At 40.3% G+C, this 144,179-nt stretch overlaps 5 protein-coding genes and 1 pseudogene across 7 annotated transcripts; 2 read left to right on the top strand and 4 right to left on the bottom strand.

The window, feature by feature from the left end:
- The first annotated feature begins 13,383 nt into the window (after positions 1–13,383).
- LOC142397421 (tripartite motif-containing protein 16-like) lies at positions 13,384–15,722 on the top strand. The gene has a single exon (XM_075480772.1). It carries the CDS (start codon positions 13,408–13,410, stop codon positions 15,079–15,081), a length of 1,674 nt encoding a protein of 557 aa, XP_075336887.1. The 5' UTR covers positions 13,384–13,407; the 3' UTR covers positions 15,082–15,722.
- Positions 15,723–23,502: 7,780 nt separating this feature from the next.
- On the bottom strand, positions 23,503–55,580 carry arhgef37 (Rho guanine nucleotide exchange factor (GEF) 37). The gene is given in 18 exon segments (XM_075482005.1): positions 23,503–24,985; positions 27,105–27,208; positions 27,211–27,273; positions 29,042–29,237; positions 31,521–31,649; positions 32,427–32,574; positions 32,972–33,141; positions 33,235–33,348; positions 35,488–35,592; positions 37,084–37,214; positions 38,206–38,405; positions 38,516–38,663; positions 39,006–39,135; positions 42,132–42,646; positions 48,104–48,188; positions 53,132–53,211; positions 54,835–54,875; positions 55,476–55,580. Coding segments are annotated over 14 exon segments (2,361 nt in total). The 5' UTR covers positions 42,639–42,646; positions 48,104–48,188; positions 53,132–53,211; positions 54,835–54,875; positions 55,476–55,580; the 3' UTR covers positions 23,503–24,769.
- A 1,678-nt stretch (positions 55,581–57,258) lies between these two features.
- elp1 (elongator acetyltransferase complex subunit 1) lies at positions 57,259–107,182 on the top strand. Its single transcript, XM_075482001.1, has 36 exons — positions 57,259–57,349; positions 58,085–58,270; positions 58,350–58,502; positions 59,549–59,630; positions 60,268–60,348; positions 60,484–60,569; positions 60,649–60,839; positions 60,919–61,042; positions 62,041–62,134; positions 63,549–63,779; positions 66,453–66,623; positions 66,950–67,034; positions 67,415–67,561; positions 68,628–68,734; positions 68,814–68,917; positions 69,011–69,064; positions 69,364–69,469; positions 69,638–69,753; positions 71,208–71,281; positions 73,431–73,509; positions 74,090–74,169; positions 74,253–74,390; positions 75,564–75,649; positions 75,801–75,949; positions 77,525–77,648; positions 77,757–77,854; positions 78,840–79,041; positions 79,168–79,229; positions 79,318–79,380; positions 79,474–79,534; positions 79,684–79,797; positions 80,267–80,366; positions 80,436–80,563; positions 106,520–106,671; positions 106,880–106,955; positions 107,037–107,182. Exons 2-36 carry the CDS (start codon positions 58,121–58,123, stop codon positions 107,102–107,104), a joined length of 3,936 nt encoding a protein of 1,311 aa, XP_075338116.1. The 5' UTR covers positions 57,259–57,349; positions 58,085–58,120; the 3' UTR covers positions 107,105–107,182.
- Positions 106,824–120,376, bottom strand: LOC142398044 (putative carboxypeptidase X1). Of its 3 annotated transcripts, XM_075482002.1 has the most exons (12): positions 120,319–120,376; positions 118,926–119,010; positions 118,674–118,833; positions 117,889–117,980; positions 113,671–113,794; positions 111,227–111,423; positions 110,962–111,141; positions 108,795–108,992; positions 108,622–108,718; positions 108,055–108,194; positions 107,865–107,967; positions 106,824–107,656 (listed from the first exon to the last, which is right to left on the bottom strand). In XM_075482002.1, the coding sequence occupies exons 2-12, from the start codon at positions 118,944–118,946 to the stop codon at positions 107,358–107,360; spliced, it is 1,611 nt and encodes a 536-aa protein (XP_075338117.1). In that variant the 5' UTR covers positions 118,947–119,010; positions 120,319–120,376; the 3' UTR covers positions 106,824–107,357. The 3 variants fall into 3 exon arrangements, with proteins under 3 accessions (XP_075338117.1, XP_075338119.1, XP_075338118.1); XM_075482004.1 differs by lacking the exons at positions 117,889–117,980; positions 118,674–118,833; positions 118,926–119,010; positions 120,319–120,376 and adding an exon at positions 114,650–114,739; XM_075482003.1 differs by lacking the exons at positions 117,889–117,980; positions 118,674–118,833; positions 118,926–119,010; positions 120,319–120,376 and adding an exon at positions 114,585–114,673.
- LOC142398045 (E3 ubiquitin/ISG15 ligase TRIM25-like) lies at positions 114,506–116,762 on the bottom strand (annotated as a pseudogene).
- Positions 120,377–131,643: 11,267 nt separating the features above from the next.
- smu1a (SMU1 DNA replication regulator and spliceosomal factor a) lies at positions 131,644–139,959 on the bottom strand. Its single transcript, XM_075482000.1, has 12 exons — positions 139,853–139,959; positions 138,796–139,006; positions 138,188–138,340; positions 136,558–136,668; positions 136,308–136,436; positions 136,090–136,209; positions 135,476–135,592; positions 134,556–134,683; positions 134,334–134,460; positions 134,094–134,261; positions 133,853–134,005; positions 131,644–132,612 (listed from the first exon to the last, which is right to left on the bottom strand). Exons 1-12 carry the CDS (start codon positions 139,876–139,878, stop codon positions 132,514–132,516), a joined length of 1,542 nt encoding a protein of 513 aa, XP_075338115.1. The 5' UTR covers positions 139,879–139,959; the 3' UTR covers positions 131,644–132,513.
- Positions 139,960–144,179: the final 4,220 nt, after the last annotated feature.

The raw sequence follows: 144,179 nt of genomic DNA, 5'->3' as shown, positions 1-144,179 counted from the left end.
GCATTTATTAATACTAGGGCTGGGCAACGATTAAAATGTTTAATCTAATTAATCGCATGATTTCCCTGATTAATCACGATTAATCGCATTTGTACGCAAAATCCCAAAATGAATCCAAAAGTAGTGTATAGCCTTTAGCATTTAGCTTTATTTTAAATGTGCTGCCATATGAATGAAAGTGCCATAACATTTGTTGTGCAAACACACTTTTAACATCAGCATCTTTCTGTAGTTTTTATGTAGAAGCCTCGCTCCACTGTCTGTTTCCTTGAATGACTTGCTGCTATCAGTTGTGTGTTTTGCCTTTAAGTGATATTTTAGACTGGAACTACTACGCTGAGAAGACAATTCAACTTGGCTGTAAATGCAGGATTTTTAAAAAAAAATATATTTTGAAATACGTGCTTTTATGTTGAAACAAGTAAAACAGGAAGTAGCGCCGGTTAGCTCTGTTAGCTTCACACCTGTAACGGTGATGTTACCTGCTAGTTTATCTTTATTTTATTCCTCCATGCTTCGTGGTGTTTGCTGTAACTGTGTGAATGTGATGCATTCAACAGACTTTTACAATAATAAAACCTGCGTTAATGCCCTATAAAATATTTATCAGCGTTAAATAATTAACGAGTTAACGCGATAATAACGAGTTAATTCGCCCAGCCCTATTCTGAATATGTGATGAAAAGTCTGGCATCATAGAGCAGAACAGACGGTGGAAGTTGAAGCTTGGAGACTCAGGAGATCGTCCATCAACTGGAAGGTTGTTTCAATCCCCAGTTTGTCCAACAAGTAAAAGCATTCTTTGCCAAGATACTGAACCCACATCAATAAGGTTAGAAAGGACCTATTTAAATTCAGAGGAGCTCCTATGATAATTATGTTCTTCTGGAATAAATTGGAAAAACGAAGGTCACTGCCTTTGTGCACTCTGGAGCTACAGCAGAGATGCTCACAGTGCGGCTCCTCAAGCTTTAATTGGCGGCTCGCACTCGCACAGTAGCTTATAACAATATGGTAACAATAACAAAAAAAAATTTCAAATAACATACAGCGAATACTGCACAGTATTAAGTATCTTTATTAAGTATTAATTAAGGCTTAATGGTGTTTCCTAAAGGGGGAACTGTTAAACCTGGCAACGCAGCCCGCTTAAACCACCAGCTGTCACACCGCGGTGAGGTTAAGTTGGGTTTTTGTCTCGTTTCATGTCTTGTTTCGTCATTTCCTGTTTTATTTTGAAAGACTAACTTCCCTCTCGTTCCAGGTCACTTGCCCTTCCTCTCGTGTTCCAGTCTGATTGTGGTATGAATGATTCCATCTGTTCCCCATTACCCCTGTGTGCTTAAGAGTCTGCGTCTCCCCCTGTCTTGTGCCAGTGTGTTGCATCTGTCTCCGTATAGTGCATCATCCTAGCGTTTTTCCCAAGCCCGTTTCCGAGTTCCGAGTTCCCAGTGGTATTTTTCCTCGTAAGAGTGATTTTGTTTTTCCCAGAGTAAGTTTTGATAATATAGAACCTGTAAGAGTTACAGAGTTAATTTTTCTTATAGCCTTTTTGTTTTCCCTCCTGAGTGGAGTGGCCTTTTTGTTTGTAAAATTTTCATAGCATATTTCCTCCGATTTCTAGGAGAGGCTCTTTTGTTTTCCTCCTCAGTAGGAGTGACATTTAGTTTAAAAGTAAAGTTTCATGGTCTTTTGTTTTCTCCTCCGCTAGTGGAGTGATTTTGAGTTTTGATAATTTTTATATAGATATACTTCTCCACTTTTGGAAAGTATATTCTTAGAGTAATATTTCATAGCCCATTTAGCTTCTCTCATGAGGAACTGGTCGATCTGCTGCCTCAAATAAAAGTCTTGGAATTAAACTTCCAGCATCTGCGTCCTCCATTCTCTGGGCCTGACACCAGCACACTTGACCTCAGAGCACGCTAGCTCCTTTAGCCAGCACGAGATGCAGGCACAATGGATCGGTTTTTAATTAAAAAAGGGCAAAAACCAGCACAAAAAACAGCACAAAAACCATGCTCATCCTGAATGTCTCACTATGATTACAACAACAAACTACAAATACAACATGAAGAAAGTCGAGCACATGCATGCCAGCTTCCGCTCATCCCAGTATTAAAGTAAATGTGGTCTGAATTGAAAATGTATTGGCTGTGTTGTTTCTTTTTTTGTGGGATGTTTTATATGTAGAAATACATATTTGCAAAAGGGGACTTTAGTATGTTGTTGTAAAAGTGGCTCTGCCCTTGATTTTGCTGCCAATGTGGCTCTTGTGAAAAAAATAGTGAGTATCACTGAGCTATAGGCTCGGGCATCGGGGTGCAGGTGATTGCTAAATAATGCACCTGAGCAAATAGTCAGGTTCACTGTGTACAAAGAATTTTTGGGGGATTTGTTGACCAATACTTTTTGGAATCTGCAGACCTTGGGTATTCCAAAAACCAATGTTGCCACTTGAACAGACACCTGTATGGCGGCCTCTAAACAACCTAAAGACTCAATTTAACATACCAAATCCTATGTTTTCTTGGTCAAGGAATCCAATGGTGACTTCAAAATTATGCTCAGAATCTTGCTGTGGCACCCCCAAGAACTGAAAAAGGAAATTGTTACTCTAATCTCCCTTAATGACCCCATGTCAGAAGTCTGGGAACAAAATACTTAACATTTCTGCATATGATTACATAAACAATGACAAAGGTAAATTAAAATTATAATCTGCACATAAATGTGATATATATTTATTTCACCGTAGGCTGGTAACAGTCGGGACTCAATATAAAATTCTTTATAAGGGGGCTGAGGGGCTAATCCAGTGTAAAGCTTGTAAAAGCTTGAAACCTTAACACGATTCTGTGCCCTCTTTGTGGAACCTCAAAGTTTGTACACTTCTGTATACGGCCTAAAAAAAGCCAACAGGACACACAGAGAGCTGTCACTTCCGAGGAGAAGCCAAATCTGCAGATCTGACGTATCTGCATCTCAACCAGGGAAACGTATCACATCAGAGATGTGCACGGGCGCCACGAAGGGCAGGCACTCAATCTAATGAAGGGCCGGATCGCACGAGAGCCACCGAGGGCGGATAAAACGCTGAAATGTGAGCACAAGAAATCATATTTGTGTTGGGTTTTTTTTATGAGGGCATTTTCACTTTCTTCTGACGACCCGTTCAGAAAATGAAATATGGTGATTTGTTGGTGATAGAATGTTACATCATGAATATTTTATTTCCTGGTAACACAGATGAGGCGAAGCATTCTGCGACTGTGTGTGTGTACATGTCATTTCATCTCAGCTCAGCACCTCTCCATCCCCTCGGGGGGGGTTGACTTTGGCTGCTCCTAATTTCAGAGCAGATCAGCTGTCACACCAACAAACCACACACACACACACACACACACACACACACACACACACACACACACACACACACAGTCACATTTTCCACACTTCAGAGGACTTTACGCTGACTTCGAACTAATACGTTCAACTTAAAGCAACAGTGTCCAACAATCATTGATGTCCAGTGGTAAAAATGAAGATGGCAGCCATCCAACAAATTACATCTATATCAGTGGGTCAGTTACAGAAAAGAAGAATCTCCATCATCACTCAGTGAATTTCCATGTTTTTCTCTTCATTAACGTGACGATTTCACCTGCTGTTTCCAGTTCTTGCATTACCTCATGGTCAGAGGTGGGTAGAGCAGCCAAAAACTGTACTCAAGTAAAAGTACCGTTACTTCAGAATAATATGACTCAAGTAAAAGTAAAAAGTAGTCATAAAAATAATTACTTGAGTAAGAGTAAAAAAGTGCTCGGTGAAAAAACTACTCAAGTACTGAGTAACTGTTGAGTAACGTCTGATTTATTTGTTAACACAAGCATACAATCAAAATGCCAAAGGCTCTACCACCTGACTGAGTTCCACCAATCAGACGCAGCCGTGCAGTCTGGTCACGTGACCGTACTCGATCTCAGCGGCGGGACGGGTTAGCTTTAGCATTAGCAGTCGTAGCAAACAAACAAAGAAACAGATGAAAAATGTCAGAACCAACGGTGGGAAATGAAGACGCAGACGAGGCCTCATACTGAAAGCATGTTTACCTTACAAAGAGTGAGAAACAGCAGCTACATTATGGCTGCGGCTACACGGAAACGTTTTTCACTGTAAACGATACTTTTTCTTATCGTTTCGCTGTCGCGGCCACACGGAGCCGGCGTTCCCACTACCCCAAAACGATAGTTTTTGAAAACGGGTTCCAGAGTGGGAAAGTTTGAAAACGGCCTCGTTTCGTTTCCATTGTTACAGCTAAAACGTTTTTGCGTCAGTCACACGTTGACGCTGGGAGCCAATTTTAACACTTCTCTATTGTCTCACAGCGTGGCGTGACACAGTGGCGTGTGTACTGCCTCGTTTCATCGTTTTCGTCTGGACAGCAGCGCGTTTCCGTGTGGTCGCAAGAATTTTCGAACCCGTTTTAAAAAAAAACCTCGTTTCGTTTTCGTGTAGCCGTAGCCTATGTGTCTTCTGTGTCAACCAAAACAAACGCACATTTCAGCAGAAACTCAACATCTAACTTGAGGAAACATGTAGCGGTAAGTTTCCTAAACTCGTTTTTTCCCCCATGGATAGGTGAATGTTTGTTTTTTAGCTTACATATGGGTTACATATGTTTTAAACATATGGATTATTTTAATTTAAGCTATTTTGTAATGAATTCATTCATTTTAATTTATTTTATCAATTGGATGAACTCTAATTTGCCTAAAGATGATTATTTAGTATTTTTGTCTGTCTGATTGAATGCTTGTGTTAACAAATAAATCAGACGTTACTCAACAGTTACTCAGTACTTGAGTAGTTTTTTCACCGAGCACTTTTTTACTCTTACTCAAGTAATTATTTGGATGACTACTTTTTACTTTTACTTGAGTCATATTTTTGGCTGCTCTACCCACCTCTGGTCTGAACCCAAACTCACTCAAACACTCGCTCACATACAGCCTCTTTAAACGGGATCGGAACACAGTTATTTGTGGTGAAATAAACCATTCAAACAACATTTAAGCATTAAACATGTCTGACTTGGCTTGGATGATTTGGAAGATCTGCATTCTGTTGAATTTAGAATAATTTAATAATTTTTTTACGGTACATAAATGTTAATGGATCCTGTCATTTTTAATTGGCCTCTTTTAGGTTTGAATGAGGCCTATTGTTTCACTGCACTGATTACAGCTTTAACCCATTATTCAGTTGTTAATGATGTATTAAACTTGATTGTGTTAGACTTATTATAATCAACACGGCGGACCTCGACTGCTCTTTAAATCTACAATGTGAATATTATGTTTGGGTTTTCTACTAAAGTGTTCAAACTATTTGTTCTTTCAGGAGTCGGATTTAAATTTGGGGTCATCGTAATTCTGTGACAAGCGATTTGAATTTTTGTCTTGACAACTGACGTTCCTCAGTAATTATCTCGCTCATCCATCATCTCTCTCCGTCTTCACCTCCAGCAGCCAGTCCTGTGCTCCTTTTTCTTCTTGAAAAATGTGTGTTTTCACACTTCGGGCTGCATCTCCCTCCAGCACCTTCCAGATTTTACACCTGAGCTTTCCAGCACCTGATCGCATCTTCATGCCATCCATTTTCTCCGTCTTCTTTGTCGTGGATGGGATTTAAAAATAAGCTGCAAAGCCTTCGGTCACACGGGAGCACTGCTTTAGCCGGTTGCATCCATCTTTTATCAATCTGTGACACTCTTACAGTCATGAGAGTAGAAGCTAAAAGGTGTACATGAGCAGACAGAGTGATGTAATGATGTTCAGAGCAGGCTTTTTCCCAACCACAGCATCTACATATGTTCAGAGAATACCCCCGAGGCTCCCGACTGGGCCCTCCAGCTACGGCTCCGGCTCTTAGATTTCACTATTTGGGTTTTGATTTGTTAGAAGCACTGACTGCAGGTTGTTCAGTGTCAGCCGGAGTAAAAAGACTAGCAAACTTTAAGCAAACTGTACAACATCTTGTCTCGAAGGACATTCCTCTGGATCCAGGGTGTTTTATACTAGGTGTGTATCCCAAAAACACTTTGTTTACCAAGTGTGAACAGTTACTAATTGACATGTGTCTACTGCGAGCTAAAAGACTGATCGTACTCTTCTGGAAGAAAACAACAGCGCCAGGTATCAAACAATGGATCATACAAATGCTGGAAACATTACCCCTGGAACACATAACACATCTCCTACACTCTCAGAAAATAAAGTACAGAATTGTACCTTTAGGGGTACGATGGCTTGTCACTGGGGCAGTACCCACAGAAGGTATAGTTTTGTACCCTACAGAGACTCTTGTACCTCTGGTGGCAATTTTGTACCCTTATACTGAAGTAGCCTAACACAGACTGTCTATTGTACCCCAGCATGTAGAAAAAAAAGGTACATATATGTACATTTTACCACTTGAGTACATATATGTACCTTTTGGACCCTCAAAAACGTACATATAGGTACCTTTAGGTCCAATAATTAACCCTAGGGGGTACATTAGTATAGATAAAAAAGGACTCGTACTGTACCCCTATTTCTGAGAGTAAGGGAAAAGTAAGTTATTGGAAAACATACGGAGACCCCTCTGGACATTTGTGGATGGGATGGACTTGTCTCAAGAGGAAGAGGTTATCTAAGGACAGGAACGACCTGTCTCTGCATTGAACTACTATCACCTGCACATTTAAGCTGTAGATCTGCAGATGTGTATCCAAAGAGGACGCTTGTTGTTGTTGTTGGTGATTGGCTTGGTTATATGGGGTGTGTGTGAAAATGTGAAAAATTCAATTAGAAAAAAGACCAGCAAACCGGTGCCTCACTTATCACGTGTTGGTAAACCAATCCACAAACAAGATTTACCAAATTTAGGTCAGGTGACATTTTAATTTGCAAGCTGGGTGCAGGTATTTGTCATGAATATGTTTCCCCTTCTTGTGTGTTTTTTTTCCCCCCTTGCAGCATTCAATTGTTGGTGATTCTGCAGGTGATTTCTCCCAACATCAACACCAACAGTGATCTATGAAATGTCAAGCCTCCTGCAGTTCCTTTGTTGTCCTCTAGATGCTGGAGTGAGGTCTGTGCATCTATTTTTAGATCAGCCTCAGCCTGAGGACGGGATATTTTTAGCCCAAGATCAGCCCACTGCTGCACTGTTGGGTTTCAGCTACACACACACACACACATGCAGGGATGGGCATCCTCCTACACACACACACACTGAAAGGCAAACTCGCCAAGACTAATTCATTGAAACACACTTACACCCGTGCATGCAGTCATTTAGAGGCTATCGGGTGCCGGAGGGCGCTCTCCCACATCAAACTGCTGCTGATGTAAGCATTAATGATAACGACACACATCCCCAAGCTATTCTTATGCCTACGTGTGAACACACACAACATGTTCAATGGGAATGTTAACAGATTAGACATAGAGAAAGCCTTTCCTGTACAAAAATGCACACACAAAACCATGGAATATTCACGCGTGCACATGTCCGCACAGCAAACTGTGAACAGCGGAGCATCGACACTCGGGCGCGCAGCATCCAGACAGGAACAGAGGCTGCGTTTGTTCTCTAAGTGCCCCTCTAAAAGCCACAGCACACGCTCTTCAGTTCACACTCAAGTGCCCGCTGAAGCCCACTAATGCTCTCTGTAGAGATGCTTGATACGCACACTCATCTGGCCGGATTCCTCTGGAAGCCGCGCCGTGCACAGAAGGAATCTGCAGACGTGATGCTGCAGACGTGATGCTGCAGCTGCGACTCGCGTGCAGAGCATCTTCTGTCGGTGTGAAAGAGCACACGGGTGCCTTTTAAAAACAAAATACAGCTTTACAGTGTTTGTTTGTGAGATTCAGTGCACAGTCACGCAGATACAGCCGATAAAAAACAACAATTAAAAAGACATCTGAGAGCTCAACCGAAATGTTTGTGAGGCGTTTTCGTGTCTGTTATAAAAATATAGATATCCATTGCCTTTTTAGTCATATTTAGAGGTATATTTTTTGTAAATTTACCTGCTAAAACTCCTGCTTCCGTACATATGAGCAGCCATCTGTCAGTGGGGTCACATGGCTCTGAAAGGATCAGATTATTGGCTAAATTACAATCAGAATGAGTTGAGTAAGGGTAATTCTCCTTGGATATATGGCGGTGAATGAATGGGATCAGAGGCACAAAGCGTGTCATACCCCGGTATGATAGGTGGCGCTGTACCCATTCCAGCTGTTGCTAATAGAGCCACTTCCTGTTGACCTCTTCACCACCGACAACAACAACAAACTCAGGCATTGGAGAAAGATGGAGAACGCAGAGCCAGATGAAGCTACGTCCCTCTACATTTGGTCTGTGATGAGCTGCTTGTTGCACAAACTCGATGCCCAACGGAGCGTTCTCCATCGCGTTGTTTGTTTCTTTCTGACGGCGACAACAACAGGAATATCGTCTCCTTTGACTTCCGGGTCACGACCCCGGGAAAACATCTGGAGCATGCGCAGAACGCAAAGTCTGATTCACCACGTGCTTCAGCGTCTACAAGCAGGTTTAGAGTGACTTTCAACCCAGTTATCTCGGGGTCTGAATCCCATCCGATCCAGTTCTTAGTCAGATTAAGGTGTCTACATGCACTTAATAACTCAGTCTGATTGTAATTTAGCCAATAATCCGATCCTTTCAGTGCCATGTAACCCCGCTGAGTGTCACAGATGAGGATCTGCAGATCACCACCAACAGTCTCCTGTATGTTCTATGTGAAATGTTGGAGGAACCGATTCCGACAGCGATGAAATGAGATCCTAGCTCAAGATGGAGTAGGTCATCACAAGCTTTGTGGAGAAGAGAGTAAAAGCAATAGCAAGTGAGAAGCTGGAGCCACACCTTGCTAGGCCGGGAGCCCCTGGAGGGCTGCAGGAGCCTGAAGCTGTTTGACTGGTGAGCTGTGCATTCTAATAATCAGAATCAGAATTCGTTTTATTGCCATTGTTAGTGAACAGTGTTCACTATCAAGGAATTTGCTACGGCGTAAGGTGCAAACATGTAACATAGGATATAATGATAAAAAATAAAGAATAAAAATATATGTATATAAAATGTACAAGGTGTGTACAACAATACACAGTATCCAATATACAGAGCAACAACAGTGCAGCTTCATTAGTGCAATTTTAATGATGGTAAAGTGACTGGGGCAGGTTATGAGGTGATTATGAAGTGTTCATAAGTCCAACTGCAAGGGGAAAAAACTTTTTTGTGACGGGAGGTTCTGGTCCGAATGGACCGAAGCCTCCTGCCCGAGGGGAGCGGTGCAAATAGAGAAGGGTCAGCTGTGATCCGACCTGCTCGCCCCATAGTCCTGGAGACGTGCAGGTCATGGAGATGAGTCCGATGAGGGTGGTGTCATCCGCAAACTTAATAAGCTTAACGGAGTCATGGCTGGAGGTGCAACAGTTAGTATACAGGGAGAAGAGTAGAGGTGAAAGTACACAGCCCTGTGGAGATCCTGTGCTTAAGGTCCGAGTTGCAGAGACACTCTTCCCCAACCGCACGCGCTGACTCCGGTCCGTTAGGAAGTCTGTGATCCACCTGCAGGTGGGGTCGGGCACGGAGAGCACAGAGAGTTTGTCCTGGAGCAGAGTGGGAAGAATCATGTTGAATGCAGAGCTGACATCCACAAACAGGATCCTGGCGTAGGTTCCTGGGGAGTCCAGATGCTGCAGGATGAAGTGCAGGGCCAGGTTTATGGCGTCGCCTACAGATCTGTTGGCTCTGTTGGCGAACTGCAGAGGGTCCAGGAGAGGGGTGATGATGGATTTGAGGTGGGATAGAACCAGACGTTCAAAAGTCTTCATGACTACAGACGTAAGAGCCACAGGCCTTTAGTCATTGAGTCCTGTGACACGTGGTTTCTTGGGGACAGAGACGATGATGGAGGACTTGAAACAGGATGGGACGTGGCATGACTCCAGGGAAGAGTTGAAGATCCCTGTGAAGGCCGGGGTCAGCTTCTCAGCACAGTGTCTCAAGGTGGAGGGAGACACTGTTAGATTCGGTTCTTTTAATTGGAAGCTCAAGAACGGACCGGAGTAATTCAAGTGAAAATGAAGTCTTTATTGATAGCAACAAGTGAAGTATCTCAGCGCTGGTCTCGGTATGACAGAACTCTCGCAGGAATCCGTAAGACAGAGCCTTGATTTCCGGTTGTAATTTGTATTTATAGCCTCATAGGTTGGACTCACACTCGACCGAGTATGATTGGACATGAGTAGGTTCTGGATCAGCCCAAAACAATGTGCGTGTGTGTGTGAATCTGCCCTTGCTTTCCCAGGCTTTCCCAATTGTTTTGTCTTTCTACTCCTGGATCACTTTAGGTCATAATGGAAAAGTACTGAGACTTATTTCATTCATAATGTCTAAGAACAAAGCCAATTTTTACAACACAGAGTCAGGGCCCGCAGCCTTGTGTGGATTCAGCCTCCTGAACAGCCTGTTCACGTCCTCTTCTCGGACTAAGAGGGCAGAGGGGGGAGGGGGGCAATCCAAAGTGGTTGAGATCGGTGGGGGGTGGGGAGGGGCGAGTCCATAGCCCCTTTCACACTGACGAATAACCCGCGTTTAATCCGCGAATTTAGCGTGTCCGCTGTTGCGTTCACACTGCCGACCCGGGCTGCCGCGTCAACTCGACTCGCCTTTTGACCCGCGTCGGACCCTGGTCTTTTTGCCGAGCCGAGTTTGATGTGAACACAATCGACGCGGGTCGGACGTGGGCGTGGTGTGAGGAGTTTAAAAGACAGAATGGACAGCTGATTCAGAACAACAGCGACAGGTGAGGACAAGTTTCACTCTGTTTTAGCCTACATCAAGTTCGAGACATTTTTTAATATGGCCAACTGGGGAGACAAGGAGGTCCGCGAGCTCCTCAGCCTCCGAGCAGAGGACGTTATTTACCGCCACATTTCGGGGACTATAGTGCTCTTGTATTCTCCGCATATGTTCTTCGGCGGCATTCCACGTTGTAACCATCCACACCCCGTAAAATAACATCTCCATGAACTGCATATACAATTGCAAAAACGAGTCCTCAAGGTGTATTTAACCCTACCTCCGACGCATGGCTTGGGCCTACGTCATTGTACACGCCCAGCATTTTATGTGTTTCGTGTGACGCTCTGCCACTAGGCAACGCCCCCTGAACTCGGCTTCAGGCGACACGGGTCACCAACACGCCAAGCGTTCACATTGCTCGACACTGGTCGAAGGTGCAATTTGGAACCCCTTAGGTAGCGGGTCGCAGTGTGAAAGGGGCTCATGACTTCAAAGCGTGAGTAGAAGTCGTTCAGGTCGTTGGCCAGTTTCAGATCGTCTGAGGAATGAAGTGCTCTGGGCTTGTAGTTGGTGATCTCTTTCAGCCCCCTCCATACAGTGGCAGAGTCGTTAGCAGAGAACCGCTGCTCCAATGTAAAAGCAATAGAAAGTGAACACATTACCATTCCGATTCCTCCACTTGCAGGTAACCTTTTATAATTTAGTTTCCTCTTCTTGAGAATCACTCCCAAACATCCTTGACTGCGTTGCCCCACTAAGTGCTAAGCAGAGCGTAGCGTGAGCAGAGTAATGTTCATAGATCCCTGCTCACTGACTGGGGAGAAAAGGTACAGAACCACACCTTCCAAGGCCATGAGAGTTTTTTTCACAAGGTCATTAGGGTATTAATAAGGGCTGGGCGAGTTAACTCGTTATTATCACGTTAACTTGTTAATTATCTAACGTCGATAGATATTTTATCGCGCATTAACGCAGGTTTAATTATTGTAAAAGTCTGTTGAATGCATCACATTCACACAGTTACAGCAAACACCACGAAGCATGGAGGAATAAAATAAAGATAAACTAGCAGGTAACATCAGCGCTACAGGTGCTCCTCGGTCTCTGTGGCTGTGTTCGAAACCGCCTACTTCTCCTACTACTCCAGCTACTCCTACTAACTTTAACTTTTTTTAAGTTCCCGGATGCATACTAAATTCTCCGAAATGTTGGGTATGCATCATGAGGTTACTACTCATACTCAAACTACCCAAGATGCAACGTAACCTGACGTCGCCGATCGTCATTTCCTGTCAAAACGGCAGTTTCAAGCTAGCTACAACGAGGGTAGGTTCACTTCCTGTTTTCAAAACAAAAGCACCAATTGTATGGTAATGGCTTTCCCTATGATAAAAGGCAACGGGTATTTTATTTTGTGAAAATAACCGGAAGTGCGTTGCTCACTGCGGCTAGCTTTAGTAGCGCCGAATTCGTGGGAACAAAATTGTAAATAGCCGGTATTTTGTCAGGTTTTCAACACGTTGGGGATCTAAACGACTACTTTCTCACCTGAAAATGTTTCAAATGTTGCTAAAGTTTACAGAGTTTAGAGCTTAAGGGAAATCAGCTTCAGGCCGGCTGATTTCGGCTCGGGCAGGAGCGAAATGCATTGTGGGTAAAAGCTCTGCATACTGTCTTATCGATGAGTATACAGTATGTAGTATGCGGTTTCGAACACAGCCTGTGTGAAGCTCACGGAGCTAACCGGCGCTACTTCCTGTTTTACTTGTTTCAACATAAAAGCACGTATTTCAAAATAAATTTAAAAAAACTCCTGCATTTAGAGCCAAGTTGAATTGTCTTCTCAGCGTAGTAGTTCCAGTCTAAAATATCACTTAAAGGCAAAACACACAACTGATAGCAGCAAGTCATTCAAGGAAACAGACAGTGGAGCGAGGCTTCTACATAAAAACTACAGAAAGATGCTGATGTTAAAAGTGTGTTTGCACAACAAATGTTATGGCACTTTCATTCATATGGCAGCACATTTAAAATAAAACTAAATGCTAAAAGCTATACGCTACTTTTGAATTAATTTGGGATTCTGCGTACAAATGCGATTAATCGTGATTAATCAGGGAAATCATGAGATTAATCAGATTAAACATTTTAATCGTTGCCCAGCCCTAGTTTCTAAAGGTTCTTCCTGATTTTTCAGACTCAAAACTCTGCTGCATTCACTGTGAAAGTGAAGTTTCTTTCCAAAGGGATTAAAAGAAGAACCGACCCGTGTTTTAACCATGAAGTCTGCTGTGACACAGCTTGGACTCATTTCCTGCTCACACACAGCAGCTCCGCTCGGCCCACATGTTTCCTGGTTCCCTCCCCTTCAGATCTGCAGCTCATGATGGGTGTAACCGACAGAAAGTGAACCGACCGGTTCTGTTCTCTGCACCGACACGTTATTCATTGCTCAGAGCTCAGATAAGTTTCAGTTTTCAGGAAGTGAAACTCAGTCAGTCACTGTTGCTGAGAGGAGAAATGGCTCAGAAAGGAGTTCAGCTGGACCGAGAAAGCTTCTCCTGTTCGATCTGCCTGGATCTGCTGAAGGATCCGGTGACTATCGCCTGTGGACACAGCTACTGCAGGAACTGTATTAAAGCCCACTGGGATGGAGAGGATCAGAAGGGGATCCACAGCTGCCCTCAGTGCAGGAAAACCTTCATACCGAGGCCTGTCCTGGGGAAAAACACCATGTTAGCTGATTTAGTGGAGCAGCTGAAGAAGACTGGACTCCAAGCTGCTCCTGCTGATCACTGCTATGCTGGAGCTGAAGATGTGGCCTGTGATGTCTGCTCTGGGAGGAAGCTGAAAGCCACCAAGTCCTGTTTAGTCTGCCTGGCCTCTTACTGTGAGGAACACCTTCAGCCTCATTATGATTCAGCTCCATTCAGGAAACACAAGCTGGTGGAGCCCTCCAAGAAGCTCCAGGAGAACATCTGCTCTGATCACGGTGAGGTGATGAAGATGTTCTGCCGTACCGATCAGAAGTGCATCTGTTATCTCTGCTCTGTGGAGGAACATAAAGGCCACGACACAGTGTCAGCTGCAGCAGAAAGGACTGAGAGGCAGAGAGAGCTGGAGGGGAGTCGGCAGCAGATCCAGCAGAGAATCCAGGACGCAGAGAAAGATGTGAAGCTGCTTCAGCAGCAGCTGGAGGCCATCCATCGCTCTGCTGATAAAACAGAGGAGCACAGCCAGAAGATCTTCGCTGAGCTGATCCGTCTCCTCCAGAAAAGAAGCTCTGATGTGAAGCAGCAGATCAGATCCCAGCAGGAAGCCGAAGGGAGTCGAGTCAAAGAGCTTCAGGAGAAGCTGGAGCAGGAGATCACTGAGCTGAAGAGGAAAGATGCTGAGCTGCAGCAGCTCTCACACACAGAGGATCACAGCCAGTTTCTGCACAGCTGCCCCTCAGTGGCAGCACTCAGGGGGGCTACACACTCATCCAGCATCCAGATCCGTCCTCTGAGGCACTTTGAGGATGTGACAGCAGCTGTGTCAGAGCTCAGAGATAAACTACAGGACATCCTGAGAGAGGAATGGGCCAACATCTCACTGAGAGTCGCTGAAGTGGATGTTTTACTGTCAGAACCAGAACCAGAACCAGAACCAACAATCAGAGCTGACTTCTTAAGATATTCATGTGAAATCACATTGGATCCAAACACAGCACACACATATCTGTTACTGTCAGAGGGGAACAGAAAAGTGACAATAATGGATCAACTTCAGCCTTATTCTGATCACCCAGACAGATTCACTGAGTGTCTTCAGGTCCTGAGCAGAGAGAGTCTGACTGGACGTTGTTACTGGGAGGTGGAGACGAGAGGAGGAGTTGTTGGTGTAGCAGTCGCATACAAGAACATCAGCAGAGCAGGAGGAACTGAATGCGTATTTGGATTTAATGACAAATCTTGGGCATTATATTGTTCCTCAGACAGGTATACATTTATATACAACAGCAAGCAAACCTCCCTCTCAGGTCCTCGGGCCTCCAGAGTGGGAGTGTACCTGGATCACAGAGCAGGAATTCTGTCCTTCTACAGCATCTCTGGAACCATGACTCTCCTCCACAGAGTCCAGACCACATTCACTCAGCCGCTCTGTGCTGGGATTATTATTTATAATTATGGATCCTCAGCAGAGTTTGTGTAAAGTGGAATAAATGTATTTAGTGAGCTTGTTGCTGTGATGTCTCTGCTGTTCTGCTGTTTATTTGCTGCTGTTTCCTGTGTCTGTGCAGCCATGGAGGATATCACTGCTGATCAGGAGTTTGATTCTCTGAGCTCTAAATATCAGTCGGATCCTGGTGTTGGTGTGTCTGTATGTTGTTGTTTCTCTTCCACTTCATGGAGCCCAGCAGAGGAATCAGCAGACCTTCCTTTATCACAGACTCTTTTCACATCTCATCACTTTGGAAATGGGAAAATAATCCTGGAGTTACGCTGACTTTGATTTGTTTCAGAGATCAAATGTTGTTGCTGTTTTCTGAAGCGACCAACACATGAGGAAGTCTGTTCTGAGGTGTTCAGAAACTGAATCAGGAGATCCTTCATCAGCTTTAATGTGAGAACCAGCCAAGATTTCCACAGCAAACACGACTCTGAAGGAAGCAGCAAAGTGTTTTCTTTTGTCTTCATTTCTGTGTTTCTGTGGAATCTGATGGAGAAAATGTCAAACTGATACGAGGGTCTAACTGAGGCAGTTTTCCTGTAACAGCACAAAGTCCAGAGTTCATGTTCAAAAATATTTGTCCTTTTGACTTCCTTTAATAAAACGGCTTCATCACAGAGAAACGAGTCCAGTTTTCTTTGATTTGATCTGATCCACATGTTTCAGATGATCAGTTATTATTCTGTGAGCTCTGTTGTTCTGACATTTCTTCTTTAACAGCGAAGAAACGTTTTCTTCAGCCGATAAAAACAATAAGAGAACCGATGAGAACAAACAGCAGGGACGCCACAAGCTAACAGGCTTTAGCATGAAGACGGTAAAAGGCTAAGAGAGGAACAAAAAGGACTGATGGAGGTGTTTCACACTCTTCATCCTCAGCTAAGAGACTGAGACCAGGAAACAGGTGAGAAATCTGGGCAAAGTGAGAGCACACTCATCCGAACCCCATAAATTTCGAGCTTGTGTTTTTTGGCTCTTGGAAAGGTGGCGATAAGCCAACAAAAGAGGGAAAGAAGAAGATTTAAAGTGGATTCACAAACAGCATGCGACTGCATCTTTAATCATTTTTCATTTTCAGATAAATGGACACCTCTCAAATGTAAATCAGCAGTTAATACATTTAGGTGAGCAGCATTCAGAGATAACTATAATCCATCAGAATGAATCACAGGTTGCCCTGTGATATACGTGTGACTGATTTAAAGATGCACAGACCAACAGAAGTGCTAATAATCAGTTTATTTCAAACTCCTGAACAGCATTCAGCTTCTCTCTCTTTGTGCGGTCGCGTCATTTATATTTGTCATCCTGTGTGTTTCTCTCTTTCAGAGTGAATCGATGCCGGGGAGTCTTTGTGTCCTTACCCATTTAGCATTTCTTGACTCGCCTCTTTATCAATATCGTAAATAGAGTCAGCTTGAAAAAATAAAAAAATAAATCACTGGACTGATGGTGATACTTGACAAACAAGCCATTAGGGCACACGTGTTTGGATGTTTGCTGTCAGGGTCTGACTGATGATGCCTGAGAGAACAAATCAGGTGAAAATAGGTCCTTTCAACGGGCTGACAAGCAGGGAAAAACAGAAAGTTGGCTTTAAGGTAGGTTGATAAGCAAAAAGAGCAGCTAAAACACCCCCTGAGCTTTTATTTTTCTGCTGCACTACTTAACATTCACAGCAGAGTACTGAAGGCAACACTGACCTCACCTGAAACACAAAGCTCAGAAATGAGTTCCTCATTGCTGCTTTGGATTGTGTGTGTGTGATGGATATGCTGCTGCAGTGATGGTGCATGCTGATGAAAGAATGAATGAATGAATGAATGAATGAATGAGTTTATTTACAGGACAGCATGCATTACCATAAATCATTGCCATTTCATGAACAACAAGATGGTTACATTGGATTTAGCAGAAGTGCTAAATGAGAAGGGGGATGGGGTGAGGAGTACAATTATTATCATTTTTTTCCTTTCTTTATTTTAAAAAAACAGCCTAATTACCAGTGGGTCTATTTTAATCATTTTAATTAGTTAATTTCCGAATTTTATATATTTTGATTAATATTTTATTTAATATTTTCCTTAAAAAAGTCTTTAAGAAGCCTGATTAAAAAAATAAATAAATAAATAAAAAATAAAAAAAACAATTATCAGTGGGAGCACATCTGTTTTAATAGTAGGTGCATTTTAATCTGTTTGGTGAAATCTTTGATGTTTATGCAGGACTTTATGTGTTGAGGGAGTTCATTCCATTCTTTCATAGCTATGAGAAGCAGTTTTGTGCAAAAGCGCTTTTTCTTTTTGGGATGGTGCAATTTCCCTGAAGAACTGTTATGGTTGTTCTTACTGTACGTTCTGAGGCAGGCTGGATGAACTGCTTGAGTGGGGGTGGTGCAGCTCCTGAAAGAGGTCCTGTGAGTGGCTCCAGCTCACAACTGCTTGCAGTGGGAAAAAAACCCAACAATGATTTAACAACAGTTTTCCACTGCTGAAAAATAAGAAAGTGGACCGACTGCGTTGTTCGACTCCTTGATCGGTCTCTGGGATAACAGCTGATATGAACAAATCTAAGAAACAAGTGAACAGTATTCAGCAGAGATGGGGACTCGAGTCGCTGTTTTGATGACTTGTGACTTGACAGAAAATAAAAGACTTGAGACTCGACTCGGACTTGGAAGTTAAAGACTCGGCACTTGACTTGAGACACGATGACTTGAATGACTTGAGTGTTAAGCATCTAGCATAACTTCCAACTTTGTTCGTCATTTAAAGAACCATTCTGACCAGTAAGTGCTCGTCAAATTAGCTAATATTATCCTGTTAGCCTAGTCGGTAGTTAGCTAACGTTAGCTTGATATGATACAGGGTGGACAGGTTGGACACATCGGCCAATGATGTTTACTGACAGTTACTTATATCTTTGTGTTTTCACTTTATTAAGATCAGATTCTGCTGGTAAAAATGCAATAATAAGGTGACTTGACCTGCCTAAGAAAAAATTACTTGAGACTTGAAAGCTAAGACTTGAGACTAACTTGAGACTTGCACATGTGTGACTTGGTCCCATCTCTGGTATTCAGTGACCTGCAGATGATGTAGTGACAGCTGCTGAGAGAACAATCCGGGGAACCGGTGAGGGCAACAGGCCCGCTCACATTGCAGAGTCAGAAACCCGCCACGAGCTCTGTTTACTCTGCAAACACGTTCTATCTGTAAGAATCTGCCAGAACTGGTTTCTACACAGAGCAAACTGCTGTGGTCACACCAAGCCCGTGGGAATCTGTGCCTTGCTTAAAGGCACCACTGTTAGTGGCTCTTAAAAACACGTCAACAATCAGGATCTAAACTTTCATGAAAGAAGCAAACCTGCAAGATGCAGTCATGGCCAGCAGCAGGTAGTGTTTCTCCTCAGGAAACACTACCCTGATCCGCCCTCTGAGGACATCACCTGTTTCCTCCCAGCTTCCTACGCACTTATTTGTTTCCTAAATTATCTTCCCATTTGTCTCGGTACCTAACTTATCGCACTTACTCTAGCACTAATTATGCTCTTAGCTGTTTGGTTTTGGAAGGAAATGCACTTATGATTTCTTGTGACCTGAAGTTCTTTTTCCTACCGATGTGGAACACACTTATTGTAAGTTGCTTTGGAAAAAAAGCGTCTGCAGAATGACCGTGATGGAATGGAATGTAAAAGGAAAAGAGATGCATTTGATGAACAGCGCCTTAATAACAACGATCTGTACTTTTGTCCACAGCACGGAGTGTAGTGGTTTGTCAATAATGGTGCTTAAACTGTGAGGTTGCAACATTTTGCTGAAAGGTATTGGCAGGTTTTAGAGCAATGCTCCCATCTGGATAACAACTTTATTTTAGGGAAGGCCTTGCACATTTCAGCAAGACAAAGCCAAACTGTATTTAATACAACAGTATGGCCTCGTAATGGAGTCTGAGTGCAGGACTGGCCTGCCAGCAGATTCTTTCTGTATACACATCCGTTATCCGTTAACGTGTTAAATTTGACATATTTATAAATGTAAATGTATTTTATTTATACAGCCCTTTACAAACAATCATTACGATGTACCAAAATTATTTACAGCAGGTAATAAATAAAGAGAGGAATAAGTAAAAACAAATAAAAACAATAAAAAAAGAGTGAAAGCAATAAAATACAACAAAATCGAATAAGATAAAATAAGATAAAAGTGTCATCATACTACTTATGATGTATAGAACTTACATCTACACTTATGGAACGTACATATAGAACGTGTGCACGTTAATCTTGCCTAAAAAGCTAATTTTTTAGGCGTTAAAACGTAAAATTTCAGTTAACTTGCTTAAATTTTGAGAGCCTAGGGATGCAGATGATGATTGAGCCTAGGGCTCCCAAAATGAATGCAAATTAACCCGCTACTAGTGGCTGGAACCAGCAGACATTTAATCTAACCCGTTAGCGGAACTAGCGGAAACTTAATTTGTATGTTCTGCCACTAATTCGACTGAACGTCGCAGCTGAAATCGAGACTCGTCAGACCAAAGTTGTTCCACTCTTCTATTGTCTAGTTCTGGTGAGCCTGTGTGAACTGTAGCCTCAGTTTCCTGTTGTCAGCTGACAGGAGCGCCACCCGGTGTGGTCTCCTGGTGCTGCTGCTGCCCATCTTCTTCACGGTTCCTCATGTTGTGCGTTCAGAGATGGTGTTCTGCAGTCTTTAGTTGGAACGAGTGCTCATTAGAGTTCCTGTTGCCTTCCCATCATCTAGAACCAGGCCGCCCATTCTCCTCTGACCTCTCACACCAACAAGGCATTTTCACCGGATATTTTCTCTGTCGGACCCTTCTCTGTAAACCCTGGAGATGGTTGTGGGTGAAAATCCCAGCAGATCAGCTGTTTCTGACATACTCAGACTCGTTCAAAGTAACTTAAAGGTGAAGCTGTGTGACATCCCATACTAACAAAATCATTTCTGAACATCTTCTTACCCCCTGCTGCGTCCTGTGAGCAGAGTTCCAGCCTCGTTTTGGTGTTGATGAAGGTAGTCCGGCTAGTTGGCTGGGGCTTAAAAAAATAAAGCGTTTTGCTTCTCAAAACAATATGCGTTCAAAAGAGTAATACATTTGCATCACAAAATGCTTCTCCAGGAAAAAGTCAGACCTCACAATCGTTTGGCCCTATTTTCTCTCCCTTCGTATCACTGCCTGCTGTGTAGACCGAAGTGCAGACCGAGCAGTCCCCTGCTTCTGAGCAGTAAACACCGTAACAGGCGCGGCTGTCGGCAGGCGGCAGCAGGCAGTGATACGAAGGGAGAGAAAATAGGGCCAAGAGATTGTGAGGTCTGACTTTTTCCTGGAGAACCATTTTGTGATGCAAATGTATTACTCTTTTGAACGCATATTGTTTTGAGAAGCAAAACGCTTTATTTTTTAAACCCCAGCCAACTAGTCAGACTACCTTCATCAACACCAAAACGAGGCTGGAACTCTGCTCACAGGACGCAGCAGGGGGTAAGAAGATGTTCAGAAATGATGTTGCTGATATGGGATGTCATACAGCTTCATGTCAAAAGAGGCGAACTGTCCCTTTAAAGCCCCGTTCTTCCCCATTCTGATGCAAGGGCCAACCTGTCTTGACCACCTCTAGATGCCTAAATGCATTGATCTGCAGCCATGCGATTGGCTGATCAGCTGTTTGTGTTAACAGGTAATTAAACAAGTGTTATATATGCATATATACGACCAAAAACTGTATTAAGCGGGTATAGAAAATGGATGAATGATAAATGTTAGTCTACCCCGAGAATTAGGGTTAAAAAATAGAAACTGGTCCAGAAAAACCACTCATTCAGTGATGAACTGAAACATCAGACATTCATTGTTTTCCATCGGCGCAGGCTGTCGTGAACACCTGTATTTAACATTTTAATACCTACGAGTGTGTGCTTGTGTGAAATGACGCAAGCAGGCACGAAGAGTTTCAGCATAGTTTTATTGAAGCCATGCAGTCGGATCCCAGCTGCTCTGACAGACACTGCAGAAACTCCCATCTGCTGCGTGAGTACATGTGTGGGTGACCGAGCTCAACACGGCTTTGGCAACACTTCAAAAGACTCCGCGCTTCCATCTCAGGACAAGCAGCCCTGCAGCATCAAATAAGTTAAAGGTGCAACATGACACGACACAATTACAAAATAATTCATCAGTGACCGACCTGCCGTGCAGACTGTAAAACCACATCATCATCATCAGGTTAATCGACAGTATTAACAAAATGCACAGAATGGCTTTGCCTGTCATCTCAGGGTAATCCAGGATAAATACTAACAAAGGTAACGATGCTATTATAAAAGCAAACACACACTTTTTCCAGTTTAGCGGTTAACTGCTCCCTCTAGTGGTGGAGATGTAGAAAACAACATCCTTTTCTGATCATCAATGCAATTATACCCAAATTACAGCGTTTTACTGATTAAATGTATCCAATTATTGTTAAGTCATCCTTCAGACGGGTAATTTTTCATCTGTAGCAAAGGAAGAACACAGCCAGAAACAGCCGACTGCTTCCCAGTAGCTGTTTTTAAGCTACAATCAAAGGCAAAAACTCATCATTTCAACCAAATAAGGCCTTTAGAGAGAGAAAAATTTTCTCAGACTGAGAGGTTTCCAGGTTCTGCTCACAAACCTCAATGAGATTTAATATTTTTTGGCCCTAAAAGTATGGGCGCACATGCTCTCTGTGCCTCTCCTGCTGCCCGGTTCCATCCTGACATTCAGGCTGATGGGAAGCTCCAGCTGAGCAGCTCCGAGTCCCGGCCGCCCTCCCTCTGCTCCACATGCACAGAAAGCGCAACACAAGACTCCAGTCACGCTCGTCTGACATTTACTGGAGTTTACTGACTGATCTGGTGCAAAGTCGAAGCAAATATCGTGTTGTTCTTTCATTTAAAAAGTTTGAAAAACTGCATTAAAATCAATTTTTTTGGGCCACATGGGGACAAAACTCTCAACATTTCCAAACTCATCCGGCAAATATGGGCCAACATAAAAATATTTAGCATTTTTCCAACCATATAGTCTAAAACGGCAACTTTAAGACACATAAAAGGGCCTCGTGACTGTCGTGAATGTATTTGTAAAATGCATCCTAGGAGTTTCCTACATCAGATTATATCCTTATGAGGACTTTCTATGAATGTCTTTGCCGTTTGTCCCCACTTTTCTGGAAATAATGAAATTATGCTGCGAATTAATGTTTTCATAGGCCGGCGAACTTGGAAGAAAAATGCTCGAGACGGACGTGACCTGCGCTGATCGAACGGTATCCATGGCAACGGCTATTATCAGGTGCATATGAAGAACAGAAGTGGGTCATCTCTGTCCTGCCTCGGCTATTTTATATTTATCAAATGCTGTCGAGAGAAAAACCTGACTGAAGAATCCCATTTTTTTGAGGAAAAGGTTATTTAGATGAGACGTATTTAGGTTTTTAAGTCTAAATCTATTAAATGAGTCTAATCGGCAGGAAACGTTACCTGAACAAGAGAGATGAGTTTTACAATCTAAGTTACATCTTTCTAATTCAGTCAGTCAACAGTGGGTTTGCTGATGAAGTTACTTTACAGGAGTAATGATGCATCTTGCCACAAAGCAAAGAGCTTTCAAACTTTTTTTCCCCCAGGAAAGATATAACATCCGAGTCATGTGACCAACAAACCGTCCGGATCTCAGGACGAGTTCAAACTTATGATGGAAATCTGGGGGAAAAAATGAAAAGGATCCATCCTGCTAAGCTGATCTGACAGCTGCTGTTAAAGGGACAGTTCGCCTCTTTTGACATGAAGCTGTGTAACATCCCATATCAGCAGCATCATTTCTGAACATCTTCTTACCCCCTGCTGCGTCCTGTGAGCAGAGTTCCAGCCTCGTTTTGGTGTTGATGAAGGTAGTCCGGCTAGTTGGCTGGGGTTTAAAAAGTAAAGCGTTTTGCTTCTCAGAACAATATGCGTTCAACAGAGTAATACATTTGCATCACAAAATGGTTCTCCAGGAAAAAGTCAGACCTCACAATCTCTTGGCCCTATTTTCTCTCCCTTCGTATCACTGCCTGCTGCCGCCTGCCGACAGCCGCGCCTGTTACGGTGTTTGCTGCTCGGTCTGCACAGCAGGCAGTGATACGAAGATAGGGCCAAGAGATTGTGAGGTCTGACTTTTTCCTGGAGAACCATTCTGTGATGCAAATGTATTACTCTGTTGAACGCATATTGTTTTGAGAAGCAAAACGCTTTATGTTTTAAACCCCAGCCAACTAGCCGGACTACCTTCATCAACGCCAAAACGAGGCTGGAACTCTGCTCACAGGACGCAGCAGGGGGTAAGAAGATGTTCATAAATGATGTTGCTGATATGGGATGTCATACAGCTTCATGTCAAAAGAGGCGAACTATCCCTTTAAGTTGGAGCCTGATCGATGAAGAATATCATAATATTTTCATTCGCGAAGTCCTGACTGAACTCGAGCTGAAACCAAATATTAATACTAAAATATCAATAAATAAAGTCATTAATCACAATGTTTTAATCGTTCTGGGGTTCAGCTGTTAAATAAAAATAGTTTAGTATCACTTTTCTTTTTCTTTCTACACAAAAACCTGTTCCTTAACACAATAAGAGCGGCGATTCCTTAGTTTTAGCCTGGTTTTACTGCACGTTTTTTTAGGGTTGTGATTCTTCTCTGTTCACATCTCCTGCTTCTGCTCCCCTCCTCTCTTTGCATTGAGATATTTTACATCACATTAGACCCTCTGAGATGATGAGAGCGCTGTGAAGCTGCCAGTCTTGATATAATCCTGCCTCCGTGTGAGGAGGAGACGAAAACATGCACCTGCTGCGTATGAAATAACAGAATCTTTGACTCTTTGTGTCTCAGAGTTGTAGTTCCCCCACGAACAACAACGTGATCATCCAGTCAGTCTCTTTCTCTCCTGCTAAGGATGATGGGAAATGAGTCTGTCACGACCAGACTTCTTTCATTTCCTTCAGCTCAGATGAGCCATGAACCATCCGGACAATCTTCCAGTGATATGAAACCGGAGCTTTGACAGATTTTGGGCTGAACTTGCTCATCCCAAGTCTTTGTCCTTAGTGCCCACAAGCAAGATGCCACAAACCCGTCAGTCCAGGCCTGCCGTTTCCTTCACTTTTTCACAAATGTCACGGAACATCACAAAAATAGTATCGAAGCTTTCTATTGCACACATTCAGGCTACTGGAGCCTGCAGCTTTTTGGTGTTTATGAATGAATTTAATGTTTAACTGACATTCAAAATGGCAGCTGGCAGGCATAAAACAGCTGTTTGTCCTCTGATTTACGCTAAACTATGGAAAACTGCAGGATTAGAGTTGTTTTGAAACATTCACGGGTAAAGTTTAATGATTTACTCCCCTTCCTTTTGATTTTTGCTGCACTGGTTTGGTTCCAAAGTTAGTCGACTAACAGAATTGAGTGCGAGCACACACAGTGGCCATTATTTTAGCTCTGACTTCTGGTTAAAAGCACACTCTAACCCTGAAAAAAAAATGAATGATCAGGATGTAGATGCATGCGGTTGTTTGCGAAGCAGCTGCAGCTTCAATGAAAAAAAAAGTTTTGCCTTCTTTGTCCCCTCCTATCAGCAGGGTTTAATACCGCCCGGTGGTCCTATCCCCACGGGCTTGAAGGTGAGGTAGTTGGAGGGTACGTAACCTCTCTGACCACCTCTGGCCTCCACCAGGCTCCATTCAGGGTTCCCTCTTTTGTCGTGGGGCTCCAGGACACAAACGGGCTCGCCGGCTCGGACAGAAACTTCGTGGTTTCCCCTGGCGGAGAAGTCGTAGGCCGCCAAAACCTGCAAGACAAAAGGCAGCTTGAATATCCAAAAGTCTGCTCTGTGATCATCAACATTTCTACTCGGGCCCTTACAATCACTGACCGAGTTGGGTCAGATATTACAGAACTTAAACATCAATTATCCCAGTTTATGCAGACGATACACAACTTTATGTGTCTCTGTCACCATGGCGACTGCAGCCCGGCAGACGTACTGTGTCAGTGTCTGGAGGAAGTAAACACCTGGATGAGAGAGAATTTTCTACAATTAAATGAAGAAAAAACTGAGATCATTCTGTTTGGTAGCAAAGAGAAGAGGGTCAGCGTTGGTAAATATCTTGAGACTCGGGCCCTTACAATCACTGACCAAGCTGGTAACCTCAAAGCCTGGGAAAAAGTAGCGGCTTATAGTCCGGAATTTACGGTAATTAACAAGATAACTTGCCCAGCCCTAATATTATTATATATATGAAAGCATGTGGATAAGACACACTCTCTGCCATAAGTCAGCGTGATATTCTCTGGAAAGGTTGAGCCCACTCATTCTGTCTTGACAAATCTCCAGCCCATCAGCCAACTCCACGCATACACTGAATGAAGGCTTCCTAATGAGCCTCGTGTCGCTGTGGCAGAGCGCCGCGGCGCCGCTAACAGCAGAGTTCAGCTGGCTGCTCGGTGTCATTAACAAACCTTTCACCTCAGCTTACCTCTCGGCTACAACACTGGATCCGCCCTGACAGTCTACACCCATTAGCATTTAATTAGCATTTTACCAGGCAGGGAAACAGAAAAAAAACACTGTACAGGGACCGTGGACATTGGCTGAGGAGGGAATCTGATGTAGAGCCAGGAGAATATTTGCTGAAGCTAACTTTCTGAGAAGGCAGAGAGGGGTGTAGTAGGGCTAATCGGCACAAAGATGAGCACCAAATGTAGTCCAAAATGGAGTTTATTACTTATTCTCGGATGTCGGTGTGTGTAATATAAAAAAAGAACAGAAGGAAGTGGACGTTTTTGTTCCATACACAAAAACATGAAGACGGGGTGTGTAGGTTCTGTGTATGAGCAGACTCAGGGTCATGGTAGATGGATGGAAGGGAGGGATGGGAGGGAAGGGGGAGGATAAACCGCCGGCATAAGGTCACTGGAGCGATCGCTCATTTTAACAGGAGAGGCATATCTCTGTCATACACAAGCACGGGTCCTCACCACACGGGTAAAACACGGATCATGCACACGCAAACACATACATAAACACACACACACACACACACTTATCTAAATCACTCATATACACACACTCCCATAAACCTTAACAAATTTAGTAGCCCTGACACTCCTCTCACACTCGCATGGCTGCAAACGTAAATCAATCGGGCAACATGAACACACACACACACACACACACACACACACACACACACACACACACACAGGGAGAAGGTTTATCTCAGCCTGCAGACCTGCATCGCATAAATTAACCCTTCACACACTCACCCATTTACAAGGTTAAACAGCTAATTATGGAACTCTCCATTAATAACACACATATGCACTTTAACGCTCACACACACACACACACATCTTTCCATCTTTGTGAGGACACATATTGACATATTCACATCTCAAAAGTTAACCTTTGCCCCAACACCAAACCTAATTCCAGCTGTTGAGTCCTCTCTCTGCAGAAAGTCCTCAGTTTCAAGGTAAAATAAAAAGAAAAGGCCTCACAAAGATAGATGTAGATTTAAAGAGACACAAACACACACTGACAAGCATGTGACAGATTGATGCTTTTGCTGCAGAACGCTGTCACATCCATCAAAGTCAATTCTTTGGACGACATGCAGGTCGGTAACATTTAATTTAGAAAGTTTCACACACACAACACGGAGTCTGATGTCAGGTCATTTAAAGATGCAACAGCAGCCTGAGATCTGCACCCGTCAGCATAAAGTTAGGACCACCTGCTTGGTACTGAGGAGATCCACCTCACGCAGCCGGAAAACATCTGGATGCAGGTTTTCCCAGCAGAACACTGCACCATCCTCACCCTACCCATCAGTGGTTTTAATGTTATGGCTGATCTGTAGCTTAAATCTGAAAATTAAAAACAATAAACCCAGACGATGAATTACCTGGAAGCGAGGCTGGACCACGAATCCTATTGGCTGGGTTTCTGGGGAGTAGGAGTGTCTTCTGATTCCACCGACGCCCACTGGGAGGTTCAGGTGGGGCGAAGGGGGGGGTCCTCCACCGCCTGGTGGTAGCGGAGGAGCTTGGAGGAGGGAACGTAGCCTCTTCTGCCTGAACAGAAAGAAAATGTACTTTTATTTAAAAACATAAATTGGTAATCGGTTTGCAGACCAAGGGTGTGGCTAGAAATAAAGATGCTGCTGAAAACTGAAAGAACTGGTGAAGATTAAAAATGTAGGTCTGGGATATTAATCTTTATGAAAATAAATAAAATTACGTTTTTAAACTTTCACCAAATGGAGACATTTTTAAATCCAGGTTAAAAACATTTCTGTCTCTATGCATGAAATCTGCACGATATCTTTGAACTTATCTGGACTGTTGCTTGTTTTTTAAATTCATTTAAATGATTTTATTTGTTTCTCTTTATATTATTTTATGTATTTTTAATGCTTCTTCCACTCCCTGCTGCAATGCTTTTATTTTATGTGAAGCACTTTGAATTGTTTTCTACATGAAATGGGCTACAAATAAATTTGATTTGATACATTATGAACAGTGATAAACATTTAGATATAAAGTTAATAATTTGCACTGAGAAGAAATAAGAGTAAGATGCTCTTTACTGTGACAACTACTCAGTTTGTTGCATCTCTATGATGCGACTCTTCTGTCTCACCCTCAATCCTCTTTTCAACACCCAACAAACAGAATCTCATGAACTATGACCTCCATCAAAAGTACGACCCCCCTCTACTGTACTTTATTCTTCCTTCCTTCCTTCCTTCCTTCCTTCCTTCCTTCCTTCCTTCCTTCCTTCCTTCCTTCCTTCCTTCCTTCCTTCCTTCCTTCCTTCCTTCCTGTCACCTCTGACAGAGTCTGACTGGTGGTTTCCTTCTACGTAGCTTATTGTTAGCTTTGATATTAGCCGTCATGTTGTATATTTTTAAATTGTAAGTCGCTTTGGATAAAAGCGTCTGCTAAATACATAAAGATAAACATAAATACATAAAAACTGAATGGAATTTATCCGTTGATCCACATCAGTTATCATTCTTATCAGCTTGCTGTGAAAAATGCCGTCGGGTATCATCACTTCGATCTTTCACCCCAACTTAAGTGTTGATTTATAGAAATTTTGATTCTGTATCGTCTAATATTGTGGCTTTGTGATAGAATACCGGTGCAATCTACAACTACTTTAAATGTGTAAAAGTGTAAATTCCTGTGTTGGATTACTCTGGGTCACAGCTGATCAATACTGGGGTAAAAAGGCTCTGTGGATGCCTACGTTGCAGACTTAAGTTGGGTCTGTAAAACACTGCTGGACGACTGATTTCAGTGTAGTAACAGCTCCCAACCAAAAGATGGCGCCAATTAGCTTCTTATGCATCCCTTTGTGTTTCACACACGATTTAATTCATGTTTGGGAATCTGTAAGTCACACTGTTGTTCGTCATCCTGTCCACGAGCCGTTTCCATGTAATAAACTGCTCCTTTTTATAACTCTAAAGTCAACAATCACAGTTTAAATGGACCTGTTTGCTGTTGTTTGATGCAGCTGTTACTTTGAGCCACAGTGCTTATCATATATGGACCTTTATATATGGAGTTTACCTTGGCTTGCCCCTTTTATTGTTACTGTTATTGTTATTTTATTGCTAATTTTATCTCAAATTTAATTTTTATCTGTGATGAAGTTATTCTTATTGCTATTTTATTGATGACTCTCTTAATATGTGATGCAGTTGTGAAGCACTTTGGTCAGCTGAGCTTGTTTTAATGTGATATATAAATACATTTTGAATTGAATTGGACCTACAGTATGTAAGCAGCCCGGTTTAGTTTGTGAATGATAATACAAAACCCTTGTTTTCACCTCCTGCATCCACCAGCCACCTGCGCTTGTCTCCGCGGGTGTCGGCCTCGCTGATGACAGCCACCAACTCCCCTTTGGTCAGGTTCAGGTCCAGGTCCCGGCTGCCCACCAGGGTGCTCGTCACCTTGTAGATTTTACCCGAGCCGTGCTTATCGGTCAGCTGCTTCAGGCGGTGCTGAGAGGATGGGCTCAGAGGCTGGCGGAAAGAAAAAACACGTGGAAGGACGGACACGGAGCAAATTATTACTGCAGAGAAAATCAGCCAGATCTGACGATGATAGAATACACCTGAGCGAAACGGAAAATAACTTCTGTGAGTAAAAAACTTATTAAAAACAGGAAATATGCCTCTTTCAGGAAGGTTTAATGATCTAAAAACTTTAGGAGTTTCAACCCACATGTGTTTGGAAAATGTTGGATTTAATAATCACATGGGAACTGGCTTCAAGGGACAGTTCGCCTCTTCTGACATGAAGCTGTGTAACATCCCATATCAGCAACATCATTTCTGAACATCTTCTTACCCCCTGCTGCGTCCTGTGAGCAGAGTTCCAGCCTCGTTTTGGTGTTGACGAACGGACGAACGTCCTGTCCGCTTCAGAATTGATTTTAAGATCCTTTTAAAGTTTGTTTTTAAAATTTTAAATGCACTGGCCCCCCTGAGTATTTAACTGAACTCATACATGTTCACAGACCAATCAGAGAAAATAGGGCCAAGAGATTGTGAGGTCTGACTTTTTCCTGGAGAACCATTTTCTGATGCAAATGTATTACTCTGTTGAACGCATATTGTTTTGAGAAGCAAAACGCTTTATTTTTTAAACCCCAGCCAACTAGCCGGACTACCTTCATCAACACCAAAACGAGGCTGGAACTCTGCTCACAGGACGCAGCAGGGGGTAAGAAGATGTTCAGAAATGATGTTGCTGATATGGGATGTTACACAGCTTCATGTCAAAAGAGGCAAACTATCCCTTTAAAAACACATTTCCTGTCATTGAATGTATTAGGATACTGGAGAAAGTCTCTGAGGAAGCTGCAGAACGAGATGAAGCACATTCAGAACCCGTTCATCTATCTGAGTTGTAATGAAAAATGCAGAAAAACCCGTCGGACAGCACAACAGCAGAGCATGACGTGACTATATTTAGCATGTTTAAAGGAGGCTAGTCATGAAGGTTGTTTGGCAAGTTTTAATGACTTTGCTCCATTTAAAGGCTCAATGCCAGTGGAGGAGGAGCTGCAGGCAGCAGTGATGAATGAAAGCTTTTTACAGCAGTTCAAACAAAAGCTTAATAATCACATGCATATGAAAAGTGATCACAGAGCTAATACCACATGCTTTCACCCCCAGACAGACAGGCGCTAATATTACCACAGACCCACATCATGTTCAGAAAGGTGTGTTGAGACAAGTTTGGGATGGTTTGAAGTATCTTATTAGGGGCCTGAGCAGTGAAACTGCAAGGACCCTATTGTATCTGTATTGTTTCTTTTTCTATATTCTTATTATTTGCAAAAGGTGCTCGAAAACTCTTGAACTTTTGCGAGCACCACCTGCCAGTCGACGACATGAAAGAATCTAAACTTTATATTTTTGGGAGTCGCTCATTGACTCTGTAGCGCCCCCTACGATGCTTAAAAATGCTCCCCGCATTGGGGTTAGTTTCGCGTGGGACGACAAAATTCGGTACACTCCTTCATCATGCCCAGACGCACAAAAACGTCTGATGCCGCCATGGTCCCACGTCCACAGGAAGGCGGCCATTTTGGATGGAAAGTTTGTTTTGGTGCCATTTTTCCCCGATTCCACACATATGATCGAACTCGTCCTACAGATTTAATGCTACAAGCTTCAAACTTGGTCAGGTTACTCTTAAGACATGGGGGGAAAAATTCATGGAGAAACTTTTCCAAACTCTGAACGGTGTGGGCGTGGCCAGGCGGTGAAAATCACGTGATAGCGTTTGTGGTTTGAAAGCCTTATCATCATCGCAAATTATGCAGCTTTCTAGTTCTGACTTGTTTCTGATTTTAGATGACAATAAGGTGAAGCTGTAGCTTCTGACTCCAGTTGTATGTTGTTAAACATTTAGATGTAAAAGGTTTAAGTGATACTGGCTGGGTGCTAAAAATCTGTTTATCTTACTTTAAGGAGAATTTGTTGTGTTGATTTGAACATGTCAAATCCTTCAGTTCATTGTGACGCCCTGTCAGGCGAAAATGGGAGCTGATTTACCCATGTGTTGCATCAGGTCTTAATGGTTTAAAAGCTCAGGTTTCTTCAGCACTTATTGTTTATTTGAAAGAAGAGAATTTGATGAAGATCAGGTGTCCCCGACAGCTGCAAAGTGTTGTGTTTATGTACGGTCTGTTGGTGAGTTTGTGCCTCTGGGAGTTTAAGGGAGGCAATAAATCAAACTATATTAAATAAAATCATCCCTCAAACACAGAAAAACAAGATTATTCCAACTCCAACCTGGACGACTGGAGCGTTGAACGTGTCCTCCACACTTTGACATAAAGTCTGCAGCTTCCTGGCACCGTCCAGCACGGCAGCCTCTGCCCACTCCCAGAATGCACCAGTGTGAAGAGCGCTGTGAGGGAGCTGCAAGGAAACGCACGGAGAGGGTCAAACAAAAACAGAAGGAAATATTCATCAATGATGGGATCTCTGCCGAAGTAAAACATAAAAACTAGGGCTGGGCAACGATTAAAAATGTTTAATCTAATTAATCACATGATTTCCCTGATTAATCACGATTAATCGAATTTGTACGCAAAATCCAAAAATGAATCCAAAAGTAGCGTATAGCTTTTAGCATTTAGCTTTATTTTAAATGTGCTGCCATATGAATGAAAGTGCCATAACATTTGTTGTGCAAACACACTTTTAACATCAGCATCTTTCTGTAGTTTTTATGTAGAAGCCTCGCTCCACTGTCTGTTTCCTTGAATGACTTGCTGCTATCAGTTGTGTGTTTTGCCTTTAAGTGATATTTTAGACTGGAACTACTACGCTGAGAAGACAATTCAACTTGGCTGTAAATTTATTTTAAATTTATTTTGAAATAGATGCTATTATGTAAAACAGGAAGTAGCGCCGGTTAGCTCCGTTAGCTTCACACCTGTAGCGGTGATGTTAGCTGCAAGTTTATCTTTATTTTATTCCTCCATGCTTCGTGGTGTTTGCTGTAACTGTGAATGTGATGCATTCAGCAGACTTTTACAATAATAAAACCTGCGTTAATGCACGATAAAACATGTATCGGCGTTAAATAATTAACGAGTTAACGCGATAATAACGCGTTAACTCGCCCAGCCCTAATAAAAACTAAGGTAACGTCCCGACCTGGTAGCCCGGTGTGTGACTGTTGTGCTGTACCTGCTGAGCAAAGCTCTGGAACAGCTGCTCCATGTCTGCAGCCAGGTCTTTGTGCAGACAGCTGAACGTCCCCAACATGCTCCAGATCATCTGCAGAGCCAGGCCATTAAAGCGAGGCAGCTCATTGAGGAGCAGCGTGTTGATTGTCCTGAGAGAAGAGAAAGGAGGGGAGATATTTCCATTTAAAACTGCTAATTTTTCATTTTTATTTATCTTGTTTATTTATTCAGTCATTTATTATTATTATTATTAGTTAGTAGTAGTATTTTTTATTAGAATTGGTATTATTGTTGTTGTTAATTTACAATCACGGTAAATAACATTAATAATTTTTTGAGCTACTTGACTAATTTGAATTTCCCCCATTGGGGGATGAATAAAGTATTTTTCTATTTCTATTCTATTTCTAATAAGATGCTCCTAGTTCATTCACAGTTAACAGTTATTAACGGGGATCAAGCAGATTGCAGCCCTGTGTCATGTGATGGAAACACCTCTTTAAGTGAGTGATTTGAGTGCAGTCTTCCCATTTGAAACCCCTCTACCTGTAGGTGTTGGCCACGGCCTGTTCCTCGTAGCTCAGGCTGGATTTGGCTTCTATCACTTCATAATCCAGCAGCTTGTCGAGCCTCTTCCTGATCAGGTTCCTCGGGCCCACCAGGAGGTCCCGGAGGGCACATAACGGCTTGTGGATCAGCGTCCTCATCCTTTTCTCCTGAATGGATGAAATTTGATGCCCCTCGTTAGAAAACATTTACACATTCGGTCAGGTTTGCTTTTCAGTGGGATCCAAAAGTAAATGACTTACAAACGTAGGAAGGATCCACTGTCTGAGCGCAGTAGAGATCTCCTTGTAGCAAATAGGAGCCTTCTCTCCATCCATATCAAAGTCAAACTCTTCCGTCTTACAGTCCAACAATCCCTGCAGAAATTATATCAAACAGTGGAACATTAGTGGGTTCTTGGTTCCCTGTTCCAAAGCAGAGATGGATTCCACAGCAACAAAAAGTAAAGGAGAAATGTAAAAAGTCTTAAAATTAGGGCTGGGCGAGTTAACTCGTTATTATCGCGTTAACTTGTTAATGATTTAACGACGCTAAATATTTTATCGTGCATTAACGCAGGTTTTATTATTGTAAAAGTCTGTTGAATGCATCACATTCACACAGTTACAGCAAACACCACGAAGCATGGAGGAATAAAATAAAGATAAACTAGCAGCTAACATCACCGCTACAGGTGCTCCTCGGTCTCTGTGGCTGTGTTCAAAACCGCATACTTCTCCTACTACTCATACTACTCCTACTAACTTTAACTCTTTTTAAGTTCCCGGATGCATACTAGATTCTCCGAAATGTTGGGTATGCATCATGAGGTTACTACTCATACTCAAACTACCCAAGATGCAACATAACCTGACGTCGCCAATCGTCATTTCCTGTCAAAACGGCAGTTTCAAGCTAGCTACAACGAGGGTAGGTTCACTTCCTGTTTTCAAAACCAAAGCACCAATTGTATGGTAATGGCTTTCCCTATGATAAAAGGCAACGGTTATTTTATTTTGTGAAAATAACAGGAAGTGCGTTAGCTCACTGTGGCTAGCTTTAGTAGCGCCGAATTCGTGGGAACAAAATTGTAAACAGCCGGTATTTTGTCAGATTTTCAACACGTTGGGGATCTAAACGACTACTTTCTCGCCTGAAAATGTTTCAAATGTTGCTAAAGTTTACAGAGTTTAGAGCTTAAGGGAAATCAGCTTCAGGCCGGCTGATTTCAGCTCGGGCAGGAGCGAAATGTATTGTGGGTAAACGCTCTGCATACTGTCTGATCGATGAGTATGCAGTATGGAGTATGTAGTATGTAGTATGTAGTATGGAAGTATGGAAGTATGAAGTACCCTGTGTGAAGCTAACGGAGCTAACCGGCGCTACTTCCTGTTTTACTCGTTTCAACATAAAAGCACCTATTTCAAAATAAATTTTAAAAAACTCCTGCATTTACAGCCAAGTTGAATTGTCTTCTCAGCGTAGTAGTTCCAGTCTAAAATATCACTTAAAGGCAAAACACACAACTGATAGCAGCAAGTCATTCAAGGAAACAGACAGTGGAGCGAGGCTTCTACATAAAAACTACAGAAAGATGCTGATGTTAAAAGTGTGTTTGCACAACAAATGTTATGGCACTTTCATTCATATGGCAGCACATTTAAAATAAAACTAAATGCTAAAATCTATACGCTACTTTTGGATTCATTTTTGGATTTTACATACAAATGGGATTAATCGGGGAAATCATGTGATTAATTAGATTAAACATTTTAATCGTTGCCCAGCCCTAATTAAAATGTTGGTCTGTGTTGCTTGGGAACAGACAAAGAAAAAACCACTCGGGGGATAATTTTAGAGTCGGGCAGGACAGAAACTGGTGTGTTTGACCTCAGGCCCTGAAATAACACCTCAGTTTACACAGTGTGACTCAATCACAAGGCAAACCGCTCCACGGATACACACTTATTTTCCAGATCTAAATGGGGAAATGAAAGAGGGTTGTTTCCTGTCTCGGTGAAAACTTTTAAATATACAACTGGTTGTCAAACTCAGACTGGAAGAATTTACTGGTGCGTGTAGAATGAACTCATGTGGAACAATCCAAATGTTTAATCTGTGACAGGTTTCAATGGAGTGAGCAAAGAACAAGACGAACTCGATAGAACTGAGAATGACTTGATCATATTTCGGGCATCTGCTGAGCCCGCAAACAAAGAAAAGCATCCTTTGATTTCAGTTTCCACCCGGGAGCTTTGCTCTGAACTTCAGGACCTTGATCCAGGGCAAAGAACACTCCTGGCAGATAGTAAAATGTTTATTATGCCTGAGATTGACACCACTTTAAGCTCCAGGCCTCAGTGTCCCTTATGAAGACGCAAACTCTGTGTTTGAATCAAAAACAAAAGGTCAGAGCAGGAAAAAAAGAACCAGACAGGACTTCCACACCAGCCTTCGGGCTTATTATCCTCTGGACTGTGATGTTTGAAGTCATATCCCTCTGAAAACAAACATACCTGTAAGTGGAGCAGGTAAGTCTCCACATTTTTAAGGAGCTCCAGGATCCCGTTTTCCAGAACAGAAAAGAAATCCTGCAGAGCGTCGAACTCTTCGTCCACCAGCTGTGAAAGGATGCACAGGGAAAGAAGAGAAGAGAATAAAAACACACACATACATATGTATATTTTTATTTAAATATATATATATATATATATATATATATATATATATTTAAAATATGTACACTAGGGCTGGGTGAATTGGCCTAAAAATAAAACTAATGGACGATTTTCGATTTAAACCTCAATTTTTTTCTGTTTTTCTCTAAACAAACCAGACCAAGGCTAAATTTAAATACATTTTCTTTACTGACACAATTGAGAATTACCAAATGACAAATGAGATTACCAAGTAGTCTAGGCCTATGTGAACAAATCCATTCAAGAATAAAAAACAAAAAAATGAAATAAAAACAGCACCACTTGGCTGTCGTTAATGTGCAAAAATTTCAAACTGAAAGAAAAATCTCTTGTAGGCCATCCCTGAAAAAACTTGTAAAATGAAATACAATAAATAATAAATGATAATAACTTTCTCGGAAGTCACTCTTTGGCATGTTACAATGTTCCCGTGTTGCAGCGATCGACTTTCTACAAACTTTACACAGAACAGTTGTTCTGAACCACTTCCATACAACTGAAGTAGAACCATTTTTAGGAAGGAGCTTTGTTTGTTGACATTTTTATTGCATGCTATGTCTGTCGGTGCCGCTGGGAATGTGATCGTATTAGGCAAAGTGAGAGAGTAGGCTACTACGGAGTCCCTTAAAGCAAAACAAATCTGCGGAGTCTAGAAATGTTTTCAAATAATTATGATTACAATGAATTGAATTCCAATTGGCTTGAATTGGACTTTATTATTTAAGTGCCTTGAGATGACATTTGTTGTATTTGGCGCTATATAATTAAAAATGAATTGAATTGAATCGAGATTTTTCGGTTCAGCCATTTCAAAAACCGTAGGAAAATAAAATTGCGGTTTAATATTTAAACCGAAAAAAAAATCGCCCAGCCCTAATGTACACTGAAAATAATAAAAGCAGAGAATGAGCTTCATGAGCTTCGTTTACAGATTATTGGACCATTTGTTTAGGAATCATAGTTATATAACTCTGACCTGTCAATGCATTCATCAGCCTCAGATTCCACATTAATAGCTCCTTTTATTTCCCTCTCACGGCTTATCGCTTCTCAGCAACTGTGACTCAGCTTTGGCAGCAAGAACATGATAAAGATGGCACAGATCGGATCAGATCGGTTCTCTCCGCTGCTTTTTATATCTGGACTAAATCAGACTTTAAACCAAATATGAGAAATAAAAAAGATAAAAAGTTGGAATCAAAACGCAGGACTCGTGTAAGGAGTTCCACAGATATGACCTCTTCCATCCAGCTGTTAATCATTAACTGAAGGACTCAGAGGCCTTTTATTGCTCAGAAGCAGTCTGAAAACACCACTTCACGTGTTGTTTAATTTACTCCAGCGAGGCTCAACTCTCTGGTGCCTAACCGGGGACCCTGATTGGTCCTGGCTGGTTGCAGAGCAGCATCCTACCTTAGGCGCCATCCCAGTCTCGTGCTTGATGTGCTGGCTGAACCTGGCGGTCTTCTTTGCGATGCTGTGGGTGTTGAGGCGGTTGATCTTGTCCTTGATGGTCAGAGTTTCCGTCTTCTTGTATTTGTCAGCTACAGAAACACGAGGGAAACACGAACAAATCTGTTCAGCGTTGTTGGGGCTGTTTGGGAAGCTCGCTTCTCTCATCATTAGCAGAGGTGGGTAGAGCAGCCAAAAACTGTACTCAAGTAAAAGTACCGTTACTTCAGAATAATATGACTCAAGTAAAAGTAAAAAGTAGTCATCCAAATAATTACTTGAGTAAGAGTAAAAAAGTGCTTGGTGAAAAAACTACTCAAGTACTGAGTAACTGTTGAGTAACGTCTGATTTATTTGTGAACACAAGCATTCAATCAGACAGACAAAAATACTAAATAATCATCTTTAGGCAAATTAGAGTTCATCCAATTGATGAAATGAATTAAAATGAATTAATTCATTACAAAATAGCTTAAATTAAAATAATCCAGGTAAATTCAAGTACTTCAATAAAAAATAAAAGATACTTAGGAAATGTTTAAAACATATGTAACCCATATGTAACCTAAAAAACAAACATTCACCTATCCATGGGGGAAAAACGAGTTTAGGAAACTTAGCGCTACATGTTTCCTCAAGTTAATGTTGAGTTTCTGCTGAAATGTGCGTTTGTTTTGGTTGCCACAGAAGACACATAATGTAGCTGCTGTTTCTCACTCTTTGTAAGGTAAACATGCTTTCAGTATGAGGCCTCGTCTGCGTCTTCATTTCCCACCGTTGGTTCTGACATTTTTCATCTGTTTCTTTCTTTGTTTGAATAAAAATAATGAGGCGTAGAATGCCAAAGAGGTAAGAAGAAAAGTAACCAGCTCATTGTAGCCTAATGTAGCGGAGTAAGAGGACAGTTTCTGCTGCACACATCTACTCAAGTAAAAGTAAAAAGTATAGAGATTTAAAACTACTCCTAGAAGTATAATTATTTCAAAAACTTACTCGAGTAAATGTAACTCGTTACTACCCACCTCTGCATCTTAGTCAAACTAAACTGCACAAATCTGTTATTTCGGTTGCGCGGCGTCTTACCGACTTCTCTGAAGCGCTTGTACTCGTTGATGTGACAGTTTAAGGCGATGGAGGTGTGGGCGGTCTGCTCCAGCAGCGCGTACGCCGGGTGGGAGGACTCGGTGTGCTTCTGGATGGTCTGCAGGAGGAGGGGATAGCGGGCGATCCGCTGCACGGGCATCACCAGGAAGAAACTCAGAGAAGTGGCATTGACTTCAGGCCTGGAGAAAAAGATGCAGGTCACTGGTAAACTTAAGAGGAAACGCAGTAACTGTTCATTTTTGGTACTTTCTGTGCCAGTCTGAGACCAAACACATTTATATCAACCTACGCTGAGGCCTTGATAACTCTGATTATCTCGTTCCAAAGGGCCTCCTTCTGTTTGAAGCTGTTCTCCACCTCTGTGACGTGATTGTAGTTGGCCAAGTACTCCTTATAGGAGGCTTCGATGTCTGAAGACAGGCTGAGGAATGAATCACCTGTAAGGAAAAAAAATACATGCTCTGCATACAGGATTCACACAGGCAAACAGGAATAAAACAATTCAATTTTTAGTCTCAAAAAGACAAAGAAGAATTTTAAAATGAAGCTTTCATTGCTTTTAAAAGCTTATCTATGGGGGGAGGAATGCTGTAGTTCAAATTTTACAAAACACATTCACTTTCAGGAAAGTGTGAAGCTACACTCTATCATCTTTCTGAAAAGGAAAGACTTAAGTCTCCTGCTACTCAAAAGAAAACAGAAGCGGCTCCACTCATTGGTTTCAGAGTTTTGGGGGGATGATGATGTTTCATGTAAATATTAAAGCGAGCGTCCCTTACAGAGAGTTTCCAGGAAAGGAGGGTCGCTGGGCTGAACCTGCCTCTGGTCCAGCAGGCTGAGGAGACGGCTCGACACGTCCATCACATCCTCGATGTACAGAAACATGCTGTCCAGGTTGTCTGGGGGGGGCTTTGGTTGACATGGGGACGGATGGGGAGAAATAAAAAAAGACACAGACATGCAAATCAGTGCTGCAGCAATATAACTGCAGACTTGATCATGTGATCTACAAGTGGAACAGAAGTCTTTACTCAGTATTTCATTGAGGTTCGTTGTGCAAAACATTTATCCAGCTTTGCCTGAAAGCAGCAAACTCCACAGCTCGTTTGTATGTAGCAGATATTTATATTAACGTCAAACTTTGCAACACACAGGCGACTCCGGGAAACTCAGTTTTTCCAATTTGACTTTTTCCTGGAGAAAGATTTTGTGATGCAAATGTATTACTCTTTTGAACGCATATTGTTTTGAGAAGCAAAACGCTTTATTTTTTAAACCCCAGCCAACTAGCCGGACTACCTTCATCAACACCAAAACGAGTCTGGAACTCTGCTCACAGGACGCAGCAGGGGGTAAGAAGATGTTCAGAAATGATGTTGCTAGCATGGGATGTCATATAGCTTCATGTCAAAAGAGGCGAACTATCCCTTTAAAAAAAAGAGACATTTGCACATTTTATCAATGAACAAATCAGCGGACACGTCACAACAAAATGCAGCGTAGACGGCCCTCCTCCGGGAGCTGCACCCAAACCCTAAAATACAACAACTACGGAAATATGTGGTCCAATTATCTAAAAGTGGAGAAGCTTAAGTGCTTCCTTTCTCTCCTTTAGAATAAGACAGACTGAACAACAATGAAGGGGAAGAGATGGGACCAAGTCACACATGTGCAGGTGTCAAGTCTTAGCTTTCAAGTCTCAAGTAAGTCCCAAGTACTTTTTTCTTGGGCAAGTCAAAGTCAACTCACCTTATTTTTGCAATTTTACCTGCAGAATCTGATCTTAATAAAGTGAAAACACAAAGATATAAGTAACTGTCAGTAAACATCATTGGCCAATGTGTCCAACCTGTCCACCCCGTATCATATCAAGCTAACGTTAGCTAACTACCAACTAGGCTAACAGGATAATATTAGCTAATATGACGAGCACTTACTGGTCAGAATGGTTCTTTAAATGACAAACAAAGTTCGAAGTTATGCTAGATGCTTAACACTCAAGTCATTCAAGTCATCGTGTCTCAAGTCAAGTGCCGAGTCATTAACTTCCAAGTCCGAGTCGAGTTTATTTTATGTCAAGTCACAAGTCATCAAAATAGCGACTCAAGTCGACTTGAGTCCAAGTCACAGTGACTTGAGTCTCCATCTCTACCTTCGGGTTCATCTGGACAACAGACTGGTCTGGAAATGCAACACAGAGACTTCCAACCAGCAGTGACAGAGCAGACTGTACGTCTTGAGAAGGTTGAGGTTCTTCAGCACCTGCAGTAAGATGCTGCGTGACTTCTTTAAGTCTGTGTGAGTTAAATATGTTCCCACGTAAGAGAACAATTTGCTAACGACAGCCTGTCAGCACTGACATTCTTCTATTGTCACCGGGAGCTTTGATGCCTCTGTAGATTTAAGTATTCATTACTTGGCTATCAGGTTGTACTTTACCACTAATCAGCTTAGGACCAGGACGTGGTATTTTTGGTAATTTGAGGGATTTCTACAGCAGATATGATCCAGCAACAGAAGCAATGTCCCTCATTGTTGATGGCAGAAAAGAAAAAGATGTGTGAAAGATGATCCATGGAGGCAACCTTTGGCCCTTCTCTCCAAAAGGTGAGTGTTAGCTTGTTGCAACATGCTACAGAAACACTCCAGTGGTCAAATTCACGAGTGATACGTTTCGCTTTTAGTCCGAACACAACTTTTGAGCTTATTGTGGAAAGAGGAATGTTGCACAAGCTGCTGCTAAAGATAATGTGCAACTCTATAAACCCTCTAAAGAAAATACGAATGAAACAACAACGTGTCTTCAGTCAGAGGCTTCTTCAGCTCCGTTGGAATAAAGAACATTCAGTCCTGCTCTCATATTTTAGAAAGAGTTTATGTGTAAAAAGAGGAAACTCTTTTAGGATGAAACGGATACTCTAACCGCTTATTAACACGTTCTTATTTTCTACTTTTACCTTTTCTTTCTGTGAATTCTGGATTTTTCTTTTATACCGCAACAGTTTCATGTAACTTTTGGATTACTGACTATATGTTGGATATTTTTTGCTGTTTTGCTATATTTACAGCAAAACTGTAAATATCAGCAGAATCATATCATAATCACAACTTTTAGTTTTATCATAACACAAGACATAAAGTATTCCACTTATAAATGATTTCTTTGTATGTGATATTTTTTCCCCCGTTGCTGAGTGTGGCTGAAAGAGCCATTTTGTCCCTCTCCATTCTATTCCAATGAGAGAATAGTGGGCACACTAACTCATGGAGGACAGAACAATCTGAACATTGCAAAAGAAAACAATCCAGCAACTCATCCCTCTCACAACGGCAGCATTCATGTGGCATCACTCTTCTTCTCTCTTTCCAGCTGTCTTTCCCTCTGCTGCCTTAACTCTTTCTCTGTCCATCAGCCAGCTACTTTCATAAAACCCATCTCATCCAATATCCCATCACAGGTTAATTTTTGCCTCTCTCAGAGCTTATCAGTTTAATTTCCTTCTCTTTTACCCGTTTCCGCTTCCCTGGTTCTGTTATCATTTTCACATCCATCTAAATTTAACCTCTTCCAGCTCATAAAGCCAAATTCCATTATGTCTGTGAGGCCTCACTTCATTACCAGGGTGACAACGAATGATAATTTTCAATAATAAATATAATGAAAAGCTGACGAACAGCATTTCAAGCTACTTCAACTAAAGTGAGTACTTATTATAACTACTAAAACTATTAAAGCAGGGATTATCTCTGAGGAGCAGCATGTTCCCAGATGTTTGCTTACAGGTGCTCGTGTTGTGCAGGTTTGCTGTGACTGTTTCTCTTAAACTAAAGCACTGGATGCATGAAGCACCGCTAAGAGCTTGAATCACTCGCCGTAATCATTTGTTTTGCATCATTAATCATACCTGTAGTTTCTGCAGGTTGCTCCTGATTGTCACGGTGCTAAGCTGCAGCATCCGGAGGTAATTCCTCTCAGACTGGACCAGCTCCTCCATGGCCATCAGCTGTCTTTGCGCTGCCCTCTCTTTGGCTGCCGCTTCCTCCTCTGCAGACTTCTTCCTGGCCTCTTCAGCTTCCTCTGCCAACCTTTGCTCTGATGTTACGCTCTCCTCTGAGAAACTGTCCTGTGAGGAAAGCCTTACGATTGTTCGAACAGTATTTGCATTGACTTGTCCTCCGGAGTCCGTTGGTGACTCCTCTGCTGTTTCCTCCTCTGCTGTTTCCTCCTCTGAGAACTCCTCTCCAGCTCCATCCTCGGTTCCATCCCACTCCTCCTGAAGCTTTTCTCTCGTTTGATTTTTCTTGGCCGCCTTTTCTACTGCTCCCAATGAAGACTGATGAGTGATTGGAGCTGGTTTAGGAAGAGCCAGTGTGAGAGAGGAGGACCTGAACCTCCTGGGCACCTCCATCATAGAGATCACTGTCAGAGAAAAACAGTTTCATATCCTTATTTACAAATAATATCTCCTTACAGTGCACAACATTTAGGATACAACTCGCACTGACTCCGATCAGCATGAGTAAGCAGCTCTATGATCCCTGACAAAAACTATGGAAGGACCTCTCCGTTATCAAGGTGTTTTCTTCTTTAAATTCCCAGTTACGACACAAAACATTTCAATTAACAGGTGAACATTCAGCTCATAACACAGAATAAAGTAAAATTGTTTTAATTAGGGCTGGGCAACGATTAAAATGTTTAATCTAATTAATCACATGATTTCCCTGATTAATCACGATTAATCGCATTTGTACGCAGAATCCAAAAATGAATCCAAAAGTAGTGTATAGCTTTTAGCATTTAGCTTTATTTTAAATGTGCTGCCATATGAATGAAAGTGCCATAACATTTGTTGTGCAAACACACTTTTAACATCAGCATCTTTCTGTAGTTTTTATGTAGAAGCCTCGCTCCACTGTCTGTTTCCTTGAATGACTTGCTGCTATCAGTTGTGTGTTTTGCCTTTAAGTGATATTTTAGACTGGAACTACTACGCTGAGAAGACAATTCAACTTGGCAGTGTTTACAGATGACTTTGGTTCTGTCGACTCCGCCGTCTGGAAGAACTTTAACATGAAAATGGCCGAGTAAAAGTTCCGTACCCTTCTCCATGTTTGGTGGATCCGCCGATTACTTTCTTTTCCTGTTCCCCAGCAGACAGCAGCAGACTTTTACAAAATAAAAGCCTGTGAGCAACAGACTTTTTCAAAATAAAAGCCTTTGAGCAACAGACTTTTACAAAATAAAAGCCTGTGAGCAACAGACTTTTACCATAATAAAATAAATAATGAAACGGGGGGGGTCCGTGGCGTAATGGGTTGAGCAGGCGCCCCATGTACAGAGGCTATAATCGCTGCAGCTGGCCCCGGTTCGAGTTCCACATCGGACGGCCCTGTGCTGCCTGTTGTTCCCCCTCTCTGTACCCCCTGCTTCCTGTCTCTCTGAACTTTCCTATCCATTAAAGGCACAAAAGCCACAAAAAACAATAAAAAAAAAAATTATTTTAAAAACTGTGTTAATGCGCGATAAAATATTTATCGGCATTAAATAATCAACGAGTTCACTCGCCCAGCCCTAGTTTTAATCAATAATATTTATGTCAGATCAAGTAGCAGAAGATCGTTCTTCATGAGTAACTACCACATCATCTGTTTGTTTTGGGTATCTCCCAAAGTCAGAAGTAAAACAGCTGTGTCACATCTGTAATTTTCTTTTTTCCTTCAAAAATAACTAAAATAAAACAGCTGAATGAATAACCTCCAAGATATTTGTTGCACGTTCAATCAGTTTAGAAAACACGTCAAATCTCCTGCTTTATTCTGATTACAATAAACATTATTTTCTGTATTTTTGTACGATGTGAAGTTAAACTGTTAAAATGGTTTAATTACATTTTTACACTTATTTTACTAACAATATTTTGCTTTGTTTCTACCCTACAACTGCAGCAGGAGAACTTTCTAAGCAGGAGGATCAGAAAGCAGCGCAGCCCTTCTCTGTCAGCATGTTTTCACAGCTGCTCACGTCAAAAACTGCAGATTTAACGCAAATATGATGCAGCTGGACGTCTGTTCTCCATCAGTTTCAGACAAAAACAGAACTATCTGAGAACTGCCATCCTGCCGAGGTCTTCGGTATCACACAAACAACATCTGCGAGCTATTTGAAGAGTCAGGCACATCATCTCAGATCACTGAGGTAAAGAAATAAGTTCGGATTCTGTTTATCGCTTTTTTCCAACAAACATGCAGAGAGACGGAGGCTAACGTCATGGATACTCTGAGCAGAAGGAGGCTGACAAGCTGCTTTCTGTGCAACAAATGTGACAATTATCCATAACATGTTTCTAAGGTTTTAAGGGACGGAGCCTGTGGACCTTTCTATCTTTGACTCAGTGACCATGATGTCTGTGTGAGGAGTTACTCATGACAACATTTAACATCTAGGGGCAAGGCCCAAAATTCTTTCCATGCGTCATAATCCTACAATATCACCTTTGTGCTCTGATGTGTTTCACTGTTTCTCAGGACTGATTTCGTTTATTCATCTCATGATATGTTGCACCTGTGCATTACGGAGAGTTCACCCTCACCTGCACAGAGCTGCATGAACACGCAACATGAAGCACTTTTCATTGAAGTTTTTCTTTTTCAATGTTCCTTTGAAATGAATGGAAGATTCCACCGAAAACCAACGTGGATCTACTCTTCAGATCAAAATGATGCAACAGAATTCAACCTTGAGTTCAGTTTACACCCTGATTTGATTACAACTAGTAATATGACCTTATCACACCTGTTCTGGCTTCACTACGCTGGCTCCCTGTGTCTTTTAGAAGAGATTTTTAAGATTCTCTTACTGGTTTTTAAATCTCTGAATAGATTAGCACCTCCGTACACTTCAGAACTACTCACAGAATATGTTCCAAATCGAGCTCTAAGATCATCAGGTGCTACTTTATTAAATATTCCTAAAATGAAATATAAAAAGACGGGTGAAGCTGCTTTCTGTTTTTACCCACCAAAAATCTGGAACTCTCTACCAGTCAACAGATATTACAAACTTTAAAAAGCAGCTAAAAACACATCTATACACCCTCGCCTTCTACTAGTTTTATAGATTCTATTATTATTATTATTACTATTTGTATATTGCATTTGTTGTTTCTCTATTTTATTGGTATAAAACCAAACCCCCGAGTAACATGTTCTATTGTGCTCCATTTTGTTATTCTTGTAGTTATTTTACTTTATTTACTTTGTATATTGATCTTATTTGTAAAGCACTTTGAGCTACATTTTGTGTATGAAAGGTGCAATATAAATAAATTATTATTATTTGAATATTTCAACCGATTTTAAAGCTAATTGTGGTGTTTTAGGTATAAAGGCAGAAGGAGCAGGCCCTCTTTACTCTGTAGTTTATCATTCACACTGAGCAAACAGGAGGGCCAGCATGTGCTTTCAGACTGCATGCAAGCACTGCAGGATCAGAGGAATGACAACAGCACGTACTGCACTGCACCGTCTCTGCCTGCACGCACAGCTCCATCCGGCACCGAATACCTCCACCTCCAGCCGTTATGTGTCAATGCTTTAAAGATGGGAGGTGCTAGGCTCAATGTTTCCAAGAAGGTGAGGAGTTCATGGAGAAGCTGCAGCCGATAACAGCGTGCAGCAGATGCAACGAGCATGACAGAGTACAAGAAGAGGAAACATTGTTCTGCTTGGACTCAGGAGACTGGGCAGTGTTTGGTTGAACGTTGGCGGGAACATTCGTATCACTGCCTGCTGTGCAGACCGAGCAGCAAACACCGTAACGGGCGCGGCAGGCGGCAGCAGGCAGTGATACGAAGGGAGAGAAAATAGGGCCAAGCGATTGTGAGGTCTGACTTTTTCCTGGAGAACCATTTTGTGATGCAAATCTATTACTCTGTTGAACGCATATTGTTTTGAGAAGCAAAACGCTTTATTTTTTAAGCCCCAGCCACCTAGCCGGACTACCTTCATCAACACCAAAACGAGGCTGGAACTCTGCTCACAGGACGCAGCAGGGGGTAAGAAGATGTTCAGAAATGATGCTGCTGATATGGGATGTCATACAGCTTCATGTCAGAAGAGGCGAACTGTCCCTTTAAGGTGCATCAACTTTGGCCCCTTTTCACAAATTCTGTTCAAGTCGGGACTGATGCACCTTCCTTGTGCATTTGTGCCATAAATGTGAAAATAAAGAGGAGGCACATGGGGAGTTTATATGCCTCCGAGCCTGCCAGGGAGGTAGTAACAGAGGCTGTATCTGTAAGGAGAAGCTGGCATTGTGGAAGTCACGACTCTAACCAACAACGCCGGCTTGATGTGTGTGCTTACCTCACACCAAGCTGAGAAAATGTGCTGATAAGCGTTCCCTTTGTCCTGCATGCGTGAATAACCAAATAAGAACGCTGTTGGGTTAACGAGAGCATCTTTTCTTGTGCTGATAAGCCGCAATTGATATGTGAAACGGGCTTTCAAGACCCACACAATCAGAACAGCAAGGTAGAGCGAAGTCAGGCCGGCCCCTGCCTGAATGGAAGGAGCCAATGGGCCTTTGACTGTGGACAAACTGCAGTTAGTACTCTGAGGTGATGGTGATCCCAGCTGTAAGAGGCGCGAACGTTCCTGAGATGAATAAAGTCAGTACACTGAAGTCAGACAACCTTTTTCTGTAGACAACTATGTTCCAGATGCTGCTTCCTTTGTTTTAATGACTAAATTCTTAAAATGAACTCTTAAGTTTTAGCAAAGTTGTTAAATTTCTTGGTAATTTCTTTACATTGCCTTCATAGCTACTATAGTGGCCATTTGTCCATTAAAAAACAAATTAAACTTAAACCAAACCAAATCAAAAGACCACTGATGCATCATGGGGGATGTGGTTTAACGCAGGCAAAAGAAGGTGAATTTCCAAAATGAATTCTTGATGATTTATTTCAAAACAATAAAACAAACAAAAGAACAAAGAAAACCTGCTGCTCTCTCCTTTTCTTTGGTAAAAAACCATTGGCCCACCCCGGTGCATGCTGGGACTCCAGGTGCCCAGTGTGACCCAATTAGCAAAAAAATATTCTAAACAATTAACTAACAAAGAATATTAGCAAAAAATCTAATCTAAATAAAGCAGTGAAATTAATCAAATAAAGTTTCTCATAATTAGCTAATTAAATTTACAACTAGAACCAAAAAACAAAAACTAACTTTACAAATAGCTCCTACAGCTACACAGAACTGCGCTGCATTTTCCAGATGTTAACCAATTCAATTCATTTTATTTCTATAGCGCCAAATACAACAAATGTCATCTTAGATAATAAAGTCCAATTCAAGCCAATTGGAATTCCAAACCATCTGTTGGAATGAAGACACTTTATTGGGGGTATTGTCCTCAAATTTTAATCCTAACCTTCAACTGAAGGTTTAGGGATTCCACAGCATATGGTGATGTTGGGGATTACTGAGATTTACAAGTAAGTAAAGACAAAATGTCAATGATTTAAAAAAGAAAGAATTATAGAAATCAGTGTGGACCCTCAGTCAGAACACATATCATTAAAGCTGCTCATAAAACCTCTGAACGTAAGGTTTTAACCTACTATGTGCTACTAATACTATCTTTATATGGTATTAACGATGACGCACAGCCATGCATCAGAGCCACAAACTGGCCTTAAACCCATCTCACCTCAGAATAAGTGCACAGAGCTCAAGGGTGACACATCTGTTGGTCACAAGCTGCCACGAACCCCCCGCACAACTCAGCACTTTCCCGACAATAACACGCTGTGCGTAAGAGCACCAGAGGTCCATCAGAAGTATTTATAGATGGGCAGGGTGTCATTACCTTGAGCAGAAGCCCTGATTCAGCTGCAGTGAACCATGGTGTCCCCTCTTTATCTGGCTGCGCAGAGTCCGGGCTGAAGCAGAATCTGCTGCGTGGAAAACACAAACAGGCTGGGGTAACTTTCTCCAGTGACTCACACACAGCGGGCGGCTGCTGCAGGAGTGTGTGAGGGTGTATTTAAGAGTGTGTGTGAGAGACAGCGGATAAGTGTGTGAGGAAATGGGGGATGGGAGTGGACAGGAGGGTGGGATTAGGCTTCATATAGAGGAAAAAGAGGGGAGGGTGGAGGAGAGTGTGGTCACACACATGCTGCTGAATGAGCTGACTGACTGCAGCAGCTGTTTGGAACAGGAAGTGGAACTCCCCCAGGCAGAAGCCGATTGGCCGACAAGTCCTCGATAGTTTGGGGGACCAATCGGACGGCTCCGTGAGGGGCTTCATCAGGAGCCGTGAAGACAGAAGAGGCTGAAGTGATTGAAGTTTTCCCCTCACAGAAAACAAAAGCTCAGTGGGACGGCCCCGTCTTCTTCTGAATTATCTCCTTAACTCATTTATTCCTTTGTCGGTCGGATTGGAAAACTTTAAGCAAACTGGTGTCTTAATTTTATTCTAAACAACTAATCAAATCAAATCAAGTCAAATTTATTTAGATTAGATTAGATCAGATTGTACTTTATTTATCCCACAACGGGGAAATTCACTTGTCACAGCAGCAACAACAGACATGAAACAAGAAATAAAAAAAAAGAGATTTTTTTTTTTTTTGTATTTGTAGCACATTTCATGTACAAAACAATTCAAAGTGCTTCACATAAAATAAAAGCATTGCAGCAGGGAGTGTAAGAAGCATTAAAAATACATAAAAGAATATAAAGAGAAACAAATAAAACTAGAAAGAGCTGTTCCTGCGAAACAGTAATCGCTGGATCCACCAAACATGGAGAAGGGTACGGAACTTTTACTCGGCCATTTTCATTTTAAAGTTCTTCCAGACGGTGGAGTCGACAGAACCAAAGTCATCTGTAAACACTGCCAAGTTGAATTGTCTTCTCAGCGTAGTAGTTCCAGTCTAAAATATCACTTAAAGGCAAAACACACAACTGATAGCAGCAAGTCATTCAAGGAAACAGACAGTGGAGCGAGGCTTCTACATAAAAACTACAGAAAGATGCTGATGTTAAAAGTGTGTTTGCACAACAAATGTTATGGCACTTTCATTCATATGGCAGCACATTTAAAATAAAGCTAAATGCTAAAAGCTATACACTACTTTTGGATTTTGCGTACAAATGCGATTAATCGTGATTAATCAGGGAAATCATGTGATTAATTAGATTAAACATTTTAACCATTGCCCAGCTCTACTTTAACCTTATTGTGCACTTAAACACGGCTGCATTCACTGCACAAACGTTGCTTAAAGTTCCCTGAATGGTGGTTTTATCAGACGAGGCTGCGGTTATAATACGAAACGGAAAAATATGTGAATGAGAGCAGCTTCATTCAGATTCAGCTCTGTTCATGTACACCTACACATGTGGAGGCCCGAGGTCCATTTCAGACTGTTTACATGTGCTGACCTTTTTAAAGGTCGGGTTCAGCGTAGACTAATGCGAACTCTTATTGAGGAAAACAAAGATGTTTTGTCCCATGCACTGAATGTGAGAGAACTATCTGTCATGAACATGGGGTTTGGCGCCATGTTTGTAGTTTTGTATTTGATCATGTTTTAGTTTCTCATGCTTTGGTGTTTAGTCTTTAGTTTTCTAGTCCATTTTTAGCTAAGTTTTGCCATTTGCTTTTCCCTCACTTCCCATGTTCAGGTCATTAGTTTCACTCATGTCACCTGCACTCATCAGTCCCCACAGTATTTAGGTTCCCTGTTTGCTCTCAGTCATGGGCTGTGTTCGAAACCGCATACTACATACTACATACTGCATACTCATCGATCAGACAGTATGCAGAGCTTTTACCCACAATGCATTTGGCTCCTGCCCGAGCTGAAATCAGCCAGCCTGAAGCTGATTTCCCTTAAGCTCTAAACTCTGTAAACTTTAGCAACATTTGAAACATTTTCAGGTGAGAAAGTAGTCGTTTAGATCCCCAACGTGTTGAAAACCTGACAAAATACCGGCTGTTTACAATTTTGTTCCCACGAATTCGGCGCTACTAAAGCTAGCTGCAGTAAGAAACGCACTTCCTGTTATTTTCACAAAATAAAATACCCGTTGCCTTTTATCATAGGGAAAGCCATTACCATACAATTGGTGCTTTTGTTTTGAAAACAGGAAGTGAACCTACCCTCGTTGTAGCTAGCTTGAAACTGCCGTTTTGACAGGAAATGACGATCGGTGACGTCACGTTATGTTGCATCTTGGGTAGTTTGAGTATGAGTAGTAACCTCATGATGCATACCCAACATTTAGGAGAATCTAGGTATGTCTAGAATTTCGGAAAATCTACTACTCATACCAAAAAAGTTGGTATGAGTAGTAGGAGAAGTATGCGGTTTCGAACACAGCCAATGTGAGATCCTTGCACCTTCAACATTCACCCTTCACGCCACGCCACGCCATGTCATGTCATGTTCTTTGTTTTGTCTTAGTCATGTTTTGTTTTCATATTTCTAGTTTTGTCATCCGGCTCAGCCGCGTTTTGCTTTAACCTTGTTTTTGATTAAAAAATCAAATCTTGTTTTTTGAAGTCCGCATTCGTGTCCTTACGCCTCGCAAAACTAACGCATTATAACTATCTGACAACCTGACAACTGAATACAGCAGGTATCTGGCAGGAATTCAGTGATCGAATTTACATTTTCCAACCATTTCGGTTCGTATGATCGGCTGTTGCATTAAAACATGTGAACATGAGCATAATCACAACCATAATCACAACAAAGCAAAAGGGGAAGAGCCCTCTCCATCATGCATAAACCCAACTGCAGCTATTTGTCACCTCGCCAACACAAACACCCTCTGATGACACATCAGTTTGTTTGCTGGAAACATGAGTAATTTTCAGCAGCAGTTTCTTTCCCAATTAAAAAGAAACACAACACTCTCAGCATCTGATTCTTCAGACTTTGAGCTGATGGAGCTAGTTTATTGTTAGAGTTATTGACCAAAGTCAGTCAGGCATCCTCTCTGGGCAATATAAAGTGGCGGAATACTCAACATTTGTTCCCTATTTCCCCAAAAAAACTGAAGTAAATCAAATGTAAAAATGTCTTATGGTCACTTTATGTTGAACTGGGCTCTGAAAATAATTATGGTGAAACGTCAGCAGGAACCGATCCGGATACAATGAAGATATTCATAGCAGTCAGACACGATTAGTCTGGAATGAGGGAGGCGTGATGGCAGGAGCAGATCTGCATGTCAGGGAGGAATGCTGCAGGGCAGCGCTCCTTTTAATCAGCTGACTCGTGCTAATCTGACGGGAGGTGAAGGCGTGCGTCACAGAGAGAGTTTGGAAAGTAACAAAACATTCAGCCGTGACTTGATAATGACCTTTGAGAGCAAACATCCTTCTCAAAGAGGCAAAAACCTGCTTTTCCAAGAAGAAAAATGTAGGATTCCAAGAAAGTACTCAGCACAATCCTGTCAATGCTGCCCAAGTTTAAGCGTTGGAACGGGGTCAGACAAATATCCACCAAAGCTTACTTATTCCAGATGTGCCATTTGAACAGAAATGCATGATGGGATTCAGATGACAGGCTCAGTTTGTGGTCCTTTGGACACACTGTCATCATTTCTCTGTGTTTCCTCTCGAGTTTATCTTTCCACCTACAAAGTGTCTCTCTTGGAATTTATATTTTTAACAAATCTTTGGATAAATAAAAGAAATTCGTATAAACGTGGCTGTGAGACCAAACCAATCTTAAAAAGAATAATCAAAAACTTCTATAATTAAAAGCAGTTATTGGACAGGTTACCACTGACACAGAGCAGATGCTCTGATAAACAGAGAAATGTGTGAACTAGTGTCACGTTCATGTTTTTAGTTTTATGTCTTATCATGTGTTGGTCATGTCTTAGTTTTTAAGTTCATGTTTAGTTAAGTTTTGCCATGTTTTCCCTCAGTCCCCATGTTCTGCTCATTAGTTTCTTTCACTTCACCTGTCCGTTGTCACCCAGCTTCACTTTACATCCTTCACCACAGTCACAGCACAGATAAGTACTTTCAAGTTATGCCACGTCATGTTCCTTGTCTTGTTTTGCCTTAGTCATGTTTTGTTTTGCCTTAGTCATGTTTTGGTTTTTCCACAGTCTAGATCTTGTCTTCCGGCTCAGCCGCGATTTATGTGAACCTTGTTTTTGAAAGTCTGCATCCTTCTACGCATCGCACCCACCCCTAGCTGACAGATAGCAGCTTTATTGGGAATTCAACTGTCTTAACATACAGAATGTGAGTCTGTGTTCTTTCTCGCTTCATTGATCATCAGTTGTAGAGAACTGATGATCAATGAAGCCATAAAACCATAAAATACACCCCAAAATATCCTTGTTTTTGACCAAAATCTTAAAAAAAATAAGCTCCTTTAGCTCCAAATGTCTAAATAAGAAACTTTTAAACATAAATAGCTAAAATAAAACATGCACATCATGTTTCATTTGGCCACACTGCTTTGCTGGTTAGTGTACCTCGATAATATTTGAACTAATATGAATCTAAATGTGACAATCCTGACTCGGGCCTCACTGCAACACAAAAAAAGGACAAACGCTGCTGTGTCTTCTTACAAATGAATGAAAATGAATTCTACGCGAGCAGAGTTTCTCACAACACCAAACACTCCCGCTGTGACTAAGATCCTGACCGAGGAGGGAAGCAGAGCAGAGCAAACTAAATGTTCTCATCTGCATGAGAACTTGACAGCTTGACTCAGGTAGTCTTCTAAAAATAAACAGATACACGCCATGTTTTTCAGGACAGACATATGATTAAAGCAATTAGCCCTACAGATAGTTAAACCCACATTAAGGGGGCTTTTCCTGGTGCAGAAACCGCAGAAGAAAGATAACACACCTGAGAGTGACAGCTGTGATGATGACGGCTTCCTCTTGGTTCAGTCGGCTTTAAAAACTCCTCGTGCTGCAGCAGCATTACTGGAAGTGATGGAAGAATTTTTTTCTGGTTAGGTGAGAGTCTTTACCTCCTGGAATGTTTGATAATCTGCCAACGCACTCACGGACAAAAGAAATCTTTAAAAATCCGAACGCAGAGGACGGAAACGTTTGCTGTGAAAGCAGCCACCTCGTCACAGCGGCTCCATTCCAACATGTGCAGAAGAACGAGTGAAACCGCCTTCCTTTCACCCTCTCACCCAGTTTAATCAGCACGGATTATTATCCCAGCACCGTTTCTTTTAGTATTTCAAGATTTTATTTGAATGATGATACCTATAACTTTTGTCTATTCAGATTGCTTAGTTAGAAGAGTTAGAATGTATCTGCTGGTTGTCAAAAAAAATTAAATTAAATAACTTAAAAACATAAGAAATGTCTCCAAATGTCTGCGATTCGAACATATACAAAGCTGCTCATTATTAATCTGAAGCGCCTCAGCATCATTTAGTCATCTTTATTCAGTTCGGCTCGTGTTTGATAAAAGGACATAAACATCATGAAATGCATAAAACCTACAAATAGAGGCTAAATTTATGCTGCTGAGCTCTCAGTGACTGACAGAAGCAGCTCATCTCTGAGCAGCCGAGTTCATTCGTTTTTACAGCATTAACGTTCACTGAAAGGAATTTGTTGTTTTTTTTTAGGTCTGGGCAACGATTAAACATTTTAATCTAATTAATCTCATGATTTCCCTGATTAATCACGATTAATCGCATTTGAATCCCAAAATGAATCCAAAAGTAGTGTATAGCTTTTAGCATTTAGCTTTATTTTAAATGTGCTGCCATATGAATGAAAGTGCCATAACATTTGTTGTGCAAACACACTTTTAACATCAGCATCTTTCTGTAGTTTTTATGTAGAAGCCTCGCTCCACTGTCTGTTTCCTTGAATGACTTGCTGCTATCAGTTGTGTGTTTTGCCTTTAAGTGATATTTTAGACTGGAACTACTACGCTGAGAACACAATTCAACTTGGCAGTGTTTACAGATGACTTTGGTTCTGTCCACTCCGCCGTCTGGAAGAACTTTAAAATGAAAATGGCCGAGTAAAAGTTCCGTACCCTTCTCCATGTTTGGTGGATCCGCCGATTACTTTCTTTTCCTGTTCCACAGCAGACAGCAACAGACTTTACAAAATAAAAGCCTGTGAGCAACAGACTTTTACAAAATAAAAGCCTGTGAGCAACAAACTTTTACAATGATAAAATAAATAATAAAACCTGCGCTAATGCGCGATTAAAAATATTTGTCGGCGTAAAATAATTAATGAGTTAATGAGATAATAACGAATTAACTCGCCCAGCCCTATTTTTTCTGCATCAGGATCCCAACTCAGTCCCCCTCTTTCTTAACACTCTTATTAGATTACCCTGTAAGCAATGCTACCAAACATCTGGATAATAACAAGTAGCTTATTAAGCAATAACTTCTACAAAATGCAGCTGCCGAACAGAAAAAAGTTCTCAGACATTCAGAGTGGAACTCAATCTGTTTATAACAGGTTTGTCCTCATGGACAACCTTAAAGGAGGGAAAGGAAATGGCTCCATCCACCACGATGATAACACAATGATTAACTGATCATAAACCGTGTTATTTACCTTCGTGTGTCAGATTTCTGTCCTTTCTTTTAAGCTTCACCCTGGACAACAGAAACAACAGAAATCAGGAGGATGGTAACCTTTGCGTTCAGGTTGTTATAGAACCGAAACAAACAGAAAACTCCCTGGAGGATCCTTTCTGTCTGCCTCTGAACTGATTATAAGCAGCTCAACATCTGCCGCTTATAATGAAGAATATCACACTCAGATCCTGCAGGTGGGCAGATGTGTCAGAGGGACACGCTGTGCAAAGGGAACATTATGATTAACCAGGATTATGGCCTCACAGGTACAGGGCTGTCTTTAAAAGTACACAGTCAAAGCACGTGAGAACTATCTTATACATCCAATGAAATGTCTGCGTATCAAACATATATTACAGCCAACATACAGATTACAGGTGATTACAGCCTGATGTGATAAACTGAGAAGCGACGGTCAGCGTGACGTTTGCCTTTTTCTGTTTACGTTTTCAGAAGGCTTGGCATGGAAATATGTGTCACTGAGAAATAATAAACCACCTGAATGTCGTTCAATGGAAAATGTGAAACCCTCCTTTTGTTTTTGTCGCGCTCTGTCCTCTCTGTCGCTTTAGAATAAAGAAAACGCAGAATGAAGGAGAAATGGGATAAATGGTTTACCATGCTGTCTCCAGGTGGTTAATCCCGCTGAAATGCCCGGAGCCCTTTGAGCGGCAGATCACCTGTTGTCAGCCCGCAGCAGCAGCCTGTCAAGCCGCGGCACTGAGTCACCAGCCCCGCATCCTGTTACTGCTTTACTGAGCGAAAAGAAAAGACAACTTCCTGCTGTTCTTAAAATAAGAGCGTCCTCCACCTGCATAAATGCAATCTGCTTTTTCTCATTCACTCAGGACACGTACACCAATTTTTTACGTGAATTATTGAGAGGTTGGACAACAGTAGGGGTAAAAAAATAAATAAATAAAAAAAAATGATAATAATTATTATTATTATTATTAATATTAATAATAATAATTAATTAATAATAATAATAATAATAATAATAATAATAATAATAATGATAATAATAATCAAAAATAATAAATAGAAATAAAAAAATAATTAAAAATATTAATAATTAAAAATAAATAAATAAATAAAGTAAAAAAAATATGTAACATTTAAATCAAGATTAAGATTAAATTAAAATTAAAATTAAAATTAAAATTAAAATTAAAATTAAAATTAAAATTAAAATTAAATAAACAAATAAATACTTAAAAAAAAATAGGTGGTGGCTTTTTCATTTATTTTATGTCCAGTCCATGTACCTGCATATTTTCTGGAGAGTTTGCTTTCTTAACTCTGACCTATTCGACCCATTCAGGCAGAAAAAAGGCTCCTAACTCAAGGGATGAACCAGTGTTGTGTCCACACATAACAGACAACTTAGCAAAGAACCCATTTTAAACTGGATCTTTAGCCTGCGCACAGCCACCAAAGACGCATCAGAGGCAGCCGAAAGGAGCAGCCAGTGGCTTTGGCTGAAGAGGAACGACCCCAGTTGGGCCCCCAAGTAATGCAGCAGGAGGTATGCGGTCAGCCAGCCTAGGCCTGACTCAGGGAACTGGACGCCCCTGCCATGCATAGTCCCCTGAGATGTCTGCCAACAGGCTAATTGGGCTTGGGACGCAAGCTCAGGACTGATCGCCCTGCAGCTGGCCGCCTCTGGAGAGGGTGTATAGTGTTAAAGGCCGAAACACCCCATGACCCAGAGGTACACTACTGATGATGCGTACCCGCAAATTCCTTCTCCCTCAAGTCCACCAACCTCCACCAACAAAGCCTCCTCCTCAACTGCCTCGTACACTCAACACCCTTCAAGTCGATTATTTGTGTTACGAGTCTTCATTTCTTCTTCAAGTCCACCATCCGCCATTCACCTAATGTCAACTTAGCGTATGTGTTCGCACAAGAATATTAACACCTCATTCTGTGTATTCTGGAACCTAGGCACTTTGTTACCAGCAGCCTGTCACTAAGACAAATAATTTGTTCCCCTTTCTTTAGTTGCATCTATGAAAAACAGATGTGTTATCTGTCTTCTAATAACACAGTCTGACAGACAGAAAACAGGATTTCTGCAGCAACAAGGTGATTCCCAAAGAGCTGTTAGCTGAAAACTTGCAGAAACAAGTTCGAAACAAGCAGAAAGCTCACAGTCAAATTTGGGATTTGCCAAAAAATGTATAGTTAAAGTTTAATGAAACAGATTCTGTTTATTGATATGGCACATAATATAATATAATATAATATAATATAATGTAATATAATATAATATAATATAATATAATATAATATAATATAATATAATATAATATAATATAATATAATATAATATACATCGACTTGGTGTAATTTCACTCCACGCCTTCAGGGGGCGACAGCGCTGCGCCTAACTACGTCAGAGGTCGGAGGTCGTGAGTCCGGCAGCGCCACATGCGTGTTGTTGTGTTGTTGATACTGATTATACCGCATCAAATCGTGTTATCACGGTGAGTTTCTAACGTTTTTTGTTGGTTTTCTCAAGTATCAAAGCTGCTACTTTTATACATTTAAACATCACTTCGTTCCGTTTGTTCTAAAAGTAAGCTAGCACGTCCGGTTCCATTGTCGGACACTCTGTTGTCAAGCGTTTTAAATGTCCATTTTTGTCTGATAAACCGGGATGAACAATTGTTTTTAACGCGTAAAAGGCACTTTTAGATACACCAGCGCTGTTGTCAGGTTGTGACTGATTTATTTGCTTTGCTGACGATACAAAGCTCTTGAAACTGTTCATGCTGGGTATATTAGCCTCTTAAATATCTGAAATATTGAGTATTTAGCTCCTAAAACTCTTCTGATTTTTATTTCTGAGCTTAACCACACTGCTGTAAGTAGTACAGCCAAAGTATTGACGGCACACGTATTTACAGCCACTATTTCATACTTGGGAAGCTCATGCTGCATTAAAAATAAACAATTATAACTACTGTAAGTATGTCTGATTCAATGGGTTTTCAGCTGTGTACCTCAATGCTGCTGCAGATATATAATAATATAATAATACTATATTTACTGCCTCTTTAGGACATTTTTTTAAATAAAGCTAAACTGAAAAACCTTTCTTGTAGACTGAGTAGGGGAGACGTAACATTATTTGAACATTTCTTGTCCTTTATTTCTGTAATAAAGTTGTACACGTCTTATTTCTCTGCACTAAACTCGTTACGTTCCTTCCGTCTCAGGTCGTCTTCGGCCCTCGGGACCACACCTGAGGTGAAATGAGGAACCTGAAGCTGCTGAAGGGCCTCCGGAGCTCGGAGCTGGAGGGTCCCGGCTCCCCTCAGTGTTTCTCAGTGCGAGCTGAGACCGGCTCACTGCTGATCGCCTCTCAGTACTCCATCACAGAGTTCGACCCCCTTACAGGCCAGGTGCGGGACCCGTTTCTGTGTGTTTGCAGGTGGCAGATTTCCGTTAACGCTTGCTGAACCTGCCTCCGTTTTTCTTTAGACTGTGAGTGAAGCCTCGTTGACGGCCGGCGGCTTCCTCCCAGAGGACGGCGGCGGGGTGGTGGTGGGACTGCAGGACCTGGCTGAGCATGAATCTGTGTGTTTGGCCACAGCGGGCGGAGATGTTGTTCTCTTTAACTTCAACACATGTCAGGTTTGTAGGAAAAAAAGAGTAGAAGAGAATATTCCTTTTTTTAACCTCTATATTACAGATTATAGTTTGCTATAAGTGAAGAGTTGTTTTTAAGTAGGGCTGGGCGAATTAACTCGTTATTATCGCGTTAACTCGCTAATTATTTAACGCCGATAAATATTTTAACACAGTTTTTTTTAAAAAACATTTAAAAAACATTTTTTTTAATTAAAAAACATTATTTTTGGGGGCTTTTGTGCCTTTAATGGAAAGTTCAGAGAGACAGGAAGCAGGGGGCAGAGAGAGGGGGAACGACACGCAGCACAGGGCTGGGACCAGCTGCAGCGAGGACTATAGCCTCTGTACATGGGGCGCCTGCTCAACCCACTACGCCACGGACCCCCCCTGTTTTATTATTTATTTTATTATTGTAAAAGTCTGTTGCTCACAGGCTTTTATTTTGTAAAAGTCTGTTGCTCACAGGCTTTTATTTAGTAAAAGTCTGCTGCTGTCTGCTGTGGAACAGGAAAAGAAAGTAATCGGCGGATCCACCAAACATGGAGAAGGGTACGGAACTTTTACTCGGCCATTTTCATGTTAAAGTTCTTCCAGACGGCGGAGTCGACAGAACCAAAGTCATCTGTAAACTCTGCCAAGTTGAATTGTCTTCTCAGCGTAGTAGTTCCAGTCTAAAATATCACTTAAAGGCAAAACAAACAACTGATAGCAGCAAGTCATTCAAGGAAACAGACAGTGGAGCGAGGCTTCTACATAAAAACTACAGAAAGATGCTGATGTTAAAAGTGTGTTTGCACAACAAATGTTATGGCACTTTCATTCATATGGCAGCACATTTAAAATAAAGCTAAATGCTAAAAGCTATACACTACTTCACTACTTTTGGATTCATTTTTGGATTCTGCGTACAAATGCGATTAAACGTGATTAATTAGATTAAAATGTTTAATCGTTGCCCAGCCCTATTTTTAAGATTAGAAATGGTGTTAAATTAAGATTATGACAAAGGGAAAGGCATTATATCAGCAGGTTTTTCTTCTGTTTCACAGCTGGAGTGTGTCGGCAGTGTTGACAGCGGTCTCACGTCGATGAGCTGGAGTCCCGATGAAGAGCTCGTCATTCTCACTACTGGTCAGTGCGGCTCAAACGTGTTTTTCAGTGTATTTAGATGAAGCTTTTGATTATAGACTTTCAACATATTTTCAGTGTTTTGGTACAAATATGAAAAGATTGTTTAAAGCATCACATTTCTGTACCTTTATGATGACCTTGTTGTTATCTCATCATTTCTATCACGAAATGAACTTATTGTGTCGGTCTGAGACATTTTGTCTTTGGCCCGTCTGCCCTGAAATGACTGGAAATTGGCTGCCAGGGGACTCTCATGCAGTTGTGCAAACATAAACAACAAAGAGTGACAAATTTGCAGTATTTTAAGAAGAGATTTTTAATTTGGAAATCATCAAAGTTAAGTAAAGGCTTCAAATTTTCAACTCAACTCAACTTTATTTATAAAGCCCTTTAAAACAGCCGTGGCTGAAACAAAATGCTGTACATGAATAACAACACGAACAAGAACAATGTAAAAACAATAACAGAAACAGAGTCTCATGCTGGGTTAAAAGCCAGGGAATAAAAATGGGTTTTAAAACTGGTTTTAGAAATGATTTCTCTCGAGTTATTTTTGCTTTTTCCAGTGTGAAGAACTGTGATTGGACTGATGGATAAAGTGACTCTTAAGTGGACACAATATGGTTTGTGTTCACAGGTCAGGAAACCATCATAATGATGACCAAAGACTTTGAGCCAATCACTGAGGTGGGAATCCATCAGGACGATTTTGGTGAAGGTAAGTAGCTTCAAATGGACCTTCTGTGAAAATCAGGAGCCACAGAGGTTTATTTATTAAAAGAAATGCATTATTTCTTTGCTGAATTAGCATGTTATTACCTTCATAAATGAGTTTCTGTCCGTGGTCTTTCAGGGAAGTTCATCACGGTGGGTTGGGGGAAGAAGGAGACTCAGTTTCACGGCTCAGAGGGGAAGCAGGCGGCACAGAGGAAGCTTCAGGTCATTTTTCTAAGATATAGAAACAAATCTAAAACACACAAAAGAAAGTATTCTTTACGGTGTAAATATTCACCCGCAGGAGATGCAGCCAGCTGTAGCCTGGGACGACCGCAGGCCGCGCGTCACATGGCGAGGAGATGGTCAGCTGTTTGCTGTCAGCGCCATCTGTCCTCAGACCGGGGCCAGAAAGGTCCGGGTGTGGAACAGAGAGGGCGTCCTGCAGGCCACCAGCGAGCCAATCAACGGCCTGGAGCAGGCGCTCTGCTGGAAGTAAGAACTCTGGACTAAATAGTTTTACACTTTACACTTTTACAGAAGAGTTGGTTTTAACACCTGCGTGGTGTTTCAGGCCTTCAGGGAGCCTCATAGCGAGCAGTCAGCGTCACCCCAACAAACACAGCGTGGTGTTCATGGAGAAGAACGGCCTGCTGCACGGAGACTTCACTCTGCCTTTCAGCAAAGACCAAGCCAAGGCATGTGAAAGGGTGTGATGATGTATGATCAGCCAAGGCATGTGAAAGGGTGTGATTATGTATGATCAGCCAGGGCATGTGAAAGGGTGTGATGATGTATGATCAGCCGAGGCATGTGAAAGGGTGTGATTATGTATGATCAGCCAGGGCATGTGAACGGGTGTGATTATGTATGATCAGCTGAGGCATGTGAAAGGGTGTGATGATGTATGATCAGCCGAGGCATGTGAAAGGGTGTGATTATGTATGATCAGCCAGGGCATGTGAAAGGGTGTGATTATGTATGATCAGCCGAGGCATGTGAACGGGTGTGATTATGTATGATCAGCCGAGGCATGTGAAAGGGTGTGATGATGTATGATCAGCCAGGGCATGTGAAAGGGTGTGATTATGTATGATCAGCCGAGGCATGTGAAAGGGTGTGATGATGTATGATCAGCCGAGGCATGTGAAAGGGTGTGATGATGTATGATCAGCCGAGGCATGTGAAAGGGTGTGATGATGTATGATCAGCCAGGGCATGTGAAAGGGTGTGATGATGTATGATCAGCCAGAGCATGTGAGAGGGTGTGATGATGTATGATCAGCCAGGGCATGTGAGAGGGTGTGATGATGTATGATCAGCCAGAGCATGTGAAAGGGTGTGATTATGTATGATCAGCCAGGGCATGTGAAAGGGTGTGATTATGTATGATCAGCCAGGGCATGTGAAAGGGTGTGATGATGTATGATCAGCCAGGGCATGTGAGAGGGTGTGATGATGTATGATCAGCCAGGGCATGTGAAAGGGTGTGATGATGTATGATCAGCCAGGGCATGTGAGAGGGTGTGATGATGTATGATCAGCCAGAGCATGTGAAAGGGTGTGATGATGTATGATCAGCCAGGGCATGTGAGAGGGTGTGATGATGTATGATCAGCGGGGAAGTCAGCAGGGTGGCAGCGTATGATCCGGAGGACGGTGTTATCAGATTGTGATGCTGCTGTTTGTGCTGCAGGTGAAGGAGCTGCTGTGGAACAGTGACTCCACTGTTTTAGCCATTTGGTTGGAGGACCTGACTGCTGGGGAGGACGGAGAGGCCAACAGTTACAGTGAGCTCAGAACAATGTTAACAGCTTTACTAAAGCTATCGGCCATGAATTAAGCTAACTGTAGCCAACTGTGGCTAACTGTAGCCAACTGTAGCCAACTGTGGCTAACTGTAGCCAACTGTAGCCAACTGTAGCCAACTGTAGCCAACTGTGGCTAACTGTAGCCAACTGTAGCCAACTGTGGCTAACTGTAGCCAACTGTAGCCAACTGTGGCTAACTGTAGCCAACTGTAGCCAATTGTGGCTAAATGTAGCTAACTGTAGCAACTGTAACCAACTGTAGCCAACTTGGAGCCAACTGTAACCAACTGTAACCAACTGTAACCAACTGTAGCCAAACGTAGCCAAACGTAGCTAAATGTAGCTAAATGTAGCTAACTGTAGCCAACTGTAGCCAACTATAACCAACTGTAGCCAACTTGGAGCCAACTGTAACCAACTGTAGCCAACTTGGAGCCAACTGTAACCAACTGTAGCCAACTTGGAGCCAACTGTAGCCAACTGTAGCCAACTGTAACCAACTGTAACCAACTGTAGCCAAACGTAGCCAAACGTAGCTAAATGTAGCTAAATATAGCTAACTGTAGCCAACTGTAGCCAACTATAACCAACTGTAGCCAACTTGTAGCCAACTTGGAGCCAACTGTAACCAACTGTAGCCAACTGTAGCCAACTATAACCAACTGTAGCCAACTTGGAGCCAACTGTAGCCAACTGTAGCCAACTTGGAGCCAACTGTAACCAACTGTAGCCAACTTGGAGCCAACTGTAACCAACTGTAGCCAACTTGGAGCCAACTGTAGCCAACTGTAGCCAACTTGGAGCCAACTGTAGCCAACTGTAGCTAAATTTAGCTAAATGTAGCTAACTATAACCAACTGTAACCAACTGTAACCAACTGTAGCCAACTTGGAGCCAACTGTAACCAACTGTAGCCAACTGTAACCAACTGTAGCCAACTGTAGCTAACTGTAGCCAACTTATAGCCATCTTGGAGCCAACTGTAGCCAACCCTAGCCAATTGCAGCTAAATGTAGCTAACTGTAGCCAACTATAGCCAACTGTAGCCAACTGTAACCAACTGTAACCAACTGTAACCAACTGTAGCCAACTGTAGCCAACCGTAGCCAAATGTAGCCAAATGTAGCCAACTGTAGCCAACTTGGAGCCAACTGTAGCCAACTGTAGCCAACCCTAGCCAACTGTAGCTAAATGTAGCTAACTGTAGCCAACTGTAGCAAACTATAACCAACTGTAACCAACTGTAACCAACTGTAGCCAACCGTAGCCAACTGTCAACATTTTTAGTTCTGAATGTTGTGATTAATAAACGTATGAATTGGTCACACGAAGGATAAATAAGAATAAAAGTTTGTGGCGTATTCACATTGAACGTAACGTGTTCTCTCTGCAGTCCAGCTGTGGACGGTGGGAAACTACCACTGGTACCTGAAGCAGAGCCTGCACTTTGGCAGAGACCCTCAAAAAGCTCCGATCTGCGTCAGCTGGGACCCTGAGCGCCCCCTGCGGCTCCACGTGGTGACTCGCAGCTGGACCGGCGTCAGCTACGACTGGGGCTGGACGACTGAGCGGAGCCCCGGGCTGGATGCCACGGACAACGCCAACGTGGCTGTGATTGATGGAGGTGAGGCCCAATAGGATGAGAGATCACTCAGCTGGGATTATTCCAACATGATGCTAAAGTTTGGATGATTATTCCAACATGATGCTAAAGTTTGGATGATTATTCCAACATGATACTAAAGTTTGGATGATTATTCCAACATGATGCTAAAGTTTGGATGATTATTTCAACATGATACTAAAGTTTGGATGATTATTCCAACATGATGCTAAAGTTTGGATGATTATTTCAACATGATGCTAAAGTTTGGATGATTATTTCAACATGATACTAAAGTTTGGATGATTATTCCAACATGATGCTAAAGTTTGGATGATTATTTCAACATGATGCTAAAGTTTGGATGATTATTTCAACATGATGCTAACATGATGCTAAAGTTTGGATGATTATTCCAACATGATGCTAAAGTTTGGATGATTATTCCAACATGATGCTAACATGATGCTAAAGTTTGGATGATTATTCCAACATGATGCTAACATGATGTTAAAGTTTGGATGATTATTCCAACATGATGTTAAAGTTTGGATGATTATTTCAACATGATGCTAAAGTTTGAATGATTATTTCAACATGATGCTAACATGATGCTAAAGTTTGGATGATTATTCCAACATGATGCTAAAGTTTGGATGATTATTCCAACATGATGCTAACATGATGCTAAAGTTTGGATGATTATTCCAACATGATGCTAACATGATGTTAAAGTTTGGATGATTATTCCAACATGATGCTAACATGATGCTAAAGTTTGGATGATTATTCCAACATGATGCTAACATGATGCTAAAGTTTGGATGATTATTTCAACATGATGCTAAAGTTTGGATGATTATTCCAACATGATGTTAAAGTTTGGATGATTATTCCAACATGATGCTAACATGATGCTAATGTTTGGAGGATTATTCCAACATGATGCTAACATGATGCTAATGTTTGGATGATTATTCCAACATGATGCTAACATGATGTTAAAGTTTGGATGATTATTCCAACATGATGCTAAAGTTTGGATGATTATTCCAACATGATGCTAACATGATGTTAAAGTTTGGATGATTATTCCAACATGATGCTAACATGATGTTAAAGTTTGGATGATTATTCCAACATGATGCTAACATGATGCTAATGTTTGGAGGATTATTCCAACATGATGCTAACATGATGCTAATGTTTGGATGATTATTCCAATATGACGCTAACATGATGCTATTGTTTGGATGATTATTCCAATATGACGCTAACATGATGCTAATGTTTGGATGATTATTCCAACATGATGCTAACATGATGCTAAAGTTTGGATGATTATTCCAACATGATGCTAACATGATGCTAATGTTTGGAGGATTATTCCAACATGATGCTAACATGATGCTAATGTTTGGATGATTATTCCAATATGACGCTAACATGATGCTAATGTTTGGATGATTATTCCAACATAATGCTAACATGATGCTAAAGTTTGGATGATTATTCCAACATGATGCTAACATGATGCTAAAGTTTGGATGATTATTCCAACATGATGCTAACACGATGCTAATGTTTGGAGGATTATTCCAACATGATGCTAACATGATGCTAATGTTTGGATGATTATTCCAATATGACGCTAACATGATGCTAATGTTTGGAGGATTATTCCAACATGATGCTAACATGATGCTAAAGTTTGGATGATTATTCCAACATGATGCTAACATGATGCTAATGTTTGGAGGATTATTCCAACATGATGCTAACATGATGCTAATGTTTGGATGATTATTCCAACATGACGCTAACATGATGCTAATGTTTGGATGATTATTCCAACATGCTAACATGATGCTAATGTTTGGAGATTATTCCAACATAATGCTAACATGATGCTAATGTTTGGATGATTATTCCAACATGATGCTAACATGATGCTAATGTTTGGAGATTATTCCAACATGATGCTAACATGATGCTAATGTTTGGAGATTATTCCAACATGATGCTAACATGATGCTAAAGTTTGGATGATTATTCCAACATGATGCTAAAGTTTGGATGATTATTCCAACATGATGCTAACATGATGTTAAAGTTTGGATGATTATTCCAACATGATGCTAAAGTTTGGATGATTATTCCAACATGATGCTAACATGATGTTAAAGTTTGGATGATTATTCCAACATGATGCTAACATGATGTTAAAGTTTGGATGATTATTCCAACATGATGCTAACATGATGCTAATGTTTGGAGGATTATTCCAACATGATGCTAACATGATGCTAATGTTTGGAGATTATTCCAACATGATGCTAACATGATGCTAATGTTTGGAGGATTATTCCAACATGATGCTAACATGATGCTAATGTTTGGATGATTATTCCAACATGATGCTAACATGATGCTAATGTTTGGAGGATTATTCCAACATGATGCTAACATGATGCTAAAGTTTGGAGGATTATTCCAACATGATGCTAACATGATGCTAATGTTTGGATGATTATTCCAACATGATGCTAATGTTTGGAGATTATTCCAACATGATGCTAACATGATGCTAATGTTTGGAGATTATTCCAACATGATGCTAACATGATGCTAATGTTTGGAGATTATTCCAACATGATGCTAACATGATGCTAAAGTTTCTCTCGCCGCTTTCAGAAAAGATCCTGCTGACAACCTTCAGGAAATGTGTGGTTCCTCCTCCCATGTGTTCATTCGAGCTCCAGCTGAAGTCACCTGTCAACCAGGTGACCTTCCTGTGTCAGCCCCAGGGAACCAATCAGCTAGCAGCATTCAGCGCTAATGGACAGATCTCAGTATTTAGCCCACGTAAGTAACAGACACTGTTTTAATGGCAATAATCAGGAGGGTCGGTGAAATGAAAGTTTTACATTTTCCTTCCCAAAGGAGGGTTAGAATGATGGAAAAGCAGTAGGCAAACATTTAAAAAGTTACAGCGTAGCAGAGAAAGGCGTTCGGAGGTCTCCATCAGTGGGTGGGGGGGCAGTTAGCTGATGATGTCACAGTGTGAGCAGGTAACACGGGCGAACAACACGGACAGAAACTCACAGCCAGCAGTTCAACACACGTCCAGGATTACAGCTTCTCTGTTTTTTCTTCATCTGTTTGTTTTTTCTGCCTTTTTATTTCAACAGGCACCAACACAGACGAGCCGGCTGAGAGAACAGCAGACGTGTTCAGGACTGTGTCTCATCCCCTCATCCTCCAGAAAACCTTCAGGTAGCAAAAAGCTGGCTCCCCTCTGACACACTCCTCTCTCCTGTCTCCTGTCCTGTTCTGTCTCCTGTCTCCTGCCTCCTGCCTCCTGCCTCCTGCCTCCTGTCTCCTGTCTCCTGTCCTGTCTCCTGTCTTTGTGTTTGGGGTTTTATGATTAACAGGAGCTTCTGTCTCGTGGTTTATTTGACCTTTTATTGTCCTTTTCACTGGTTCCGTGCTGTCTCCTGTATCCTATCTCCTCTCCTGCTCCTGTCTCCTCTCCTGTCTCCTGTCTCCTGTCTCCTCTCCTGCTCCTGTCTCCTCTCCTGTCCCGTCTCCTGTCTCCTGTCTCTTGGTTTATTTGACCTTTTATTGTCCTTTTTACTGGTTCCGTGTCCCTGCAGCCTGGCCGTCCCTCAGGACTTCCCCCTGGCCCTGCGGCAGCTGCTGTGGCTGAGGGACGATCTCTTTGTGGCCATCGGCCCCGGCCTGCTGCCCACCTCCTCCACCCTGCTGATGCTCCACCCTGTTCAGGACCAGCTCGCTGTCAGGTCAGCCGACTTCATCTCCTTCAGCTCGTGTTTTTTCCTGGTTTCACCTGTTTAGAACTGGAATAATAATAATAATATATTTTATTTATAAAGCACTGTACATCAACTTAATGATCTCAGAGTGCTACATTTTAAAACTAGCATTTAAAAAAAATAAAAATAAAAAAAATAATTAAAAAAATAAACAAACAATAGAATGGAATAGAACAGTCTCACTGAACTTTTACCCCGTCTCTCTGTTTATTGTTTGTTTGCACTTTAACAAGAGTATGTCACATAAAAGAAAGAAATAGAATAAAATAAATATAAATATATATATATATATATATATATATATATATATATATATATATATATATATATATAAACAAAATTAAATGTATCTTATCAGGATAAAACAACAAATGGATTGAGAGAGAAAAAAACAAAAAAACAGAATAAAAACATCACAAAAATCAATAATCAAGCAATGAATCAAGAAATAAAATAAAAGAAAGAAATAGAACAAAAATAAATAAATATATATATATATATATATATATATATATATATATATATATATATACAATAGATAATAAATGATAAGCTGCAATGAATCAGTGCTGCAGAGGTTAGAAACCCTGGGAGGGTTTATCGAGAACCTCACCATTAAGATAAATAAACAAAATTAAATGTATCTTATCAGGATAAAACAACAAATGGATTAATGAGACAGAAAAAAAAAAAAGAATAAAAACAACATCACAAAAATCAATAATCAAGCAATGAATCAAGAAATAAATTACAATAAATCAAAAGACTAAATTGCAATGGCAACTATAAACAAAAAAGAGAAGAAAGGGTATTAAGACAGTCCCATAGAGTACAGATGATCTTTTAATTTCCTTTTATAGAGAGCTGTTTGTCAGGTGGATATACTTGTTCCATAAAGTTCCACCTTTATATTTGATGGAAAACTGTGCTCCAGTGGTACAACAGAGCGGGATATGAAGCAGCTTAGATGGTCGAGTTATTCCGGAGTGAATGTTTGAGTGTTTTTCTCTCTCTGTGCTTTTTGATGCCTCAGGGCTCAGGTGGAAGTAGATAGTGTTGTGATCAGCATGGTTCACTGCTTCCAGACTGGAAATGTGGCTCTGCAGCTGGAGGACGGACAGATCAGGAGGCTGCTCTGGGGTCAGTAAACAAACGATACTCTTTTTCAGCCAAACAATGTGCACTTTTGACTCTTTTTTTTTTCCACATTTCTGTGTAGATTGTCCTGAGCCGTCAGTGGAAAACTGGCGTGACTCCAGCGGCTGTAGCATCAATTTTCCTGTTCCCTGCATCCAAACAGCTCTCTGCAGCATCAGCGGGGAGGTAGAAGCACATCGCACTCGTATGACTCGTTATGTGCAAGTTCTTCTGTACAAACCCAAGATGTTTCTCTGTTTTTTTGCCGTGTGTCTTTAGGAATATCTGCTTGGTCTCACGGACAGATCCCACCTGTACGCTGGAGACGCAGAGGTAGGATGTCAACATATCCAAATCAAATCAAATCAAATCTATTTGTAGCACATTTCATGTAGAAAACAATTCAAAGTGCTTCACATAAAATAAAAGCATTGCAGCAGGGAGTGTAAGAAACATTAAAAAAACATAAAAGAATATATTTACCAAAGCTGACCCTCTTCTCTTTGCTCCCAAACAGAATGATCTCAGTTTTGTCTTCATTTAACTGTAGAAAATACTCTCTCATCCAGGTGTTTATTATTATTATTATATTATCACCAGAGTTCTCACTTTGTTTTTTGCTTCTTCCTTAGCTTGCCTCCAACGTTTGTTCTTTTGCTGTTTGCAACGACTTTCTCCTCATCACCACACACTCTCACATGTGCCGCTGCCTCCAACTGAGCGCGCTCACGGTTAAAGGTGAGATGCACACAAATGCACGCCGAGAAGCTCCCATTTCTTTTCTGGTTAAATGCATGAATAATGCATTGGCAGTGCAATGTTTTTCTGTCCGCATGGCTTTAACTGTATCGGCTGTCTTGTTGCTGGTAGATTTTAAGCTGAGGTGAATAACCTTTGACCCCTCAGGGCTGCAGGCAGCTTTGGCCTCAGATGGAGGTCAGAATGATGAGACGCTTCGGCGAGTGGAGCGAGGATCCAGGATCGTGACTGTGGTTCCTCAAGACACCAGAGTGGTTCTACAGGTCTGCTCAAAGCACACCTGCTCACACACCTGCACACACACCTGCACACACACCTGCACACACACCTGCTCAAAGCACACCTGCACACACACCTGCTCACACACCTGCTCAAAGCACACCTGCTCACACACCTGCTCACACACCTGCACACACACCTGCACACACACCTGCACACACACCTGCACACACACCTGCACACACACCTGCTCAAAGCACACCTGCACACACACCTGCTCACACACCTGCTCAAAGCACACCTGCACACACACCTGCACGCACACCTGCTGCCAGCCTCACAGTTTCTGTTAAAAAAACACACATCAAACAATGGATTCCTAATGGATTAACAGCGATATGTACAACAATTAAAAATGGGAATTTCATGAGCTTCCAGGAGATTAAACAAAAATATGATTTAAGTAACCAAGATCATTTTAGATACTTGCAGATGAGGAACCTTTTCAATAAAGAAATAAAAAACTGTGTGAACTTGGACAAAAATTCAATAATCAAAACCATAACTGAAGCCTATAACGCAAAGAAATTCAGAATAATCTCTACATTTTATGGGCATATAATGGAGGCAAGGGGGAATACAACGACATATGTAAAACTGAAGTGGCAGACAGAGCTAGGTGTGAACATATCTGATGATGAATGGTCACATATTTGGAAAACACAGCTGTCAACAACATCATCACGTGTTTGGAGACTACATTGCTGGAAAAAATTAATTAGATTTTTTTTATAATACCCAAAATTAGGAATAAACATACTTCATTACCACAGCCATGTTGGAGAAGCTGTGGAGACGTAAATGTGAACCATTCACATGTGTTCTGGCTCTGTCCTAAAATCACAAATTTCTGGGAAGATGTTCATTTGGTTATGTGCAGAATTTTGGGTTATGTTGTATCCAAGTCTTGTACATTATTATATCTTGGTGTTATTACGGAAAATGTTATGTTGAAAGATGATAGATGCATATTGAAAATTATGTTAGTAGCCTGTAAAAAGGCAATTACAAGAAAATGGTACAAGACAGACCCACCATCCCAGGAAGATTGGTTGAAAGTTATGGACGAAATACATATTATGGAACAACTGACTTATAAAATAAGGACTCAAGAAGATCAATACTGCCGGAAGTGGGAGAAATGGACTGAATACATAAAAATGGCGGGACAAGGACAATCACATTGACATCGAAAATTGATCAAACTGTAGAAACATGGTGATCCAACATGTTCTTTTTCACTTTTTTGTTTTTTATTTGTTTCCATCCACTCCCCTCCCCCTTGCATAATGTTATACACTGCTAAAGAAAAACAATAAAACAAAAGTATCAACAAAAAAAAAAAAAACACATCATCCACTTCATTGGACGTGACAAATCCAAACTTTTTTCTTACATGTATGGAGTGATGCACAGTCTTCCTTATGTTTGGTTGCAGATGCCTCGTGGAAATCTGGAGACCATACATCACAGAGCACTGGTGCTGGCTCAGCTCAGGGAGTGGTTGGACAGGTGAGTTTGATATCCTTCATAAATGGGTCGATAGTTAGAGCACATTTAAAATGATTTAATTAATGGATTAAGACTAATTTTCAGTTAAAATGTGTCCATCCAGACCTATGTATGTGTATACCTATGTAATTATTCATGTATGTATGTATATGGATCACAGCGTAAATTTGAACTCTATCGATATATGCGATATGGTCTAATTCAATATCCCATTTGAAAATATATCGATATATTTTTCATATCGAAATATATCGTCCGGCCCTAAGACCTACACATAGGTGACTTTACATCTGAGCAGACAACAATCACATGTGGAGTTCCCCAAGGTTCCATCCTGGGACCTCTTCTGTTTAACATCTACATGCTCCCACTGGCACAGATTATAAAAAACAACAAAATAAACTACCATAGCTATGCAGATGACACGCAGATATACATTACAATGTCACATGGAGACCGAGGCCCTGTACAGGCTCTTGGTAAATGCATTAAGGAGATTAATGGCTGGAGTTTTTGTTTAAAATTTAAATCATACTATTTATTTCTACTGTTTTAATGTCTCTGTAAAGCACTTTGAATCAGGGCTGTCGCGGTGAGGGAATTCCCACCGCGGTGACTCATAGCCGCTCAACAGCGCGGTATGCGGTGATATCGCATTTTTTTTCATTAGGCTACTTTCCACGACATGCAATGTTAGATGAAAATCGAGCGCATAATCCGGCTTTTTTCCCAGCGATTCTGACATTTCACTTTGCTTTGCCTGTCATTTACTCGCTCACAGACCAACATAGCGGAGATCAAGCAGCGCATACCCCAGTTCTGCAACATTGTTGCCAGTGCCACATGGCAAATATCAACATTGTTGCAGACCTGGGCACGTTTCGTTTAGTAATGACGGAGAAAAACGAAGCAGATCAGGGCAGCAGTTGAGCTCACGTGTCCGGGATACAGTTTTTTTTAAACAGACTGCCGCCGACCAACCAACCCCGGCACATTTTTTAAACTTTTTTTTTTTTTTTTTTTTTTAATAGTTTCACCTACACAGTTTTGTTGAAATGATCAGGTATTTCCCAACAGCAAATGTGCACACCAAGCTGTGGTTCTGTGGAAGCTAGTTTATTGTTGATATTAGACGGTCGCATTTACAACGGTAAACATGGATAATAAGGGAAGATTCAAAGCCATAAAGTGTCCGGACTAGGCAGAGGAGTAAAGCCGAGATAAAGGTAGGCCACTGCATTTTATTTTAACTTCTACTGCTACGACACTGAGTAGGCATATTCTTGTAATATCAGCTGCCGAGGGAGAATGAGACCACAACGAGTGGCATGCAGACGTGTGTGCGTGTGCGGTGCCTATATGCAAAGATGACGACAGAAACGCGGCACCTAGCTGTGTTAATGTGTTTCTCCTGCCTTGAGGGGAATATACAATGTATCATTATTACTGTGCTGGCTTTAAAAAGTATCAGTTCTGTCAGTCGCTTTGTATCTACTGTGCAGTCTTAAAAACTCGTTCAGTTTCTCGAGTTGTTCTGCGCGTGCAAGCTTGCGTGCGGTGGGCGGTGGTGGCGGTGGCCTGGACACGCACCGCGGAGGTCCTCTCAGCACCGCGGTGATTGCATTTTGCGGTTATCGCGACAGCCCTACTTTGAATCACCTTGTTGTTGAATTGCCTTGCCTTACACTGACCTTATCTCTTGTATTTTCCAATTTTATTCAAATCTAAACTTCTACTTGTGATGTAGAAGCTTAATCTTCTATTATTGTGTAAACCTCAGGATTGGTAGTCAGTAGTTGGATCAGTTGGTCTTTGACATAAGCCGTTGGTTTACCAACAGTAGTGTGTTTTAACGGTTTTTCTTAGATGCTGACACATCGTCTAAATTAGGCAGATTAAATCCTTTCCCATCTCCAGTCGTAGTGTGTTCAGTCTCAGTACTCTGAGAGCTCCTTCAGACAGAGAACTGGAGTTACGTTCAGTAACTATGACAACCTTTCAGTGACGAGCCTGTAAGCATCGTGGGACTGAATGTTTCTCAGATACTCTCCAGTTCTGTCAAAAAGCCAAAGACTGGCAGGTGTCAGCAGCTTTTTTGACCAGTGTTAAAGGGACTATAGTCTTATCTGTTTTATGTTTCTGTTGACAGTTTGAGGTTCAGACAAACCTTTGAGTGCATGAGGAAGCTGAGGATCAACCTAAACCTCCTTTACGATCACAACCCAAAGGTACGTATGGATTTTATCACCTTGTTTATTGGCAGCACTTCTTTAGAAATAGAATAGAATAGAAAAATACTTTATTCATCCCCCAATGGGGGAAATTCAAATTAGTCAAGTAGCTCAATTTTTTTTTTAAATATTTACAATGATTGTATTAACAACAACAATAATAATACCAATTCTAGTAAAAAATACTACAACTAATAATAATAATGAATGACTAAATAAACAAATAAATAAATCAATCAATCAATTTGAGAAGAACTCAGCAGTCACTGTTAAAAAGCCTAAAAAAGTGTAAAAAAAAAAGTGTTGTAAAAAAGCTTTAAAGATTCCCTGTAGAATTTCATCGCACCAAACACCTGAAACGCTGAAGGAAGGCCTCGAGTGTGCTCAGTCTGAGGGATTCTGTCAGCTGTGCAGATGTTTGTAACAGTACAAGACTGTGACAAGAATTGAATTGAAAACAATTTCCCAAATTGGGATAAATAAAGTGTTTATCTATCTATCTATCTATCTATCTATCTATCTATCTATCTATCTATCTATCTATCTATCTATCTATCTATCTATCTTCCTTCTTCAGGCTTTCCTGGAAAATGTAGCGACCTTCATCACGCAGCTGAACTCCATCAACCATATCAACCTGTTCCTCACCGAGCTGAAGTAAGGCTGAGTCAAAGAGGTGGAGTCTCACACCAGCAAAAGCGACCTGTCCTGTAACATGTTTGTGTTCCTGTGGCACCCAGAGAGGAGGACACGACCGGCAGCATGTACCCCCGTCCTGAGAGCAGCCCGGCCCAGCCCCAGGCTGCCCCTGGGCTAAAAAAGGTTGACGTGGTTTGTGATGCTCTACGGAGCGCCATGGAATCAATGGATCCCAACAAGTTAGTGATGTTCATGTGTCAGTTAGTATGAAGATCAATCAGTTCCAGCAATCATGTTCCTGAATACAGATGGACCTATTTTATGTTAATATTCTGCATCCAAATAGTTTTGTCCAGACTAGTTAATGGCTGAATACACAACTTAGATTTAATATTATTAGGGCTGGGCAACGATTAAAATGTTTAATCTAATTAATCACATGATTTCCCTGATTAATCACGATTAATCGCATTTGTACACAAAATCCAAAAATGAATCCAAAAGTAGTGTATAGCTTTTAGCATTTAGTTTTATTTTAAATGTGCTGCCATATGAATGAAAGTGCCATAACATTTGTTGTGCAAACACACTTTTAACATCAGCATCTTTCTGTAGTTTTTATGTAGAAGCCTCGCTCCACTGTCTGTTTCCTTGAATGACTTGCTGCTATCAGTTGTGTGTTTTGCCTTTAAGTGATATTTTAGACTGGAACTACTACGCTGAGAAGACAATTCAACTTGGCAGTGTTTACAGATGACTTTGGTTCTGTCGACTCCGCCGTCTGGAAGAACTTTAACATGAAAATGGCCGAGTAAAAGTTCCGTACCCTTCTCCATGTTTGGTGGATCCGCCGATTACTTTCTTTTCCTGTTCCACAGCAGACAGCGACAGACTTTTACAAAATAAAAGCCTGTGAGCGACAGACTCTTACAAAATAAAAGCCTGTAAGCAGCAGACTTTTACAATAATAAAATAAATAATAAAACAGGGGTGGTCTGTGGCGTAGTGGGTTGAGCAGGCGCCCCATGTACAGAGGCTATAGTCCTCGCTGCAGCTGGCCCCTGTTTGAGTCCCGCATCAGACGGCCCTGTGCTGCGAGTCGTTCCCCCTCTCTCTGCCCCCTGCTTCCTGTCTCTCTGAACTTTCCTATCCATTAAAGGAACAAAAGCCCCCCAAAAACATATATATATATTTTTTTAATTTAAAAATTTAAAAATAAATAAATAAAACCTGCACTAATGCGCGATAAAGTATTTATCGGCGTTAAATAATTAACGCGTTAACGCGATAATAACGAGTTAACTCCCCCAGCCCTAAATATAATATAAAATAAAACTAAGGAAATGTAAAGCGATGACATCAGAGAGAATTTGTCATCTAATAGTTCTGAAATCTGCGTGTTCTCCATCCAGGTTCTGTCTCTCCATCCTGACTGCTCACGTGAAGAAGACGGTTCCCGAGCTGGAGGTCGCTCTGCACAAAGTCCACGAGCTTCGAGGTGAGAGCGCCTCGGACACACTGATGACCTGCAGGAGACGCAGCAGCTGCACGCACACACGAGCGCCCGGGGGTGGAAATAAGCATTCCTCCTTCACTGATCTGCTCTCCACGTTGTTCCGTCGTTAAGTCGTGCGTTTGTGTGCATGTAGAGAACCCTCCAGAGGCTCCAGGAGCTGTGAGCGCTGAGGAGGCGTTGAAGTACCTGCTCTTCCTCGTCAACGTCAACGATCTGTACGAACACTCTCTGGGAACGTACGACTTTGACCTGGTTCTCATGGTGGCTGAGAAATCCCAAAAGGTACGAAATGAAAGAGGAAGAGGCAGCATGGGATGTTGTGTTCGAACGGTGTCTTATAGTACTGTTGCACCATGCATCTTTAGAAATAAAACAATATAAAAGAGACGTATTAGACACTAGGGATGTCCCGATCAGGTTTTCTTGCCCCCGAGTCATTTGACTTTGATTATCTGCTGATCCCGAGTCCCGATACTTCTACAGTGCCTTAAAAAAATGAAGAACGGCGAAGAAACAGATCCAGGATGGCTCTGATTTATTATTTTCTTCACTTATTTTATCGTTAAACACTTATAAACAGAGCAGCTTGAACAAAAAAAGTAATAAAGTAATAAATAAATTCTTCACATTGTAGTTTAGTGCAACAATGTCTAATATAAAAAACCTGAAATACCTGCAGGTATGTGAACAAACAAGCAAATAAAAGTGCCCCAGTGTTCTAAAGTAAACCAGTCAGGTGTGAGCCTGTTCCTGTTCTCATCAGGGATGTTAGCGATGTCCTTTCCACCTCATGAAATCCCAAGTTTGCCCATCTCACAGTTTGCAATCGCAACGTTTTTGTCGTCCCCTTTAAAATCCCTCCACACCGCGGACATTCGGCCCCCAGCTTCAAGCTGCTGCCGTGTTCTGCTTTGCTTTACGGCAGAAAAATGTTTCTGTGTGGAGTTCAGACCAGAGACATAAAGACTCTGGGAGTTATGGTTATTGTAGTTGGGGATAAACACCTTCCTCAGTGGAAATAAATGCAATGTGGAGGCATTGGAGACCCATCCAAGATGGCGGCCGCGCTGAAACGTCAGCTCCAACAGGCAGCGTCAGTCTATGAGGCGTCTGCGTATATTATGTCTATGGTTGAGACGGTCTGATTCTGTACCACCACATAAAAGGAAATACTAAGCTTTTATTTTTTTCCCGTTTGTTTTGAAATATTCTAGTTCTGAGGGGAAAAAAAGAGAATGAGTAAAAAATAATAATAATAAAATAATAATAATAAAAGTAAATAGTAAAAGTAAAATAATAATAAATATAATAATAAAATAAAAAAAATATGTACCACTCTGTACATGGACTCTGTACCACCACATAACAGTAAATACTAAGCTGTTATTTTTTACCATTTGTTTTGAAATATTATAGTTCTGATAAAAAAAACTTTTCATAACTGAATTGACCGTTAAAAGCTCCCAAACCTTATCAGACACTCAGCTGGGATGGAGGACCTCTGCTACGTAATGAGCTTTCTCATTTATTACTTTTAGAGGTTTGGTATTTGTAGCTTTGTTGTTAAAGGTTTGCGAAATGAAAAGTTTGACAGATGAAGTTGTATCAGAAATTTCTAATGATGTAGATATCAGAGCAGGTCCAGGATGTTTACCGCTGACCAAATCATAACATGCACCCGGTGCACGTTGAGGAAGAAATGGGACGCTTACTGCATCGCTTAGTTTTTACATAGTTTTGTATTCTATGTGTAAAAACACCAGGATTGCTTCTCGCTTCCTTTTACAATAGAAGTAATCGATGAAAAATGAATATATGTGCTGTAATCTGATGGTGAATTAGTGTATTTCTCTGCAGGACCCCAAAGAGTATCTCCCTTTCTTAAACATGCTGAAGAGCCTGGAGCCCAACTACCAACGTTACACCATCGACAAACACCTGAAACGCTACAAGAAGGCCTTGATCCATCTCAGCAAGTGTGGTCAGTCTGAGTGATTCTGTCAGCTTCCCTGTCACATCTGCTGAGAGCGGCGGGCGCTAACGTCCTGTACAGATGGGCTTAGTTTGGATCTGTGTTTGCTGTGCTCAGGAGAGGAACATTTTCCTGAAGCTCTGCAGCTGGTGAAGGAGCAGAAGCTCTACGGGGAAGCTCTGAAACTGTATGCAGCAGAAAGCCATCAGTACAAGGTAAAAATGTGTAAACTGAATCGTGGGCTGTGTTTGAAACCGCATACTACATACTGCATACTACATACTGCATACTACATACTGCATACTACATACTATATACTACATACTACATACTACATACTACATACTGCATACTGCATACTACATACTGCATACTACATACTGCATACTACATACTATATACTACATACTATATACTACATACTACATACTACATACTGCATACTGCATACTACATACTCATTGGTCAGACAATATGCAGAGCGTTTACCCACAATGCATTTCGCTCCTGCCTGAGCCGAAATCAGCCGCCCTGAAGCTGATTTCCCTTAAGCTGTAAACTCTGTAAACTTTAGCAACATTTGAAACATTGTTAGGAGAGAAAGTAGTCGTTTAGATCCCCAACGTGTTGAAAACCTGAATACCGGCTATTTACAATTTTGTTCCCACGAATTCGGCGCTACTAAAGCTAGCCGCAGTGAGCAACGCACTTCTGGTTATTTTCACAAAATAAAATACCCGTTGCCTTTTATCATAAGGAAAGCCAAAGAAAAGCACCATACAATTGGTGCTTTTGTTTTGTAAACAGGAAGTGAAGCTACCCTCGTTGTAGCTAGCTTGAAACTGCCGTTTTGACAGGAAATGACGATCGGTGACGTTACGTTACGTTGCATCTTGGGTAGTTTGAGTATGAGTAGTAACCTCATGATGCATACCCAACATTTAGGAGAATCTAGTATGCATCCGGGAACTTCTCGCTTACTCAAACTTGCATACTAACTCAAAAAGTTAGTATGAGAAGTAGGAGAAGTATGTGGTTTCGGACACAGCCATGCATTTTTCACATGCACAGTAGTTCTGATGGTCCCTGGGGCTCCTTTGAAGAGGAAACGAGTGCCGTGTCAGTCAGAGATCGCATATCAGCATTTAAACACGGAAGCCTGACTTTCACCTTCCCTGCTTTCTGCCTTTTGGCTCCCAGTTTCTCAGCTGTGCTTATGCCGAACACCTGGTGGAACAGCAACAAGCAGAGCAGGCTGGCCTGTTGCTATGGCGATGTGGAGAGCCAGTGAGAGCGCTGCAGGCGTTCACCAGCAGCTCCAGCTGGAGAAACGCCATCTGCGTGGCACAGCAGATACCACTGCCGCCCGACCAGCTATCTCTGCTGGCCAGAGACCTGGCAGGTAACCATGACAACGGGTAGTCGGATTGACAGGCAGAAAATACAGGTGGATAGTTATCCGGAAGGATCCCACCAGCAGGTCGTTGCATGGAGTCTCTCTGATTATTTCTTTTCCCCTCGCTTACAGAGAAGCTGACTGAACAGCGGCGCTTCTCAGAAGCTGCTCTGCTGTTGGACCAGTACGCCAAAGTGAGACGAACAATTCATCAAAATCACTTCTGGTGGATCAGATTGTTGCTTTGACAACTAAATTCATGTATTTTTACGTTGCCAACAGGACTGTGAGGAAGCCATCTTGGCTCTGATCACTGGTGCAGTCTGGGAGGAAGCACTCAGATTGGTCAGTAAACAAACAAACAAACCCTTTCTTCTTTTTAAAACACTTCTCATCTTCCTGTAGTTTATTATAACTGCATTAATTTTATTATTTTAGATTTACATTCACAAGAGGCAGGATATCACTGAGACCAACCTGAAACCTGCACTGTTAGATGGTAAGAATGATTCAGCCGTGTGAGTAAATGGTGCTACGTTAAGTTAAGTTACTATGGAAGAGCGTTTCCTAAAAGCTGAATGAAACGAGGAATCATTCAAAGACTTGTTGTTTTGTGATTAAAGTGCTTGCACTTTTGTCTTCTTTCAGCCGCCAACAGTCAGACCGTCTTCCTGGAAACTCAGGTGGCGACATTCACCAGGCACAGGAGCCGGCTGGCTGTAGTTCGTGAGCAGAAGGAGAAAGCCAGGCTGGACATGCTTGGTGAGAATAAGTCATGTGTACATCCATCCATTTTCTATACCCCCTTAATCCAATTTAAAAAGTCATACATACCTATGTATGTTCGTGTGTGCGTACCGATGAATGTATTGTTTGCGTATGCATACCTATGAATGTTCGTGTTTGCGTACCTATGTATGTATGTATGAATGTTCGTGTGTACGTACCGATGAATGTTCGTGTGTACGTACCGATGAATGTTCGTGTGTGCATACCTATGAATGTTCGTGTGTGCATACCTATGTATGTATGTACATCCATCCATTTTCTATACCCCCTTAATCCAATTTATGGTCCAGCTTTCGTTGGAACGAGAGGCGGGGCACACCCTGGATCCATCACAGGGCCACACAGAGACAATATTGTGCCATAGATATGGCGACACATGCATTCCTGCAGTGTTCGTTTTTCATCTCCAAGTATTGCAGTAAGCTTCTGTCTTTCTCATCAGATGAAGATGGTCCGGACTGTCCTGATGCAGAGCTTTTCTCCGAGGCGAGCAGTGTGATGACCGGCTCCAAATACTCCCAGAGTAACTCCCGCATCTCCTCGTAAGACCGACACACACATAAACTGATAGATATTCATGCATGTTAGAGGTCTAATGCTCCGCTTTGCAGGAGGTCATCGAAGAACCGTCGAAAAGCAGAAAGAAAGAAGCTGAGTCTGAAGGAAGGAAGCCCGATGGAGGACAGAGCCCTGATGTACGCTCTGAGTGATATCCTCATCACCGTGGACAAGATGAGAGGTACAGACACAAGGGTTATCACTGATTTAAATTATTTTTTTCAAATTAGCCCATGTACACACAGAAATACACATACCCCGTTTTGTTCTAGTCATTTCTCTGGTTTGCATCAGTATGGTCTTAAATGCATTCAGGTTTTATTAAAAACACTGAGAGGCTTCAGCAGGCTGAGAACCAGTACACAAGAACACAGTATTTTAAAAACCACAGGGTTTCCTTTGGGCACTGAAAAAACTGAAACTGAAAAAAACTGTAAAACACCTCCCAGGGGGGAAGATTTTCACTAACTCAGACTAACAGCTTTGTGTTGACTGAAGAAACAGAAAACTTGGCTTGTAACATCATACTGTGAGCCATTAGTCTTTGGTTTGACGTCAGAATATGCACTGAATTCTGCTGGGTTGACATGGCAACGGGGGGATCCCAGCAAGATATTAGTGCATACCTATGATGGTATGTACGTTCGTGTGTGCATACCAATGTATGAATGTTCGTATGTGCATACCAATGTATGAATGTTCGTATTCGTATGTGCATACCAATGTATGAATGTTCGTATGTGCATACCAATGTATGAATGTTCGTATGTGCATACCAATGTATGAATGTTCGTATGTGCATACCAATGTATGAATGTTCGTATGTGCATACCAACGTATGAATGTTCGTATGTGCATACCAATGTATGAATGTTCGTATGTGCATACCAATGTATGAATGTTCGTATGTGCATACAAATGTATGAATGTTCGTATGTGCATACCAATATATGAATGTTCGTATGTGCATACCAACGTATTTATGTTCATATGTGCATACAAATGTATGAATGTTCGTATGTGCATGCCAATGTATGTATGTGCGTATGAATGTTCGTAGGTGCATACAAATGTATGAATGTTCGTATGTGCATGCCAATGTATGTATGTGCGTATGAATGTTCGTATGTGCATACAAATGTATGAATGTTCGTATGTGCATACCAATGTATGAATGTTCGTATGCAGTGTTCGAATTACGGGGGGTACCGGGGGGGTCTGACCCCCCCCGATTGAGACTTGATACCCCCCAAATGGGACTAAATTACACTTTTGGGGGGTACTGAAAAAATTGATCTATTATTAAAATCAGGTGTTGAAAATGTCTTATTACTTAGTATTTTTCAATGTGTACTATGAATAACCAAATCAAATGCGTTTTGGAACACCCCTTCAATGGACTGTACCACCAGCGGGCGTTTCGCATGTTCGCAGGCAGCTCGCGCATAGTCCAAAACATCGGCAGCACTGAGATGCAGGGTGTTGATGCCCGTTAAAATGATGTTTGAGATGCGAGCGCGTGGAATTAAGGTGTCAAGGTGGAGGTTTCCCGTGATTTGTTAAATGAAACTAACAAATCAGACTAATATTATAACAACAGTTTGCAAATGATAACGTATTGTTGTGTTTGCATATCATGATTTTTTTTTGGGGGGGGGTTTGACGGCATCAATTGATCTGCAAAAAGTCCGACCCCCCCGAAGCCCGGTGGATAATTCGAACACTGTTCGTATGTGCATACCAATGTATGAATGTTCGTATGTGCATACAAATGTATGAATGTTCGTATGTGCATACAAATGTATGAATGTTCGTATGTGCATACAAATGTTCGAATGTGCATACAAATGTTCGAATGTGCATACAAATGTTCGAATGTTTGTATGTGCATACAAATGTTCGTATGTGCATACAAATGTATGAATGTTCGTATGTGCATACAAATGTTCGAATGTTCGTATGTGCATACAAATGTTCGTATGTGCATACAAATGTTCGAATGTGCATGCAAATGTTCGAATGTTTGTATGTGCATACAAATGTTCGTATGTGCATACAAATGTATGAATGTTCGTATGTGCATACAAATGTTCGAATGTTCGTATGTGCATACAAATGTTCGTATGTGCATACAAATGTATGAATGTTCGTATGTGCATACAAATGTATGAATGTTCTTATGTATGAATGTTCGTATGTGCATACGAATGTTCGAATGTGCATACAAATGTTCGTATGTGCATACAAATGTTCGAATGTTCGTATGTGCATACAAATGTTTGTATGTGCATACAAATGTATGAATGTTCGTATGTGCATACAAATGTATGAATGTTCTTATGTGCATACAAATGTTCGTATGTGCATACGAATGTTCGTATGTGCATACGAATGTTCGTATGTGCATACGAATGTTCGTATGTGCATACAAATGTATGAATGTTCGTATGTGCATACAAATGTTCGTATGTGCATACGAATGTTCGTATGTGCATACGAATGTATGAATGTGCATACGAATGTATGAATGTGCATACGAATGTTCGAATGTGCATACAAATGTATGAATGTGCATACAAATGTATGAATGTGCATACAAATGTATGAATGCATACAAATGTATGAATGTTCGTATGTGCATACAAATGTTCGTATGTGCATACGAATGTTCGTATGTGCATACGAATGTATGAATGTGCATACGAGTGTATGAATGTGCATACGAATGTTCGAATGTGCATACAAATGTATGAATGTGCATACAAATGTATGAATGTGCATACAAATGTATGAATGTGCATACAAATGTATGAATGCATACAAATGTATGAATGTTCGTATGTGCATACAAATGTATGAATGTGCATACAAATGTTCGTATGTGCATACGAATGTTCGTATGTGCATACGAATGTATGAATGTGCATACGAATGTTCGTATGTGCATACAAATGTATGAATGTGCATACAAATGTTCGTATGTGCATACGAATGTTCGTATGTGCATACAAATGTTCGTATGTGCATACGAATGTTCGTATGTGCATACGAATGTATGAATGTGCATACGAATGTATGAATGTGCATACAAATGTATGAATGTGCATACAAATGTATGAATGCATACAAATGTATGAATGTTCGTATGTGCATACAAATGTATGAATGTGCATACAAATGTTCGTATGTGCATACGAATGTTCGTATGTGCATACGAATGTATGAATGTGCATACAAATGTTCGTATGTGCATACGAATGTTCGTATGTGCATACAAATGTATAAATGTTCGTATGTGCATACAAATGTATGAATGTTCGTATGTGCATACAAATGTATGAATGTTCGTATGTGCATACGAATGTATGAATGTGCATACAAATGTTGAATGTTCGTATGTGCATACGAATGTATGAATGTGCATACAAATGTATGAATGTGCATACAAATGTATGAATGTGCATACAAATGTATGAATGTGCATACAAATGTTCGTATGTGCATACAAATGTTCGAATGTTCGTATGTGCATACGAATGTATGAATGTGCATACAAATGTTCGAATGTGCATACAAATGTTCGTATGTGCATACAAATGTTCAAATGTTCGTATGTGCATACAAATGTTCGTATGCATACAAATGTTCGTATGTGCATACAAATGTATGAATGTTCGTATGTGCGTACAAATGTTCGTATGTGCATACAAATGTATGAATGTTCGTATGTGCATACGAATGTTCGTATGTGCATACGAATGTTCGTATGTGCATACGAATGTATGAATGTGCATACAAATGTATGAATGTTCGTATGTGCATACAAATGTTCGAATGTGCATACAAATGTTCGAATGTGCATACAAATGTTCGTATGTGCATACAAATGTTCGTATGCATACAAATGTTCGTACAAATGTTCGTATGTACGTACAAATGTTCGTATGTGCATACAAATGTATGAATGTTCGTATGTGCATACGAATGTATGAATGTGCATACAAATGTATGAATGTTCGTATGTGCATACAAATGTTCGAATGTGCATACAAATGTTCGAATGTGCATACAAATGTTCGTATGTGCATACAAATGTTCGTATGCATACAAATGTTCGTACAAATGTTCGTATGTACGTACAAATGTTCGTATGTGCATACAAATGTATGAATGTTCGTATGTGCATACGAATGTATGAATGTGCATACAAATGTATGAATGTTCGTATGTGCATACAAATGTTCGAATGTGCATACAAATGTTCGAATGTGCATACAAATGTTCGTATGTGCATACAAATGTTCGTATGCATACAAATGTTCGTACAAATGTTCGTATGTACGTACAAATGTTCGTATGTGCATACAAATGTATGAATGTTCGTATGTGCATACGAATGTATGAATGTGCATACAAATGTTCGTATGTGCATACAAATGTATGAATGTTCTTATGTGCAAACAAATGTTCGTATGTGCATACGAATGTTCGTATGTGCATACGAATGTTCGTATGTGCATACGAATGTTCGTATGTGCATACGAATGTTCGTATGTGCATACAAATGTATGAATGTTCGTATGTGCATACAAATGTTCGTATGTGCATACGAATGTTCGTATGTGCATACGAATGTATGAATGTGCATACGAATGTATGAATGTGCATACGAATGTTCGAATGTGCATACAAATGTATGAATGTGCATACAAATGTATGAATGTGCATACAAATGTATGAATGCATACAAATGTATGAATGTTCGTATGTGCATACAAATGTATGAATGTGCATACAAATGTTCGTATGTGCATACGAATGTTCGTATGTGCATACGAATGTATGAATGTGCATACGGATGTATGAATGTTCGTATGTGCATACAAATGTATAAATGTTCGTATGTGCATACAAATGTATGAATGTTCGTATGTGCATACAAATGTATGAATGTTCGTATGTGCATACAAATGTATGAATGTTCGTATGTGCATACAAATGTATGAATGTGCATACAAATGTTCGTATGTGCATACGAATGTTCGTATGTGCATACGAATGTATGAATGTGCATACAAATGTTGAATGTTCGTATGTGCATACGAATGTATGAATGTGCATACAAATGTATGAATGTGCATACAAATGTATGAATGTGCATACAAATGTTCGTATGTGCATACAAATGTTCGAATGTTCGTATGTGCATACGAATGTATGAATGTGCATACAAATGTTCGAATGTGCATACAAATGTTCGTATGTGCATACAAATGTTCAAATGTTCGTATGTGCATACAAATGTTCGTATGCATACAAATGTTCGTATGTGCGTACAAATGTTCGTATGTGCATACAAATGTATGAATGTTCGTATGTGCGTACAAATGTTCGTATGTGCGTACAAATGTATGAATGTTCGTATGTGCATACAAATGTATGAATGTGCATACAAATGTTCGTATGTGCATACGAATGTTCGTATGTGCATACGAATGTATGAATGTGCATACGAATGTATGAATGTTCGTATGTGCATACAAATGTATGAATGTTCGTATGTGCATACAAATGTATGAATGTGCATACAAATGTTCGTATGTGCGTACAAATGTATGAATGTTCGTATGTGCATACAAATGTATGAATGTGCATACAAATGTTCGTATGTGCATACGAATGTATGAATGTGCATACGAATGTATGAATGTTCGTATGTGCATACAAATGTATGAATGTTCGTATGTGCATACGAATGTATGAATGTGCATACGAATGTATGAATGTTCGTATGTGCATACAAATGTATGAATGTTCGTATGTGCATACAAATGTTCGTATGTGCATACGAATGTTCGTATGTGCATACGAATGTATGAATGTGCATACAAATGTATGAATGTGCATACAAATGTATGAATGTTCGTATGTGCATACAAATGTTCGAATGTGCATACAAATGTTCGTATGTGCATACAAATGTTCGTATGCATACAAATGTTCGTACAAATGTTCGTATGTACGTACAAATGTTCGTATGTGCATACAAATGTATGAATGTTCGTATGTGCATACGAATGTATGAATGTGCATACAAATGTTCGTATGTGCATACGAATGTTCGTATGTGCATACAAATGTATGAATGTTCGTATGTGCATACGAATGTATGAATGTGCATACAAATGTATGAATGTTCGTATGTGCATACGAATGTATGAATGTGCATACAAATGTTCGAATGTGCATACAAATGTTCGTATGTGCATACAAATGTTCGAATGTTCGTATGTGCATACAAATGTTCGTATGCATACAAATGTTCGTATGTGCGTACAAATGTTCGTATGTGCATACAAATGTATGAATGTTCGTATGTGCATACAAATGTATGAATGTTCGTATGTGCATACGAATGTTCGTATGTGCATACAAATGTATGAATGTGCATACAAATGTATGAATGTGCATACAAATGTATGAATGCATACAAATGTATGAATGTTCGTATGTGCATACAAATGTATGAATGTGTATACAAATGTATGAATGTTCGTATGTGCATACGAATGTATGAATGTGCATACGAATGTATGAATGTGCGTACGAATGTTCGTATGTGCGTACGAATGTTCGTATGTGCATACGAATGTATGAATGTGCATACAAATGTTCGTATGTGCATACGAATGTTCGTATGTGCATACAAATGTATGAATGTTCGTATGTGCATACGAATGTATGAATGTGCATACAAATGTATGAATGTTCGTATGTGCATACGAATGTATGAATGTGCATACAAATGTTCGAATGTGCATACAAATGTTCGTATGTGCATACAAATGTTCGAATGTTCGTATGTGCATACAAATGTTCGTATGCATACAAATGTTCGTATGTGCGTACAAATGTTCGTATGTGCATACAAATGTATGAATGTTCGTATGTGCATACAAATGTATGAATGTTCGTATGTGCATACAAATGTATGAATGTTCGTATGTGCATACGAATGTTCGTATGTGCATACAAATGTATGAATGTGCATACAAATGTATGAATGTGCATACAAATGTATGAATGTGCATACAAATGTATGAATGCATACAAATGTATGAATGTTCGTATGTGCATACAAATGTATGAATGTGCATACAAATGTATGAATGTTCGTATGTGCATACAAATGTATGAATGTGCATACAAATGTATGAATGTGTATACAAATGTATGAATGTTCGTATGTGCATACGAATGTATGAATGTGCATACGAATGTATGAATGTGCGTACGAATGTATGAATGTGCGTACGAATGTTCGTATGTGCGTACGAATGTTCGTATGTGCGTACGAATGTTCGTATGTGCGTACGAATGTTCGTATGTGCGTACGAATGTTCGTATGTGCGTACGAATGTTCGTATGTGCGTACAAATGTTGGTATGTGCGTACAAATGTTCGTATGTGCATACAAATGTATGAATGTTCGTATGTGCGTACAAATGTTCGTATGTGCGTACAAATGTATGAATGTTCGTATGTGCGTACGAATGTTCGTATGTGCGTACAAATGTTCGTATGTGCGTACAAATGTTCGTATGTGCGTACAAATGTATGAATGTGCATACAAATGTATGAATGTGTATACAAATGTATGAATGTTCGTATGTGCATACGAATGTATGAATGTGCATACGAATGTATGAATGTGCGTACGAATGTATGAATGTGCGTACGAATGTTCGTATGTGCGTACGAATGTTCGTATGTGCGTACGAATGTTCGTATGTGCGTACGAATGTTCGTATGTGCGTACGAATGTTCGTATGTGCATACGAATGTATGAATGTGCATACGAATGTATGAATGTTCGTATGTGCATACGAATGTATGAATGTGCATACGAATGTATGAATGTTCGTATGTGCATACAAATGTATGAATGTTCGTATGTGCATACAAATGTTCGTATGTGCATACGAATGTTCGTATGTGCATACGAATGTATGAATGTGCATACAAATGTATGAATGTTCGTATGTGCATACGAATGTTCGTATGTGCATACGAATGTTCGTATGTGCATACGAATGTATGAATGTGCATACAAATGTATGAATGTTCGTATGTGCATACAAATGTTCGAATGTGCATACAAATGTTCGAATGTGCATACAAATGTTTGTATGTGCATACAAATGTTCGTATGCATACAAATGTTCGTACAAATGTTCGTATGTACGTACAAATGTTCGTATGTGCATACAAATGTATGAATGTTCGTATGTGCATACGAATGTATGAATGTGCATACAAATGTATGAATGTTCGTATGTGCATACAAATGTTCGAATGTGCATACAAATGTTCGAATGTGCATACAAATGTTCGTATGTGCATACAAATGTTCGTATGCATACAAATGTTCGTACAAATGTTCGTATGTACGTACAAATGTTCGTATGTGCATACAAATGTATGAATGTTCGTATGTGCATACGAATGTATGAATGTGCATACAAATGTTCGTATGTGCATACAAATGTATGAATGTTCTTATGTGCATACAAATGTTCGTATGTGCATACGAATGTTCGTATGTGCATACGAATGTTCGTATGTGCATACGAATGTTCGTATGTGCATACAAATGTATGAATGTTCGTATGTGCATACAAATGTTCGTATGTGCATACGAATGTTCGTATGTGCATACGAATGTATGAATGTGCATACGAATGTATGAATGTGCATACGAATGTTCGAATGTGCATACAAATGTATGAATGTGCATACAAATGTATGAATGTGCATACAAATGTATGAATGCATACAAATGTATGAATGTTCGTATGTGCATACAAATGTATGAATGTGCATACAAATGTTCGTATGTGCATACGAATGTTCGTATGTGCATACGAATGTATGAATGTGCATACGGATGTATGAATGTTCGTATGTGCATACAAATGTATAAATGTTCGTATGTGCATACAAATGTATGAATGTTCGTATGTGCATACAAATGTATGAATGTTCGTATGTGCATACAAATGTATGAATGTTCGTATGTGCATACAAATGTATGAATGTGCATACAAATGTTCGTATGTGCATACGAATGTTCGTATGTGCATACGAATGTATGAATGTGCATACAAATGTTGAATGTTCGTATGTGCATACGAATGTATGAATGTGCATACAAATGTATGAATGTGCATACAAATGTATGAATGTGCATACAAATGTTCGTATGTGCATACAAATGTTCGAATGTTCGTATGTGCATACGAATGTATGAATGTGCATACAAATGTTCGAATGTGCATACAAATGTTCGTATGTGCATACAAATGTTCAAATGTTCGTATGTGCATACAAATGTTCGTATGCATACAAATGTTCGTATGTGCGTACAAATGTTCGTATGTGCATACAAATGTATGAATGTTCGTATGTGCGTACAAATGTTCGTATGTGCGTACAAATGTATGAATGTTCGTATGTGCATACAAATGTATGAATGTGCATACAAATGTTCGTATGTGCATACGAATGTTCGTATGTGCATACGAATGTATGAATGTGCATACGAATGTATGAATGTTCGTATGTGCATACAAATGTATGAATGTTCGTATGTGCATACAAATGTATGAATGTGCATACAAATGTTCGTATGTGCATACGAATGTATGAATGTGCATACGAATGTATGAATGTTCGTATGTGCATACAAATGTATGAATGTTCGTATGTGCATACGAATGTATGAATGTGCATACGAATGTATGAATGTTCGTATGTGCATACAAATGTATGAATGTTCGTATGTGCATACAAATGTTCGTATGTGCATACGAATGTTCGTATGTGCATACGAATGTATGAATGTGCATACAAATGTATGAATGTGCATACAAATGTATGAATGTTCGTATGTGCATACAAATGTTCGAATGTGCATACAAATGTTCGTATGTGCATACAAATGTTCGTATGCATACAAATGTTCGTACAAATGTTCGTATGTACGTACAAATGTTCGTATGTGCATACAAATGTATGAATGTTCGTATGTGCATACGAATGTATGAATGTGCATACAAATGTTCGTATGTGCATACGAATGTTCGTATGTGCATACAAATGTATGAATGTTCGTATGTGCATACGAATGTATGAATGTGCATACAAATGTATGAATGTTCGTATGTGCATACGAATGTATGAATGTGCATACAAATGTTCGAATGTGCATACAAATGTTCGTATGTGCATACAAATGTTCGAATGTTCGTATGTGCATACAAATGTTCGTATGCATACAAATGTTCGTATGTGCGTACAAATGTTCGTATGTGCATACAAATGTATGAATGTTCGTATGTGCATACAAATGTATGAATGTTCGTATGTGCATACGAATGTTCGTATGTGCATACAAATGTATGAATGTGCATACAAATGTATGAATGTGCATACAAATGTATGAATGCATACAAATGTATGAATGTTCGTATGTGCATACAAATGTATGAATGTGTATACAAATGTATGAATGTTCGTATGTGCATACGAATGTATGAATGTGCATACGAATGTATGAATGTGCGTACGAATGTTCGTATGTGCGTACGAATGTTCGTATGTGCATACGAATGTATGAATGTGCATACAAATGTTCGTATGTGCATACGAATGTTCGTATGTGCATACAAATGTATGAATGTTCGTATGTGCATACGAATGTATGAATGTGCATACAAATGTATGAATGTTCGTATGTGCATACGAATGTATGAATGTGCATACAAATGTTCGAATGTGCATACAAATGTTCGTATGTGCATACAAATGTTCGAATGTTCGTATGTGCATACAAATGTTCGTATGCATACAAATGTTCGTATGTGCGTACAAATGTTCGTATGTGCATACAAATGTATGAATGTTCGTATGTGCATACAAATGTATGAATGTTCGTATGTGCATACAAATGTATGAATGTTCGTATGTGCATACGAATGTTCGTATGTGCATACAAATGTATGAATGTGCATACAAATGTATGAATGTGCATACAAATGTATGAATGTGCATACAAATGTATGAATGCATACAAATGTATGAATGTTCGTATGTGCATACAAATGTATGAATGTGCATACAAATGTATGAATGTTCGTATGTGCATACAAATGTATGAATGTGCATACAAATGTATGAATGTGTATACAAATGTATGAATGTTCGTATGTGCATACGAATGTATGAATGTGCATACGAATGTATGAATGTGCGTACGAATGTATGAATGTGCGTACGAATGTTCGTATGTGCGTACGAATGTTCGTATGTGCGTACGAATGTTCGTATGTGCGTACGAATGTTCGTATGTGCGTACGAATGTTCGTATGTGCGTACAAATGTTGGTATGTGCGTACAAATGTTCGTATGTGCATACAAATGTATGAATGTTCGTATGTGCGTACAAATGTTCGTATGTGCGTACAAATGTATGAATGTTCGTATGTGCGTACGAATGTTCGTATGTGCGTACAAATGTTCGTATGTGCGTACAAATGTTCGTATGTGCGTACAAATGTATGAATGTGCATACAAATGTATGAATGTGTATACAAATGTATGAATGTTCGTATGTGCATACGAATGTATGAATGTGCATACGAATGTATGAATGTGCGTACGAATGTATGAATGTGCGTACGAATGTTCGTATGTGCGTACGAATGTTCGTATGTGCGTACGAATGTTCGTATGTGCGTACGAATGTTCGTATGTGCGTACGAATGTTCGTATGTGCATACGAATGTATGAATGTGCATACGAATGTATGAATGTTCGTATGTGCATACGAATGTATGAATGTGCATACGAATGTATGAATGTTCGTATGTGCATACAAATGTATGAATGTTCGTATGTGCATACAAATGTTCGTATGTGCATATGAATGTTCGTATGTGCATACGAATGTATGAATGTGCATACAAATGTATGAATGTGCATACAAATGTATGAATGTTCGTATGTGCATACGAATGTTCGTATGTGCATACGAATGTTCGTATGTGCATACGAATGTATGAATGTGCATACAAATGTATGAATGTTCGTATGTGCATACAAATGTTCGAATGTGCATACAAATGTTCGAATGTGCATACAAATGTTCGTATGTGCATACAAATGTTCGTATGCATACAAATGTTCGTACAAATGTTCGTATGTACGTACAAATGTTCGTATGTGCATACAAATGTATGAATGTTCGTATGTGCATACGAATGTATGAATGTGCATACAAATGTATGAATGTTCGTATGTGCATACAAATGTTCGAATGTGCATACAAATGTTCGAATGTGCATACAAATGTTCGTATGTGCATACAAATGTTCGTATGCATACAAATGTTCGTACAAATGTTCGTATGTACGTACAAATGTTCGTATGTGCATACAAATGTATGAATGTTCGTATGTGCATACGAATGTATGAATGTGCATACAAATGTTCGTATGTGCATACAAATGTATGAATGTTCTTATGTGCATACAAATGTTCGTATGTGCATACGAATGTTCGTATGTGCATACGAATGTTCGTATGTGCATACGAATGTTCGTATGTGCATACAAATGTATGAATGTTCGTATGTGCATACAAATGTTCGTATGTGCATACGAATGTTCGTATGTGCATACGAATGTATGAATGTGCATACGAATGTATGAATGTGCATACGAATGTTCGAATGTGCATACAAATGTATGAATGTGCATACAAATGTATGAATGTGCATACAAATGTATGAATGCATACAAATGTATGAATGTTCGTATGTGCATACAAATGTATGAATGTGCATACAAATGTTCGTATGTGCATACGAATGTTCGTATGTGCATACGAATGTATGAATGTGCATACGGATGTATGAATGTTCGTATGTGCATACAAATGTATAAATGTTCGTATGTGCATACAAATGTATGATTGTTCGTATGTGCATACAAATGTATGAATGTTCGTATGTGCATACAAATGTATGAATGTTCGTATGTGCATACAAATGTATGAATGTGCATACAAATGTTCGTATGTGCATACGAATGTTCGTATGTGCATACGAATGTATGAATGTGCATACAAATGTTGAATGTTCGTATGTGCATACGAATGTATGAATGTGCATACAAATGTATGAATGTGCATACAAATGTATGAATGTGCATACAAATGTTCGTATGTGCATACAAATGTTCGAATGTTCGTATGTGCATACGAATGTATGAATGTGCATACAAATGTTCGAATGTGCATACAAATGTTCGTATGTGCATACAAATGTTCAAATGTTCGTATGTGCATACAAATGTTCGTATGCATACAAATGTTCGTATGTGCGTACAAATGTTCGTATGTGCATACAAATGTATGAATGTTCGTATGTGCGTACAAATGTTCGTATGTGCGTACAAATGTATGAATGTTCGTATGTGCATACAAATGTATGAATGTGCATACAAATGTTCGTATGTGCGTACAAATGTTCGTATGTGCATACAAATGTATGAATGTTCGTATGTGCGTACAAATGTTCGTATGTGCGTACAAATGTATGAATGTTCGTATGTGCATACAAATGTATGAATGTGCATACAAATGTTCGTATGTGCATACGAATGTTCGTATGTGCATACGAATGTATGAATGTGCATACGAATGTATGAATGTTCGTATGTGCATACAAATGTATGAATGTTCGTATGTGCATACAAATGTATGAATGTGCATACAAATGTTCGTATGTGCGTACAAATGTATGAATGTTCGTATGTGCATACAAATGTATGAATGTGCATACAAATGTTCGTATGTGCATACGAATGTATGAATGTGCATACGAATGTATGAATGTTCGTATGTGCATACAAATGTATGAATGTTCGTATGTGCATACGAATGTATGAATGTGCATACGAATGTATGAATGTTCGTATGTGCATACAAATGTATGAATGTTCGTATGTGCATACAAATGTTCGTATGTGCATACGAATGTTCGTATGTGCATACGAATGTATGAATGTGCATACAAATGTATGAATGTGCATACAAATGTATGAATGTTCGTATGTGCATACAAATGTTCGAATGTGCATACAAATGTTCGTATGTGCATACAAATGTTCGTATGCATACAAATGTTCGTACAAATGTTCGTATGTACGTACAAATGTTCGTATGTGCATACAAATGTATGAATGTTCGTATGTGCATACGAATGTATGAATGTGCATACAAATGTTCGTATGTGCATACGAATGTTCGTATGTGCATACAAATGTATGAATGTTCGTATGTGCATACGAATGTATGAATGTGCATACAAATGTATGAATGTTCGTATGTGCATACGAATGTATGAATGTGCATACAAATGTTCGAATGTGCATACAAATGTTCGTATGTGCATACAAATGTTCGAATGTTCGTATGTGCATACAAATGTTCGTATGCATACAAATGTTCGTATGTGCGTACAAATGTTCGTATGTGCATACAAATGTATGAATGTTCGTATGTGCATACAAATGTATGAATGTTCGTATGTGCATACGAATGTTCGTATGTGCATACAAATGTATGAATGTGCATACAAATGTATGAATGTGCATACAAATGTATGAATGCATACAAATGTATGAATGTTCGTATGTGCATACAAATGTATGAATGTGCATACAAATGTATGAATGTTCGTATGTGCATACAAATGTATGAATGTGCATACAAATGTATGAATGTGTATACAAATGTATGAATGTTCGTATGTGCATACGAATGTATGAATGTGCATACGAATGTATGAATGTGCGTACGAATGTTCGTATGTGCGTACGAATGTTCGTATGTGCATACGAATGTATGAATGTGCATACAAATGTTCGTATGTGCATACGAATGTTCGTATGTGCATACAAATGTATGAATGTTCGTATGTGCATACGAATGTATGAATGTGCATACAAATGTATGAATGTTCGTATGTGCATACGAATGTATGAATGTGCATACAAATGTTCGAATGTGCATACAAATGTTCGTATGTGCATACAAATGTTCGAATGTTCGTATGTGCATACAAATGTTCGTATGCATACAAATGTTCGTATGTGCGTACAAATGTTCGTATGTGCATACAAATGTATGAATGTTCGTATGTGCATACAAATGTATGAATGTTCGTATGTGCATACAAATGTATGAATGTTCGTATGTGCATACGAATGTTCGTATGTGCATACAAATGTATGAATGTGCATACAAATGTATGAATGTGCATACAAATGTATGAATGTGCATACAAATGTATGAATGCATACAAATGTATGAATGTTCGTATGTGCATACAAATGTATGAATGTGCATACAAATGTATGAATGTTCGTATGTGCATACAAATGTATGAATGTGCATACAAATGTATGAATGTGTATACAAATGTATGAATGTTCGTATGTGCATACGAATGTATGAATGTGCATACGAATGTATGAATGTGCGTACGAATGTATGAATGTGCGTACGAATGTTCGTATGTGCGTACGAATGTTCGTATGTGCGTACGAATGTTCGTATGTGCGTACGAATGTTCGTATGTGCGTACGAATGTTCGTATGTGCGTACGAATGTTCGTATGTGCGTACAAATGTTGGTATGTGCGTACAAATGTTCGTATGTGCATACAAATGTATGAATGTTCGTATGTGCGTACAAATGTTCGTATGTGCGTACAAATGTATGAATGTTCGTATGTGCGTACGAATGTTCGTATGTGCGTACAAATGTTCGTATGTGCGTACAAATGTTCGTATGTGCGTACAAATGTATGAATGTGCATACAAATGTATGAATGTGTATACAAATGTATGAATGTTCGTATGTGCATACGAATGTATGAATGTGCATACGAATGTATGAATGTGCGTACGAATGTATGAATGTGCGTACGAATGTTCGTATGTGCGTACGAATGTTCGTATGTGCGTACGAATGTTCGTATGTGCGTACGAATGTTCGTATGTGCGTACGAATGTTCGTATGTGCATACGAATGTATGAATGTGCATACGAATGTATGAATGTTCGTATGTGCATACGAATGTATGAATGTGCATACGAATGTATGAATGTTCGTATGTGCATACAAATGTATGAATGTTCGTATGTGCATACAAATGTTCGTATGTGCATACGAATGTTCGTATGTGCATACGAATGTATGAATGTGCATACAAATGTATGAATGTGCATACAAATGTATGAATGTTCGTATGTGCATACAAATGTTCGAATGTGCATACAAATGTTCGTATGTGCATACAAATGTTCGTATGCATACAAATGTTCGTACAAATGTTCGTATGTACGTACAAATGTTCGTATGTGCATACAAATGTATGAATGTTCGTATGTGCATACGAATGTATGAATGTGCATACAAATGTTCGTATGTGCACACGAATGTTCGTATGTGCATACAAATGTATGAATGTTCGTATGTGCATACGAATGTATGAATGTGCATACAAATGTATGAATGTTCGTATGTGCATACGAATGTATGAATGTGCATACAAATGTTCGAATGTGCATACAAATGTTCGTATGTGCATACAAATGTTCGAATGTTCGTATGTGCATACAAATGTTCGTATGCATACAAATGTTCGTATGTGCGTACAAATGTTCGTATGTGCATACAAATGTATGAATGTTCGTATGTGCATACAAATGTATGAATGTTCGTATGTGCATACAAATGTATGAATGTTCGTATGTGCATACGAATGTTCGTATGTGCATACAAATGTATGAATGTGCATACAAATGTATGAATGTGCATACAAATGTATGAATGTGCATACAAATGTATGAATGCATACAAATGTATGAATGTTCGTATGTGCATACAAATGTATGAATGTGCATACAAATGTATGAATGTTCGTATGTGCATACAAATGTATGAATGTGCATACAAATGTATGAATGTGTATACAAATGTATGAATGTTCGTATGTGCATACGAATGTATGAATGTGCATACGAATGTATGAATGTGCGTACGAATGTTCGTATGTGCGTACGAATGTTCGTATGTGCGTACGAATGTTCGTATGTGCATACGAATGTATGAATGTGCATACAAATGTTCGTATGTGCATACGAATGTTCGTATGTGCATACAAATGTATGAATGTTCGTATGTGCATACGAATGTATGAATGTGCATACAAATGTATGAATGTTCGTATGTGCATACGAATGTTCGAATGTGCATACAAATGTTCGAATGTTCGTATGTGCATACAAATGTTCGTATGCATACAAATGTTCGTATGTGCGTACAAATGTTCGTATGTGCATACAAATGTATGAATGTTCGTATGTGCATACAAATGTATGAATGTTCGTATGTGCATACAAATGTATGAATGTTCGTATGTGCATACGAATGTTCGTATGTGCATACAAATGTATGAATGTGCATACAAATGTATGAATGTGCATACAAATGTATGAATGTGCATACAAATGTATGAATGCATACAAATGTATGAATGTTCGTATGTGCATACAAATGTATGAATGTGCATACAAATGTATGAATGTTCGTATGTGCATACAAATGTATGAATGTGCATACAAATGTATGAATGTGTATACAAATGTATGAATGTTCGTATGTGCATACGAATGTATGAATGTGCATACGAATGTATGAATGTGCGTACGAATGTATGAATGTGCGTACGAATGTTCGTATGTGCGTACGAATGTTCGTATGTGCGTACGAATGTTCGTATGTGCGTACGAATGTTCGTATGTGCGTACGAATGTTCGTATGTGCGTACGAATGTTCGTATGTGCGTACAAATGTTGGTATGTGCGTACAAATGTTCGTATGTGCATACAAATGTATGAATGTTTGTATGTGCGTACAAATGTTCGTATGTGCGTACAAATGTATGAATGTTCGTATGTGCGTACAAATGTATGAATGTTCGTATGTGCGTACGAATGTATGAATGTTCGTATGTGCGTACGAATGTTCGTATGTGCGTACAAATGTTCGTATGTGCGTACAAATGTTCGTATGTGCGTACAAATGTATGAATGTGCATACAAATGTATGAATGTGTATACAAATGTATGAATGTTCGTATGTGCATACGAATGTATGAATGTGCATACGAATGTATGAATGTGCGTACGAATGTATGAATGTGCGTACGAATGTTCGTATGTGCGTACGAATGTTCGTATGTGCGTACGAATGTTCGTATGTGCGTACGAATGTTCGTATGTGCATACGAATGTATGAATGTGCATACAAATGTTCGTATGTGCATACGAATGTTCGTATGTGCATACAAATGTATGAATGTTCGTATGTGCATACGAATGTATGAATGTGCATACAAATGTATGAATGTTCGTATGTGCATACGAATGTATGAATGTGCATACAAATGTTCGAATGTGCATACAAATGTTCGTATGTGCATACAAATGTTCGAATGTTCGTATGTGCATACAAATGTTCGTATGCATACAAATGTTCGTATGTGCGTACAAATGTTCGTATGTGCATACAAATGTATGAATGTTCGTATGTGCATACAAATGTATGAATGTTCGTATGTGCATACAAATGTATGAATGTTCGTATGTGCATACGAATGTTCGTATGTGCATACGAATGTATGAATGTGCGTACGAATGTATGAATGTGCGTACGAATGTATGAATGTGCGTACGAATGTTCGTATGTGCGTACGAATGTTCGTATGTGCGTACGAATGTTCGTATGTGCATACGAATGTATGAATGTGCATACGGATGTATGAATGTTCGTATGTGCATACAAATGTATAAATGTTCGTATGTGCATACAAATGTATGAATGTTCGTATGTGCATACAAATGTATGAATGTTCGTATGTGCATACAAATGTATGAATGTTCGTATGTGCATACAAATGTATGAATGTGCATACAAATGTTCGTATGTGCATACGAATGTTCGTATGTGCATACGAATTTATGAATTTGCATACAAATGTTGAATGTTCGTATGTGCATACGAATGTATGAATGTGCATACAAATGTATGAATGTGCATACAAATGTATGAATGTGCATACAAATGTTCGTATGTGCATACAAATGTTCGAATGTTCGTATGTGCATACGAATGTATGAATGTGCATACAAATGTTCGAATGTGCATACAAATGTTCGTATGTGCATACAAATGTTCAAATGTTCGTATGTGCATACAAATGTTCGTATGCATACAAATGTTCGTATGTGCGTACAAATGTTCGTATGTGCATACAAATGTATGAATGTTCGTATGTGCGTACAAATGTTCGTATGTGCGTACAAATGTATGAATGTTCGTATGTGCATACAAATGTATGAATGTGCATACAAATGTTCGTATGTGCATACGAATGTTCGTATGTGCATACGAATGTATGAATGTGCATACGAATGTATGAATGTTCGTATGTGCATACAAATGTATGAATGTTCGTATGTGCATACAAATGTATGAATGTGCATACAAATGTTCGTATGTGCGTACAAATGTATGAATGTTCGTATGTGCATACAAATGTATGAATGTGCATACAAATGTTCGTATGTGCATACGAATGTATGAATGTGCATACGAATGTATGAATGTTCGTATGTGCATACAAATGTATGAATGTTCGTATGTGCATACGAATGTATGAATGTGCATACGAATGTATGAATGTTCGTATGTGCATACAAATGTATGAATGTTCGTATGTGCATACAAATGTTCGTATGTGCATACGAATGTTCGTATGTGCATACGAATGTATGAATGTGCATACAAATGTATGAATGTGCATACAAATGTATGAATGTTCGTATGTGCATACAAATGTTCGAATGTGCATACAAATGTTCGTATGTGCATACAAATGTTCGTATGCATACAAATGTTCGTACAAATGTTCGTATGTACGTACAAATGTTCGTATGTGCATACAAATGTATGAATGTTCGTATGTGCATACGAATGTATGAATGTGCATACAAATGTTCGTATGTGCATACGAATGTTCGTATGTGCATACAAATGTATGAATGTTCGTATGTGCATACGAATGTATGAATGTGCATACAAATGTATGAATGTTCGTATGTGCATACGAATGTATGAATGTGCATACAAATGTTCGAATGTGCATACAAATGTTCGTATGTGCATACAAATGTTCGAATGTTCGTATGTGCATACAAATGTTCGTATGCATACAAATGTTCGTATGTGCGTACAAATGTTCGTATGTGCATACAAATGTATGAATGTTCGTATGTGCATACAAATGTATGAATGTTCGTATGTGCATACGAATGTTCGTATGTGCATACAAATGTATGAATGTGCATACAAATGTATGAATGTGCATACAAATGTATGAATGCATACAAATGTATGAATGTTCGTATGTGCATACAAATGTATGAATGTGCATACAAATGTATGAATGTTCGTATGTGCATACAAATGTATGAATGTGCATACAAATGTATGAATGTGTATACAAATGTATGAATGTTCGTATGTGCATACGAATGTATGAATGTGCATACGAATGTATGAATGTGCGTACGAATGTTCGTATGTGCGTACGAATGTTCGTATGTGCATACGAATGTATGAATGTGCATACAAATGTTCGTATGTGCATACGAATGTTCGTATGTGCATACAAATGTATGAATGTTCGTATGTGCATACGAATGTATGAATGTGCATACAAATGTATGAATGTTCGTATGTGCATACGAATGTATGAATGTGCATACAAATGTTCGAATGTGCATACAAATGTTCGTATGTGCATACAAATGTTCGAATGTTCGTATGTGCATACAAATGTTCGTATGCATACAAATGTTCGTATGTGCGTACAAATGTTCGTATGTGCATACAAATGTATGAATGTTCGTATGTGCATACAAATGTATGAATGTTCGTATGTGCATACGAATGTTCGTATGTGCATACAAATGTATGAATGTGCATACAAATGTATGAATGTGCATACAAATGTATGAATGTGCATACAAATGTATGAATGCATACAAATGTATGAATGTTCGTATGTGCATACAAATGTATGAATGTGCATACAAATGTATGAATGTTCGTATGTGCATACAAATGTATGAATGTGCATACAAATGTATGAATGTGTATACAAATGTATGAATGTTCGTATGTGCATACGAATGTATGAATGTGCGTACGAATGTATGAATGTGCGTACGAATGTTCGTATGTGCGTACGAATGTTCGTATGTGCGTACGAATGTTCGTATGTGCGTACGAATGTTCGTATGTGCGTACGAATGTTCGTATGTGCGTACAAATGTTGGTATGTGCGTACAAATGTTCGTATGTGCATACAAATGTATGAATGTTCGTATGTGCGTACAAATGTTCGTATGTGCGTACAAATGTATGAATGTTCGTATGTGCGTACGAATGTTCGTATGTGCGTACAAATGTTCGTATGTGCGTACAAATGTTCGTATGTGCGTACAAATGTATGAATGTGCATACAAATGTATGAATGTGTATACAAATGTATGAATGTTCGTATGTGCATACGAATGTATGAATGTGCATACGAATGTATGAATGTGCGTACGAATGTTCGTATGTGCGTACGAATGTTCGTATGTGCGTACGAATGTTCGTATGTGCGTACGAATGTTCGTATGTGCATACGAATGTATGAATGTGCATACGAATGTATGAATGTTCGTATGTGCATACGAATGTATGAATGTGCATACGAATGTATGAATGTTCGTATGTGCATACAAATGTATGAATGTTCGTATGTGCATACAAATGTTCGTATGTGCATACGAATGTTCGTATGTGCATACGAATGTATGAATGTGCATACAAATGTATGAATGTGCATACAAATGTATGAATGTTCGTATGTGCATACAAATGTTCGAATGTGCATACAAATGTTCGTATGTGCATACAAATGTTCGTATGCATACAAATGTTCGTACAAATGTTCGTATGTACGTACAAATGTTCGTATGTGCATACAAATGTATGAATGTTCGTATGTGCATACGAATGTATGAATGTGCATACAAATGTTCGTATGTGCATACGAATGTTCGTATGTGCATACAAATGTATGAATGTTCGTATGTGCATACGAATGTATGAATGTGCATACAAATGTATGAATGTTCGTATGTGCATACGAATGTATGAATGTGCATACAAATGTTCGAATGTGCATACAAATGTTCGTATGTGCATACAAATGTTCGAATGTTCGTATGTGCATACAAATGTTCGTATGCATACAAATGTTCGTATGTGCGTACAAATGTTCGTATGTGCATACAAATGTATGAATGTTCGTATGTGCATACAAATGTATGAATGTTCGTATGTGCATACAAATGTATGAATGTTCGTATGTGCATACGAATGTTCGTATGTGCATACAAATGTATGAATGTGCATACAAATGTATGAATGTGCATACAAATGTATGAATGCATACAAATGTATGAATGTTCGTATGTGCATACAAATGTATGAATGTGCATACAAATGTATGAATGTTCGTATGTGCATACAAATGTATGAATGTGCATACAAATGTATGAATGTGTATACAAATGTATGAATGTTCGTATGTGCATACGAATGTATGAATGTGCATACGAATGTATGAATGTGCGTACGAATGTTCGTATGTGCGTACGAATGTTCGTATGTGCGTACGAATGTTCGTATGTGCATACGAATGTATGAATGTGCATACAAATGTTCGTATGTGCATACGAATGTTCGTATGTGCATACAAATGTATGAATGTTCGTATGTGCATACGAATGTATGAATGTGCATACAAATGTATGAATGTTCGTATGTGCATACGAATGTTCGAATGTGCATACAAATGTTCGAATGTTCGTATGTGCATACAAATGTTCGTATGCATACAAATGTTCGTATGTGCGTACAAATGTTCGTATGTGCATACAAATGTATGAATGTTCGTATGTGCATACAAATGTATGAATGTTCGTATGTGCATACAAATGTATGAATGTTCGTATGTGCATACGAATGTTCGTATGTGCATACAAATGTATGAATGTGCATACAAATGTATGAATGTGCATACAAATGTATGAATGTGCATACAAATGTATGAATGCATACAAATGTATGAATGTTCGTATGTGCATACAAATGTATGAATGTGCATACAAATGTATGAATGTTCGTATGTGCATACAAATGTATGAATGTGCATACAAATGTATGAATGTGTATACAAATGTATGAATGTTCGTATGTGCATACGAATGTATGAATGTGCATACGAATGTATGAATGTGCGTACGAATGTATGAATGTGCGTACGAATGTTCGTATGTGCGTACGAATGTTCGTATGTGCGTACGAATGTTCGTATGTGCGTACGAATGTTCGTATGTGCGTACGAATGTTCGTATGTGCGTACGAATGTTCGTATGTGCGTACAAATGTTGGTATGTGCGTACAAATGTTCGTATGTGCATACAAATGTATGAATGTTCGTATGTGCGTACAAATGTTCGTATGTGCGTACAAATGTATGAATGTTCGTATGTGCGTACGAATGTTCGTATGTGCGTACAAATGTTCGTATGTGCGTACAAATGTTCGTATGTGCGTACAAATGTATGAATGTGCATACAAATGTATGAATGTGTATACAAATGTATGAATGTTCGTATGTGCATACGAATGTATGAATGTGCATACGAATGTATGAATGTGCGTACGAATGTATGAATGTGCGTACGAATGTTCGTATGTGCGTACGAATGTTCGTATGTGCGTACGAATGTTCGTATGTGCGTACGAATGTTCGTATGTGCATACGAATGTATGAATGTGCATACAAATGTTCGTATGTGCATACGAATGTTCGTATGTGCATACAAATGTATGAATGTTCGTATGTGCATACGAATGTATGAATGTGCATACAAATGTATGAATGTTCGTATGTGCATACGAATGTATGAATGTGCATACAAATGTATGAATGTTCGTATGTGCATACGAATGTATGAATGTGCATACAAATGTTCGAATGTGCATACAAATGTTCGTATGTGCATACAAATGTTCGAATGTTCGTATGTGCATACAAATGTTCGTATGTGCGTACAAATGTTCGTATGTGCATACAAATGTATGAATGTTCGTATGTGCATACAAATGTATGAATGTTCGTATGTGCATACAAATGTATGAATGTTCGTATGTGCATACGAATGTTCGTATGTGCATACGAATGTATGAATGTGCGTACGAATGTATGAATGTGCGTACGAATGTATGAATGTGCGTACGAATGTTCGTATGTGCGTACGAATGTTCGTATGTGCGTACGAATGTTCGTATGTGCATACGAATGTATGAATGTGCATACAAATGTTCGTATGTGCATACGAATGTTCGTATGTGCATACAAATGTATGAATGTTCGTATGTGCATACGAATGTATGAATGTGCATACAAATGTATGAATGTTCGTATGTGCATACGAATGTATGAATGTGCATACAAATGTTCGAATGTGCATACAAATGTTCGTATGTGCATACAAATGTTCGAATGTTCGTATGTGCATACAAATGTTCGTATGCATACAAATGTTCGTATGTGCGTACAAATGTTCGTATGTGCATACAAATGTATGAATGTTCGTATGTGCATACAAATGTATGAATGTTCGTATGTGCATACAAATGTATGAATGTTCGTATGTGCATACCAATGTATGAATGTTCGTATGTGCATACGAATGTTCGTATGTGCATACAAATGTATGAATGTGCATACAAATGTATGAATGTGCATACAAATGTATGAATGTGCATACAAATGTATGAATGTGCATACAAATGTATGAATGTGCATACAAATGTATGAATGCATACAAATGTATGAATGTTCGTATGTGCATACAAATGTATGAATGTGCATACAAATGTATGAATGTTCGTATGTGCATACAAATGTATGAATGTGCATACAAATGTATGAATGTGTATACAAATGTATGAATGTTCGTATGTGCATACGAATGTATGAATGTGCATACGAATGTATGAATGTGCGTACGAATGTATGAATGTGCGTACGAATGTTCGTATGTGCGTACGAATGTTCGTATGTGCGTACGAATGTTCGTATGTGCGTACGAATGTTCGTATGTGCGTACGAATGTTGGTATGTGCGTACAAATGTTCGTATGTGCGTACAAATGTATGAATGTTCGTATGTGCGTACAAATGTTCGTATGTGCGTACGAATGTTCGTATGTGCGTACAAATGTTCGTATGTGCGTACAAATGTTCGTATGTGCGTACAAATGTATGAATGTGCATACAAATGTTCGAATGTGCATACAAATGTTCGTATGTGTATACAAATGTTCGAATGTGCATACAAATGTTCGTATGCATAGAAATGTTCGTATGTGCGTACGAATGTTCGTATGTGCGTACAAATGTTCGTATGTGCGTACAAATGTTCGTATGTGCGTACAAATGTATGAATGTGCATACAAATGTTCGAATGTGCATACAAATGTTCGTATGTGTATACAAATGTTCGAATGTGCATACAAATGTTCGTATGCATAGAAATGTTCGTATGTGCGTACAAATGTTCGTATGTGCGTACAAATGTTTGTATGTGCGTACAAATGTAGTAATGTTCGTATGTGCGTACAAATGTACAAATGTTCGTATGTGCATACAAATGTTCGTATGCATACAAATGTTCGTATGTGCGTACAAATGTACAAATGTTCGTATGTGCATAGCAACGTATGAATGTATGTACTTAAGAGCGAAGCTTTCAGAGTGTGTTATGGTGTTCAAAAGCATGCACTCAAAAGCTCAACTCGTCCTTCTCTCCCCACAGAGGAGGTCCACAGCCTGCTGAAGGCCTTGGTGCTTTTCCAGTTTGACAAACAGGCAGAGAAGCTGCAGCTGACTTACGAGGAGGCTCTCCAGATGATAGAGGCAGCTGTTCCCGAGGTGTGGCCCGAAGGCCTGCAGAACAGCCAAGCTCCGGTAAACAGAACGCTGCATCAGCATAGACATGCCTTCTTGTTTCAGTTAGATCACACAATGTTGGGTCGGTAATTAGTTTAACACAAACAGATCTGCTGTGTCGATTATTTACAGTTCATTAAAAATCTGATCATACTATCAAATCCATTCATTTCTTTATTATAAATCAGATTTATTTTTACAACATACACTTTGTTTTACTCTGTAGCTCACTGGGCCGAACTCGACTGCAAACAGCATCATGGCTTCTTTCCAACAGCAGCAGAAACCTGCAGCTTCACAAGGTCAGTGGAATTAATGAGGAAACATCATTTCTTCTTATCCGATTCATTCGTGTTGATGGTTGTTATTTTCTCTTTGTATAGAACCTGAGGTCCCTATGGCGCCTAAGATGAGAAACAATGTCAAGTGGAAGCTCGCCATTATTCACTAAATGTAAACAAAGTAGTTTTATATTTCTCTTTACTGTAAAGTCATGTGCTAAATGTAATAAAGATTAAATGCCCCCCTATGTCCTGATGTCACATCCATCTGTAACTGATGTTTCCACAGTCGGATGAAACAGTGTCCACGTCGCAGGTGGGACACGTGTAATACATCACGTTCCAAAAGTCACACGCCTGTTTTATCTTTGATAAATAACCGGTGAGATTTGGTGTCTCTGAACATTAAATTTTCTTTCCGCCTCATCGCACCTTCTTGGTCCGCTTGGCGGCGGCACGCCTCTGGTTGATGACCTTGGTTGTGAAACGCAGCTTGCGCGTGCGTAGCTGGCGCAGCTGCAGGTCCTTTGGAGGTTTTCCCCCTTTCACCTGAGTGTCTTTCAGCCTCTGTTTGGGCACCTGGGCGAGCTGGAAGTCACAGATGGTGGGGTGGTGGTCGTACATGACCCAGCAGGTGCGTGAGGAGGGCAGGTAGCCCTCCGCGCTGACGGTCACCTTGTACTCGCCAGGATTCAGCAGCCGCCAGTAGTCGCCATCAACCACTGCAAGACGGGACCAGAAGAAACACCACATATATGTCAATGGTGGAACCTTACAGCATGTTCTGTGCTTCTATTGGATTTAAATGGAACATTTTCTCTCATTCAACTCGCTATAAATCAAACAAATTTGTACAGAAGTGTTGAAATACAGGAAATATATAGCTTAAAACTCAGAATTTGTTTAATGTATGACAGTGTTTATGTGCACCTGATCGAATGTGATGATCAATGTCTTCAACTTTGATGATGGCATCTGCTATTCCAACCCCTGTGTTTTTATCCCGAATCACACCCTTTATTCCACGATGAACCTGAAACAAAATGTTTTTTCCAGTGAGGAATGTTACACAGAACGTGATGTGAAGATAAACATGGACTTATATTTGGTGCCGCCTCACCTGCTCCATGTAAACCAGCAGAGACTCTCTGTTGTTCTGCCATTCCATGGGAAGCTCGCTGGCATGAGGAAACTTATCACAGGACAGCTCCACCGTCACCTCAAAGCAGTTGGTGTGAAGGTAGCTGAAATCATTCATGCCTACGAGTAGACAACACAGCTCAGGCTGATTTAAGTCAACAAGCTCTTTTTCTAAAAGATGTGTACTTGTCTTTTGCTTTATTTAAACCACAGCATGAAATTCACCTTTTTGGCTCGATCGAGGGTGAATGTGACTTATTTAAATCTACTATCATCAATAAATAACATGAGAAACTGTTCTGTTAAAGCTCTAACACATTAGCAAAGTGGGAAACAACCTACTTAGATATTAAACAGCTGTTTATAAATGTTACGCACAGCAACAGAGAGTGATCCATTCACAGGAAATCCTCAATAAAGTGGCTGATGTGAATTCCAAACACAAGTGTAGAGGTTCATCTGAACGGTGGCTATCAACAGTCTAAACTTTATCATCATCTGATGGCGATTTAAATCACACTCAGCGATAAAACGCACACATTCTTACTTCCTGGTACATTGTGCCAGTCGGCTCCATTGATGATGTTGTTATATTTGAGGAAGTCGTTGTTGTGGCACGGCCGCCGGTTTGGGTTGGACATCGCCTGGTTATATGAGATCACATTAATATCTGAAGTTCACCCGTCACCAACGTTTTTATGAAGAAGTGTGGAGGGCGACCTGATTGGTGCTGGCGTATGCTGTGGCCAACCAGCGGAAGAAGCTCTCATCAGGAGTGGGTGTGTGCTCGCGAGGCGCCCAGTCTCGGGTCATATCGTACGGGTAGGTGACCACCAACTCTCCTCCGTGGAAGTTAGCTCCAAGAACGAATGGGACATCCTGCATCCAGCTGATGACAGCTCGGGTCTCAGGCGCCACCTAAATATGGAGTTGGAATAAATAGATAAATTAAACATACAAACATACATAGGTATGCACATACATACATACATACATACATACATAAATACCTACATTCATACAAACATTCGTATGCACATTCATAAATACAAACATACATAGGTATGCACATACATACATACATAGGTATGCGCATACATACATACATACATACATCCATACATAGGTATGCACATACATACATACATACATACATACATACATACATACATATATACATAGGTATGCACATCCATACATACATACATAGGTATGCACATCCATACATACATACATAGGTATGCACATACATACATACATACATAGGTATGCACATGCATACATAGGTGTGCACATACATACATAGGTGTGCACATACATACATACATACATACATAGGTATGCACATACATACATACATAGGTATACACATACATACATACATCCATACATACATAGGTATGCACATACATACATACATCCATACATAGGTATGCACATAGATACATACATCCATACATAGGTATGCACATACATACATACATACATACATAGGTATGCACATACATACATACATACATACATACATACATAGGTATGCACATACATACATACGTACATACATACATACATAGGTATGCACATACATACATACGTACATACATACACAGGTATGCACATACATACATACATACATACACAGGTATGCACTTACATACATACATCCATACATAGGTATGCACATACATACATACATACATACATACATACATACATACATAGGTATGCACATACATACATATGTACATACATACATAGGTATGCACATACATACATACATACATACATCCATACATAGGTATGCACATACATACATACATACATACATACATACATCCATACATAGGTATGCACATACATACATACATCCATACATAGGTATGCACATACATACATACATACATACGTACATACGTACATAGGTATGCACATACATACATACATACATACATACATACATAGGTATGCACATACATACATACATCCATACATAGGTATGCACATACATACATACATACATACATACATACATAGGTATGCACATACATACATACATACATACATACATAGGTATGCACATACATACATACATACGTACATAGGTATGCACATACATACATACATACATACATACATAGGTATGCACATACATACATACATACATACATACATACATACATAGGTATGCACATACATACATACATACATAGGTATGCACATACATACATACATACACAGGTATGCACATACATACATACATACATACATACATACACAGGTATGCACATACATACATACATACATACATACACACATACACAGGTATGCACATACATACATACATACATACACAGGTATGCACATACATACATACAAACATACATACATACATAGGTATGCACATACATACAAACATACATACATACATAGGTCTGCACATACATACATACATACAAACATAGGTATGCACATACATACATACATACAAACATAGGTATGCACATACATACATACATACATACATACATACATAGGTATGCACATACATACATACATACATACATACAAACATAGGTATGCACATACATACATACATACATACATACATAGGTATGCACATACATACATACATACATACATACATACATAGGTATGCACATACATACATACATACATACATACATACATACATACATACATAGGTATGCACATACATACAAACATACATACATACATACATACATAGGTATGCACACGGTCCACCTACACGCTCATATTCAGATCTGTCAAGCTGCTACTTACTACCTTAAATAAGAGATAAAGGAGCATTTTTAGGAGCTCTTTTGAGCAGACTTTATACATCATCTCACTCGTGTGTGTCACTTACAAAAGCCTCCTCAGAGGTGTACGGTTCAGGGATGGGGAAGTAGTGGTTGATGATTTTGGAGCGGTCCGTCTCCAGTTCGATGGCGGTCCACATCACTGAGTTGAGATCAGCAAAGTTGTGGTTCATATCGATGCCTTCGTAGCTGTAGCGTCCCAGGGCCCAGCCTGCCAGCTCTGAGCCCTGTGGATGGAAGAAGATTCAATGAATAACTTCCAGCCATGTTGATGTTATTCAGCACTCACATCTTTGAGCTCCCAACAGGCACCTTTTTAAACGCCATCTCGTATCCATCGGGGTTCATGGAAGGCAGGAGGTGGATGCGAGTCTCTTTGACCAGGTGGACGACCCGCTGGTCTCCCCGTTTGTACTCCTGGCACATGTGCTGCATCAGATTCAGCAGAAGCTCGCGGCCCAGCACCTCGTTCCCGTGCATCCCTGCAACGTAACGGAACTCTGGTTCTCCTGCAGGGGACGCCAAATGCAGACGTTTCAATGCACTTTAAAATGTGGATTTTGACCTCTAAATAATTTATTAGTACAAGATGCTCCAACTGACAAATCCATTTCATAATCCAAGATTTCATACAAGGTTTTCTTTAGCATTATGGGATGTATTACATCACAAGACGCCCACAGTTCCTGGGGTTTCAAAGCATTGTTGTGTCAGTGTGTGTCTGTATGTGTCCTGTTGTTTTCCACATACGTGTACACGCACATGCACTGTTCTGGCACCCATCTCTGAAATCTCACACATGCTCCTTAAAATGATTTATGAGGTTGAGTTTCAGCTCACTTTACTGCCCCTGCAACACACCTCCACCTACTGCCCCTCCAAAAATAAGTAAAAAAACAACAAATAAAAGACGTTTTTGTTTGAAATAAGCAAAAAAATCTGCCAATGGAACTAGTGAAAATCAGCTTGTCAAGATTTCTTGAAATAAAATGTGATATTTAGGACTTTTGAGATAAAAAGTGATCTTGAAATTAGCTTAAAAACCTCTTCAAATGTAAAAAAAGAGCTTGTTTCATATGATATGTGACTCAAAACAATTTGTTTTCAAGACTTTTTCATTTAACAAGATATTCCAGATGTATTGTCTTCAAACAAGTCCCTATATCTGGCTGAAATGGTACTTGTTAGGCAGTTGTGTCTTATATTAAGTGTAATGAGATATTTGGACAAGAAATGAGACAAATATACTTGGTAAGACTTTGATTTTTTCCAGTGCACTGAGACAAGTCTCTGCTGATTGAGTAATTAGCATGTCTGCTATATGCAGGTCTGATTAGATCTGTGCCGTCTGTAAATTTAGCTTATATTAAAGTTTGGAAAATCTTTGAAGCTGAATAATGAGTGTAAGAGGATTTTCCGTGTGTGGTTCCAGGGGTCTGAATCACTGTCAGCTTTCAGCCATATGAGGAAGCTGAATGAATATAAAACAGCAGTTTAGTCTGATAGTCCAGCTGCTTTATGGAGCATAAAATAACGTGTTAACATTGAAAAAAAAAGGCATTTGTAATCATATTTACAGTATCTGAAATATATCACCACTCTGTTCTTGTCAGTAGTGCAAAGAGCAAACAGCTGTATTTCATTTAGTGTTTCCTATGCTTTTATTAACTTATTAATTTAACCCCCAAATGGATTTTGAGACATGAAAAAATGAGCATCAACAGTTCCATGAAAGCTTTAGCTGAGAAAATGTAAAGCAACATTCATGACATAGCTTAAAATTATGCATTTTGCAGAATTTTGAACCCAGAGTTCAAACTGTTAGCACTGAGATGACGGACACAAAAGAATTGGGATGTGAGGTCATTGCATTTCACTCTTACTTCCCACAGTGTATATTGATTGATTGTTTTTTAATTTATTTTTTAATTTATTTATCAATTTATTTATTTTTATTTTTTATTTATTTACTCATTTATTAGTATTATTATTGTTATTATTATTATCATTATTATTATTATTATTAGTTAGTAGTTGTAGTTTTTATTAGAATTGGTATTATTATTGTTGTTGTTTATATACAATCATTGTAAATATTAATAATTTTTGGAGCTACTTGACTAATTTGAATTTCCCCCATTGGGGATGAATAAAGTATTTTTCTATTCTATTTCTATTCTATTCTACACAAAGTTAGACAGTTATCTCCTTTCCAAAAATGCAACAATACCAGAAAATGCTGCAATCAAAAGATCTTTTTGTGACTGCATTGAAACGAGCTGAACGAGCTTTAGAAAAACATTTGTGCACCTCAGAGCAAACCAAGAGGACCGTGCTCTGCACAGCTTTACGTTGAACACAGTTCTGGACTGTTTGCTTGGAAAACGCATGGGCAGGAAGTGTTCCGGCTCCCTCCAACCATGTGACCCTGCAGCCTGCTGTGAGAAAGCAGAGTATCTGTTCCTCCACCGAACATTTAGCAGCAGAGCAGCAACAGCTTGAGTTAAAGAAGCGTATCACAGAGGCAAGAGTTTGTCATTTTAAAAAGCAGAAACCTGATACGGAGTTGATCTGGATCTCTGTCCGCTGGGCTATCAGCTCCAATATTTACAGACAATTTAGAATAAATGAATAATTATATAACTTTGGTTGATGAAATGATCCCAGATGTGTTACAGATAAACAGTAAAGGTTTTTAACGTGGTGGAGGGGACGGCTCTCGACATGACGCTGGGCGGTCGGGCCAGTGAACTCACCCACTTCGTGTTTTCCCGGGTTGTCGGAGATCTCCATGACATACAGCTTCAGACCTTTGTAGCTTTTCCCGATGCTGTAGATGCGTGTGATGTCAGGACACTCCTCATTCACCAACTTCATGAGCTGGGAAATCAACACAAGCAATTACTCAAGTTCCAGATGGTATTCGGACCAGCTCCTTCATACCTAAAGCAGAATGAAGCGACTTTTTTAATAAAATTTGGAGACTCTGTCATGATGTCCTGAGCATCGCTGAATGAAAACAATCAGTCAGAGCCTCAGAGTCTTATTATGGTGTGGATTACCGCCATATTTATTCGGCTGTGCAAACCTCTCATCCTCCCCGGCTTTGACCGGCTTTGAGGGCAGAGCTGAAGCACAGCAGAGAGGGAGGGAAAGGCGAGTTCTTCTCAGAGTTGTCAGCAAAGTGAATTAATTTAGCTTATTTCAGTTCCAGATAGATTACAGAACACAATGTGTTCGATAGCTTACAATCAAGCTACGTTTTAGGGTCTTTTTTCATTAAGTTCGTGCATTAAAACCATCGACTTTGCTGAAGGATGTGCTCTCCGAGTGCTCTGAGGGATATTTTTTTAATCTGTGGATTAATGATGTATTCTTTTAAATGCTCTTTGTTGTGAGATTATTTTTTTTGTCAGATTTTTTTTGTCACACATATTGACAGCAAACTTTTAAATGAATACAAAGGCTTTTTTTTTTTGGTGCTGGGCAACGATTAAAATGTTTAATCTAATTAATCACATGATTTCCCTGATTAATCACGATTAATCCCATTTGTACGCAGAATCCAAAAATGAATCCAAAAGTAGTGTATAGCTTTTAGCATTTAGTTTTATTTTAAATGTGCTGCCATATGAATGAAAGTGCCATAACATTTGTTGTGCAAACACACTTTGAAAACACTTTGCTGCTTCCTTCAGAGTCGTGTTTGCTGTGGAAATCTTGGCTGGTTCTCACATTAAAGCTGATGAAGGATCTCCTGATTCAGTTTCTGGACACCTCAGAACAGACTTCCTCATGTGTTGGTCGGTTCAGAAAACAGCAACAACATTTGATCTCTGAAACAAATCAAAGTCAGCTTAACTCCAGGATTATTTTCCCATTTCCAAAGTGATGAGATGTGAAAAGAGTCTGTGATAAAGGAAGGTCTGCTGATTCCTCTGTTGGGCTCCATGAAGTGGAAGAGAAACAACAACATACAGACACATCAACACCAGGATCCGACTGATGTTTAGAGCTCAGAGAAGTTTAGATTTTAATATTTCTGTGTATCAAACTCCTGATCAGCAGTGATATCCTCCATGGCTGCACAGACACAGGAAACAGCAGCAAATAAACAGCAGAACAGCAGCAGCGACATCACAGCAACAAGCTGACTAAACACATTTATTTCACTTTACACAAACTCTGCTGAGGATCCAGAATAATAAAGCCTGATCCCTGCACAGAGCGGCTGAGTGAATGTGGTCTGGACTCTGTGGAGGAGAGTCATGGTTCCAGAGACGCTGTAGAAGGACAGAATACCTGCTCTGTGATCCAGGTACACTCCCACTCTGGAGGGCACAGGACCTGAGATGGAGGTTTGCTTGCTGTTGTATATAAATATATAACTGTCTGAGTAACAACATAATGCCCAAGATTTGTCATTACATCCAAATCCACATTTATTCACACTTTCTGCTCTGCTGATGTTCTTGTATGCGACTGCTACACCAACATACCCTCCCATCTCCACCTCCCAGTAACAACGTCCAGTCAGACTCTCTCTGCTCAGGACCTGAGGCCATCCACTGAATCTGTCTGGATTATGAGAATAAGACTGATGTTGTTTCATAAATGTCACTTTTCTGTTCCTCTCTGACAGTAACAGCTGTGTGTGTGCTGTGTTTGGATCCAGTGTGATGTCACCTGAATATCTTAATAATCCAGCTCTGCTCTCTGGTTCTGGTTCTGGTTCTGGTTCTGACAGTAAAACATCCACTTCAGCGACTCTCAGTGAGATGTTGGCCCATTCCTCTCTCAGGATGTCCTGTAGTTTATCTCTGAGCTCTGACACAGCTGCTGTCACATCCTCAAAGTGCCTCAGAGGACGGATCTGGATGCTGGATGAGTGTGTAGCCCCCCTGAGTGCTGCCACTGAGGGGCAGCTGTGCAGAAACTGGCTGTGATCCTCTGTGTGTGAGAGCTGCTGCAGCTCAGCATCTTTCCTCTTCAGCTCAGTGATCTCCTGCTCCAGCTTCTCCTGAAGCTCTTTGACTCGACTCCCTTCGGCTTCCTGCTGGGATCTGATCTGCTGCTTCACATCAGAGCTTCTTTTCTGGAGGAGACGGATCAGCTGGCTGAAGATCTTCTGGCTGTGCTCCTCTGTTTTATCAGCAGAGCGATGGATGGCCTCCACCTCCTGCTGAAGCAGCTTCACATCTTTCTCTGCGTCCTGGATTCTCTGCTGGATCTGCTGCCGACTCCCCTCCAGCTCTCTCTGCCTCTCAGTCCTTTCTGCTGTAGCTGACACTGTGTCGTGGCCTTTATGTTCCTCCACAGAGCAGAGATAACAGATGCACTTCTGATCGGTACGGCAGAACATCTTCATCACCTCATCGTGATCAGAGCAGATGTTCTCCTGGAGCTTCTTGGAGGGCTCCACCAGCTTGTGTTTCCTGAATGTAGATGAATCATAATGAGGTTGAAGGTGTTCCTCACAGTAAGAGGCCAGACAGACTAAACAGGACTTGGTGGCTTTCAGCTTCCTCCCAGAGCAGACATCACAGGCCACATCTTCAGCTCCAGCATAGCAGTGATCAGCAGGAGCAGCTTGGAGTCCAGTCTTCTTCAGCTGCTCCACTAAATCAGCTAACAGGGTGTTTTTCCCCAGGACAGGCCTCGGTGTGAAGGTTTTCCTGCACTGAGGGCAGCTGTGGACTCCCTTCTGATCCTCTCCATCCCAGTGGGCTTTAATACAGCTCATGCAGTAGCTGTGTCCACAGGCGATAGCCACCGGATCCTTCAGCAGATCCAGGCAGATCGAACAGGAGAAGCTTTCTCGGTCCAGCTGAACTCCTTTCTACGCCATTTCTCCTCTCAAATCAGCGACTCAGTGAGTTTCACTTCCTGAAAACTGAAACCAGTCTGAGCTCTGATCTACAAATCATGTGTCTGTGCAGAGAACAGAGCCGGTCGGTTCACTTCCTGTTGGTTACACCCATCATGAGCTGCAGATCTGAAGGGGAGGGAACCAGGAAACATGTGGGCGGAGCGGAGCTGCTGTGAGTGAGCAGGAAATGAGTCCAAGCTGTTTCCCAGCAGAGTTCAGAGTTAAAACACGGGTCGGTTCTTCTTTTAATCCCTTTGGAAAGAAACTTCACTTTCACAGTGAATGCAGCAGAGTTTTGAGTCTGAAAAATCAGGAAGAACCTTTAGAAACTAGGGCTGGGCAACGATTAAAATGTTTAATCTAATTAATCGCATGATTTCCCTGATTAATCACGATTAATCGCATTTGTACGCAAAATCCAAAAAGGAATCCAAAAGTAGTGTATAGCTTTTAGCATTTAGCTTTATTTTAAATGTGCTGCCATATGAATGAAAGTGCCATAACATTTGTTGTGCAAACACACTTTTAACATCAGCGTCTTTCTGTAGTTTTTATGTAGAAGCCTCGCTCCACTGTCTGTTTCCTTGAATGACTTGCTGCTATCAGTTGTGTGTTTTGCCTTTAAGTGATATTTTAGACTGGAACTACTACGCTGAGAAGACAGTTCAACTTGGCAGTGTTTACAGATGACTTTGGTTCTGTCGACTCCGCCGTCTGGAAGAACTTTAAAATGAAAATGGCCGAGTAAAAGTTCCGTACCCTTCTCCATGTTTGGTGGATCCGCCGATTACTTTCTTTTCCTGTTCCACAGCAGACAGCAGCAGACTTTTACAAAATAAAAGCCTGTGAGCAGCAGACTTTTACAGAATAAAAGCCTGTGAGCAACAGACTTTTACAAAATAAAAGCCTGTGAGCAACAGACTTTTACAAAATAAAAGCCTGTGAGCAACAGACTTTTACAATGATAAAATAAATAATAAAACCTGCGTTAATGTGGGATAAAATAGTTATCGGCATTAAATAATTAACGAGTTAACTCGCCCAGCCCTACTTTTTTAAAATTATAGCTACAAAATCTGGCAAAGTTTGTCCCACTCGGTCTTACCTTTCTCATCTCATTATAGTTGTGGTGCCTGAAGTCCAGTTTATCTTTGGATCCTGTCGGCTCCGTCTGCCATGCATAGATGTTATTGGGATCTGTTGAATGGGAAAGTTGAACGTCATGGTGACAATCAGTGGGGTCACATGGCCCTGAAAGGATCGGATTATTGGCTAAATTACAATCAGAATGAGCTGAGCAAGGGTAATTCTCCTTTGATTTATGGCGGTGAATGAATGGGATCAGAGGCACAAAGCGTGTCATACCCCGGTATGATAGGTGGCGCTGTACCCATTCCAGCTGTTGCTAATAGAGCCACTTCCTGTTGACCTCTTCACCACCAGCAACAACAACAAACTCAGGCGTTGGAGAAAGATGGAGAACGCAGAGCCAGATGAAGCTACGTCCCTCTACATTTGGTCTGTGATGAGCTGCTTGTTGCACAAACTCGATGCCCAACGGAGCGTTCTCCATCGCGTTGTTTGTTTCTTTCTGACGGCGACAACAACAGGAATATCGTCTCCTTTGACTTTCGGGTCACGACCCCGGGAAAACATCTGGAGCATGCGCAGAACGCAAAGTCTGATTCACCACGTGCTTCAGCGTCTACAAGCAGGTTTAAAGTGACTTTCAACCCAGTTATCTCGGGGTCTGAATCCCATCCGATCCAGTTCTTAGTCAGATTAAGGTGTCTACATGCACTTAATAACTCAGTCTGATTGTGATTTAGCCAATAATCCGATCCTTTCAGGGCCATGTGACCCCACTGAGTGTAAAAACACTTCCTGTACCTGGAGTCGCACAGCCCAACACCTCAGCCCTGAGGCAGATGCTTCCCTCGGTCCCGTTCTGGTACCACGTCTGAGGGTTGATCCGAATGTAACGAGCCACCGTGGAAGTGTTAAACAGAGCGAGGACGGGAGTCTCTGCGTCTTGGTTTCCTTCAAATACCTGCAGGACAAGCAGACATGGGATAGGAAACCACGATGTCTGTTACACTGACCGCACTTCTCTATCAGATCCGATCTGAGGCGTTCACTCACCGCCTCTTTGCTTCCGTTCATGCATGGCTTCCAGAGCAGAGTGTCATTACTGAACTGAACCTTGTAGGTGTGCACCACATCCCAGCTGCGGGTTAAACGAGGACAGCGTCACCCTTCAGAGGACTTTGAGTTTTAATTAAAGGAACAGTTCGCCTCTTTTGACATGAAGCTGTGTAACATCCCATATCAGCAACATCATTTCTGAACATCTTCTTACCCCCTGCTGCGTCCTGTGAGCAGAGTTCCAGCCTCGTTTTGGTGTTGATGAAGGTAGTCCGGCTAGTTGGCTGGGGTTTAAAAAATAAAGCGTTTTGCTTCTCAAAACAATATGCTGTAGTGACTATAATGTACATAATTCACCAACATCTACATAAGCAGCATATTTCACATTCTGTACTTGTGGTACTTGGTGGTCTTGGCCCCGTTAAGTGGCCGCAATGCTCGATGACGTTTTGTGTTTGGTTTTTGTCAGCCATTTTGGAATGTTTCTTACCTGTTCTAGAGCTTGAATAAACAGCACGTTCGAGCGTGTATATTCTGTGGAAAATCGCACCTTTCTGGTCTTTTCAATTTCCCACACTGGTGACCCCGACGTTAGTCTGCTGGACGTATCCAGTAACTCAACAATGACCGCAAACGCTGTTACCCTCAAGCTCCCCCGAATTCTGGGAATCATCGGCGTCAGCATGGTTTGCCCAGACATCACCGCGGACACCACAAAATTCTATTATGTCGTGTCGGCCCTGGGTAGCTCAACAGCATCCAGAGTGGTGAGCCTCCTGAAGGATCCTCCAGCTAGGGAGAGGTACACCGCCCTCAAATCTCACTTGTTAAAGACTTTCGAACTTTCCGACACTGAGAGAGCAGCGAGACTTTTCTCCCTCCAAGGGTTGGGCGATAGCAAGCCCTCTGAACTTATGGACAGAATGCTGGATCTCCTTGGTGACCACAAGCCGGATTTCCTGCCTGCTGTGTAGACCGAAGTGCAGACCGAGCAGTCCCCTGCTTCCGAGCAGCAAACACCGTAACAGGCGCGGCTGTCGGCAGGCGGCAGCAGGCAGTGATACCAAGGGAGAGAAAATAGGGCCAAGAGATTGTGAGGTCTGACTTTTTCCTGGAGAACGATTTTGTGATGCAAATGTATTACTCTTTTGAACGCATATTGTTCTGAGAAGCAAAACGCTTTATTTTTTAAACCCCAGCCAACTAGCTGGACTACCTTCATCAACACCAAAACGAGGCTGGAACTCGGCTCACAGGACGCAGCAGGGGGTAAGAAGATGTTCATAAATTTAATTGCTAATATGGGATGTCATACAGCTTCATGTCCAAAGAGGCGAACTATCCCTTGAAGACATCGTCTGGATTCACAGAAAGGTGCAGCAGCACCGACCTCCAGATGGAGTTCCGGCCCTGTAAGATGACCCCGGTGAAGCGGGTCAGCCGCAGGGCGTCGACCTCCAGCCACTGCTTCCTATCTCTGTAGCGAGCGCACCAGGCCCCGTCGTAAATGTCTCCGTCCACTATCCCCGACTGCAACACACGGGAACCACATGCGTGAAACACGCGGCACCAGCGCTGCCCAATAAGATGGAGAGGATCGAATAATTCTTTACCTGGATGTTGAGGCGGCCCCGGTGGGGCCCCAGGCCTCTGCGCTGGTAGGATGAAGCCCTCAGCTGAGAGTTCTTCACCCTCAGTGACTCCAGGCCCAGCGGAGGACATTCTGACACAGTCGACAGTATCACATCATGATAAGAATTGGATTGTTTTATAAATAATTATGATTACAATGAATTGAATACCAATTGGCTTGAATTGGACTTTATTATTTAAGTGCCTTGAGATGCCATTTGTTGTATTTGGCGCTATATAAATAAAAATGAATTGAATCATGAACACAGCGGGTAGAAAACCAAAGTTATTTGGATCAAAGGGCTGCGGTGGAGTTCTGATCACGTTCAAACTGATATAATTCTTAAATTAATTATGTATTCGACAAGAGAACATTTCTACCCACATTCAGAAACAAATTGTTCATAATTTACAAGCTTTTACACTTATTGTGGTGCATTATTGTGTTTTAATTGTTGCCGTGAGGCCACAAGTAGTTATCCTTAAATGTAAATGTATTTTATTTCTACAGCCCTTTACAGACAATCCTTACGGTGTACCAAAGTGCTTTACAGCAGGTAATAAATAAAGAGAAGACGAAGTAAAAACAAATAAAAACGGTGAAAGCAATAAAATATAACAAAATCGATTGAGATAAAAGAAGATAAAAGTGTCATCATACTATTGGGTATTAAAAGCAATCCTAAATGAAAAATGGCCAAAATTTGCCCTTTCACCCAAAATGGCCGCCTCCTTGTACGTTTTAGAGCATACCTCCAAGAGACTTTTGTTCTTAATTTGAGGCGATCTACATACATACCGAGTTTAAAATCTCTACCATGTACGGTTCGGGCTATCTCACGTTAGGTGGCGCTGTGGAGCAGTTTGGCGACGCCCACTTTCGAGTACATTAAAATCATGCGATTTCACGCGGGGGACAATTTTGGGTAAAGTTTGGTGAGTTTTTGAATACATTTAGGCCCCCCCATATGTGTTTCCACGTGGAGAAGAAAAACAGTCGAAATAATAATAATAAGCCGCTTAGCTGTGTTTTGGCTCCCGAGGGGGCTTTTTAGGACACGTTTTGGCTCCCGAGGGGGCTTTTTAGGACACGTTCTGGCTCCTGAGGGGCCATTGAGGGCAGTTTAACACACGTTTTGGCTCGCGAGGGGGCACTTTAACACGCGTTTTGGCTCCTGAGGGGGCACTCGAGGCCACTTTAACGCGCGTTTTGGCTCCCAAGAGGACACTTTAACACGCGTTTTAGCTCCTGAGGGGGCACTCGAGGCCACTTTAACGCGCGTTTCACCCCAGGGTTTGTATTCTGACCTGGGCACTTCCAGCAGAAACTGATCTGCTGACCTCAGAGCTCTACCAGGACTGTTAAAAGCTCAGATAAATACGTTGGGGCGAGGTCGTTAAGAGCTTTAAAAACAAACATCAAAAGTTTAAAATCAGTTCTATAAAGGACAGGAAGCCAATGGAGGGAGTTAAGAACAGGAGTGATGTGCACACGTCTGTTGGTGTTGGTTAAAGTAACTCCTGGAACCAGCAGCTGGACCTCACAGGGTGTCATGTGTGCAGGTGAACACAACCTTTAACTTGTGAGGGAATAGATCTTAGCGTTTTCTTATTCGTCATTATAATGTGGATTCATTCTATATCACCACAGAGGGATCTCTCACTTTTTCCTCATGTGACAAACTGTGATGGAGATGAAATAATTAATGAGAACTGAGACTTGTGGATGCTTTAAGCTCTAAGACTTTCTGAATTAAAGTGAGCAAATCTCAGCCCATCTGTATAAGCTATGGGAGAGATAATATCAGAGGATCGCTTCATCTTTTTGCTTCCACCATCTTTACCTATAATTTAACACTAAATCACAGCAACTTTTGATTGATTGCAAGGCTTTTTGCTACAGAAACGGATCTTCAGATCGAGCCTGAGAAAGAATAAACAGAGAAAGCAGAACTTTGTTGAAGCTGGTGACGTTTCCTGAAGTCACCCAGAATCCTTTGCTGCTGTTTTGGGACCTCAGACAGACGCTCATTGTCTGCAGGGTCCGGCTCTGCTAAACCGGCCTCTTCCTGTCAGGAAGCTGCTGAGGAGTCAGGCCGAGGTATGGAAGCAGCATCAATGAATGCTAAAAAAGCTCTTTCCCCATTACGCCTTGTAGTCCAGCAGGCTCTTTTTAAAGTTCCTCTTTGGTGCTGCTGACCTCTGGACTTCTGCTAAACTTTAAATTTCAGCCAAAGACCTGAAACGAGTGAAGCTGAGCCAGAGAGACCTGGCAGATAGACAAAGCTAGGACAGGCAAGGACATTCAATTAATGCCAAAACAACCCCCAAACCAACTGATATACCGGGTAAACACAGCTAATTCCAGAAGAAGACAAAATAAATCTGAATTGTTTGTGTTTTGCTGTGAAAAGTCCTGAAAAACAAGCACAGAAAAATGTGATTTTATCAGAACGAGAGCATCGTTTCCTCTCTTCAGAGTTCTCTGACTGACACTGAGAGCCTTGTCCATTGTCTAATAGAAGATAATGAAGGTGCAAAGATTATTTTTTTATCAGAAAATATGAGCCCATTTTCCTCAGACTGTGTTATCACTCCAGTTTTTAACGTGAAGCTGGATTCCAACCGGCTGGATTAACTCCATAAAGCAGTGTTCTGTAGTCCCAACCACAATCTGTTCCTAAAGCTCACAAAGTAGTTGTGATACCAAAACCTAACCAGAAGAGTGTGTTGCCTAAACTTCACTACACAAAAAAACAAACTAAAAGTAAAGAGCCGATGAAAGTGAAGAAACTGTCCTCCAACGGTGAGCACAAACTTATGTTTACTGACCTTGTGGCTTTCCCTGACAGCTGCCCTGATAATGCCTCAGGGGCATCTCAGAAAGGCCACGTTTTTGACCACTTTGATCTTCAAACTGGTGGCAAAATGTCAGAACTCCTCCCAGTTTTTGGTCATAAACAGTGAAGACGAGGACAAACTACTCAACTCAGAAACATGAGCGAATAAAGTAGGGCTGGGCGAGTTAACTCGTTATTATCGCGTTATCTCGTTAATTATTTAACTCTGATAAATATTTTATCGCGCATTAAGGCAGGTTTTATTATTTATTTTATCATTGTAAAAGTCTGTTGCTGTCTGTAACATCACCGCTACAGGTGCTCCTCGTTCTCTGGCTGTGTTCGAAACCGCATACTACTCCTACTACTCATACTGACTTTTTCCCCGGATGCATACTAGATTCTCCGAAATGTTGGGTATGCATCATGAGGTTACTACTCATACTCAAACTACCCAAGATGCAACGTAACGTGACGTCGCCGATCGTCATTTCCTGTCAAAACGGCAGTTTCAAGCTAGCTACAACGAGGGTAGGTTCACTTCCTGTTTTCAAAACAAAAGCACCAATTGTATGGTAATGGCTTTCCCTATGATAAAAGGCAATGGGTATTTTATTTTGTGAAAATAACAGGAAGTGCGTTGCTCACTGCGGCTAGCTTTAGTAGCGCCGAATTCGTGGGAACAAAATTGTAAACAGCCGGTATTTTGTCAGGTTTTCAACACGTTGGGGATCTAAACGACTACTTTCTCACCTGAAAATGTTTCAAATGTTGCTAAAGTTTACAGAGTTTAGAGCTTAAGGGAAATCAGCTTCAGGCCGGCTGATTTCGGCTCGGGCAGGAGCGAAATGCATTGTGGGTAAACGCTCTGCATACTGTCTGCATACTGCATCAGTATGCAGTATGTAGTAAAAAAAAAAAAAAATACAAAAATAAAAATTTAATCGTTGCCCAGCCCTAGAATAAAGTGCGTTTCAGCCTGAATCGAACACCGACAGAGTGTCATGAGCAGGTTTGGCTGTACTATAACCAGCAGTGGCTCTGGAAAAACTTGCACATTTGATATAAATTGTTCTCATTGCTGCACACTGAAACTTTCAAAGGACAGAAGTGTATTAAAAGAGCTAATGTTGGAGTTCATCTGACGTGAAACTTGCAGCCTGTTCTTTCATATCACCGTTAATCTCATTCCAGCACTGCCTGGACAGGCCTCGATGCCTTTTAATGAGCATCAGCTCTGATGTGACATGACGCCGTGCTTACTTAGCATTTATTTCTAGCAAAGCCCTGACAGGACAGTCTTTGACCTTTCCTGCTAGACATACACATTACATATACAAACACTGTACAAACACCTCCTGGGTCGGTTAAATCTGCAGTGCAGTGGACACACGGACACATACACGCAGATGCTTGCATATAAGAGTCTATAACACACACCACAGAGGAGCTGGAAAATGACAGATAACAGCCTCTATTCTTTGTTGCTCTTGTGTTAAGAGGGGGGGGGGGGGGCTGTACGTTCCTCAGTGTCTGACACAAACACCAAATATTCTGTCCTCACAGCATCACTCAACGTTAACGCTGTAAAACGTGCGTTTTTACCCACATGCAGTTTGCTAAACATGACTGTTGGAGCTATTTATTCCTCATCTTTCTTTACTTTGAATTTTGTTCAAATTTATTCTTGGGTTACTTTATATTTTGAGGGGTTATTTAATAGGGGTGGGCCAAAAAAATCGATTCATGTGCATATCGCGATTTTTAATGGGATGATTTTAAAAATCGATTTTTCTCCCCTGAATCGATTATATTACGTCATATCCGTGTCCAGAAAAACTTTATCAATTCATTACATTAAGTTATGTTAAAACTAGCCCACATTTGTGCTGTGTGGGCATTTCAATTCATTTTGTAAATGTAAACTTTAAAAAAATGCTGTACATGTTAAGTAGCTCTTTTTGTCTCAGTTGAAATAAATGTCAGCTGCTGGACAGACTGACACAGACAGATGTGCATTGTTTATGGGAACGACATTCATTCTAGAAGTGTATGATTCAACTTGTTTGTTTTTTAAGGAGGAAGAAAATTGCAATTACTGATTATATCGAATCGCAATACTTGTAGAATCGCAATTATCAAGAATCGTGACACAAATCGAATCATGACCAGAGCATATCGTCCCACCCCTATTATTTACAGAATTTATTTGTAGGTTAATAATTGTTTGTTTTTTGTTTCTTTGTTTTAAGTTAGGCAGAAGAACTGTACCTATAAATTTAGGGACTGGTATAGGACCAGGATGGACTGGGGTGGGGCCTATGTTTTTTTTTACCAGAGCAGGAGATGCAGCAGAGGACAAAGAAAGGTTGGATCTGTATTATTTGCTTGCCAGCTGGAAAAATAAATCGACAAAACGCAATCTTCGGGTATTGGACATTGGACTTCTTTTTTGCCTGCATACAAAACCCAACCCCAGTTCAGTAGTGGCTTGTTTCAACTTATAGGATGTTTTATTTGACAAACAATCGCCTCTACAATGACTAATCAGTGACTAAAAACTTAAAAAAAGTATAATTTAGGTATAACAATAGAAGTTCTACTGAATATATGGCCGGGGGACACAAACTTGAGCTTAACTTTGTTGTTCATCAGTAATACTTACACAGCAAGATGCTGATATAAGTCAATAACATCCATCCATTTTCCATTTTCTATACCCGTTTATTCCAGTTTAGGAATAGTACGTCCATAACATGCACGAATAAATCAAGACTAAAAATGAACTGGAACTAGTTACCTATATAGTTACCTATATATATATATATATATATATATATATATATATATATATATATATATATATATATATATATATATATATATATATATATATATATATATATATATATATATATATTCTTGTTTTTCTTATTCATTTATTTATTTTTATTGATTACAGGAGAGTAGGTTCTTTCTTTTTCTTTTTGTATCGTTGTTGCTCTCACCTGTAAATGACTCGTACTCTGTACGGTTGTTTTTCTCACTTGTAAAGTACTCATATTAACGCAGAATGCTCGTTAGGGCACATAGAGCGAAGAAGAGGATCGGATTAGCGGAAACATGACGTAAAGGTGCAAAACAGTGACTGAAATTGACAAAGATCTAGTCAGTGGAAGAAAAAAAAAAGAGAGAGAAAGGACTTTTAAAGAACTTTAAGCAAGTATAACTGCATATAATATACACCCCCTCTGTGTTTGTTGAGTTTGTGTTTATATGGATGTATATGTCAAATAAAAAAATCAGAATTGACCACTGTATGAAGGTTTTTGTCCGGATCCTAACCCCACGCCCCATTGGCTCTCACCCTTTGGTCTACAAGGACACGGTGCTCCTTCTCCTTTTGGGGATCAACAAATAGTGGAAATCTAGGTCCTCAATCAGGGTGTTAGGTTCAATCTGATGGGCAGATCACCACCATTTCAAAAGGAAAAGGGCAGCTTATCCCTGCAGAACGGATCGGGAAGCGCGGATTAGTCTAAATAGCACATTAAGTTCCTAACAGGTAAGATATATCAGCCCTGTGGTTAGTGTGTGGAAGTCAAAGCAAACAGCTTTATTTGTTGCTTTTATTGTGCGGGTTCACTTACAGTTCTGTGTCCCAGTTGGTTTAATTTCCCCTTTAAACCATTTCACGTTGTAATGCGTTTATGGAACAAATGAATACATACGTGGGTCTGTTTCTGCGGGCACAGACGGGCTCTCTTTGTCTTGGGGCTTCGCTTCCTTTGCAACCTTCTGCTTCTTGCTGAGGACTTTGGCTTTCTGCGGGACGGTTTGGGCCTTTTTTGCTACTTTTATGCTCCTCGTTGACCTCTTTGCTAGAAAAAGTCAAAAACATTTCATGCAGAGCAGACCATGATTAACTAACAGAACATTAACTCACTTTGACATTCACTGTGCAGCTTTACCACAGCCTGTGTGGTGTTCATTTACAGCTTTATCGTTTCATTTTGGTGGTCACTGTAAATCAGGTTTACCTGGTCTAATGTTCTAAAAACAAAAAAAAAGCGTTATTTTAGGGCTGGGCGAGTTAACTCGTTAGTTATTTAACACCGATAAATAACGCAGTTTTTAAATTTTTTATCATTCTTGGGGGGGCTTTTGTGCCTTTAATGGATAGGAAAGTTCAGAGAGACAGGAAGCAGGGGGCAGAGAGAGGGGGAACAACACGCAGCACAGGGCCGCCCGATGCGGGACTCGAACTGGGGCCAGCTGCAGCGAGGACTATAGCCTCTGTACATGGGGCGCCTGCTCAACCCACTACGCCACAGACCACCCCTGTTTTATTATTTATTTTATTATTGTAAAAGTCTGTTGCTCACAGGCTTTTATTTTGTAAAAGTCTGCTGCTGTCTGCTGCGGAACCGGAAAAGAAAGTAATCGGAGGATCCACCAAACATGGAGAAGGGTACGGAACTTTTGGATTCATTTTTGGATTTTGCGTACAAATGCGATTAATTGTGATTAATCAGGGAAATCATGTGATTAATTAGATTAAATATTCTAATTGTTGCCCAGCCCTACTTTATTTTTCTCATACAATTGGATATTTTAGAAGCTGAAACTTTCATTAATGTCAGCGTGCACCATCACATGTAACTATCACATGCTATGTCTTCTGGCCCAAACTCAAGCTATAAATACAGGATGCAAACTCCTTCAGTATAAACGGTTGCTTCGGGCTCACACCGGTTAAATTGCATCACTTTAATCCCAATATCCCCGACTACATCAAATGTGTGGAAGAAGTTGGTACCCTGCTCCATTGGAGCTGTCAAAAACTGCAGATGTTCAGGGAAGAGGTTCTCGACTTCCTTTCCAAGCTGACAGGAAGCGTTGCTGCAGCTGAGATACCGTACGTTTGTTGCACATGTACTCATTTCCCAGCGACTGTAAAGGAACTTAAATTCATTTCTGTGCGTTACAAGCTAAACGTGTAGCTGCCTTAAAATGGAAGCAGACTCAGGGACCTGCCTCTGGTCAAAGGATTACAGAGCCATCATCTAATTTGGCGCTGGGAAAGCTTCCTTCCTCTCCTTCATGAATAAACTAAATGTGCAAATGCCCAGAACTGGACTTCAAAATGACTTATTAATAGTTCAACGGCTGGAGAATAAAATCACTGGATTATGGATTTATGATGCACTGGATACATGTGTCTGTATGCATTCTGAAATGTACGTATGCACATTCTGATATTATTTTCAATATTTTATTTACTGCAGATCTTATTGAGGGTGGGTTTAAAAGTGGGGTTGGAAGGGTTTCTGTTTCTGTTTCTGACTTATTGTTATGTTTATGAATGTAAGTTCATTAAAATGTGTGTTTGGTGTATTTTTCCTGAGCTGAGCCATCACATCTGGTTTTAATCTCTACAAAAACGCACGGTGTAGAACGGGCGTCTTCCTCCCCCGACCCTCGGACCCTCGGACCCTCGGACCCTCGGACCACAGATACAGAAAGACCGGCTATTTTTTCACCATCAAGCCGAAGACCGTCACATATCTCTTCCCTGAACCTCATCCGTGCTGAGTTTGTAGAGTTTCTAGCATCCAAAACTCAGAGATTTAGAGTTTTGGCTCCTTTGTTCTGTGGAGTGGTTTGTTTGTTTTATATTTTTCTTTTTGCCCACTTCTTTGATTGCTTTTAACTGTGTTTTAATTTTTATTCTCTTTAAATTGCTTTTTTTTAATGCTGCTTTATGGCAAGGCAAGGCAATGCAATTTTATTTATAGAGCACAATTCGTACACAAGGCAATTCAAAGTGCTTTACAGCTACATAAAATCACAAAAAGGCAATAAAATCATTAAAAAAAACAAAAATAAAACATAAAAAATAATTAATTCATGCTGTTCTTTTAAATGCCTTGTCTTTATGTAAAGCACATTGAGTTGCCTTTCATATGAAATGCGCTTGTATTTGTTTTTAAATTCATTTAAATGATTTTATTTGTTTCTCTTTATATTCTTTTATGTATTTTAATGCTTCTTCCACTCCCTGCTGCAATGCTTTTATTTTATGTGAAGCACTTTGAATTGTTTGTACATGAAATGTGCTACAAATAAATTTGATTTGATTTGATTTGATATAAATATAGATAAATAAATATAAATAAAGATGCCTCGCCTTAATTCTCAGAGTTTATATTTTACACTAAGTGGTAACTTTTACCACTTAGTGTAATAATAGTTTTAATTGTAGTTTTAAAATGTTGTTATAATTTATAGGAACAGCCAGAACTCAACCAATGAGCAATGTGGAAAGTTGCAATAAGTGCATTTGAGTATATTAGTTAAAGTTTATCAATGAACATTAACATGAATCTATATTTTTAGCTTATCCTGTAGAAGTGATACTTCTAAGTCATTCTGGAGCTCAATCAAAGCAGCATAATTAGGGCATAAAATGATGAATATGTTCAGCATCCACTCACCTAATTCCAGAGGACCGTCCTCTTCTTTTTCTTCTGTTTTTGATGCCGCTCCGTCTGTTGTCCGACCGTCAGCCAGAAGTCCAGTGGCGGCTCCAGTTGTTGACTTATTGCAACTGGTTGTGAATCCTGTGGTGGGAACCTCTGTGGCTTTGGTTTTCCTTGCAGAAAAAAAGCTCTCACTCGTGGTAAAAGCTGCATCTGCATCAGTAAGTCTGCTGGAAACAAGAGCCAAGAGGCTGCAACCTGAAAATAAAAGCACAGCAATGTGGAGAAATGCTGCCATGGTGACTCTTCTCCAGCAGGAATCCCTCAAACACTAAACACTCATTCAACCCTGCTGCCCTGCAGCTCTGTTAAGTTCCCTGCAGTGCAAACCGCTTCCCTTCACATACGGGTGGAAGAAAATAAAGCTGCACAAATAAATTAGACTGCATGAAGTAAAACTGAAGCTGTTTGGACAACTTAAATAGGAAATGTCATTTAACTGTTTAATGGGCTGATGTCATCGGGTTTAAACACGCCTTGTAAATAAAAATAATAATAAATAAATAGTGCTGGGAGAGTTAACTTGTTAATTATTTAACGTTGATAAATGTTTTTTATCGCGCATTAACGCAGGTTTTATTATTTATTTTATTATTGTAAAAGGCTGTTGCTCACAGGCTTTTATTTTGTAAAAGTCTGCTGCTGTCTGCTGTCGAACAGGAAAAGAAAGTAATCGGCGGATCCACCAAACATGGAGAAGGGTACGGAACTTTTACTCGGCCATTTTCATGTTAAAGTTCTTCCAGACGGCGGAGTGGACAGAACCAAAGTCATCTGTAAACACTGCCAAGTTGAATTGTCTTCTCAGCGTAGTAGTTCCAGTCTAAAATATCACTTAAAGGCAAAACACACAACTGATAGCAGCAAGTCATTCAAGGAAACAGACAGTGGAGCGAGGCTTCTACATAAAAACTACAGAAAGATGCTGATGTTAAAAGTGTGTTTGCACAACAAATGTTATGGCACTTTCATTCATATGGCAGCACATTTAAAATAAAGCTAAATGCTAAAAGCTATACACTACTTTTGGATTCATTTTTGGATTCTGCGTACAAATGCGATTAATCGTGATTAATCAGGGAAATCATGTGATTAATTAGATTAAACATTTTAATCGTTGCCCAGCCCTAAAAATAAATAAGGTAACGCATAACATACACAAAAACAAGCCAGCGATTACACACCGCCTTCAGTTAAAATGTAACAGCTTAGTTTACCCATTGTTGTCCTTCTTTCCTATGAGCACATGGTGATGAATCAGAAAAACCTTAAATTATAACGATCATTGAAACAAATGTTTCAAAATCAACAATTTGTTCAATTTTCAGCGGCAGGAATATATATATATATATATGTATGTATATGTATATATATATATATATATATATGAATATGAGTTCGGCTTTTATTTTGAAGGCTGTGCGAACATCCTGTTGCTGCTCCTCTCTGCTGAGCTTCAGCACAGAGTATTCAGTTTATTTAGCGATTAAATTCCAACAGCCCTCCTTTTCATCAGAGTTTGCAGATGTCTCTCCAGCACAGAGAAGCAGGCGATGGATGGAACATTTAGAAAGATTCAAAAGATTCCTTTTTAAAACCCGAAAGCCTGGTTTAAAGGTGGTGGAGAGACACAAACTGTATACTCACCTCAAATTATCTGCGGAAGTGTTTTACGTATGAACAGAGGCCACATTTCACAGGTCTGGTTAAATAGCTTTAATGGCACAGACACGTTACAAGAGCCATTTGTATATCCAGTCAGTTACGGATCATTTGAGAAGTGTGACGCCAAATCAGCCAAATTACTACAAAAACAAAGAAAAGAGAAGTCCCAGCACATTGGGTGTTATCTGGTGAAAGCTGGCGGACAGTCTGACACCCGCGAAGTTAAAGGCCATCTTCAGATCTCTGCTGACTTTGAACCGGATAGCTTAAGGCATCCCGACCTTTTCAAAAGGGAAAACCTTTCAGTCCGGCTGGTCATGAAAGGAGACGACACATGAGCTCAGACTATTCAACCAGGAGAAGAAAGAAAAAGATAGAAAAGATATTTACAAAAAAAGTGGAATTTTAAAAAACAAGAATCGGTTGTAGATTCATCCTCTGTGGCAGCGCGCCTCCTTCCCCGAAAGACTCCGACAGAAAAGCTCCAGAACGTCTTTAAAACCCAGGTTTCAGATGCACAGACTGGAAATGGCAAACATCTGGATATCTCTGAGTGGAAGAACCTTTTCCTAAATGTTCCTGCACATAATGACCAAAACAAACGTACAACAAGCGTCACACTAAAGCAAATGCTGCTTTATATACGACGCACATCAAACTGAAAACTAACTCTGAAACTGAAAAACATGAATCCAAATGTTGACTTGACCAGGGTTGCCGCTGAAAACCTGCACAGTCTGCATGTTTGCTGATGACACGCGGCTATTCTCTAACCGATGGCGCTCCTCTAACATCTACACTTTTGGAAAAGATTCTCTCCGGGGCCGTGAAATGAGAAAAATAAAAAAAACAAATGGGGGAGTAATGTCCAGAAAGAGGGCAGCAGCTGCTGAGTGAGAAGGTCCGTTAAGGTTTCCAGAGCTTCAGCAGGCCGTCCTCGCTGTAGGTGGAGATGAGGTTCTGGTGGGGGTGGTGGGCGATGCCGATCACATCCTTCTCGTGGACCTGGAAGAGAAACGAGCAGAAGATAAAGGCAAAGCAGGTTTATCTGTGCAGCACAATCCAACAACAAAGTGCTTTACAGAGACATTAAAACAGTAGAAATAAAAAGCACGATTTAAATTTTAAACAAAAAAGAAAGAAATAAGAACAATAGATAAAAATCAGGAGTTAAAATGTTATTAAGTTTTGAAACTCAAGCTTCAGATTTGGATCTTTATTCAAATGCAGCTGTAATAGTTGTGTCTTCAGCCTGGACTTAAACACACTCAGGCTGTGTTCGAAACCGCATACTACTCCTACTACTCATACTGACTTTTTTCCCGGATGCATACTAGATTCTCCTAAATGTTGGGTATGCATCATGAGGTTACTACTCATACTCAAACTACCCAAGATGCAACGTAACGCGACGTCGCCGATCGTCATTTCCTGTCAAAACGGCAGTTTCAAGCTAGCTACAACGAGGGTAGGTTCACTTCCTGTTTTCAAAACAAAAGCACCAATTGTATGGTAATGGCTTTCCCTATGATAAAAGGCAACGGGTATTTTATTTTGTGAAAATAACCGGAAGTGCGTTAGCTCACTGCGGCTAGCTTTAGTAGCGCCGAATTCGTGGGAACAAAATTGTAAACAGCCGGTATTTTGTCAGGTTTTCAACACGTTGGGGATCTAAACGACTACTTTCTCACCTGAAAATGTTTCAAATGTTGCTAAAGTTTACAGAGTTTAGAGCTTAAGAGAAATCAGCTTCAGGCCGGCTGATTTCGGCTCGGGCAGGAGCAAAGTGCATTGTGGGTAAACGCTCTGCATACTTTTTGATCGATGAGTATGTAGTATGTAGTAAGCAGTATGTAGTATGTAGTATGCAGTATGCAGTATGTAGTATGCAGTATGCAGTATGCAGTATGTAGTATGCAGAATGGAAGTATTTAGTATGCAGTATTTAGTATGCAGTATTTAGTATGCAGTTTCGAACACAGCCTGAGTGTTTCAGCTGATCTGAGGCTTTCTGGGAGTTTGTTCCAGACATGTGGAGCATAGAAGCTGAATGCAGCTTCTCCATGTCTGGTTCTGACTCTGGGAACTGATAGAAGACCGGATCCAGATGAGCTGAGGGGTCTGGAAGGTTCATACTGGGTCAGGAGGTCACTGATGCATTCTGGTCCTGGACCATTCAGAGCTTTATAGAGCAGCATCAGAACTGGATGGAATATGCAACAATATTTTGGGTGCAGTCGGGTACCGTCAGTGTTCTCTCCAGTTTGCCCGTCACCGTGCTGAAGCAGTAGAGCACAAAGTCCTCGCCGACGCAGTAGATCCACTCGCCACGCGGCGACAGCGTGCAGCACACAAAGTCTCCGCCTTCCCTCTTACCGGAGCTGAAACTCCTCACAATCTGGCAGCAAGCAGAGCCGAACACACAGAAAGGTTAGAGACCGGCAGACTCAGCCCGGACTACGGAGCACAGAAGGACTCGGACTGACCTGCCCCTGCATGTTCATGATCACCACCGTGTTGGAGCGGTTGCACACCACAAAGTGCTCGGGGTTCTTGGGCAGCAGGATGACGTTGTTGACCGTGATGTCGGTGCCGGCCGACGTGCCCAGAGGTTTGAAGGTGCTGGTGCACTCCGTGGTCTTCACGTTCCACACCTGAGGCAGCGAGAGGAGGCGTCAGAGAGGCAGCGTTAGATCCAAAGAACCAGGAGGAGTTCCCCCTCTTACCTTAACGGTCCCGTCAGAGGAGGCGGTGACCACGTGATGCCCGTCCGGAGTGAAAGTGGCTTCGTTGACAAACGAGCTGTGACCGCGGAACTCCTTCAGAGATTTACCCGACTTCAGCCCGTGGATTCTAGAGCGAAACAAATAGTAATAGAGTGTTGTTAACAAACCGCCTCATCAACGCGGGTTCTGATGCATTTGAAATGTTAAAGGAAAGTCGTTCACCTGATGGTCTGATCGAAGGAGGCGCTGAGCAGCTGGCTGCTGTCCTTACAGAAACTGACACACGTTACTCCTTTGCTGTGAGCCCGCTCGAACCTCCTCAGACACTGACCGCTCTGGATCTTCCAAACCTAAAAACACACACACCATGGGGAGTTTAATGATGAGATTCCCAACAACACTCCAAACGTTAAAGTCTCTCTTTTAGAGTTCAGATCTGTACAAATGACAGGTACACTCATTATTATTTTTTGGGGCTTTTTATGCCTTTATTAGATAGGACAGTGTAGAGAGACAGGAAGCAGGGGGCAGAGAGAGGGGGAACAACATGCAGCAAAGGGCCGTCCAATGTGGGATTCGAACCTGGGACTATAGCCTCTTGTCCATGGGGCGCCTGCTCACTACGCCACGGACCACCACGACACTTTTTTTTTAGGGCTGGGCGAGTTAACGCGTTAATTATTTAACGCCAAAAAGTTTTTTTTTATTGCACATTAATGCAGGTTTGATTATTTATTTTATTATTGTTTATTATTGTAAAAGTCTGTTGCTCACAGGTTTTTATTTTGTAAAAGTCTGCTGCTGTGGAACCGGAAAAGAAAGTAATCGGCGGATCCACCAAACATGGAGAAGGGTACGGAACTTTTACTCGGCCATTTATTCGGCTATTTTATTCGGCACATTTAAAATAAAGCTAAATGCTAAAAGCTATACGCTACTTTTGGATTCATTTTTTGGGGGATTCTGCGTACAAATGCGATTAATCAGGGAAATCATGTGATTAATTAGATTAAACATTTTAATCGTTGCCCAGCCCTACTTTTTTTTTTTTGGGGGGGGGGGGGGTTATCTGCATTCATATAGTTTCTGAAAAAGCTGCACATGCTGTAAAAAGGTTTTACAGCAAAAGAATGACGGCTCACCTTTATCTTTCCATCCTGGGCCCCCGTCGCCAGCATCTCTGTATCCCGACTGAAGCACATACACAACACTGCATCATCCATCATCATGAAGTTATCCTGAGCCTGATATTTCAGATCCTGCAGAAACAGAACACATACGATTGGTTAAAGTTAAAAAAAAAAAAAGTGTCAATTTGATGTTAAATCAATAAATACTAGGGCTGTCAAAATGAACACGTTAACGCGAGATGATCAATTTCAGGAATTAACCGCAATAAAAAAAAATAAATTCAAAAACGCGTTGAAAAAACGCAAAAAAGAGCAATGAATAAGTTGCCAAAAGTGTTCAGAATTAAATGGAATCAAATTATCTTTTGAATTTCATAAATTTTTTTAATGAATGACAAATCTTTTTTCAATTTCAATAAATTTTTTATTAAAAAAATAAATGTTATGTCCACTTCTTGTCATTAATCTTTCTGTTCTAACAACAATACACGGAAAATGTGAGTTTTTCAGTCATATGTCGGAATGGGATTACTCAAAATTAATTCACAGCAACCCTGTGATTAATCAGATTTAAATTTTTAATGGTTTGACAGCCCTGATAAATACATAGATTAATCTTTTGCTACCTTTCTGATTTTGCCGGTGGTGAAGTTCCAGACTTCGATGAAGCCGTCCACGGAGCCGGTGACCAGATACTGACCATCAGGGGAGAATCTGGAGCACTCCACGTGAGACTTCTGACCAAACTGTACGGAGACAGAAGAGTTCAAACAGTAAAGTTGGTTAAAGGAACAGTGTGGAGAGTCGATACTTTCTACAATAAACATTCTGACCACGCCGGTACCTTGATGTGCCTGCTGAGCTGCGTGGGGAAGCGCTCCTCCTCCACGTCTTTAACGGCAGCTTTACCCCTGAACAAGTCGATGGTCATTCCAGGAGGCAGGAGCCCCTGATGCTGCTGCCACTTCAGAGCCTGAAAAAAGGGAAAAGGAGCCCCGAGATCAGACTGTCAGGATGCGCAGGATATGTCAGGAGTAAGATTCAAACGAGCCCCTTTACTGAGAAGCTGCAGCTGCAGGCCTCAGGTAACTCACCTGCCCCAGCAGAGCCATGAGACGAGAGGGAGGGACCACGCTGACCTCTCCCGCCAGGGCCTGAGCGATGGCCGCCCGGCGCTTCTCCTTACTGCTGCCATCTGGGTACGCCTGCACAGAATTTCAGCAACATGAGATACAGCAGAACCATTCTGTTACAATCCCACAGGTTACATTCTGGGAAAGATAAAGATAAGAAGGTATGTATTCAGGGCTTATTTCAGTCTGCCTTTACTAATTTTACTAATACTTTGTACATACACTATCCGTCAAAAGTTTTAGAACACCTCAATTTCTCTAGTTTTTTATTGAAAATTATTACTTTAATGTCTCATTGCACTCTGAAATTAAATGAAAGCATAGTACAAACAAGCAATTGGAGTTTAAAAAAAAGAAAAGAAATCATGGAATCAATTTATGGACCAAAATGTATTTTGCCACCTTTGGCTGATATAACAGCTAACTCTTTCTACAATAGAAATCAAACATTCTTCAGAAGGTTCTTGCCAACTCTGTGGCAGAAGTTCCCATAAATGTGAGGCACCTGTAGGTTGCTTTGCTTTCACTCTTCTGCCCAGTTCATCCCAAATCAGCACGATGGGGTTTAAGTCTTGAGACTCTGCTGGCCACCCCATGTTTTCAAGTTTAGCATCTTGTTCTATTTTCCTGAGGTAGTTCTGGCATAGCTTGGACTTATGTTTTGGGTCATTATCTTGCTTTAGGATGGACCAATACCAGAGGGTGTTGCATGGTGCTTCAGAATGCTGTGGTAGCCGTTTTGGTTCAGGGTGCCTCTCACTCTGTACCCTCTGTAAGTTACCAACCCTGGATCCATCAAAACAGCCCCAGACCATCAGACTTTCTCCTCCATGTTTGACAGTTGATGTCAAAAGTTGATGTTTTAACCCATTTCGTGTTCCCTGAAAATAATTAATTCTGAAACTTACATTTTTTTTCAAACTATTCATTGGATTTGAACGACTTGCATTGCAACAAATACCTGGGATAATTGGGGTGTTCTAAAACTTTTGACCGGTAGTGTATATTTTTTATTATTTTATATTTTATTATATTATTATTATATATTTTTTGTTTTATTGCACCAAACAGACCAGGTCAAATTCCTTGTGATGTGAAAATTACGTAGGAATAAGATCTTGATTCTGATGTATTGAAAATCCTGGGCCTCTGATTGGTTAGTTTCAGCTGCTTGGTAAAATGACCTGGAAGGATCTGATGTGCAACCATGATAAGATCCGGCCAAACTCTCTAACTGTTGAGAAAAGAGCTTCAATGCTTCAGCAGAGGAAACACTGAACCATCCTTTATGACAGAAAAGGAGATAATTCAGTCCCAGAATTCCTTGCAACTTTCAAAGCGATGCCCATACAGCTGCATTAACAATTTATGTACAAGAATATGAATGAAAAGAAGATATATTTCTATAAAAAATAAAGCAAAGGAAAAGAAAACGGGAGAAAAATGCTGCTGATTAACTAAGAACCTGTGTAACCTGTCCATCTGTGGTGATGGACAAACTGAAGTGTCTCAGTATTTTGGAAGCAAAACAAAAAGAGTTTCACTACTGACACCACGGAGGTGAATAATGATACCCGTGGTTTGGACTCACCTCTCTGGGATCGAAGTAGGAGCGAGCCAGCAGGTTCTCCAGGTGGATGTATCTCTCCGGCTGAGTCTGCTTCAGCATAATCATCGGGTCGGTCTGTCTGAGGAGCGACCGGGCGGCACCGAGCTCTCTCAGCTCAATAAGCTCCAAGACAACCTGGAGAGAAAACAGCGCGGACACTTTAATTTAAGAAAACACGACTTCAAATGGGATCTAATAGGCTCCTTTCATGAAGAGATCTGCTGTACCGCGTTATCTTTGAGTCAGAAACATTAAGCAGGCTTTAAACTCTATCCAACACCTACTTACTTCCAACCAGTTTGATAACTTTGTGGATTTACCTCTACATCCTTCTGATTGCCCAGCTGAAAAACGCTGGAAAGGGTTATAGTTCCCTCTAACTCCATTTGCTGTGCAGGACAGTGAGTGTTTCCCTATAAAAAACGATTAAAACTACATCCTATCTCCCGGCTGTGAATCGTTGTCCTCAAATAAAAGAATGTGATGATATTTCTTCTTAAAACTTCTTGTGGATGCTTGAGGAGTTTCAGGAGAATATCAAACTGCTCTGTGAGGTCAGATGGACAAAGTTAAAGCAGTTCAAACCTCACCTGTTCGTAAAGGTCTATCAAGGTCTTATCGGGCAGTTTGAGGGACTGGATGGCCTGCAGTACGGTATCCCAGTGGCCACTGTTGATGTCTGCCACAAAGCTATCTATACTGTCCACTGTGTTCAGAGACACGGTGGTCTCCTCCTGCAGTGTGGCGAGAGTCCGGTGCAGACTGTTTTCCTTCAGGTACTGCATAATCAGACGGATCACGCTGTGGAAAAAACACAAATTATACAGGTCATCTCCTCCATAACAAGCTAGTGGGATTAACTACTTCATTCCCAATCATAAAAAAAGTTAACATGCTTTAATTTGATGGGTTTTTTAAAAAAAAAATAAAAGAATAGTAAATATGCTGTGGTCATTTTAAACTGACACATCAAGAATAACCTCAACCCTCCAGAAATCAATACCCCATTATTTCAATAGCAGACATAATTAGGCTAAAACCCGTTTTATAAAGGGGACATCACTGTTAAAAACTTTAACAAATGGTTTCAGCTCATCTTAACAGCACAAATTATCTGTCAAAGCCATCTTAAAGCGCTTCAAAAAGAGAATAAACAAGCTTAAAACAGTCCAGTTCAATCTAAATATATTCTAATTCACTGAATCAGACCGTAAACACATGTACCACAGAGAGATGTGCGGGTACTCACACTGAACTGAGCTCATTTAGTTTGACAAACACTTCAAATCATTTCTTTCCTGACTTACTTACATCCCCGTTCAGACCAACGTCGGCTAATGCTAACTTATAAATTCCGATTATTGATATTAAACAAAATATATATACAGATAGGGAATGACTGGGTTGATATTTCAAGTGGCACTGCTCCTCTTCATCCTGAAATATTTTCTATTTCTACAGTTTTAAGAACACAATCCACGAGTGGAAACACAAGTTAGCTTCCTAGCTAAAGCGCTAACGTTTGAGTACCTCAGGTCAGGATGAGACAGGCCTCATTTACGTTATTATCTCTTAATGTGCAGTTACTGACCGTAAACGTATTAAATTAACAACTATGCATTGCCAGTAAGTTAAGGTAGTACTTACTCTGCGGATTCCACCTCTAGAGACATGATTGTTTATTTAAAAACAGCAGCCAAAGGACACTTCTGCAGCATAAGTCAGAAACACGCAACCGAGACAGGAAGTTGTGGGTGGAGCCAAACGCTTTCAAAATAAAAGAGTCCCAGTCTATTTGCTCTGGAACTTCTGACCCGGAAGTATCTGAGAAGCAGCCAAAATAAAAGACGTTTGAATTGCCTGCGCTAAGGAAAGAAGCACAAAAAACTTCAGTAATCACCCCTTCTTTAATAATTTCCAGAGGGTTACAATTTATTTATTTATTTTAATGCTTCTTCCACTCCCTGCTGCAATGCTTTTATTTTATGTAAAGCACTTTGAATTGCTTGTACATGAAATGTGCTATATAAATAAATTTGATTTGATTTGATTTGAACAGAAAGCATATAATGAGTAATAAAATGTGGAATAAAGAGCAAAGGTTGAACGTTTCAAGGGCTTTCTTTTTTGGAATGCTGAATGGTCTTAAAGTACTTTTGGTTTTTATTCACAAAACATAGAAAAGATGGTTTGGAATTGGAGAATTTAGAATTGTGAATATGATTAAATTTGAGTCGACAACCATTATTTCAAATGAGAATAAAAGGCTTATAATAAGACTTATTTCCTTGCAAGCAGCATGAACCCAAGATATTTGTCATGTTAACTTTACTTAATTTGTTAATACACATTCCACACAACACATTCCAAAGAAAAAGCTGGAATTGGGGTGATATAGGCCCGGTAAAGAGCTCTATTAATAATACTAATGATGATATGATAATAAATTTTTTTTAAAGATGGGCTGAACATCGCCAGCGTCTCAACAAATACACGAGAAAAACCACAGAAATGTTTAAAGACAATGTTCTTTACATAAAGATTAGAAAGGATTTGCATATTTCTACCGCTACAGTGCAGAATATCACTGAGCCATTTAAGGAACATTAAAGAGCTCAGCATCAACAACCATCATTCATAAAAAGTTTATAAAACTACGTGGACAACAGATTAGCTCTGTAGCTCCACGATACAGAGGTACATTCAAACTTTACCGTGCAAAAAGCCGTCTCATATTAACCTTTTCCAGAGGCTGTGTCGACTTCTCTGGGCTCGGAGGAATCTGAGATGGACCATCACACAAAGGAAATGTGTATTATGGTCCAATCAGACCAATCAGTGCAAAGATGAAAAGGAGCATCCAGACCGTTATCAATGAGTCCAACAGCCGGGTTTCGGGATGGTACAGTGTCGGTGTTCAGCCCATCTTTTCCAGGAACGTCCATGCGTTACAGAGGCTGAGGAAGAAGAGGGCACTGGACTGACCTGCCTGAATTTGTACATGAAAAACACGACAGGAACAACAATGCTGTAATGTGGCACAACTTCAAACATCTTTGCAGGAAGACTGGGACAAAATAACACACAGAGTTCTTTAATAGCTGACACACTCAGTGCTTTCAAGTGTTGTGTAAAGAGCCACATCAAAGCTGTCACCAAGGCAGCTTTTCACCACCTCAGAAACATCAACAGAATTAAAGGTTTCCTCTCCCAAACAGACCAGGAGAAACTCATCCATGCATTCTTCTCCAGCAGACTCCATCACTGTAACGCTCTTTTAACTGGACTTCCCAAAAAGAGCATTAAACATCTGCAGCTCATCCAGAACGCTGCTGCTGGAATTTTAACCCGGACTAAGAGATCTGAACACATCACAGCAGCTTTAAAATCTTTACTCTGGCTTCCAGTCAGTCACAGAATAGATTTTAAAAGCCTGCTGATGGTTTACAATCTGTGATCTGTTCAGAGAATATAAAGCCAGCAGAGCTCTGAGATCCAAGGACTCAGGCCAGCTGGTCCAGTCCAGAGTCCAGACTAAACATGGAGAAGCAGCATTTAGCTGTTATGCTGCAAACAAGTGGAACAAACTGCCAGTGGAGATTAAACTTTCACCCAATGTAGACATTTTTAAATCCAGGTTAAAAACATTTCTGTTCTCATGTGTCTATGCATGAAATCTGCACGATATCTTTGAACTTATCTGGACTGTTGCTTGTTTTTAAATTCATTTAAATGATTTTATTTGTTTCTCTTTATATTCTTTTATGTATCTTTAATGCTTCTTCCACTCACTGCTGCAATGCTTTTATTTTATGTGAAGCACTTTGAACTGTTTTGTACATGAAATGTGCTACAAATAAATTTGATTTGATTTGATTTGATAAAGGAATGGCAGCATTACAAAGGGTAAGTACCATTATCTTTGAAATGTGTTGCAGACCTAAAATAAAAATAAAATAGTATATCAGCAAATTAAATGAAGGAAACAAAACAAAACTGGAGATATCTTCAGTTCATGCCGCCTGCAGCTAGATAAAAGTCAACATAAATGTGGGAATCATTGTTTGTCCACCACCATCCCCATTTTCTTTGATGCTTTACACTGTTTTTTTTTAAGATGATCCCAACAGGGGGCGCTATCCGCACACCTATGACTCCGAGGCCCTCTTGACTCCCTTCCCTCTGCCAGTGAAGGTCTTTCAAGGTTATGATGATGTGCGGTGCGGCGCCACTTCAATCTGCAGGGTTTGATTGTTTTGGGCAATCATGGCGTAATCCCACTGTGAGCCCCGTCCACGTTGGAAATGAATTTGGAACCCGAACACAGCCGATCCGGCTTGCTTTCGTTTGCCTTTGCAGATGGAGAAATATATTGGGAAGTGATGAGGAGCAGCTGAGAGGACGGGGAGGGGGGGAGAGGTGTTTTCACACAATAACATAACGCCACATTCCCTCTGAATGCATTAACAAGAAAGCAGAAGAAAGACGTCAATGTATCTGTCCTCTGACACCAGAGAGCCGGGGCTGGTAAGATAATGCTCGCCAATGAGATGTTGCCGCCACACTTGAAGAGTGACAGCAACATAAAAGGCTGTAATGTAATCGCTTCATCCCTTCTCAGAATAAAACTAAATCCTCCAGAAGAAACCCATCTGTTCTTTGGTCTGTCAGGAAGAGAAAAAGCAAAAATTGGGTGTTTACTACAATACAAATGGATAAGCAGACAGTATATAACCCAGAGTAAGCTGCACCTTTTTAACCCAAATATCCCAGATACTGGCATTAAATGTAAGCAGCAAAAAGGGTCTTTATTCCGTTGCATGTGGGAACGCCCTCTGATGCTCTCTGTTTGGGAAAAAGTGTTGAACCTGGCCAGCCGAATCATTGAAAAAGAAATACCTCTCAAACCAAAGTTTACTAAATATTCACCCGGACAACTTTGTGACCTCCAGAAATGAAAAATCCTTACTCAATATTTGTTTTCTGGAAGCTAAAAGATGTATAGCCCGCTCGTGGAAAAGGGATAAATCTAACAGGGAAGTCTTTTTACTTGGCTTTAGAAAAGATGAGCTACACCACGAAAAATAAGCTTTAAGACAAGTTTTGGAAAATCTGGAAAGTTTTCTGTAATTTCCTTGACAAAAATGATATTGAAGTAGATGGCTGGAATGAAGATTTATCCATAATTTCATACTATCTTGATTTAGTATATACATTTAGACCTTTATATAAATGTATGTGTGTGTATTTATAGATATACACATTTATTTATTCACATTTTTCATTTATTTATCTCTTTACCACCATGATTCTTACACAAGCAATGATATTTTGTTTTGTGGTTAAAAACGTCCCCCTTTTTCTTTTTTTTCTTCTTCTTCCAGTTATTTATTCATTTATTTTATTTTACTAATTATTATTGCTATTATTATTGTTTTTTTTTCTTGTATTTACCTTCTTGTTCTATGTTGTTCACCGTTTGTAAATTAACAAAATGTGCAATAAACATAAGTTTAAAAAAAAAAATGGGGTGTTTTTCTGTCTGGTTCAACAACTCCTGTTCGTGATCCTCATCCTCATCCTCAGCATGTGTGAGTCAAACTGTTCAAAGCTACTGTACTATAAGAGCCGCTTCTTTACATCATGCTTCCAATCTTTTAAAATCATCTGGAATAGTTCTCCAGGCTTTCCGAAGGTCTTTTAATGTTGTGATGTCTACAAATAACAGACAATTAAGCAAAAAAAACTGTTTTAAATAGCATCTTTGGGCACTTCATTACAAGCTGCCTGTTACAGAGACACATTATTTTTTTCCCATTTCCTTAGTTGCATCTACGAAAATAGTAAAAGCTTGACACATCTTGGCATACCTTAGTATGGTGTGAAGTGTATCCTTCATACATTTTAGTAAACTGGACGAGTGGAAGACAAAAAAAGTGGCAAACCTCTAAGCTATCTACAGATCTGACAGAGG

This window comes from Odontesthes bonariensis, chromosome 13, assembly GCF_027942865.1.
Source record: "Odontesthes bonariensis isolate fOdoBon6 chromosome 13, fOdoBon6.hap1, whole genome shotgun sequence".
NCBI classification, from domain to species: Eukaryota; Metazoa; Chordata; class Actinopteri; order Atheriniformes; family Atherinopsidae; genus Odontesthes; species Odontesthes bonariensis.
The sequence above is the reverse complement of the archived record's forward strand: the minus strand, read 5'-3'. Positions and strand labels throughout refer to the sequence as shown.

Coding starts and splice junctions, on each gene's coding strand:
- elp1 (XM_075482001.1), top strand. CDS start 58,121: ATGAGGAACCTGAAGCTGCTGAAGGGCCTCCGGAGCTCGGAGCTGGAG. Junction 61,043..62,040: donor TCAGCAAAGACCAAGCCAAG/GCATGTGAAAGG, acceptor TTTGTGCTGCAG/GTGAAGGAGCTGCTGTGGAA. Junction 75,950..77,524: donor TGGCTGAGAAATCCCAAAAG/GTACGAAATGAA, acceptor ATTTCTCTGCAG/GACCCCAAAGAGTATCTCCC.
- smu1a (XM_075482000.1), bottom strand. CDS start 139,878: ATGTCTCTAGAGGTGGAATCCGCAGA. Junction 136,669..138,187: donor CCTACTTCGATCCCAGAGAG/GTGAGTCCAAAC, acceptor AATTCTGTGCAG/GCGTACCCAGATGGCAGCAG. Junction 134,684..135,475: donor CCCAGGATGGAAAGATAAAG/GTGAGCCGTCAT, acceptor GTGTGTTTTTAG/GTTTGGAAGATCCAGAGCGG.
- LOC142398044 (XM_075482002.1), bottom strand. CDS start 118,946: ATGAACGGAAGCAAAGAGGCG. Junction 108,993..110,961: donor ACACCTCTGAGGAGGCTTTT/GTAAGTGACACA, acceptor CTCCATATTTAG/GTGGCGCCTGAGACCCGAGC. Junction 108,195..108,621: donor CTGGCACAATGTACCAGGAA/GTAAGAATGTGT, acceptor GTCTACTCGTAG/GCATGAATGATTTCAGCTAC.
- LOC142397421 (XM_075480772.1), top strand. CDS start 13,408: ATGGCTCAGAAAGGAGTTCAGCTGGACCGAGAAAGCTTCTCCTGTTCG.